Source organism: Cyprinus carpio, chromosome B1 (genome assembly GCF_018340385.1).
Source record: "Cyprinus carpio isolate SPL01 chromosome B1, ASM1834038v1, whole genome shotgun sequence".
NCBI classification, from domain to species: domain Eukaryota; kingdom Metazoa; phylum Chordata; class Actinopteri; order Cypriniformes; family Cyprinidae; genus Cyprinus; species Cyprinus carpio.
The window spans coordinates 38267380-38409257 of record NC_056597.1 but is presented as its reverse complement, the minus strand read 5'-3'; the positions used below and the strand labels follow the sequence as shown (position 1 = coordinate 38409257).

The following is a 141878-nucleotide window of genomic DNA, read 5'->3' as shown; positions in this document are numbered from 1 at the left end:
AGTGAAAGACGCTGTACGTCTGTATTCACAAAGAGCCTGAGAAAAAGACACACACACACACACACACACCACCTGTTTGTGGCTGGAGTCTGTGCAGAGAGAGAGTCTGCTGCTGTGAATTAAACAGCTCTATAGATCTGCAAAGCCTTTGATGGAACTCAAAACGCTTCAGCTTTTTGAGAGAGAGAGAGAGAGAGAGAGAGAGAGAGAGAGAGAGCTATCAATGGAAACAAAACAGATTTAGACGAATCAAAATGACCTTTTTAGGCTTATAAAATAGTAGAACAGCAGCAAAGACTGTCAATGTTAGTAAAGTGTCTAAATATAATCTCCAGTTTAAGTTTTTTTTTTTTTTTTTTGTGAGTACTCTATTCTTAGAGCACCATGGTTACTCACAAAACAACACCATGTCATGCATTTTAATGCGCTACACACTACTTTGAGACAATATCACAGATAAGTTTACAGAAAGGTATATCTGGGCTGGTGCTGTCTGGGAAAGTATACGTTCATTGTGATTTTGTGATACGCAATCTTCAGCTCAAGGCTCTCTCACAGCCTAAAGGTCACAGGCCGCATACAACAGGAGGACTTTAAAATGCAGGTTAAGTTCTAGACACTCTCGCTGGAAATCCCCTGGATCTCTTCTCTTAGATCTTGTGTCCGGCTATATATACCCACTCCATGCTCGTCTGAGACACTCACACACTACAGATTATTTAAGAGAGACAGGGCTTCACTTTTATAAAGACAAACACAATGCCCCTTTCTGTGCTTGATGATCAGTAACACTATGCCACTGAGCTAGATCCTCTGGGCACAACTGTTTAACAGCTCTAAATGTACACAGTTACATAACATACATACGGTTAAATAACCAAGTATAAACCATTATTTTGTTAAACTTCATTTTGTAAACTTCATAGCCCAAGTAGCATCAGTGTAGTCCAATTTAGTCTATATTGTATATTAAGATATATTTTATTGATTAGTATTATAATAATTCATATTAATATTATTAATAAAAAAAGTACATACAATAAATTAACGAATAAAATAAATGGTACTTTAACTTTTTTAATTAATCAAAAATTTTAACTGTTAATTATTTGTAGAATATATTTAATATATAATATTTTTCCATGCTGGGCTAGAATCAAAATCTCAAAACAAGATGATACCAGTCAAGCTATCTACTTAATGAACTGGAGTATAATCAGTTATATTTGCTATAACTGCAATTTCTGAAGCAATTTCAATTGCTTGCCTTATTAGTAGCGGCACTCATTCCTTATGAGAAATAATGCACAACCAGTTCAAATTGAACTGTGATAAATTCTGATTTCATTTCTACAGTACAGTCCGCTGAACATATACCGGCAGACGAGAGTAAAAATAGACACCAGGCCTATTGATTCAGATAAATGTAGAGTCTCGAGGGACAGGATACATGTGGCCGTCTTTCATAATTCTACAGCGCTGCAGCAGTTGTAATGAGAAAAGCAGGAGTGTGTTTCTGTAACTTCGGTCAGACATCCTGTTTCAGGCAGGCTCTGGTTCTCCCTGAGCCATTCAACAGAAAATGAAGCCGATACCAAATCCAGTAATCATAACAGGATAAGTGAAGTGTTTGATGGATTAACTAACTTCATATTTGCTCTTGTAGAGGTGACCAGCCTCTTCAATAAACATATACAGCACAACAAAAACAAATACAACCTCAGATAACTATATTGTAGAATCCATTTTAAAATGCTGAATTCCTTTGAAATTGTAAATAGTAAAAAAAGTAAATGTAAAAATAAATTCAAGAATCACCTTGTGTAAAAAGATGAACTGGGTTTAAGTTTTTTAAACTAAGAGTCATATTATCAGCATAATGACATGCTAACAATATTATTATCCATTTTTTTAAACAATTTGGTTCATTTTACCTTATTTATTATTATTATTATAAAAATAATATATTTTAACAATTTTACTTTATTATTTAGTATTATCAGCCATGTGTGTAGGGGGGCGCTTTGGGGACTCAAGCCCCTGCTAATTTCTTTAAATATATATTAAAAACATTACATGAAAATTCAGTGCACAAAAGTGAACTCATCTTTGAAGTTCCTGTCAATATAAACAAAATGTTCATTTAAAGGGTTTGAACTATAGGTCTAACAGTTTTTTAAACAGGCTTGTTTGGTCATTCTTTATTAAAAAAAAAAAATGCTAAAAATGATTTTTGCTGCTGTATTGAAAATCTAACGTTTGTGTAACATGTTATACATGCAGTTTATACAATAAAGCCTGCATTTTCATCAGTGTTTTAATATGTGTTTGATAGACAATAGTTAATAATTATAATTACTATAATTATTATAAGAAATTACTCTCAGTATAAAATTTAGTAACTAGTTTCACAGCAATTTCTAGTTTTGATGGGTAATAAATTCTAAATTAAACATTTTAGTTGAATGGACAAACATACCTTTTAACGCTAAAGTCAAGTTTGGGCCAACTAACAAATAAATGAAGCAACAATTTGTAAAAAAATTTAGTGAATGTAAAATTTCTATGGAACTAGCTACTAAATACTTATTAGTTACAGTGTGCCCTTTGTTCAAAATTATCCAAAAGTTCCCCTCTCTCAAAAATAAATCCACAATATTGTGGTCAATAAAACAAAATGCATTTGAATTATAATTGTTATGACAATGTGTACAAAACAGTAACAAATGGCTCAAAACTCGTCAATACCCATTTAATTTGACTTGTATCTGTCAGTGAGAGACATCTTACCATTGTATGGCTATAGATTGTGCACATCTTAAAAAAGCTCAAATTTCTTTGGATGATGATGTGAATTGGAGCGGTATGTTGCCAGTCTTAAACTGGTTTAAAAATAATGCAGCCACTGTCTGTTTTCAGTTGTTTTTTCTTTTTTTTATAAACAAACCTGAAATTGCTAAAGTAGAAGTTGTTACATTAATTGTAAATAGTGTTTACTCCTAATAACATATTGCATATTGACACCTTTAACTGTTGGAAACTATCAGTGTTGTTAAACGAAATCCAAGTGCCACCAACAGGCCTATTATGTGAAGTGTAAACAGTTCAAGGCCAAGAACACTTGAAGAATTATTATTATTTTTTTTTACTATTCATAATATTATATATATATATATATATATATATATTATATTAATATATATATATATATACACCACACACACATATATATATAATGTTACTAATTATTAAATATAGGAACTACTAATACTACTAATATAAATGCCCCTTTTATACATTTGAGCCCTCTCTCTCTGTACAATATTATTATAACAACAATAATAATAATTTATTATTCCACATATGTAACCTAATTATTAGTCTTTATATTGTGGCATTTCAGGTGTATGTGTTTAAAAACTTCTTTCAAACAAAGTCTTGTGCTCATTTGAGTCACAAGGGAAGGATGAATTTTTCCTAAGAGACGCTTTTAGGAAAGCACATGATACTTCGTATCTTAGGAGGAAATTGTCTTTCATAATAGATGTTTTCCTGTAATTCTTGTATTGCTGTAGATTTATTAATTTTTTTCCCACAGATCCACAGCCAGTTTTCTCAACACAACCTGAATCTGAAGCACTACATTTTTAAACACCCTAACTGTGTTGTATTTCATCATCAGTTTCAGGGACAGAACCTTGAATACAGTCAATCAGCAGTTTTAAGGGAACCAGATGCTGAAGTGAGCATATGACCACAAATTTACCAGAACGATTGTGCAACTCATGTCAGCTCAAAACAATGATCATCTGACCCATCAAAACATCCTTTCAGATGATGCTGGTGGTGAATGTCTCACACACACACACACACACACACACACACACAAACATTGGCTAGTCATGTGATCAGTCTGATGCAGTCACTGGTGGGTATTTGCATGGGTTTGGTCACAGCAGCAAATCACACAGCAACCAATTAAACCCTCAGTCCTCCACAAATACATCAAAGACCAGATTCATGAGACAAATGAATTACAAATCACAAATAACCATTGGACTCATGTGCCTGTTTGCAGAAATACACGTCATTAAGATGTTAGTTTAGGGACTGCAAGTAAATAAAATGTGCATAGCAAATGAAAAAGAATACACATTCATTCAAAACATTTAATGCATAAATGGTCTGAACAATCCTCATAAACCAGTTATTTTGTGGTTGCTCTTCACAGGGCTCTGAACCGGTTCAAGGAACGAAAACCGGAAACGAACGAAATTTTGACAGGAACAGAACCAGAAACAGAAACAAAATCAAGTTTTATAGTTCCCAACGGAATCGAAAAATTGGAATGGTCATTAACCGGTAAACGACATCCAAAATTTGACATTTGCTGTCAGAATCACGAATTTGTAGAGCCTACTGGCCAAATTAACGCTGAAGCCAACGAGTAAATTCTGCTCAGTTGTGAACTTATAGGTATTCTGAGGATTTAAGCTGAATCAACAATCACACGCACCTGCAGCGCTTCTGTGAATGGAGAAAAACAGAAAATAATATGGCTTACATAAAAAAGGAATATAGGCATATACACTAAATATATTTCACTTAAATCATATTGACAGATTAACGAAACAAAAGAAAAAAATGTGCTAAATTACGGTTCATTGTGACACGTTCCAAAGTTTTCGGAAAGGAAAATGAAACAGCAGAGAGTAATTTTCTTTATTTTGCAAAAGCTTTGCAGTTTTAATTATTTTGCAAAAGCTTGACCGCTTTGAATAATGTCTTGCTTCTGTATAACCATATGACCATCACGCTGATGCCTTACACGCACACACAACATAATTTTGCTATATTGAAGCCTGTACATTATCAAAATAGAATACAGTTAAACAAACAAATAAAAAGTTACACTGCTCCGTATTACAAAATTTGTCAGCGTGACCGCGCCTCACTGTGCTGATATAGCCGATGTGAAGGATGTTGTTTTATGTCGATTGAAGTACAGTACAAACACTAGATAATAAATAATATTTTAGCATCCAGATACGTCGGGAACATGGAAACATTTGGATTCGTGCTGAATGAGAGAAGTCAAGGCATCAGCTTAAATTAAATTAATTTGTTTTTGGATTGAGGTTTTTATAGCCTAAACTTTAGAGGATTTGTTTTGGAGAGAAACTAATAACTGTTTTTATAATGTTGGTAAACATTTTGCTTTAGACTACAGGCATTTTAGCCTTCATTATTTCGGAAAGTAATAGGGCTAATAAAATGCGACGTGAGCCGCGACTTGTTTTTTTTTTCACTCTCAAATCTTCTACAAGTGTTTTTTTTTTTTTTTTTTTTTTTTTTTTTTTTTTAACAATGCAGCAAACATTTCTAAATATCTTAAAAATACTTTAAAGTGTTGATAGATTTTCTTTTTTTTTTTTTTAGTAGCCTACATTTGGCCAAAATCAAAAAAGATGATGCTGTATTGGCTGTGACTAAGCGACTAAGCGCAGCGGGTTAATGTTACCAGATCCATCTTTTTTCCTTTTCTTTTTTGCGTAAAGAAAACGCTGTACTTTATTATTATTATTAGGCAATTTATAGGCAAAGAAAATAGTTTTTTAAAAATAACGCTATTAACCGGTATTTCTTCCACCCGAACCGGTTTCGGAACAGTATAATATCAGAGGAACGCAGGAACAGAAACGTTAAATATCGATTCAGCTCGGTGTGAACCTATTGAATTTTTTATTTTATTTTCAAGCCCTGGCTCTTCATAATGAAGGAGGAAAAAAGCTTGAGACAAATGTATCCAGTATGTATCCAGCCCAGATGGTGGATCAGCACCTAGAAAGGACCTCTACAACCCTGAAAGACAGCGGAGACCAGGACTAGAGCCCCAGAGACAGATCCCCTGTAAAGACCTTGTTTCAGACGACCAACGAGACCACAGGAAACAGATGATTCTTCTGCACAATCTGACTTTGCTGCAGCCTGGAATTGAACTGCTGGTTTCGTCTGGTCAGAGGAGAACTGGCCCCCGACTGGTTTCTCCCAATTTTTTTCTCCATTCTGTCACTGATGGAGATTTGGTTCCTTGCCGCTGTCGCCTCTGGCTTGCTTAGTTGGGGACACTTCATTTACAGCGATATCGTTGACTTGATTGCAAATTATTGCACAGATACTATTTAAACTGAACTGAGCTGCATGATGACATCACTGAATTCAATGATGAACTGCCTTTAACCGTCATTTTGCATTATTGACACTGTTTTCCTAATTAATGTTGTTCAGTTGCTTTGGCGCAATCTTTTTTGTTTAAAGCGCTATATAAATAAAGATGACTTGACTTGACTTGACAAAAGGTAGTTTTCAGACAGGCACCTGCAAAGAAGTCCCAGGAACACACAGAGACAAGAATATATCCACAGGATATTACTATGACAACATGTCTGGTTTATTACAAAACAACAAACAACAACAAGGATGCAAGAACTTCCTCTGCGGGCGCTGAAGCTACAAGGAGAGGAGGGAAACTTCCTCTTTATAATTAAAGTCAAATCCCAAAGATGAGGAGAAAAGCAAAGAAATAGGCCTACTGTTTCAGGCATTTCCTTTGAATAACATACTAAACTGTCTACCAATGAGATTGTGCTTTCACTTTTTTAGTCTACATTTTTCTTTCATTTTCCTTGATTCTTTCCATCTCCGGAAATTCGGTCATGCCAGTGGGAGAATGTCCCATAATTAACCTACATCAGTGTTGCCAGTCGTCACGTTCTCTGGCCTGCGGGGGGGATGATGGCCGTCTGGACAGCAGTTAGCTGTTCTCGAGGGACATTCATGTCACCACACCCCCTTTATCATCCAGATTTAATCAGCACAGGCACTGTAACAGAATCACAGGCTGTGTAGGCCTCAGCTTCACCCCTCTCTTAATTATCCACGCTTACTGCTGGCAGCATATACAGTTTTACCAAACAGGAAGACTTGTGTTGATATGCTCTTAGTTTTCTAAACCTGGGAAACTTCAGAAATCCATGAGAATTTTTTTTTTGAGTCACCATGAAATCAAAATGGACTTATTTTTCATGGAATTTTGCAGTATTTCATTATTTTTTCATCAAACAAGAAGTGCGTGCCAATGAATTCTCAAGTGCATAGATTAAAAAAAGTTTAGTCTACTTTTTTATCTTGTTTCACTCTGAATCAGATAGATGTTACAATGAGGAACAAAAGACTATCGCCAATTCAGTTGCATGTAGACATTCAATTTTAATTAAAACTGTCATTATTTACTTACTCTCATGCTGTTCTAAACAGTCCCTGCATAAAAAAATCTCGTAAAAAAATATATACATGACAGGTGAGAAATGGGTTAAAATCAACCTTCAATTAATATTTTTGCAGGGGTTCAGGTTTAAGACTGGATGGCTGAACAGAAGAAAAAAGAAAAAAAAACAGCAAAGGAAATATAGATATATAGATCGATCTGCATTGAAGTATTACAAAGTTATATTTTTTTTACTGTCCTAAATCCATACACAAGAGAACGGAAGTCAAAGCATTGTGGCAAATTATTCAATTTTTTTGTGTGTAAACAAGTGCAAAAATACTCAACGCTATTCAAATGAGAGTTATAATTTAAGATCAACTTCTCTGTTCAAACTACATATGATAAGAGAAACCACAATAATAGACACAAAAATAATATAATTAATTTACTGTAAAACCTCACACTCAAGAGGAAGAACCAAGTGCAAATGGAGAAATAATCATGGTAGCTGATTGTGGCAAAATGTTGGTTCATCGACCACATGCAACTCTGCATAACATCCCCATGTAACACAAAAAAAGCGCGAGGAAACATCTTCTAAAGATTTCCTCTAAAATGACAATGACATTAATGCCTCTATAATTTGCATCTCCAAAAATAATCCACAAAACAAGAGATTTCCCCCGCAGCAAACGCGCATTACTTGCAGGGGCTGCCAAAACAAGGACAAACTCAGCAAGAGTAGCAACCATGATGAGGACATGGAGGCCAGTGGCTCTAATACACACCGACAGTGAAGCCAAAGGGGGAGACGCTCATAAAGTCAATGAAAAATGATGATGTGAGGAGATAATGGAGGCTGTAGGCCCAAACAGAATCTGCAAGAGTAGATTCATGCAGAATTCAAAAACATGCCATTCATCATAAGCCACAATTTCTACATATTTAAATGTATATATGTTTTCATATATAATTCAAAATATTTGACAATCATTTATACAAAGACTGTTTTTAAGTTAATTTCAATATTCAAAAACAGAAAATCCTCTTAATGCTCTAAATAGTCAATACCTCTAATGCTCATAGTTAAGTCTGCTTTTGAACTGTCAGTCCAGATCTCTGAAAATAGTAAAACCCTTGCAATAAGAGATTTGCTAGAGTAAACCAAACCTACACTAAAACATGGGCTGTTTCAACACCACAGTGTACGCAGTGAGAGCAGATGTTTACTCTGAGCAAACAAATATGAGGAGAAGGCTGATGTAACACACATTAAGAGCAAAATCAAAGAGAGGAGATCACAAGTCTACAATGCACTGTTAAATCATACTATACTGTACCGTGTATTAGTACTGATCACCTAGCATTGATGCATATACAAAATCAACTCTTACATGATTCACTCGGGGGTTTATTTAACAGTATGGCCTCATATATGTATAACTGCAGCTCTAAACAGAGTGTGTTCATTGGCAGTTTGTTACTGCACTGCCTCTGCTCCCATGAGAGATGACACCATAAGTTCAGTCTCTGGTGATCAGCAGTACAAATTAACGCACAAGCATACAGCCCATCTGAATGGCTTAAACAGCAGATCTCTACAGCCACATGGTGGATGCTCACTGCTCAGAACCAAAATGGCTGCCTCTGTTTCATCAACATAAGGTTGGGCTCCGTAAACCAGGCGAGCTCATTCAGTGTAAATAGCCAAACCTAGCAGTTTAAGATCAACCGTGTCCTCATAATAACACTATAAGCAAACCTCACCAACGCCATAGGCAAATAAAGACATGCTCTTGTGTCCTCTTACCGCTTCACAGGCACATGTGCATTAGAGGAGAGTGCAGTCTTTTCTTATTTGATGTTTGTTTTGATGTTCCCACTGCAAAGGTTATGCAAAATACCCAAGCAGCACAGAGACAGACAGTCAGAGAGAAGCCATGCTGAAGAACCACACCCACAGAGGAACATGCCAGCAGGTGCATCTAATTACAATATACGTTTGACAGTCTTATGACAAATGCAATGTCAGATGCTTTCATGCCATTTGAACTTTGCCTAAGGACACCTAACAGACCTAAGTATACTGCTTGCTATGTCTTTCTGGTTACCTTACCTTTTAATGGAACAGTCGACACAAACAAATTGCCGTGTACTCACACTTGTATCATTTTAATTCCATATGCTTTTATTTTATTTAGTGAGGCAATGGAAAATCATTGGACACTGGAAGAAATGTTACTAACCTTGTGCCGTTCAATAACAATTTGCGTTTCTGTCAAGCCCCATAAAGGTCAAAAACACCATAAAACGACACATATGCTATTTTACAAAAACTGTCAACATCATTGATATCAAAATGACACTGATTCTTACATATGTAGTAATCATGTGACATCATTTTAAAATTCTGGCGACAATGAGAGCTTTAGGGGAGGGTTAAGTGGAGCAGATACTTAGAATAAGTTTTATTAACTGCTTTTATCATATATTATGATGCCATTTGGTGTTTTTGTTCTTTATGGGGCTTGACCGCCCCTAGTTACCATGTTATTGTTAAATGAAACTAAATTTAAACTATTCAAAATAAAATAAAATGATTATATTAGATGAAAAACCTGGGCAACTAACAGGAAGTTTAAATTAAAGTAGTAAAATTACAGAAACTAAACTGCAATAAGATAAAGCTAAATAATAATAAAAAAAATACAAAAGCACATAAAATATAAAAATAAAACTAATTCAGAACAGTATATAAATAATACTAAAATACAATTGCTGGTTATTATGGAGGATCATGGTAAGAGATGTAAAATAATTCTTCAAAATTTACTGTTAAAAAACCATGAGGATGAGTAAATAATTAATTTAAATGTAATGATTTTTTATTTAAAATGACATTTAATTTTAATTTACTTTAGTGAAATGTTGGCTGTTTGATCCATGCAAGTAATTTAAAATACATTCAGCTTTTTAAATCTGACAGCAATAGTGTCACACAATCAGATACTAACAACATGTATTCAAATTGCAGATGTATTATCACCCTGAAAACATCCCATGATACATCACTGCCAACAATATCCTGATATAAGTTCTGGGAAAAACAACAGAGTGCCACACAAACACTTCTCATCTTCTCAGCACATGACACAAGAGGAACTTACAATTTAGCCCTTCACAGCAAACAGTGAACCTGTAGAAACTTTCCATTTCCTCTAAAGGGATCTTCAGCCAGCTCCTGCAGTTCTCCGGGGGCCAGAGGTGTGTCCCAGTCTCCTCCGTCAGGATCATTTCACCTCCTTCACACGGTCTCAATCTGCCCTGCTGTTCTTACCTTCCTCAAGTCATTTTCCCTTTTACTGTCACATCCTGTCTGTCTTCGCATTGCAAATATTCACTCCCTGAATGATCACTGTCTGTCTCTAGCTCTCTGACGCTGTATCTTTCTCTCTCAGGTGTGAGTGCTGCAGTCAGGAATGTGACGCTGTTTCTCAGTCACGCCCATCTGAGATGCAGGTAACGCCCCACAACAAAGCTGCTCACTCAAACACAAACACATTATACATCTGTCTCTTTTCTCACCTGTGATTTCAAGCACTGTCACATGCATTTGCATTATCATCAGATTTTCAAATACATGTACAAAGAAGAATAGATTATGTTATTCTTTCAGAACACGTGATGGGAGTTCTCAGTTATGCTTCATTATGCATTATTAAAAAATGAAAGAAACAAACAAACAAATGGGACTATTTATAAAGCTTCTGTAGCTCAATTGGTTAAGAATGGTGCAAGTCATGGACTTGAGTTTCAGGAAACAAACAGACTAGTATAATGTATAGTCTAAATGGATAAATGAAAAACGATTAAATAAAAAATAAACTAAAAAGAACATTTTGCATTAATTAAATATGTGGATTGTTACTTTGAAATGATTTGGATAATTTGAGAATTTATTATAGGGGTATTTTATAATATCTGAGAAACACTAAGACTCAGCAGTTTGTCTCAATTTAATTTATTATTAAAATATTAACAAAACAAATGATTAAACAATTAAGACATTATAGACATCTAATTTTTTGTTTTTCTTATGTTGTTAAATTAATATTTATTGCATTGTTTTAGTGTCACATGTTTTTGTGCACCTATTAATTTGAGCTTCTGATGAACTTCATGATTCATCATGTGGCTTTCTCTTTACTATCAATTTTAAGGTGGTTGCCAGTATGTTATAAAGTAAAAAACAGATTTTTAATAATTTTGTATATTAAAATTATATCAGTTCCTAAAACATTGAAATTAAATGTACAGTAAAAAACATATCTGTAAAGTTTAAAATACAGTAAAAATCTTTTATACGGTAACTTTTTTTACAGTATGATCCCCTGTCATATTTACAATTTAATTTTGTATCGTTAAGTGTTATAGTTATTTTACATATTATTTAACATTTTTGCATATGGAGTTATACATTGAAATTTCTGTATATCAGAGACTTCTCATATAGTCTCAAAGCTCCGTTCAAGGTTATCAGATCTCAAAGGTTATCCAAACACATTTACCTTGTTGCAGAGTCTGCGTGTACCTGGTTTGTGTCCTCCCAGGTTTATGGATGAAACGGCAAACTGTTTCCATTTCTGATTATCAGGATTAACTTCTCACAGCAAACACAAACACAGATATAAATGGATCCAACACCGCTTCACCACTCTAACCGCTGTCCATTATACTTTGACCTCACGCAAACTGCTGCAGGTGTAGTTAACCATTACCAGACAGCATTACAACATACAGCAGGCTGGAGAACTCCACGTGGCCATGATTTATATCAAATCTAGACACCAAACTCAAAATATGTCAAACTCGAAGTATGAGCAACAGCGTTATCATAGTTAACTAAAAACTAAAACCACCTAAATTTTTTTTTTTTTTACTTCAAATGAAATAAACGTTAACTAAAATAAAATAAAATATAGCAAAGTAATATTATTTCAGCTAGTTGCCAAGGCAATATTTCTAATTTTCTCATTTAGTTTAACTTGATGTACTAAAATAGGCTAAGTCAAATTATATTCACCAATTCATAAAAACAAAACCTTTTTAAAATAACAAAAAAACACAACAAAAGTACTAAAACATTACAATTAAAACAAAATCAGGAAATATAAAAATAAAATAAATTCATAACATGAATAAAAACTCTAACAGTATTTCAATGATAAAAAAATAACTAACACTGATGAGCGATAGTGACAGTGATGCATGCCTTCAAAAATTCTACACGCAGACAGTCAAGGAACAATTTGGCTAGAAGCGGCGTACAAACATCATATTCTAATAATAAAAGACTTTGAAGACTTCATGCCAAAGCTGGGCTGAGATCATCTAAAAAGATAGTCTGCATATGACAGATAATGAAGTCCAAAATAGCTTGTCTGCATAGCGCAGATACAGAACAAAAGAGTGTGACAACATCACAAGGATGCTGGGAGTCGTCTCAAATTAAACACACAGAAAGTCAAACATCAAAGAGCAAATACACACAAAAACACACTCTGACTTAAGCTGCATCCTGTTACAAGCGAGAAACAGACACAGAGCGGCTTAAGATCAGAGATTTACTCACATTTCAGGACGTCTGACATCTGCTCTCCAGTATAGATACCGCCACAAGCTGTCCTTGTATTCCCTAGTTTGTCTGCTGTGTACTACGCAAAGCAAAGCAATTGTTCAGTTTGTTGTAGGGGTATGTGTGTGTGAATATCTTTTTTGAGAAGTTGAGATGATATGCTATTTGCCCATGTCTATCAGTCTCACATGCCATGTGTGTTCCCTAAATCTGCCAGTCTAGCTCTGTGCTGAGATGCAGTGGCTTACTGTGAAAACAAAACTTTTAGCGCAAAGTGTCTGAGCGAGAGAGAGAAAGAGAGAGAGAGGATGTGTGTCAGTGCGATCTGGGCAATGGGCCATCCACATGCATCTCAATGATGTGAGAGAAATCCCATGGGGAAACCACCTCTCAACCACACACACACACACACACACACACACACACACACAAACACACAAATTCACAAACATTTACTTAAATTGGGCCAAAAATTATATGAAGACCCAAAATGTAAGGATTTAATTTCAACAGATAAAGTTTTGGGGCCACAGCATGTTCAAGGAATAGTTCCATCCATTCCATTCTTTATTTAAGGCCTGTTCTCGGGAACAATAACTATAAAGATAACTATTTTAGCGTCCAGACCAATGTTCTGTTTATAATGTTCTGTCATCTGCTGCTTTAAATGCTTAAGCTCTTTAAAGTCAGGTGGACTTTGATCGGCTATTAATGTCTTTATTGTTTATTAGCTGAAAAAAAAAAGATTTTATAAATGATTCCAATTCTAATTCCATAGAATTATAACCATATTAAAACTTTATCTTTATAGTTATAGTTGTCCGGGTTGGTGTGAACGGGCATTTACTCTAATGTCACTCCATACCTGTATATACTTTTCCTTCAAAAGGAGATATTTTAAAGAATGTGTGGGTCATTCTTTTCTATGCATTTACAAAATACAAAAATAAAAAATTGAGCCTGAATTGTTTTCAGACTTCAAATATACACAAAGACACCATGAAAGTATTTTATGGATAAAACCACATGACTCGTGCACTATTTTATTGTCCTTCAAGACAAAATTATGCAATTATGGAAATTTATTGGTACTTTTGCATCCTTTTTGATTCCTGAAAGTTTCAGTTCTTATTCTTTCAAACTGCATGAAAAAGATCAACTGGTACTGCATTCTTTAAAATGTTGCAGTTTCTCAGAAGAAGGAAAGTCATATGAGTTTGGGATAACTTAAGGGTAAGTAAGTGTTGCCAGAAATTTCATTTTTGGTTGAACTATTCCTTTAACCGCTCACAAAGTGTCCTTAAACTGAATGACTCAGTCACAGGCAGAGGCAGTCAGCAATGTCCATACTGTTTCCTCAGCAAAACCATCTGAAAGCAACTCCACCACAAACACACAAACACACACACACACTGATATTCTGGTCTCTCACCGTTCCAGTCACTCCAGGAGCTCTTGCGGTTGAAGGTTGTGAAAGGAGAGAAGGGGACCCCCTGTAAGACCGTAGCCGATAGGTTGTAGAGGAGCTGGGTCAGTCGGGACAGGATCCGCTGTGGGGCGTCCTGGCCCTCCTGAAGAAACCCATAAAAAAACAATTAAAATACATCCAAAATGTATCCCAAACCAACCTAAACCAGTCTTGACTGGCCTCGGCTTGACCTGATGTCTCAGAACCAGACCAAAACCAAAACGGATTGATCCACATTCGGTCCAGACCGATGCTAAAGCGGTCCTGACCGCACCAGGGCAATCTGAACCAAGCAAAACCAATGAAATCCCAAGCCAGGATGATCTGATCCAAGAGAATGCTGGGAAGACTACAGCAGCCCAGTCCTGGTCTCAGAGGGCTTATGCTGTCAGATGGGACCCGCAGAGAGAGGCTGCATGCAGATGCATCTCGGACCTCCTGTTTGTAAGGAAACAACCCCGGCATTCAAGCACGCTGTCGCAATAAACACACACGTATTCTTGCAGAGGAGAGAAGAAGAGTGGAGGAGAGGGGAGGGAGAGTTTTAGCACAAATCCCCTTCTGCTCTGCTAATTACACACACACACAATCACAGACACTAATCTCCAGCATTCTTGTGCGCCACTTAGGGGCCAAACTGACTAACTTTCTCTAAACAGAAACAAGAGCTTGCAAGAATTTTAACCTTTTTTAGGAATCGTTGTAATGAGAAATTTTACAATATCCTTATGATTTAATATCCTAAAACAAAACATGCTCAAAAAAAAAAAAAAATTATAAGAAAGACTGAAAAACATACTAAATATTTAGTATGAAAATATAAAAATGCATAAAGGTATAGAGTTAGGGAATAAACAAACTCAAATAGAAGTCAATGCAAAGTCAATATGTGTGTGCGTGTGATGAGGAGTCAGATGCAGAGAGATGAAGAGCAGGATAAGCCAACCTAAGGTTAGTATGGAGCACCTGCACACCTCTTACAGTCACTTATATTCACCCAAATACACCAGAGCACAGACTGCAGGGATACACACACTAAATAATGCATGGGACTACAACTAGCATGCTTCTTTAAGTGGGTTTGTATAATTCATACATTGTATGCAATTAAATGATCATATATAAAATACACCCTTTCATTAACTAGGACTATTTTATCATGCACTTATAAAAAATATTTTCATGTGGATGGGTCCATAAATACCTAACTGTCCTGGTTAGACCTTGCAATGCCCTAGCTAATACAACACATTATTTTGCAAGGTCAAGCAGTGCTTATATTTTCAAATGAAGTTTACACACACACATACAGTTCATAACTACCATATATGACAGGTCACAGTTATTCGGTATCCAAAAGAAGTTCTGTCTCTCTCGTTCTCTCTCACACACAGTCGCTCTCTGTTTCTCTCTTTGCTCTGAATCTCTCCCTGTTTTACCCTTGGCACTGTCGTCTTCAGAGAACACAGATAAAGAGGAGAGAGAGAGAAACTGCCTGCCAAGGTTTGGGCAAAGGCCTTCCCAGCATGTAATTTAGCCCTCTAGTTCTCATCCTATTACCACGGTGGAATTAACCCTACAGAAGAAAACAGCCTCCTCTTGAAAGACCACAGAACTTGTTACCACAGCAACCCAAAGACACAGTACAGTAATTAGAGCAGTATTATAATAATCTGTGCTAAACCGAGGTAAAAGTGTATAAAACTATCAAACACATAACAAATTTGCTATTTGTATCAGTATTGTATTAAACTCTTCTGCTACTGGATATCTTGAGCTGGGAATTTTTTTTAGCGCTTTCTAAAAGTAATGTCACTGGTAAAACAGTACTATAAATCAAACAAATAGACAGTTAAAGTTGACATGCTTGACAAAGCCTTTCCTGAAATAGTTTTAAAGCTTGAGATTTGAAGGTTGTTTTGCTATCCCTTTAAAGGTCAGATAGCTGCAGTTTAACATGAGCAGACAGCTAGATTTATGAGCCTTTAAAGGTCAGATAGCTGCAGTTTTTATAAGACCAGTCATAAAGATTTATGAGGATTTATCAATTATCAAAGATTTTTCTTTATTATTATTACTACCTCTGACTTAGATCTGAGATCACATCGAACTATCTGGGAGATGTGATAAGCCAGATTTGCACAATAGGTGACATTATGAGTGCAGACGTGATGTCCTGTGTGAGTGTGTGAGAGAGAGATTGTGAACATGAGCAGACAGCTGTAGGCCAGCATTAGCTCTTTGCCTAGACAGAGTTTTTAACACCCAATAAACACTTGCAGGTTCCGCTTGAAGTTTTTAAGACACAGAATGCAGCATACTATATGAGAGACACAGCCTCAGGTCAACAATTGCTAGCATGGTCACACCAAAACTCACACACACATTCTCACTCTATATTTCATCAACATCAGCACTGATACTGCAGCGTTGTTTCAACTTCTACCATTTTGTACAGATCTTGTGATATTTTTGGAATTTGTTTATATGTATTTTACAACCATTTTAAAATGTAAGTTTTTTTTTTAGACACTCAACAGCTGACATTAATACCAGCTGGGTTCTTTTTCTGTGACAGTGGGACTTTACATTGACTTCTACTGTTTTAATACTTGGACTGGGCGGAACGCTGGGTCGGAGTGGGGGCTGGACGTCTCCTCTTTACATTGACTTCTACTGTTTTAATACTGACCTAACTTTATCTTAAGGTTTTCTAAACCTAACCCAGTGGGACTTTACATTGACTTCTACTGTTTTAATACTGACCTAACTTTATCTTAAGTTTTTCTAAACCTAACCCTTCTCACGAATCTTTCTGAATTTTTAGATTCTCATAAATGCACAATTTAAATGTTTTCAACTAGTTGATCCCCACAACGTGGCTAAGATCTGGTTTGTTTCTTATAAAAAACACAACAGGTCATCTGATGCTCATTTCCAGCTATGCATTTGATTTACATAAATTTATAGCTGATAATAATATATATTTATTCATTAATATTTGGGTCAGATTAGACTCAATATACACTACCATTCAAAAGTTTAAGGTCGGTATAATTTTTTAAATGCTTTTAAGGTCTCTCATGTTCACAAAGGTTGCATTTATTTGATTAAAAAAACTGTAATATTGTTAAATATTACAAATATTTTCAACTGTCATTACTCCAATCTTCAGTGTCACATGATCTTTCAGAAATGGGATTAATATGCTGATTTTGTGCTTAAAAACATTTCTTATTATTATCATTTGAAAACAGTTGTGGTGCTTAATATTTTACTTTTACTTCCAAATTTTACTTTAATAATTTAATATTTCTTCTGTCTGTGGTTCATTGCAGAAAAATTTATTTAAAACAAAATAAAAGTCTGATAAATAGGCATAAATGAATCATTTATAAAATGAATATTGTGCATACCTGTTCATGCTACCTTGTGTTCTGGAAATCATATCAGGGGAAAAAAACTAATGATATCTTATTTAGTAGTGCTTCAGCAAATAAGTGAGTGTGGGAACATGAGCAGGTTGAGCGTGAGTTCACCACAGTGTAAACAGTAACATGTATCTTTATACACCAGAACGCTAAAGGCCAAAACCTCCAGACTAAAGGATGACCCATTTACAGACATATAATGTTTTTGAAAGACTGAATGTAAGAAAGGATGTTACTACACTTTGCGTGTTTGCTGTATCATTGGGCTGGTGTGTGTTTTTAGCTCATTGCCAGTGGCAGACTGCTCTGATGTAGGGAAATAGGACAAACTGAACTCCTCAGAGAATGAGAGGAGGAAGAATAAAAACACAGCTAGGGTTCCCCACAGTGAGAAAAAGCAAGAGGACCTAAAGATCAAAATTCTAATTGCAATTCAAAAATAACTTCATAATTCTAATTTCAATATAATTCAAATTCAAAATCCAATGTCTAGTTCAAAAGTTCTAATATACTTAATTCCATCTTAGACTGGCCGCACAGTATCACGTCAGAGGCAGCATGGTCAAGAGTTGTAAATATCAAACATGTTTGATATCAGAGGCAGCCCGGTCTGCCTCTGACATGTTTGATATTTACGATTTGAGTTCTGGGACGCTCCGTTTCCATTGAGAGCATTTAAATAATCGTAATGACACCACACAATAGTGGATTTTTTTAGAAAAAAAAAAATTGCTTGCGAAAAGCCGCGAATCGGACCACACCCCCAAATCGGGCTTAAAATTGTCTAGTCTTCTGTGGCCAGCCTTAATTAGAACTCAGAATTTTTTACTTTCTTGTCAAATTATATTTTTTAAGTCACAATTCCAATTTCAAATTCTAAGTAAAGTTCAAATTTCAAAATTAGAATTAGAATTTTAAAATGGTATTTTAAGCATTTCTTAAAGGGGTCATATGATGCGATTTCAAATTTTCCTTTCTCTTTGGAGTGTTACAAGCTCTTGGTGAATAAAGAAGATCTGTAAAGTTGTAAAGACTAAAGTCTCAAATCCAACGAGATATTCTTTATAAAAGTTAAGACTCGTCCACGCCCTCCTAAAACAGCTCGTTCTAACATGCCCCCACATCTCTACATCACTATGTGGGAAGATTTGCATAACGCCGCCCAGATGTTCACGCAAAGAAATAAGGCGTATCTTTTATTCTCATTGTAGTATTGATGCTACTGCCGCCGCCATGTCGTAAAGAGGCTGTGTGTTTCACTGTGAAAGCAAACTACTTTGTTTGGCCTTCCAAAAGAGGACGATATCCGCTTCGTCATGCCTGGAGCTGATCCGTGCTGGTCGCTGAGGAAATACATCATCTTTGCACTGTGAATCGCCAAATCAGCTTTCACCGTGGACGAAGCGGCGTCCAGCCCGGGGTCATCACATGTGGTTGCTGCAAGACCAAGGTACGCTCCTTCGTAGAATCTGCCTCAAGCCGCCCGCCTCTGCTCACTCAAGCCGGCTGCGGCTCACTTTAGACCGTGGCTCAGTCTAGGCCTCCGGCCTCTGCTCACTCAAGGCCGGTGTGTGTGATGCTGTCTCATTGAAAAAGTGAAACTACTTTGTTTTTGCCTTCCAAAAGAAGACATGACTAGAAATCATGTTTATATCACGTTTATAATGGGTTTTATGTTTATGTCTCCTTGCTCCTGCCGAACAAGGCTTCACAATATGTTAAGAGGCGTAACACTTCCATCTCACGCTTGAGGCATTCGGCCAATCACAACACACCTCGCTTTTCAGAACGATGAGCTTTGTAAAAATTTACGTGTTTCAGAAGGCGGGGCATAGAGGAGAAACAATAATGTACAGTATGTGGAAAATAATGTGTTTTTTTAACCTTAAACCGCATAAACATTTCATTACATCAAATACACATAATAATGTTCTTTTTAGCAGCATCATATGACCCCTTTAAGTTAAATAAAATTTTATAATTAAATTATATTTCTAATAAAAAAAAATCACATTCAAACTACCAATTTAAAAATTTAAATTAAATTTAAATTCTAGTTTCAAAATTAGAATTAGATTTTAAGGGGGGGCATTTTTATCACAATTACTTTTAATTTTAGAAAACTTATTATTTTAATGAGTTTTTGAATTAGAATTTAATTCAAAATTTAAAAACAAATTAAAGTTAAAATTTCAAAATTAGAATTTGAAATTTGTATTTTAAAATTTGAACTTCAGTTTGTGTTTTCCAAAATTTGAATTAAATTCTAATGAGAAAACTCATTCAAAATACCAATTTCAAATGAAAATGTTTAGTTTTTAACTGAGAATATTAAAAAAAAGTTCTAATAAACATGGAATTCAGTTTCAGGCTTATAAGTGATGTCATCAACAGCAACAATTTTGAGCAACTAAACATAAAAATCTAAACAACAGCTGTTGTGATTTCAGAGGTGAAATCAGCACAACACATTCTCAAGTATTTACTAAAGCAAAGACAAACAGAAGCTGCAAACAACCTTGAGCTACAGTTCCCATATATTTCTCCCGACACTACTGATTCACACACATACACAAACACAGGCACAGCTCCTCCTACCGATTTTATGTATGATAACAGTAAGTCGTCTGACGAGCTCCTCCAGAGAGTCCTCTCCCTTCTTCACCCACAGGATCATGATGAGCAGAACGCAGAGAACCAGGAGCAGCGGAGACACGCTGTGCTGCTGCTCAGAAGAGAGGGAATCTGCTGAGGGGAGAGAGGAAGCCGTCTTGCTGCTTAAACCAGTGGTGCTGCTGCTGCCGCAAGAGATGCTGGAGGGGGTGGGGGGGGGGTTCTCAGCAAAGCGGCAAGGATGAGACAGCAACACACTGACACACATACACTCACGCTCTGCATCAGTCAGGCAGAGTCAGTACACACACACACACACACGTATGCACTTATGAGTGATGTTAAGGTCACTATATTATATGTTCACCTATGACAGCAATGCATGCAAACTGCACATAAACAGTCTGTGACCTAAAAACATGCATATGCTCATTAGCATTCATGCATAACAGTGTATGATATGTCATATCCATTTATTATCCTCTCTAACAGCTAGAACAGTGTCTGAGAAAATAACTGCACTGAAATTACATCTGATATACAGCAGACAACTGCAACTGCTTTGGAAATCACCATCAAGATCAAGAAAGGACATTAAGGTTTGTGCAGGTGTAAATTCAGTTATTTATTATTCTGGTATGTTTTGAGTATGTTTTCATGAATATTAAATAGCTTAATGCTTTCCCTACTGTTAAAGCAAATAAATGCATACATGTATGAGTGTAGTGCTGTATTACCTGTATTATGTTCTCGAGAGAAGAAGAGAGGAGCCCAGAGAGCCTCTGTTTTTTTATTTTTACTTTTTTACATGGCGACACCTTGTGGTCGAGAAGCACAATTACAAGATGCACTGACTGCGTTATGTGGAGACTAACGATTTGGTCAAAACAAACTGTCAGTTTGCAAAAAAATTAATAAAAATAAACCGCAACAGATGATCCGCCGTTTATGACGCAGTCACTTACTATATAAACTGCTTGAGATTAGCTTTTAGCTACAGATAAGAAAATAGTCCGCTTCAAGGTAACGTTAACTAGCGTCAAGACTAATAGCTGCAAAAATATTGATTAACTAATGAGCAATCCACGTTAATAAAGAGGTGGTCTAATTAATATATTTAGCTTAACAATTGTCTTTCACTAAAAGCCAGTAGTTTTACCTTTTACACATGAACAAGATTGCGCCACACGGATTTTAAAGTGCCCTATTAAAGAAACAGCTATTTTTCCCGCTCCAAAAGCAGCACCTAGTGGTAAAAAAATAATTTGCATTTCATTCAGACCAACGCGAAAAGACAAAAGACCAACAAGTGGGCGGGCAATATGCTAATGTTTCATGTTGACGTCAACATGAGGCTTGGGATTCTTTTTAAAAACGACTCATTTCAGTGATTCAGAGTCGACTCTTTCTTTTGAGAGAATAACTTTATACACGGTGCACTTTGAGATTTAAAACTTTGCAGGATGTTTTCATTCACGTAGAGCTGGTTTACACACTGCAAAAAGAAAGGTATTTTTCAAAAATCTATAATAGGGGCACTTTAACTGGCGTTACAGCTTGAAGAGTAGATCTTGCTATGAAAAATCCATGGTTTTACAAAAATATACAAAATTAATCAAAAAATATCTGACCACGCAGTGCAGGGATTAAACAATAAAAAGCCGTATAAATTAAGCAGTTTATTTTGTGCAGTACATAATAGGCTAAAAAAAGATAATTTTTTCTTGCAAAATAAAACAAACAAACAAAACATATGCCATGTTTTTTTTAAACCAAATTTTAATTTGTATTTACTGATAAACTTACATTTGTCACAAATTAAATATATAGGCTACTGGTTTTATTTTTCCTCTTCTTTGAATAACTAGGCTGATTTGCATAAAATAAGAAAATGGAAAACATTTACCTGTTTTTCTGCCACACTGTAGGGTCCAAATATAACTTCTTGGGGAAAAACATGATTCTATATGATTTATAAGCTTTCCTCATGGGGATCAAAAAATGCCCCCACAAGGACTCTGGATATTACCATCTTTGAGGGGATATTGTATCCCCAGAACATAGGGTTTGTTCTTACTCACTTACATATGCAAAATACTAAATACAATTTGCATCAGCGATACATAAATTTACAATCCATTACAACTTTGCAAGCTTTTCATTACAATTATCTTTCCAGCTGTATAGTTTGTGTAGCTGAATGTTTCATTGTAGCTATAATTATAAGCCAATAAAATCAGAAAGCCAGAAGTGCACCAACCTCACAAAAGCTTTCAGTTAAATATCACAATTCTGTTGTTCAATAGTTAACGATCTTCAATATTAAAGTCAAAAAATTTATTGAAGTAATAAAATCTGGTTTATGAACCACATCTTATGGTATTAGCACTTTCACTTTGCCTTTAAAACCAAAAAGTGACCTCATTTTTATTTGATATAAAAAGGTTTATTTGTTCGAGAAAAGAATGGCAGGATGTTTGCTCATTCTGAATTCTTTGTACACGTGTTATACAGTGCAGAAAGAGTTTCAAACCCTTTAATGGACAATAATTTTACTCTGCTTCACCCTCAAATCCCTGCGAAACATTAAAAGACCTATAAAAACACTTTTCCACTGAACCCAAGGACAATAGAGATGCTTCAGTAAGTTTTCATCTTCACCACATAAGTGCGCACTATGGGGAGACGCATTTTCACCAGCTTTACCAAGCCACTTCCATCAATAGATTTTATGAACATGGGCCAGACAAGGGAGGGATAAACACTACAACAGTAATCTATAATCTTGGCCATAATGATCCAATACTTCAGAATAGTAACTTTGTCCTCACAGTATCAACCTGAGGCTGGATAAGATCACACAGCATTGTGGGTAATTGATTTTGCATGTATGAAATAAGGTGAGTTTACAGGATCTTTCAGCGGTCATGTAGTTCATTTAAGTGCATGTCATTTTAACAGGTCCATCCATATAAATTAAAGAACTGACTTTTTTTTTTTTTTTTTACACACATTACAAAAGTGCAGTACTGTATAATTACAAACTAAAAAAAAAAAAAATTGCTACAAAAGCACCAGAGAAATTGAACGACTTCATAGCCAATCAGATTTGTCTGTTTTGTTTTCCCACATCATGAGACTTTAAGACAAACAAACTCACTTTGACGTGAAAAAAGAAAGGGCATTAGAAGAAAATCAAGAAATTTAAATAACAAATAGACTTAAATATTACCAAAAATGTAAACACAAACACAAATCTTTACAAAACTAAAACTAATATTCACACATTAACTGAACAAAAAACAACAACAGACCTGCCACCTGTAAATCCACTAGATAGTCAATTGGTTGTGACTGAAATGATCTGGGCAATGACATTGAAATAGGAATTTCTATAAACAGTTTCCCTGTTATATGAGTTTCTTACAGAGCGCCAGAAAAGTTCTGAGTAGCCCTATTAATAAACAGTCTCTTGTCAGCAACCACATAACATTAACTTTCCCAAAGTCTGCAAGGTCAGATGTTGGAGCTTCGTCTCCCTCTAGTGGCCCCTAGCGAGGGCCGCAGGCGCGGATCACGGGCCTTATAATGCTCATTGAAGTCCAGACGGAAACTGAAGAACTGAAGACTCTCATCAGAGCTGGTCATTAGCAGCCGGAGAAACTCCTGCACTATGCCCTAAACAGAAACAACCATCTCAGGGTTAGATGAGCTTCAGGTGCTTGTTTGTACAAAATCTTGAGCTAACTAGACTCTAGCACTGAGTTCTGATTAATAATGAAATTTGGACACTTTCCAATTATGCATTTATAGTGAGAAAACAAGGAGCACGTCTTAGTTTTTTCCAAATATACTGAATAAATTTATATGACAAGAATATTCAATTAGCTCTAAAGCATATAAATGTCTTCCCAGAATAAAGAGTTAAGCTTAATATGGGCTTTAATCAGAAAATTGTACGTATAAACATGATCAATGTTCATTCTACATTATTATCAGGCATGATATGTGGCGGGTATAAACCACGTTCTGCTGTAACTGTATAAGATTCACATTAAGTGTTCGACTGTAGCAGACGTAATGTCTGGATCAGCATAAAACTCTCTCGCGCTGATACCTGCTGGTTCAGCACTTTTTCATGCATGCTTGAAATTATATCAGTTTATTGGGTGAGCATATTAAAGTGTATGAAAGGGTGTGTAGGGTACCTGATAGAAGTGTGTGAGTAATCTGAGCTGAGAGCACATTTTTGGTATGGTGTCTTTAAACTCCTGCACACGTCTCTTTTCCTCGGCCTCCTGCTCTGCTGTTACACCCCACTCGCCCTGAAACACAGAAGCAGAGCTATAAACAAACAGAAAAAAAACACACACATTTGTTTACAGTAATTTAGCTGACACGAGAGAAGAAGAAAAAAAAATCAATGGCAATAGAAAACCAACACCGTCCCCATAAAAAGAGCAGCCACTTTCGTTTTTGGCCTATAAATTTGCTAATGGCCACTTTCCAGAGTCAAATAAAGGAGTGGAACATAATTCTCTTTGCATGGAGATAATCAGACGCCTTTACAGCGATGGACCCTCTGAACATGTGACTTAACCATTAGCAATGTTTTGGCCCATAAGAAGTCTTGCTTTCTTTGAACTTACGGTTATAGCAATGGATTTGGTAAGACTTTTTTAAAATGTTTTTCTTTTTAAGTCTCTTATGCTCACCAAGCTACATTTATTTGATCAAAATATTGTAAAATATTATTGCAATTAAAATAACTTTTCTATTTTTATAAATTTTAAAATGTAATTTATTCCTGTGATGCAAAGATGAATTTTCAGCATCATTACTTTCATCTTTAGTGTCACATGATCCTTCAAAAATTATTCTGATATGCCGATTTGCTGCTAATTTCTTATCTTTATCATTGTCATTATAATCAGTGAAAACCGTTGTGCTGCTTAAAATTTTTGTGGAAACCATGATACAATATACATTTTCTAAAAAAAAAAAGAAAGAAAAAAAATCCTCCCTCAGTTATAAGCAATATTTGTCTAAATCTATTGGGCAAGATATTTTGGAGGTTTTAAAAGTAGAGATATGAAGGTCATATTTATGGTCAAGTACTTTATTTTTTCCATGCAAAAATGTGCATTATTTGAGCTGTAAAGTTAATATGATGCAGTTTTACTGGGCTGGAGACAGGCTCGTTCATCTCATGATGCTGTGCTTGTCTGTCACAAGTATGCAAGGAATGAACAGCACCAATTTTAAATAATCCAATTTTCATGTGGAGATGGCCACTAAAAATATCTATAGCCGATAAATGTTCTCATTTCACCTGTCAAAATATGCTAAAATATTTATTGGACTGCAGGATGAAAACATAATGACTGTAATATTATTACCTATTCATCTTATACGAACACTAAATGTGTGGAAAAGCACTGATTTGATTTACTGTCTATACATACCATTTCTTCCCTCCGTCTCTTCTTGTCCTCGAATTGGATGCGCAGTTGTAGCTCTTCTAGAGCAGAGCGGTACAGAGTGTCCTGAACATTCTGGAACTCAATGATCTGATCAAACACTGCACGCAACTGATTCAACAGAGACTGCAAACACACCAGGAGGACAAGCATGAGGGATCAGCACCGGTACACAATTACCCTGTGTAAATGCATCGTACCCTGTTGTTCACATCCAGCAGGCAGCGAGAAATGACTGTGTCCAGGAAAACGTCATGTGCTGATATAATGTGATCCAGATCCTGAGCCTGCTGGACCTTATTCCACAGCTCATCCCAAGAGCACTCCAACACCTAGAGTGACACAAACACAATACGATAAATAATAGAAGGAGAAACAGGTGGCAATACACACAGAGGGACATACCTCAAATGTGATGTAATACTGCATCTGGTGGATGAAGTGAACCATCTCGGAAGCGAGAACGTGACATTGGTGCAACACACCGGAGAGCTCTGCGCAAATACACAGCACACACCTTATCTGTCTGCTGAGAAAGCTAAATCTTGCAAACAGTTTAAGCTGTTTTTTTAACATCTAACCCAAAGAAAACTGCACTCACCCGGCATGCTCTTCAACAGTTTGGCGTTACACATTTGACCCTTCCATATATCTGTGAGGATGTACTCCATTCTTTTAGCTCTCCACAGAAAGTTGAACACTCGCAGGTAGTGGCTCATGCACTCACGGGTGAACACCTGACACAGGTATGACATGTGGTTAGGGATGCACTGATAGAAACTTTCTGACCAGTTTTGAAAAGCTGGTAATAGTTTTAAATATCATGGCTGACAATCATAATTTTTTTTTAACAGTAAAAGACTGTAAAAAAAAATGCTACAGTAAAAATCTGTTAATTGGTTAACAGCAAGTTTCCATACTATATACAGTGAGACAGTATACAGACTGTATACAGTAAGATACTGTTAAAATTTGGGTGGGTTTTTTTGGAAGTGAAAATGAACAAGTCATTATATAATTTACAGTAAAACAACTTAAATTGAACCATACAGTGAAAAATTCCCTGCATGACACATATTTGATGTTTCTTCAATTTTTTTCTTACAAGCTATGTTCATTAGGGTTGTATGTTACATCTAATGTTGTTGAATGTTTATTGTATTATTTCAGTATTTTGTGTGTTACCATGATGGTGTTTAGTATTTGTGCACCTTCTATATACTGTATAAGTATTTTCCTCCTCAGCTTGTGGAAGAGCTGCTTATGAGTTTTGATTCATCATGTGACTATACTTACTACCTTTTTTGGTGGTTGTCAGTGTATTACAATGGTACAACACACATTTTAGTACTTCAATACGTTGGTATTTTAACATTATATAAGTACATGAAGTACAGTTTTTTTTTTTTTATTGTGAATTTAAGTTAAGTCTATAAAACCTGAAATGTTGCTACCATATTTTTTAGGGTGAAGTTCTGGCAACCACAGCTGCCCATATTTTACCTTAAATGTCACCTTTTTTTTTACAGACTAAAATTTGAAATCAACACTAAAAACCAAAACCTTAAATTAAATTAAACCTTTTAAAGACTACAAGTGAATTTAGGCATCACAACCTAACAATGTATGTAAAATCCACAGATTACATTACAAAAACAAAAACTGCTAACAACAACTGCAAACTATTTTTGCATTCTGGGTCATTTTTGACCCGGTGGAAAATAAGCTTATAAAATAGTCATAACTTGATATTTTTCAACAAAAAAAATTGTATCTGATGAATAACTTCACATTAATAGGTGTTCAACATTATAGATGAATGCTGCAGTTAATCTAACACCTTGGCTCACTGAAATTTACTGCTTGGTTCTGGGACTGACACTCTGACAGCACTTGGTCTGGATCTAAGTCTCAAGTGATCTAGTCTTGGACTTGGTATGGGTCTCTTTTCCAAGACCCAGACCATGACTAGACCGCTATAATGTTTTAAATCTCTCCCAGGTCATATTTACCGTGGCAATGGGCAAAATGTTTTAAATCTCTCCCAGGTCAAAACCCAAATGTGTTATGGCTTATGCCAAAAGAGTTTATTTACCGTGGCAATGGGCCCCTCTACATGATAATCCAAACTGAAGACGTCCCAACCAGTGTCTCCAGGAGAAACCTGGAAAAACAGGACACCAGGTCCACATTCAGTGATGCACAATTATGCACTTAAAATTCCCATCAGCCTGCGTTTTATTTTTTGGACTCATTCTCTTCTAAATACCTCCAGTAGCCGGACATCAAGCCTCTTCAGTATCTCTGGACTGTCAAACTGGGCATTGGTTGCTCTGACAGCAGTCTCCAGGATACCGGTTAGATTGTGTTGGTAAAGAGTGGTGGCAGCCCTTGCCAACTCTGGCCTGAGAAAGAGTGAGAGATAAAGAGAGATTGATGACTCCAAGAAAAAAAGAGGGTTCTGTTATAAATCAGCAATAAAATCAAGCACACTCACATCAAGCTAAAACAGAGACGTCTATGATTTAATGAGAGATCACCCATGAGCACACACACAAACTTACTTGAGGAGGTCCATGAGGTGTCGGATGAAGTCTCCCTGGCCCAGCAGCAGGTATCTCCTCATGGCCTGAAGATGCTCCAGCAGCTGGTAGTTCTTATTCAACACATCCAACAGATACTTACTGGTCTCAAAATATGCAGCATCAATCTTACTCTGAAAGGCCCCTTCCAGATCAGTGAACAACACTGCGGCTGAAAACAAGATACACAGGGTGTTAAATAAAAGCAAAAACCAGAAAAAGAGAGAGAGAGAGAGAGAGAGAGAGAGAGAGAAAAACAGGACAAGTGGAAAGAAAAATGGTAAATGAAGAAAAAGTGAAGAGAAAAAGTGAGGCAAAGGAAGAAAGAAAAAAAAAAGACTTCCAATTAAAATGAACTATTCTGGTAAATCATTGTGGCAAACATTGCCAGAAATATACTGCAAGCTGACATTTCACATGCAAATAAGCAGTGACCAGGGTTACGTTAAAATAAAAAGTAGAACAAAGACAAAACTCACAAACAAATAATGGGGGAAAAAATTATATGAAACTAAAAAGAGGGGTTGAAAAACTAACTAAAATAAAATAAGCAACACAAACTGTGAAACTGAAATCTTTTTGTAGTTAACACGCATTCAGCATCATGTTTTCTATTCACCAAGCAACAAATTATTCCTTTAATAAGATTTTTGTGAAATTTTCATGTTGCGATTAATTGCAAATGCTTTTATCACGGTATACAGTATTATCACGGTATTGAAATTTAGTGGCTTAATAACTTTTTTCTTTTAACAAAAAGAACTGAACATTCACGAAAAAAGAAATACATAAAAAAAGTTTAAAGTAAAAAATTTCACACAGATTAAAGTGTTGTATTTGTTGTAAATGTAAGTATTGGTGCTTAACACCACTGTAACACCACTGCGAATACAAAAATCTGAATGGCTGTTTAAACCATAGACATGTATCTATGGTTTAAACCATTTAAATATGTTTTAAAAAGTAGTGCAGCTGTTTTGTTTCAGGGGTTATGGCTGCATTTCTGTAGTTTAGCGCTATCTGCTGTCAGAGTAAATGTGCGCTTTCATTCATTGTCCCTGCATCCCAATGTGCATACTATCTGCCCTAAATAGTATTGAAAATTACTAATATCACATAGAATTTAGGATGGATAGTATGCACATTGGGATGCAGGCTGTCTCTCCTTCTCATCCGTGCTTGTTTACATTAGGGTAAGCATGCGTCTTTCATGCAGCATACAACGGTTTTGTGCATTATGACCAGTTGATGGGGAAAATATTATTAAAATGCATTTAAAAAAATCTGAAAAAATTTGAAATAAATAATTATTCATGGTATTTTAAAAAAGTGCCCACGATAACAATATCGTGCATATTCATAACCGTGATATATCACTTTACCGAATACCGGCACATGTCTAGTATACATAAATGAAAAAGATTTCTAATTTTATATGTAAATAACACAATAGTTAAAGAATCACTTAACTGACAGTAGGGGTGGGCGATATGACCAAAATCGTATGATTTAAGTAATTACGTTTGTACGATACAAGTAATTTTATTCCACAGTAACAATATATCACAATATAGTTATTTTTGCTTTAAATAAGGTCTTTATATCAAAATGTTTAATACTATAGACATTTCATAATTCTTGTCACCAGCGTCAATATCACAAAAACTAATACTTGCCTAAATAAAAAAAAAAACTCAAGCTCACTGAAGACAAATAAACAGTCAGCGATTAAATAAGAATAAGAAACTAACTACAAAAAAAAGGACAAAAAAACTACAGTAAAACAAATTAATAAGAAATGCTATATACATAATCAAATGTATAAAAACACTGCATATTCTTTACTGGGTAAATTAAATGTATATTTACAAAAGTTACAAAAACGATTTAGTCAAGAGCAGTGAGAGATTTCCTCTCTTTTGTTCTTTGATTATCATGAATGACGGACAGCAGGAATATTAGACTGCTGTCACTTTAAGAGCTGCCCGGATCCAATACTGTTACACATGCATTTTTTCTCAGCTGTTTGCTTTTACTTAAGATCTAAATTACTGTGTTTATGAGGATACTTGCAAAGACTGCCATTTTGATACATACAAGTGTGTGTATTTAACTGTTCAATGCCTATAAAGTGGCAAAAATAACTCTGTTCAATTCATCCACGCTCTACGAGCACCATCTTCACATGACGCTCAGACAGCACGCGCATATAACGAAATGAGTTCTCTTGCACTGCTGATTGCTTTTCAATGGCTTAAAATTACATGTTTTTAAACCGCAATGCTCAAAAATGCGTGCAAACAATACGTTTTTGTGACCAGGTAGCACAGCAATGAGCGTGTAACCGCGATAGAGACGATAGTCCAAAATCTCTACTGGCTGACAAATTTCAACTGGTTTACTGTATCTACCGGTATATCGCCCACCCCTAACTGACAGACTAAAAACTGAAAATCAACTTTAACTATTAAAACCACTGAAACCAACTAAAACTAAGCTTAGATTCAAAGTAAATTTGAAAAACAATAAAACAAGTTAGAAAATATAATCACCATGACTGTGTTATAAAAGAATTACAAAATTATGGTAAACATGGAAGATTTTTGCCAAAAAAATAAAGTTTTTGCAAGGTTATACAAAGGATACACGTGTAAAGACCAAACAGCTTAAAGGCCAGAAAGAGTAAAACACAAAGTCAATGCAGAGAAAGAAAGAAGGACAAAACACCAGAAAATAAAGAACCTTCTAGAATCACATTGAAGGACAGAGATGTATGCTGGAGGCTAAGAGCATTGATTAGCCATGTTAGCAAAGATGTTAAATACAGCCAGCATCGATATTGACAACTACACCACAGACAGGCGGTCAAAAACAGCACTTTCCTCCACAACAGATCAATCCTTCTCTCTCCTCTTTCTCCATCCCTCGCTTTCAGCAGGTTATATAACTATTAGCTGCCATTATAGCCACAGATATTGCATTAGCTAGCATAAACGCAGCTATTTTAAGCGACTGCATTAGCGCTAGCTCACCATCTTTGGGAGAGTCGGTGGATTTGGAGGCAGGCATGATCTTTCCCGGCGGCGTCCTGTCGTGGCATACCTGATGCAGGAAGTTGATGGATTTGCCAATGAGTAGCACCTGGAGAAGGACAGAAGAGAATAAAACACATCATTATAGGCTCATTTCAGTCTGAAAATTACTCACTATTAGTTAATGTCTTGCATTAATTAACCAAATCAGAAGTAAGTGTGAGAATTGCTTGGCTGCACGAAATGCACATCCTTCCTAGTCTGTACTGGGTGGCTGATAATAGGTTAGGTCAAACAAGAGCAAACGTGTGCTATTATATACTTTATTACACACATTTTACCTGGAGAGCAACAAACTGAGCATTATAATAACAATACTATTACTAATAATAATATATTTATAAAAAAAATACATAAATTTGTAATATATTTGTATCATAAAATATGAATTTAATCTTATTTGCTAGAATTATATATATATATATATATATACAGTGCCGTGAAAATGTTTTTGCCCCCTTCCTGTTTTTATTTTTTTTGCATATTTGTAACACTTAAAAAATTCAGATCATCAAAAAAAAATTATAATTACACAAAGATAATGCAAGTAAATACAAAATGCAGTTTTTAAATGATGATTTCATTTATTAAGGGAAAAAAGCGGTCGAAACCTACCTGGCCCTGCGTAAAAAATAAATTGCCCCCTCCTGTTAAATCATGAAAGAACTGTGAGTAAGAACATTATTTAAGAAAGCTGAGTTAAATTTTACTAGCCACATCAAGGCCTGATTACTGCCAGACCTGTTGAATCAAGAAATCACTTAAATAGAAGCTGTCTGACAAAGTGAAGCATGCTTAAAGAGCAAAACATCATGCCACGATCTAAAGAAATTCAAGAACATATGAGTAACAAAATAGTTGACATGTATCAGTCTGGAAAGGGTTATAAAGCCATTTCTAAGGCTTTGGGAATCCAGCGAACCACGGTCAGAGCCATTATCCACAAATAGAGAAAACTTGGAACAGTGCTGAACCTTCCCAGGAGTGGCCAGCCTAAAAAAATTACTCCAAGAGCACAACGACGACTCATCCAGGAGGTCATAAAAGTACCCAGAATAACATCTGAAGACCTGCAGGCCTCACTCGCCTCAATTAACATTAGTGTTCATGATTCAACAACAAGAAAGAGGCTGGGCAAAAACGGCATCCATGGGAGAGTTCCAAGGCAAAAACCATTGCTGACCAAAAAGAACACAAAAGCTCGTCTCACATTTGCCAAAAAAATCTTGATTATCACCAAGACTTTTGTGCAAATATACTGTGGACTGATGTGACAAAAGTAAAACTTTTTGGAAGGTGTGTGTCCCGTTACATCTGGCGTAAAAGCAACACAGCATTTCATAAAAAGAACATCATACCAACAGTCAAATATGGTGGAGGTAGTGTGATGTTCAGGACCTGGATGACTTGCCATAATTGATGGAACCATGAATTCTGCGCTATATCAGAAAATCCTGAAGGAGAATGTCCAAGTGACCTCAAGCTCAAGTGCACTTGGGTTATGCAGCAGGACAATGATCCGAAACACACCAGCAAGCCCACCTCCGAATGGCTCAACAAAATTAAGGTTTTGGAGTTGCCAAGTCAAAGTCTGGACTTAAATCCGATTGAGATGCTGTGGCATGACCTTAAACAGTCCATTCATGCTCCAATGTGACTAAATTAAAACAATTCTGCAAAGAAGAGTGGGCCAAAATTCCTCCACAGTGACGTGAAAGACTCACTGACCGCTATCACAAATGCTTGAGTGCAGTTGTTGCTTCAAAGGGTGGCACAACCAGTTATTGGAATAAGGGGGCAATTACTTTTTCATGTAGTGCCAGGCAGGTTTGGACAGCTTTTTTCCCTTAATAAATTAAATAATTATTTCAAACCTGAATCATTCAAGTGTGACAAAAAAAAAAAAAAAAAAAAAAAAAACAGGAAGGGGGCAAAAACTTTTTTACACCACTGTATTAGTGCTGTCAAATGATTAATCGCATTTTAATCACATCCAAAAACTTTTATTTTTCTTATACATAAAATACAAAATATTATACACTGTATTTTATACAAGTGTATTATTTGTTATTCGTTATATAAATATATTTTACATTTTTAGAAAAATATTTTGTTAAATATATTCAAATATTTTTCTAATAAATATGGTATAATTATAACAGATAATATAATAAATATATTGAAATACAATAATGTATATGTTATACTCATAAAATATGATGTATAATATTTTGTATATGTATTATAAGTGTATTTTTTACTGTGCTTATTATAATATAAATATATTTTTTGTTATACTATTGTTATAATATTGTATTATATAATATAGTTATATTATAATATTGTCTGTACGCAAATATATTTTGACCACAGGTATGAGGTAGAAATAGATCAAAATAATGCATATTTTACATAAATAAAGGTAATATTCATCATATCTGATATGTAAAAACGTTTAAGTGTATTAATTGTTTTATAACAAATATTAATATTATGTGTGTGCTCATTTACTTTTTTTTGTTTATGCTCTTTTTATGTTCCATATATGTCCCTAAGACTTATATTGATGGAGGTCCCAAGCCATTTTTAAGGATCAGAATCTTCTAAATAACATTTTATAGACTCTTTTGACTGGTGCTGATAAGCAACTATGAAGTAACTGATTTGTGTAGGTCTTGTTCATAGATCAATAACATAAACATATTAGTATACTAATAACATAAAGTACACTATGTACTATGAAATGAAAGTACATGATGCATTCTCATGATGTAAGTGCTGTACCTTCCTAGCTTGATCCATGGTGATGAAGGAGGGGATCATACTCTTCCTCAGAGAGTACTTGTCATGCCACAGTCTGTCTGTCTTCACCGATGGGTCTGAGGCTACAAAAAACTGAACACAGGTTTCGATAGTCAGATGGAGATCTAATTATTATTATTTATTTTTTTTAAGTAAAATTATTATGCCAAGTTATTATGTGTGTAACACACACACACACTCATAATGTTTACACTGATGAAACATCACTGCAGCTCAAAGACAAATAAATGACTTCCATGGACTGGACACACAACAAATGACCTTCTGTGGTAATTACACAGATGGAGGGAACGAACGCAGAAGAGCTCATCAGTACTTTCATCACGGCAACTATTAAAATGACCATTGCCAAGAATAACGACGGCGAGCGAAACGAGGAGCTCGTAAACCCTTGGCCCAGGAGGAGAGCAGCGTCGATGGGTACATTAGTGATATAACCCACTCCGTCACCTCCACCCTCAACACTGCTTACACTGTGAAAAAGCCTGTTACACTTCAGCGAGGGTGAGATTAAATCCTGTGATTACAGGCAGGAGCGTCTGATTGTTGCCCGTGTGGAGTGGAAGATGGGAGTTGATTGGGCGATAACTCTTCTACGCCCGACGACTTCAGACTTAGTCGAATGGGAATAGACTAAGTAGCGAAAGATTCATTGCCATTATTTGGTAATGGTGGAGGACAAGGAGAAGTAGATGTGAGAGTGACAGTGGAGGGAAAGAGAGACAGAAGGCCATAGAGGAAGTGGAAGGAGACGGGCCCATTAGCGCACCCTCATCTGTCCTCATCTGGGTGTCTGTGTGTAGGAGACTGTGGTTCACTGTGTCTGGAACACTAAATCACACTCAAGTGCAGCTGTTTTCTCAGACACGCAACAGTGCACAAGTCAACAGAGTCAATTTGAGGACACTGGCCCAAGCTTGGCTTCCATTATATGGTGGAACAAAGACCAATAAAGTTTTTTTTTTTTTTAATTTAATTATTAACTTATTAATTTTTTTTTTTGTTTTTTACAACTCAACCAAGTAGTTACCAAATATATAATTTAAGAACAATAAAAAATAATAATAAAAAAAAAATACTGTAAAAATGAAGGCAAAAATATTAAAGTCATGTTTTGTTTTTTTTTTACTCTAAATTAACTAGAGGAACAATATATGTGACCTGTGCTGGCAAAATGAGTCACAATGGGCAAATTTTCAGAAACAAGTTAATTTTTTAAGTTTTATTTTCACATTCTCTATTGAAAGACCTTCAAAATAATGTATGATATGTTGGAATCGGACCAAAGTGTTAAGTTAATTTAGAGAAAATCTAATGTATAATCCAGGAGCAATAAAGGTTTGCACAATGTTGATCTGGATAATAAAGTAATTTTTTAGCCATTTCTGTACGGCTCGGTCCAAAGATCTTATGACCAGATTTTGGACAAAATTGTGCAAATTTTGTAGGAGTAGTTAAAAAACTGTTTATGATTTACTTCAATATGGTGGACAGATACACTGATGGAAAATGACAAATGAGATATCGTCAGAATCGGCATAACCCAAGGAATGAAAGGATATAAAAATAACAGAATTTGGACAATATTTTCAAAAGTTAAAAGCATTTTTGCAAAAGTTTTATATCTCTGGAACACTAGGTGGCGCTGTGTTTAAACTGCTCAGGTACCTCCGGTACATGATGTTGATGATCCCTTCTGACTAACTGTTTAAAAGTTATAAGCCAAAATAGCAATTTTCATATCTCGCGATCCATAGGTGGCACTGTTCACAACTTTGGCATGGACCCTCATACAACGCTTTTGATGAAGTGTATCAAGGTTCATTTTGATTGATCAAAGTTCGGCCAAGATACAGCCTCTGAACAAATTTCGGGCCAACCTCAATTAAGTTCACAGTATCATAACTTTTTTTTTTACCATTTTTACCATTTCAATGTTGAACTGGTGGTGGTGCTATAGAGCTGGTCCTAGAGACCCCAAAGTCGGTCAGATCACTATTCATGGCCATCACTACAAGTGTCCCAAATTTCATAATTTTCCTATGTTTCTTTCATAGGGCTGCCATAGGCTCCCATTGGACAAGAAGAAGAAGAAGAAGAAGAATCGGTACAGATACAACAGGAGCTAAAAAGCTAATAAAAATTTAAAAAGCATAATAAAATTACTAAAATGAAAACTGAAAAGCTAAGTCAAAACATTAATAAATACTATAATAGTTTACTAACAATCCTAAAAACACAGGTGTAAACTGATTAATGGAAGTGAATCAAACTGTTTCAGCATCTTACCTCCCTTTTGATGTATAAAATCAGAGACACATACACTATTAAAAATCTGTCTTAACACACTCCTACTTGAGATAGAGGCTTGTGAAGCAAATGATACACTCTTCAGGACATTTAATGATTGTCCTGATGATTAATGAATATTTAGACCAGGCCTACATGACAGGCACCAAGTAAAGATTAGAGTACATAGTTTTGCAGTGTGTTGACTTTAAAGTAACTGCTCAAGTAATGAATTACAGTCTGGACAAATACAGCAAGTTCTAACAAGGATATCTGGGAGTGACTTTGGAAGGACAAGCAGTGTGTGTGTGTGTGTGTTTCCTGACCTCATGGTACGTATCCTCCAGCTCCCCGTCGTAGATCCAGCGATACAGGAAGTTAAGAATGGGGTGGGACACCAGACCAAGGATGTGCTGGATCAACGCTCTCATGTGAGGGTCACCCGTCTTTTCATAAGCATGTACAGCTGAGGCCAACTCTCCTCCTTTACGCCCTGAGAGAGTTATCTGAAATCAAATCTTTGCACTAAATGCACCTTATTACTGTGAAATATGATCAGGAGTTTGGCATTAAAGGAGTAGTTCACTTCCAGAACAAAAAATTCATCTAAGATATTCATGTCTTTCTTTCTTCAGTCGTAAAGAAATTATGTTTTCTGAGCAAAACATTTCAGGAATTTTCTCCATACAGTGGCCTTCTATGGTGCTCACGAGTTTAAACTTCCAAAATGCAGTTTAAATGCAGCATCAAAGGGCTCTAAATGATCCCAGCCAAGGAAGAAGGGTCTTATCTATTTATGATTAAAGAAAGACAGACATGAACATCTTAGATGACAAGGGGGTGAGTACATTATCTGTACATTTTTGTTCTAGAAGTGAACTACTCCTTTAATGCTGACTACGTTTTAAATGTATTGTGCTGCAGATTGTATCTTATCAATGAGATGTACCACCACTTACCTTGGCAGTAGTCCACCAGTGCGGCTAGTGTTTTCAGCCGAACCTTGGGGTCATAGGTCCACACCAGCAGTCTCTTTAGGGTCAGACTGTTATCCACGATCATGTTCACACCTTGATCGTCTTCCACCTGGAGCTAGACACATATACCTTCCAGTTACCGCTTTTCCACTGAAATGGTGCTGGTTCTCATACTTGGTTGTTTCATTGTGCTTTTCACAAGCTGCTTTTGATGCAACAGGGTTATTTCAGACAGGGTACATAAACTGGTCAAGGCTTTACTTTACTATATTATCCAGGAGATTGTTCCAGATAGGAACCAGCGGCGGAAAATTCAGGCTTGAGCAAACGAATGTTTCAGGGTCAAACACACATTTTCCCCTGCGCATTAAGTGGTGTCCCATACTCACCTGTGCATGAAGTACAGACAACAATCTGTAGTACTCCTTCAGCTCTTGATGCAATGCAGCACAAAAACTCTGAGGATAAAAACAGAAAGCAAAAGTGTTACTGAAATTACAGAGTGTGAAATTCCTCAATTAATCCTGACTACAATCAACTGTACAAAAAGACTGTACAAAAATGTAATTTAATTAAAAACACAGTAAAATCAGTAATATTGTTAAATATTATTCAAATTTAAAATAAAGATTTTCTAATTTTATATATTTTAAATATATAATTTATTCTTGTGATGCAAAGCTGAATTTTTAGCATCATTACTCCAGTCTTCAGTGTCACATGATTCTACAGAAATCATTCTAATGTGCTGATTTACTGCTCAAAAAAATTATTTATTGTAATTTCTGAAAGCAGTTAAAACATTTTTTCAGGATTCTTTGATAAACAGAAAGTTCAAAAGAACAGAATTCATTTAAAATAGAAATATGTGGTAAAAATATAATCATCTTTACTGTTACTTTTGATCATCTTAATGCATCTTTGCTGAATAAAAGTAAATCATTTTCAAAAAAAACAAATTTTTGTAGGGGTTAAGGTTACATATGATATGTTCATTTCCCGTCATGTCACACTTCCTACCTGCCCAACTAGGCCAAAGGCTCGATCCAGGCTGTGGGAATCTGTATATTTTCTAATCTTATTGTGGAGCCAGCCGAGCTCTGCTAGCCTGCTGCTAGTGTCTCTTAGAGACTTACACAGTGGCACCTATAGGACAGAACAAACAGTTATTTACTCTCTCACAACATGCAGAGCAGGAGTTTATGATCCCATAATAACAGACTATAGGTGAAATGACTAGAATGTGTTTGTTTTTAAAAATGAAACTTAAATATCTGCTGTGGGAAAGGAGTGGGAAATGAAAGTGTGTTTTAGTGTAGTTTGCCTGTGAACTGGCCAGTATGTAATCTGCCCTTGTGACACACTGGCAAAGACAGCTCATCAGTTTGAAGAAAAGGCTATAACTAATCTTGACTTCCACTTATTTTGGGACTCTGTGAGCAACATCTGTTCCATTCAACACAAAAACCGCTTTAATAACTTTTAATAAAAGGCCCATTTAAGCCTTTGATTGAGTGTTCACTTGTAAAGGTCACCAAGATTCCTTCAACGCAAACGGTTACCAAACAGACAACCAGTTCTTTTACTTTTCTCCCCAAGAGTGAGACGAAGACAAAGCAGCTACAGCAAATCTCAGACCGAAAATCATAAGGAATGGTTCATTTCTTACAGATTTTCACAGAACTACAAGGGAATATGCAAAAAAATTAGGTTCTTAAAACAATGATCCTTATATTAGTTGGATTAGTCAAACTAATGACTTCTGGCTAAATGTCAAAAAATACTTATTAATACATATTAATATGGATTCTATGCTATATATAATCATACAATGCATAAAAAGTGACACTGAAATAGTTTGATCTTTAGGTTTTCTGAAGGACTTCAGGCATTTATCTCCATCAGTAGTCTAATGGTTTGAGTACTATATATATGTCACGTCCAGAACAAACACAAACAGCTCTGGCCCATCAAAGTGTCTATTTATCCAGCACACCTCACTGGACATAAAAAGCACATTGTCCTTTTTCAAACAAATAGAAGCACCATTTTAAAAGTGTCACTTAAAAAAAACAGCTGATCGATTAACTCTGATTCACGGTCAACGTCTGCCAGGAATTAAAACAACAAAAAAAAGGAAGAGGCCACGTGAGTTGTAGCCAGACAGAAGCAGCTGATGATGAGATCAATGCTTCTATATGTCCCATTATGCACTTACAAAAGTGTCTACAGGTGCTCCTACTTAAGTTTGTTTAATAAGAACTCATGTTACAAGTACTTTTATAAGAAGCGCAACACTAGAACATTCTGCTCATAATTACTTCCCAGAATCTCAGTCTGACATCTGAAGTGTTTGTACCGTAGCTGAAATGGATGAGTAAATAATTGAAAAACGTAAAAAGCCCTTTGTTAATTTTCTTCACAATATAGTCATTATGAATGGCTGAGTGATTTTGATTGGCTGTACATTACGATTAAATAAACTTTCTATTTCTATTTCTTTTTTTATTTGTGGTGCCATTTAAATGAGAGGTAATTAAAAATCTGCTTTACGAGAACAAAGCAAGCTAATGTTTATGATTATAATCTTGTGACTACATTCATAATTATTACACAACAACCTTGCAACATTATTTCTTCATTTATCATTTTATGCTAATATACACTACTTTTGAAAACTTGGTTGGTATACTTTTTTGTTTATAAACGTTTTTGAAGTCTCTGAAGCTCACCAAGGCTGCTTTTATTTGATCAAATTAGTAAAATGGTTTTCTAATTTAATATGTTTTAAAATGTAATTTATTCCTGTGATGCAAAGCTGAATGTTTAGCATCATTACATCAGTCTTCAGTGTCACATGATCCTTCAGAAATGATTATAATATGCTGATTTTCATTTCTTATTATCAATGTTACAAACAGTTGTGCTGCTAAATATTTTAGTGGGAAATGCAGGTTTTTTTAAGGATTCTTTGATGAACAAATTTCAAATCAAGATTTGATTTGAAAAAGAAATCTTTTGCAATATATAAATGTTTTTCCTGTCCCTTTTGATCAAATGAATGCATCTTTTATACTGATTAAAAGTATTCATTACTTTGAAGGGTAGTGTATATTTAGAATATTTCAAATATACCTATATTCCAACCATTATTGTGACAGTGGTTCCAAATGTGACAAGCACCTTTCAAAAAATGTAATTTGATGTAAAAATGTAATGAGTTACTATAGTTACATAGTCTGCATGTGAGCGAATGAACAAAAATCAAGAGAAAGACAAAACCAGAATGAAAGGAAGATACAGCTAATAAAGAATCACCTTTGAATCAATTTTGTAGCAGTTTTCTGAGCTGCACATCTTGATGAACTTTCCATCTATTCCCTGGAAAACATAAAGAATGTCTCGGACGAGAGCTGCCTCCCCAATCTCAGCTGGGCCAGAGGAGATAGAAAAATATAGTGAAAAGGGAGAATTTAAATTAAAGTGCTGTAAAGGTCACACTCATATATCTGTCACAGAGAAAGATGCCATGTGGCCAACTTCATCTTTAACACCTCTGAAATAGTTCTCTCTTACAGAGGGAACATCTTTACATCTAAAGGATAAGAATCAAATGCAAATTACAATTAACCAGTCAAGAGTAGCCTAAAAACATCTGAAAAAATGAATTAAATATAAGAGTTTTTATTCAGAGTGAAACATTTATGGCAGCTACAGCATAAAACTCCAAGACACCTGTCACTAGTGTTCTGCACATATTTTAAAAAGTTGTTTCTTTTTTTAGTTTTAAAACACTGTCTTTATTTTTGTATATAATCACCCAGTTATTTCCTGAAACATACTGACTATTCCCTTTAGACACTCACCACTGCCATCTCCATCCCTTCTCTGTCTCTGTGGGAGTTTGGGTGCCGGACTGGAAGAAGGTCCACTGGGGGGACGAGGGGCAGCAGCTGCCCCAGAGAGAGAACTGGAGACCGGGAGAGTCCAGGCTAGACGAGACCCTCTCATAGACTCACCGACAGCTTGGGGTCCAGGTCTGAAAATTACAAAAGTGGCAGAAGTTTCCTATAAATACACTCAAGTTCATCTGAAAACCTCTGCATTTCATCATTTAATAGCCAAACTCTACTATAGGGGGTCAAAATAAAAATAAAAAATATATCCTAAAATGTTTGCATTGCCTTTTTGCTACATGAATTTTCATCTCAAACCCCATTTTCTTGAAACTCGTTCACCCATTAGCAAAACCTGTGGGAATTGTAATGGTGAGTTTCAAATAAATAATGACACTGAGGTTCAGAGACTTTAATGATGCTATTTGTTCGACAGATTTACTGTGAAATGGATCCAGTAATCAATTAATTCAGGGCTTGGAGTACATGGCCATATTTTAAACATCTTAAGTGCTGCAGGTGCTAGACAGCTGCATTAATAATAGATTAGTGTACAGCAGTTCAATTAAACATGCTACAAATACAACAGCTGCATTACTGAAAAAAAAAAAAAAAAAAAAACCTTTAAAAGAGAAGGAGAGGAAAAAAAACCCATATGATTTGTCATAGGTTGTTGCTGGGCTAAAGCACTATAAAAAGCACAATAAAGCAATCGAAAATAAATAACACTTATGAAACATAGCGTGCATTGCAATGTGATGCAACAGCTGCTTCCAGTATAAACTGTTTCAATGAATATAATGTGAGCAATATTAGTCATGTTGGGTGTAGATATTGTGCGAAAACAAAACGTCAAACCAAGTAGCACATTTTTTACTTAGAAGCAGCTTCACTTTTTAGAGACAATTTTGCAAATGTATAGTAAGCACACAAAGTGAAAACCTCTTTACATGAGACAAAAGGCAATTACTGAAAAATTACTGTATATATCTGTGTTGAAACAATCCAGAAACAAAGAAATGGAACCATTTTTAACGGACTGCAATAAAATACTACCAATAAACAGACATTGATCTCTAAATGCTACATCTGCAAAAGCTCTCTGTGTTCAGAAATATCACACTGATTTCTGATCACATCACATGACACTGAAGATTAGAGTAATGGCTGCTGAAAATTCAGATTTGCCATCACAGGAACACATTACATATAAAATATATTAAATCAGAAAACAGTTTTCATTTAAAATTGTAATATTTTACAATATTATTGTTTTTAGTGTATTTTTGGTCAAATAAATGCAGTCTTTGCATTCATGCATTTTACAGTGGATGATTGCAGCTGTTCAACATGAAAATGAGCTATCTAAAAACCAGCATTTAATGCTCCGATTCGTTACACACTTAGCACGTAGACTGATTTTGCTCAACTGGAAACAGAAAGATCCACCCCACTGCTCATCAGTGATTAAAAATGTTTTCTCCTGCCTACAACTCGAAAAGATCAGATTTTCCCTAAAAAAGAAAACTGAAAATTTTTATGCAGCATGGAAGCCTTTTATTAATTATTTTAATAAGAAAGCAATAGTTGAACCCTACTGCAAGCAAAAACCCCGACACCCCCCCCCCTTTCTTTTTTCATATATCATTACGATGTTAAAATCCATTGTTAAATTAGGATTTGTATAAAAGTGTAAAAAATTTTATTGGAATGTGTTTTGTTTTTGTGCCAATGTAAAAAACGTAATAAAGAGAACGTTTAAAAAGAAGATTCACCTCAAAAATGAAAATTCTGTCATCATCTTCTCACTGTAAATAATGTTCTAAAACTGTATGACTGACCTTCTTCCTTTAAACACAAAAAGTGAAATTCTGAAGAATAATTTAGTTATTTTACAAGAATTATCACATAGCCTACAGACAACAGACAAGAAATCTAAAACTGAATAAAAAAAAAAGCACAAAGTTAATTTTCACAATCACATGACAAATGTATCCTGGCATTACTGACACCTAAGTTGGTGCAACATGTGATATATGTGACTTTTATGGCACTTCTTATTTTGCTTGACGGCCCATGGTCACTGTATGGAAAACAACATTCACTAAGTCAGTCCATCACTGACTGTCACTCACCCAGTGAGCAGAGACGGAGGGGTCGGGCCAGGCCCATTGATCGAGAATGCTCCCATACTGCTGATGCCACTGGTAGCCATGCTGGAGTTATGGGCAGTGGCTGAGCGCTCTGGGTAGCTGAGCGGGAGGCTCTGGGGACGGGCGTAGTAAAATGGGGTGGAGTGGACATCACGGGGCAAAGCCTGGGCGAGCAGAGCTCCATAACTACACACCTGTGAAGGGGAAAGAAGAATCTCTGTCTTACACATAATGTAAAATTTACACAAAATTTTTTTTTTACTACATTATTGTGTAGTATCTGCAGAAAAACTAGAGAAACATCTCAGGAACATACAGGAACACGGTTAGACGGCTTCCTTGGGTCCTCACAGAGGCTGAGTAGGATGTATAAGATGGACCATCTATGTTTCAATACACCCTGTTCACCAGAAACAAATCAATCAGCATATTTAACCATATCACATGCCGTCCATTATACCTAATCTATATGTATCATGTATAACTGAGCTGAATACTAACCTGGGTCTGAAGCTTTCTGTGCAACTCAGAGAAAAGAGCAGCATCTGCTTCCCGTCTTTGTTTCAGCACTACAATAAATAAGAAAATAATTATTATTATTTTTTGCATCTTAATTGAATAAACCAGAAATATTAAAGGATAGCCCAATGAGTTTAGTTACTGTTGATAGAATGGTCACTAGCACTATTGGGTCAGTATTGTAATACAGATTTACCGGTATTAATTTTTATTTAACCCCCATTATTTGTATGCTTTTATTTCCAATAACAGATATGCAACATGTTTTATTTCACGTCTGCAGGCAATCTGGCAGCAAATGACATGCACATCTAATCAATGCTCTGACCGTTACCTGACAAACATTTTAAATGTGTTTATTGCATTAAAAATGCATTACGCAAAGCTTATACTGGGGTACTTTGATCACCCACAGAGATAAAATATTAATTAATCACAATTAATAGTGAAATCAATTTTAAAAAATGTTAACGGAATTGAGAAACTTTAAAAAAATCTGGTTATGATCTGGTTAAAAGTTAAATACAGTGGCAATTCTGTTGGAAGTTATCAGCCATTTATCGGTGTATCCAATATCCAAATAAGGAAATGCTTTGGGGGAAAAAATCAGTAAAACTGATCTGGTAAAGTTTAACTTGGGTTAAAGGCTAACTTAGATGGGGTTTTGTTGAAATTTTGAGAAAGGTTTCTTTTGGAAGCATGAATTAGAATAGGTTGTAAATGAAGCAAATTAGCATATGCCATCATTTTCAGCCAAAGTGAACTTATAGTTTTCAACATGAGAAATTATTGTGCTTAATTTCCAGTTATTATTATTATTATCTTTTGGACAGACATAACTGTTTAATGATAAACACATTTCTTACCAACACAAAAAAATATGTTTTACAAATAAAATCTCATATTTGTATTGGCAGGGCAAGTATAAACTGGAACTACTACACTGATCCACCAAACAGTCTTAAAAAAAAAAAATCCTTCTGGTTAAGCCTTGTAAAGCATATTCTATGAAAGCCTCCTGCATGTATAACTCCATTTTAATAAAGTAAGGACAGGGTTTCAGATTACTCACATTCTTTTTTAATCTTTTCAGACACCAGAAACTCATCCCGTTCAATGGTGGGTGCGTAATTACTTCCGATGACCCGCACGGCATACTGGAACTGATGGGCTACATCAGCTGTCAGAAGATACACAGACAACAGATGTATTTCATAAACGGATACCATATTATAAACAATCTAAAGAACTGGAGCTGAAAAAAATGAAGACACATTTCAGTTCAGATCTACATGCTATTTATGTCAAAATCCATAGAGTGAAATTGGTATCTGCTTACACATACATAATAAGACATTAACTCCTTTTTAGGAAACTGAAAGCAGGGATCATATTCTGGTATGTCTGCTGTTTCTAAAGTGTCTTGTGCAACAATAAAGTGAAGTCTGTTTCTCATTTGTTTATGTCTCTTGTGGACACTGAGACGCGTTTAGCCTACATTTGAAATATGACAGCAGCAGTGAGCTGATTAAAGATGAGACAGCAGCTTTAGTTTGAAGCATCAGGGTCTTTATTGACTAGAAGGGCCATCTGAAACAGGGGCCCTGTTTTATTCAGCACCCCCTGATGTTCTCCAAGGCTTTCTGCTTACAGCATCTCACCTCACCTCACAAACATTATCATATCACATCACATCACATCACATTGTCCGTTTTCATCGAAACTCACAGCCTAGTCCACCACTGCAACACTAATCATGTTTAGCAGCTGTGTGTCAGAATGAGATGTGTCTTTACCTTCACTCTTGCCCGTGATCTTACAGCACAGATTCTGCAGAAGTACGTTGGGGGATTTCTGATCAAGCGTCGCCATTGTGCGCGTACATATCACCTTCCGTGCGAGCAGAAACGGTTCACGGTGCGTTTTTAACCGCTGTCGCTTTCCATCTGCTGGGTTTCAGCTTCTGGCAACAGCATCGCCATTTAAACGGAACCCGCCGAAAAGCGCCCACAGTCGGACAGTCGACGGAAAACACAGCAGCGGTGCGCAGCGGAAAAACAGCCGGCTGGGAGACGAGACCCAGGAAAACGTTCCTCCCGACAAACGTTACGCAAAACATAATAAAACATGTTAAAAATGTATAATAATAATAATAATAATAATAATAATAATAATAATAATAATAATAATAATAATAATAATAATAATAATATTTGATTGATTGATTGATTAAATATATTAATAATCAAAAATGTTGTCTTTTACGAAAAACTGTAAAGGGGTAACTAATCAGCTTTGATACGTGAATGAATTGTGCACAGGACTATAAACAAGTCCATCAATGAAAAAAAAAAAAAATATATATATATATATATATATATATATTATATATATAATGATATAATCATATATATATATATATATATAATATTGTATATATTATATATGATATGAAATGAAAAAAAAATAAAAAATTATATATATATACTACTATATACTACATATATATATATAGTAGATATATATATGAAATAATAAGAATAATGCACAGTAATTTATCTGATTAATTATTGTATGTTATATTATTACATTTCTTTATTCTGTGTATTAAAGATGATTATGATGATTATGATTAATACTACTACTACTACTACAAATGTGTAAAGTAGAATTGGTTTGCTGAATTAATTGTACTGAGACATATATTTGACTAGTGATTTAATTTATTTAGTTAACAATTTAAATAACTAATCTGATCGTTTTTCAATATTTATATCAATTCATCATAACAACCCAAAAAAATAATAGTTAATATTAAAATTAAAATAATCTTTTCTTTTTCTATTCTGTCGATTTGTTTTCTTTTTATATTATATAAATAATAATAATAATAATAATAATAATAATAATAATAATAATAATAATAATAATAAACTTGCTACGTGTACTGCGTCTAGGCTAAACGAGACTTAGAACTTGTTTATTGTTGCTCTTTTGTTGATTTTGATTGCTTCCCCAGTGTCCTCAATTGGAAATCATGGTAAATGTTGTTGTTTATTTTACTATTATTTCCTCAAGTCACCACACAGTCCTAAAGCACACCGGTTTGTTTCTGGAGATTGATTGGCAGTCACTGGACGGGGAGTTACCTGACACCGGAGGGCAGGCTGAAAAGTCCCCGTAGGCGCGTGGGTGTAGCCGAGGAGTGCGCGTGCGCGTGCGCTCACGGGGCTCGTGACGTTCCGGTGCTAACCGACGGAGAGCTCTACTACACACCGAGAAGAAGCAGCGCGAGTGCGGCAGCACACCAGAGGGACGCTGGACAACGAAGAAGTGGCCAGTCCCTTAACATATTAAGGCAAAACCTGGGAAAACGAGAGCGTGTTGTTTTTCTCCTCCGTCAGAGAGTGTGTTTGTAGTGTGTCACTATGACAACGTTTGGACTTTACACAGTAGCCTTCATCTTCTTCTTCATCTCAGTAACGTTAGGCGCTGCTCTGTAGATATCATAATCACAGCAGTCGCGTAGGACTCTCCGTTGTCAAGCCTTGAAAAAGAAGCCGCAGAAGTAAGTCATGGATCAGAGATTTGCTACAATGATCAGCTAGCGTCTTGTGTGTCCGTTCTTCAAGATCAGAGGAGACAGCGAAGCCCGCGCACCTGGAGCAGAATGGATTTGAGTAGCATCAGGAAGCTCATCACTCGATACGTGAGTACAGACGCTGTCACTCGCTCCAACTTGTTGGGCTGCGCTGCTTCCGATACATATTTTTGTACTTTAAAGCTAAAATGACACGTTGTGTATTCGTGTGTCCGGTTGTAAGGCGTTGGTGCATCACTTTTGAGCCTCTCTGTGAATGTGGAAAGAGCTAGCAATATGGACACAACCAACCGGTATCTGCTGTTACTAATCTCAGGCGTTCGTAGTGAAGTTATCACAGCGGTTCCGTTCCGTTTGACTGTGACCTGATTCTCAAACGAACTCACTGGTGTTATGTTTTCATGCCTAATGATGTTGACACCGGCAGAGCTCAGGACTGAGATTTACAGTGTGTGATGAAATATCAAAACTGGAAATTTGCCTCAATGAATTGAAAGGTAACGCGCACGCGCGGAAAGCAGGTGGATGAATGATTAAAAAATGTGTATAGTTTAGTATTGCACACTTGTCAGAATAATACGTTAGTGTCCCTTAAGTGTTCTTTTCTTATTTTTAGGCGTTAGAAGCACCCCATGAAATCCCAAATCCCATGTTATGTTATTATTTATTCATATTTTTGAAATGACCAAATGGTTGTATTTCCTCTCTAAAAAAAACATGTTTTTTTGGCAATCTGTAATGTTTTAGTCAAGATCAGCTGGTAGTTATAACCTTGCTAGTTAGGCTACTGTAAAACAACGATCATATACCTATTTTGCTTTAATTTGTGGGAAATATCACTGTATCATGATCTACAAACCAGTGTTTGCTCCCAAACTAGCTTATCCAGCTCAATTTTGAATAAATGTTTTATTTATTTATTTATTTTGTGTGATATATAATTTATTTTGACTTCTTTTATTATTAGTTTACAAAAGGAAAAATCATTCAGAAGTATAAAAATGATTTTACTCTGTTAATTGAAAGTGGCTTAAAGGTTGAAATGCATGTTGTTTGTGCGTCAGTAAAAACATTGTTGCTCTACATTGTTTTATTATATAATCCAATCGTTTTCATAGACGTGTTCAGTCGATAGGTTACTGTATGTCATTACTACACAGATTAGATCTGCTTTTAAGCCACTTAGCGCTCAGTATACAGTCGGCAAGAGTGAATGCTAAACCAACTGTCCAAGCTGTTGGGGGTTAGAGAAAGATTTGCTCAGTAAATGAATCAAATAGTGTTGTCAAGATTCCTTAGTGGGTTAAACAGGTGGGCATGTCAGGGTTAAGGAGATTTTACAATAGAAAACAATGCAAAACCATACTAAATGTTGTAATAAATATGTTATACAAAAGTTTGAACAATATTTCAGTTTGTTTATGTTCTGTTTGTTGGTTGGTTGGTAGCTGAAATGGTGAAAAAGGCTTTGAAAAACCTGCATGAGTATTTAGTTCTCATCACTGAAGGCCATATGAATCTGTTATTCTGTAGTCTGTCACTGTATCAAGCTGACATGTGAACAGATGAGCAAAATCTCTTGTGCTGTCTAGACAGTCTGTAGAAAAGCTGATGAAAAGTGTGTGATAAACATGACGTGAGTAGTAATGGTTGTGTCATGTCACAAACACCTCTCACCTGTCTGTCTGTATGTTTGTGTTTTGTTTGCTCAGGTTTTACGGTAAACCGTGTAACACAAAGGGCTCAACAATAAGGGTGCGCTGATGAATGAAATGAATTTATCCTGAGGAAAAGTTTAAACTTTTATGAAAGTTAAATGCATGTCAGTTTTGCTTGGAAACAGGCAGTTTGTTTATCCCACGCTAACTGATCATTTAGAGAGAGCTGTGTCATGAGACCAGACTGAGTGTGTTAGTCACATGAATGTGTGTGTGTGTGTGTGTGTGTGTGTGTGTGTGTGTGTGTGTGTGTGTGTGTGTGTGTGTGTGTGTGTAAGATTGCCTGTGAAAAGCACAGTCCACCCCACTGCTCTTTGATCTAATGCATGGTAATGCAGGTTGGCAGAGTGAGAGGAGAAAGGCAAATGAGAGTACCGGGTAGACGAGAGATGGAGCGGGAGAAGGATGGAGAATGAGATGGGTCAGAGGAGATGAGAAACAAGTCCCTGTGCGGATTTGACTGGCTCAGACAACAAAGGAAGTGACAGTGGAATGATTTGCTTCCATCTGTAGTAGCGCTCACTTCCAGAGTCTGTCTGCTGAATGGGCATTTTCACTGTAGGAAGATAAATATGAAATGGAAATCTGAAACCTCTTTTAATATGCAAAGCTCATCATTTTTAGTTCAGCTAGAATTAGTTGGAAATATGGAAATTGTTGTCTGCTTTGAAGTCTGGAAGAATGTTTACTGTTTAAGAGAGAATAGATTAGTTTAGAATTTATAGTAAGCATGTCAGAATTATCAGTTGCAATCCCAATGCGCACATTCTTATTTAAGTTTTGTTTTAAGGTGTGGTGTGTGTGTGTTTTTTATTTTTTATTTTATTTTTTTTAGTATTCAAATTCTTAAAATACTTAATACATAAAATACAAAAAATATATAAACATTATTAACCAGTGGTTTCGGGGCAGGGTTTTTTTTTTGATCAACCAATCACAGACAGAGATAGTGTTTAAACAATCATTGAATTAAGTAATGTCTTACTGCTTAATGAATATGATCATGTACAACAATTGAAACGATATGCATCATTCCACAAAAAAGCTAACGTATATGTTTTCAGTAGAATTAAGATGGTTATTAAGAAAGAAATATAAAAAATTCAAAAAATATCTTAGCTCTCTTTCATATTGTAATTTTGGAAAAAAAAATTATACTAATCCGAATATAGCAAATGTACAGTTTTTAACTGATTTTTTTTACATTTCATAATACAGAAAAATGTTCTTTATATATAAACGGTACTTACAATTATTAACATTACAGAACAGGTTTCCAGTGCTTTATTACTGCACAAAAACGCAATTCCCAGCCATCACCGGCTTCTGAATAATTTCCAGCATTGGACAGGAAGTAGCATGACTGCCCATTTCCTGTCCCAGGAGGCTCTGAGGTAATTTGAGTTCTGTGTACAGAGGTAATCTCATTGTCTGTGGTAAGCATGCATCAGGAAAGACTTATTGGAAATCATCCTACATAAGCAGGAATATGATTCAGCTGGTCAGACAGTAAAACAACATGGAAAGTCACACCAAGCAAGTTCATACTGTACATAAATGTTTCTCTTTCCAACTATGACCATAATCAGCTGTAGACTAACTAGCATGAAGTCTTGGAGTAGAAGTATTATTATGTGATATGTAGGAATAACATACTACCATACAATTATTATTTCTGTTGTATGTGTAATTTCGATGCACAAATTAACCAGAAGTATTATTTGTTGTTATCTCTCTTTTCTTTTAAAATCTTTCTGAATTTATAAATGTGCATTGTAAGAAGAAAAAAACGTCAGTAGAAAATGCATAAGGTACTGATCATTTTCTGCATTTATCTGTTAATTTTATGGATATATACTTTAACCATAAAACACAACACAATGCAACTTGTAATTCAAAATACAGGGAAAACACCTTTGAAACCCTTTAATGGACTTTACTTAGAGTTTAAACTAAGATATGTTTACCTAAGACTGCATTTTGGGTAAAAATCTAATTGGTAAACAATTATCAGTTTTTATCTACTAAGATAACTGTAAATAAATCACAAAATCAAAATTGTAATGAGGCCAACAGTGTAACATACTGTTGTTGCATAATGCTTTGTTTCACATACTATTTTAAAACTATATTGTATGCAGTAAGCTTGCCAGTTATGTCAACCATAATAACATATTGCACTGATTTAAAACATGTTTACATGACTAACATTAATGGAGTTTAATGGTGCAAGCAACACATATTTTATCAATAAATCCAACCTGATGCAACACTTTAGAGCACATAATCCAACACAGTAAGTGCCAGCAACTCGCTGACCAAGCAACAAGAAATGAAACTATATCATTAAGACAACCATCAGTTTTATTTAAATAGTCTTAGCTTATGTCATTGTTTGTGCCTTTGGCTGGATAGTGACACCCACAACAAATCTGAGCAAACAGTATGTGGATATATTTACTGTATGTGTCTCTTATGATGGATCATGTTGGTTTAATAAAGCTAACAGCAGCAGATCAGGGTGATATTGCTAAAGGAACAGTTCATGCAAATGAACATTCTGTCATCACTTACTTCCCTTCATATCTTTGCAAACCAGTATGACTTTCTTCCATAGTGGGAGAATTGAATTTTTGTGTGGCGTTTTTAGAAGGTTTTAGACTGCTGAGGACTGCGGTATACTCATGCAGGCACGTACGCATGTTCACCATTCATCCTGTAAACAGTGGATGCTGACCTGTGAACCGTATCCTAGAAGGATTTGTTGGTAATCAATATGGATGATGAAATGATAATCATTATCCTCACGCTTGACATGTTCACCATAGTTCAACTGAAGTTTATGGTCTGCGCCTGTATTTACAGAGTTGAGAGCTGTGTTAAGAAACGACTAGAAGAATTTTGCCATACAAAGCTAAATGTGTTCTCACAAACTTATTTAGACTTTCCATTCGAGCGGCCTGCTGCATTCCATTCTGAGCAGCTGATAAGTGACAGCACACTGTCAGCCGAACACTGGTCCCTCAGGGTGTGTCAAACAGCAGCACCATGTGATTCTTTTCTAAGTAGAACGATCTAATGACTGGTGCTGTGGTCAAACATGATGTAATAATGCTGATGTTTGTTCCCCAGTGTAATTCTTACTGGATTTGCATTCAGTAAAGAAAAGAAAATGAAAAAAATGAGGGTTGGGGGGGTAATTGTAGACGTAGCTTCAGGATAGAAACATGGCTGTGTGTGTTTTTACCCTTAAAGAAAACTTAAAGGTCAGAAAGGCATGGTAATGTTTTGACAGAGTTGTCACTTTCCATAAAAAAATAAAAATGTCAACTTATCTCTCCTCTCTCAAGCAGAAAATAGTGTGATGCATTTAGCACAATATAACAGGCACTCTTTCGCTTTTTTCCTCCACCATCACAATTTCACAATTTAAAAAAAAAAAATGCCTACAGCATATTCCACCCAAAACAAAACAAAAATGATTTTATTTTAGATAGTTGTTGTATGCATATTTTGGTGGATGAAATATACCATGGACATGATTTAAAAGTTTAACATTTCACCCCTAAGACTATAGTGTAGAGACAATTGCATTTGCGAGAGAAGGTCTTGAGTTTGGAGTTTTTGGGTGTAACCCTGTTTAGGCTCACTTCAGCTGTCCAAGAACCAACATGCTGTGACAAGCAGAGAATGTTGTTCACTCGTTAGGAAGGGAATTTTTCCTTTTTTCTAGGGGTTGGGGGTCTAAATGATTTTTCTAAGTAATATTAGATTTATTTTAAAATGCTGATGCATTTTCAAAGTTCTTTTAATGTTCTCTGAGATTCTTGAAGCTTTCTTCATGCATGTCTATGTCTACTGTAAATCAGGATAAGGACAGGCTAATCATACCTCTGCACGAAGCCACTGTAAATGCCCTTTATGATAAAAACATGTTGTAGACCTTCTGCTTCCATATAAAGTACCGTAGCTCTTGAGGGCTTACCGCACTCTTAATGCAACAGAGGAAAGAGCCACTGGAATAATGGCCTATTGATGGCTGTGAAATTGAATTGTGCTTGTTAAAAGAACACAAGACCCTCCACTCGATAGCAATAGAGAAGTCTGAATGCTACTGAATGGGCAGGTATTTATTTGAAAGAGGACTTCGGGCATTACATTCAGCTTTAAGATAGGTGGAGTGGAGTAGGAAAGAAAGGATTGGTTTGAAATAACCTTCACTGGATCTAAAAGTTACATATTTGATATAGATGTTTTTTTTTTCCAACTATTTCTTTTAATCTTTGGAAATGTTATCCTGTTTACAACTAAATGTAAATGAAAAATGAATCTGTCATAATGACTTCAAAGATCTGTGTATCTGCCAGCCCTTCTCGAGACATCCTGCATGCTCGCACAGAAGATGTGTAGAAATGATGTTTCGTTTGAGTTATTCAACAGACATTCTTTGCTGAGTCAGACTGTCTTTGTATAAAAGGGTTGTTGAGTTTACGCAGTGTACCCATAGATTGAAGGAAGCATTTACAAGGGCTTAAATCCAGGTGTCCCTGCCTTCTGGGAATGGAAATTCATGTTGCACTTGTTCCTTTGCTGACCTGAGATCAGTTTAACAGTCCTTCTGATCACAGTTTTCGGTAAAGGATGGACAAACTAGTCCCAGAACAGTGTGAAAAGGAATATTTTAGTTAAGAGTCCTGATTACATCATTTCTTTAGGCCATGTTTTTTTGTTGTTGTTATTGTTGTTAATTTTTTTTTAATTATTATTTTATTATTTATTTATTTTTAGGGCTGACTTTACATTTATAATCTTTAAAGGTCCATTTTTTTAAACCAATAGCCTGGAATTAACAATAATGATTTTTTGCTGAAATGAATTTGGCCTGGTAGATTAAAAGAGCTATTTTTAGCATGAAATGGGCATTTGGCTTTTCGCAGATGTCCAGATGGAAGTTTTATGAACATGAAGCATAAAAGAGTGTTTTAATATATACCTTAATCTATCAAAAACCACTTTCTAACCTTCACCTGTCCTCGTTCACTTTTTCTTTTCATCCCATGGAACCATCACTAAAAACATTGAAAGCTCTAAATGAGATTAACAGGAGACAGGAGAGTTCAGCAGAGCGAGCTGCCAAAAGTTCTGGTCATGTGACCTCACCCCTGTCTGATCCCATAAGACCCCAGGTGGTAAAAACCAGGCCAGGAAGGCACACAGAGATTTATCTGAATAGGAATTTTGGGTATTTATATTAAAGGGGTCATATGACGTTGCTAAAAAGAACATTATTTTGTGTATTTGGTGTAATGCAATGTGTTTATGTGGTTTAAGGTTCAAAAAACACATTATTTACCACATACTATACATTATTGATTCTCCTCTATGCCCCGCCTTTCTGAAATGCGTAGATTTTTACAAAGCTCATCGTTCTGAAAAGTGAGGTGTACACTGATTGGACAGCTATCCAGTGTGTTGTGATTGGCCGAATGCCTCAAGCGTGTGACGGAAATGTTACTCCCCTTAACACCGTGATGCTGTGTGTCGACGAGACAAAACCAATAAAACCCATTACAAACAAGGCATTTGTTGCATCCAGTGGGGACATAATTACTGATTATAATGACTTATACTGTCTTTTTATGCGATGCGTATCGCGCTGTGTAAACCTATAACCATGTCTGCATTTGTGATTGGAGAAACGACAAACAACAAGCTCTAACAGTTACTCTACACTGCTCAAAATTCAGGTTTGAATCATCAGTGGCAAATCCTTTACATATGAAAACATACTTACAGACTGTGTGCCAGAAGCGCCAGACTGTCCTTGCAAAGTTAGAATTGCCCCACTTTATAGAAACAGACACCGGCATTGTAGGCTACTCTCACAGGAAACAGTCCTTCTCCTCCGCAAAATGCGCTGCACACATCTGAATATTTGGGTTGAACTGTTCTGGAACAGTGTTGTAATTACAACTTAACCACTGATTTCTAGTTGTGTCCTCTTTTGGAAGACCAAACAAAGTAGTTTTGCTTTCACAAGGAAACACAGCGTTTCCACAACATGGCGGCGGAGGCAACAGCGAGAATAAAAGTTACGCCTTCTTTCTTTGCGTGAACATTTGGGCGGCATTATGCAAATCTTCCCACATCGTGATGTAGACATGTGGGGGCGTGTTAGAATGAGCCTTTCCAGGTAGGAGTGGTTGACTCTTTTATAAAGAATATCTTTTTGGATTTGAGACTTTGCAACTTTACAGATCTTCTTTTTGCACCAAGAGCTTGTAACACTCCAAAGAGAAAGGAAAAATTGAAATCGCATCATATGACCCCTTTAAATATTGGGTTTTGTAGGACCTGTGTTTGTACTGAAAGGTTTTGTCTGTCTACACCAGCAGAGCTATTTGAACCGAATGAAGGGCCGAAATAGGCAATAGACTGATAAGATTGCCAATCAAGAAAGCTGCTATCATCTCACTGCTCTTCAGACATTCTGCGTACGTGTGTGTATCAGTCCGACACAAGCGGTCCTTGTCTAAGTGACTCCCAAATGGAGCTTGTGACATACTGTGGAACGGGGATCTACAAAACTAAACATAAGGCATGGAAACTGACAGGACAAAATGGACTATTTGGCCTGTCACGATAACAACTTTTTGTTGTGCGATAAATAATTGCGATATCATTGACATTTTAAAGACCATTTTATGCCACTGAATATATAATCATAATGTAACAACATAATAATGCAAGAAGGCCTACACGCTTCCAAATGACAAAAAATGTTTAATTTTTAAGAATATTTAGATCATGGAAATTAAGTATCAAAAATATTAGATACCTTAAAAAACTTGAATAAATAGTAAATAAACATTTTCTAACAAAAAGTGCAAAGTAACAAGTCCAAAAACAGAAAAATGCACAGAGAACGTATATGGAGATTTTTCTGTCTGCAGATTTTTCCCAGACCTTCTTTTCTCTGTAAATTAAGGGTGCACACTATTGCTGAAAAACACAATCACTACTTAGCAGTCAGATGTCCGTATGCACAAAGGCACAGATCCCTAATCAAGATCATATCTGCAGATTCAACTTTTTTTGTAGAAGCATTTTTTTAAATTTGAACTACAGTAGCACCTCATGACTACACGTTACGGATAAGAAGCTTTAAAAGACACAGGCGCAAGTGGAATGTAAAAAACATGGTGATATTAAATTTTAAGTGAATATAATTTACAATATATTTATACACAAAAAATAATATAAGTCATGTACATATCTTGCGCGATAAGTCCATATATTGATTATTGCGACAGGCCATTAACAGTGTGACCCAGTGACTTCCAGTTCCCAAGAGACCTGTGCTATATCTTGTGATAATGAGAAAGGAAACAAAACGACACACTTTGTAACACAGTATTCCCAAGTGACTCTCCACATGTTCTGATGATGTACTGCCTGCTTTATGCAGGCCAGGTGAAAGAAAAATAGGAAAGTAGATAACAGTAACACCAAAGCCAAACAGTCCAACTGTGCTCAATTACTCATGCAAAGACTATCACGTCAACACACTCACGGACTGCATCTGTATGAAGCTACAGTAATATGTTCTTTCTTTAGGTTGGAGTGGCATTTAAAGTGCTATATTGTCAAAGAGCACTTTTTAGTCTTGTGATTAAAAAAAAAATGCAAGGCAGTGGTTTTTAAGTTCCCTGGTTTGGCTAACCAGGGAACTTAAAGATTTACCCAATCATGTATCAACCATGTATCGTATGTATGTATTTATAAATTTATTTATTGTATGTAAATATATTTCTTATATATAGTATTTATATATATTTACAGATACAGTAGATAAATAGAAAGACAGACAGATAGATAGATGAATGGCTTTTTATACATGCATGCATTGCTATTTTATAATGTTTTTCAGTGTAAACATGTCCAGATTTTAACCACTATACCCCTCCAACCCACTGCATTTGTTGTTTAAGAAGCAATGTTACATGTAAAGATGGCAGTTCCTTTAAATTTCTCCACCTATCTGGCTGGATTATGAAGACTAACATGTTTGTCTGTCTTCCTGCTGGTTTGTTTAATTATATATGAGATCAAAGTCACAGATGAAGTCATGTTATTAACATACCCAGGACTCATGATGATTACAAGATTAGTACTCCCTGTGAGGGGGCTACTTCATGAGCACAGGCTAATTAGCTGGGCGCCATGCTGCCTACTAGAGCTCTCTACAGCGAGGAAAAGTTGATTTAGTGATCGCAGAGCCTCACTTGTTGCAATTTGCATAGTACATCAGATTATAGAATTATAAAGATTGCTGTTGAAGAATCAGAAATTAAAAAAAAATAAAAATAAGAGCAGTTACCTGCTGTATAGTTCACCCAACAATGAAAATATCTGTCATAATTTACTCACCCTTGTTCCAAACCTGTATTACTTTCTTTCTGACTTTCTTTCTTATATTGAGCATAAAACCAAACTTAACAGTTGCTGGACCAGCAGCTGTTTATAAAATGACATGGAAAATAAGATTTATATTTTGGTAGTCAAGCAGAGATAGAAGATGAATTTTCTATTGTAGGCATCCACTGTTGCCAGATCTTTCCTTAAGAATCAAGTCTTGTAAAGGCATATGTCCAACACAGTTGGCCGTCTTTGCACTTGTAGGAGCACCACTCACTTGAAAAATATAAAGCTTGCTGGATAAGAAGGTTTGAAGGAAAATGCTGTCATACTTTCCTTACATTTACTTTCCTTACATTTTCCTTATATTTACATGGGGAAGTCGTGGCCTAGTGGTTAGAGAGTTTTACTCCTAACCCTAAGGTTGTGGGTTTGAGTCTCGGGCCGGCAATACCACGACTGAGGTGCCCTTGAGCAAGGTACTGAACCCCCAACTGCCGCAGCGTAAATGGCTGCCCACTGCTCCGGGTGTGTGTGTTCACTGTGGTGTGTGTGCACATTGGATGGGTTAAATGCAGAGCACGAATTCTGAGTATGGGTCACATCACTTTCACTTTTTCACTTTTTAACTCCCCTCATTTGAGTACATGCTATGACCGTGGGCCATTTCTTCAAAGGAGCTCACAGGAAGCACGAGCATTGCTTTATTAAGAGTTGGTAAATTAAACCAAACCTCATGAGAGCACCTGGCTTTTTTCAGCAGCTCCATTTGCCAGCATGGCACATTAATGAATAGAGGGATAATAGTTGACGCCGTCTGTGACTCTTAGTGACGCCAAGAGAATGTGCTGATTTAGACTCCAGAATTACTCAAGATTAACTGGTGGTATTGCGTATGATGATGGTATTTGTCTTATTCCTCCATGGGATATTTGATACCATGTTGCAGTTCCTTAAGAACACAATCCATTCTTTTGAGTGGCCATTTATTGTTTTGACAATCATAAGTTGTAATGGATGAGAATATTAAAGGGCTATCATTACCAGAAAGCGCCTGTGGTCAGTTTAAATTGGAAGCTGCTTTCTTCTGTGGCTGAATACTAATGCTGGTGGGTAGACGTGTACAGGGTCATCATGACCATCACATTTAATATCCTTGACCCATCTGACCGACTTTAGGCTTTAGTTTACCTAGTAAGCACTGTCGTATGCAGTACTGTTTCTAAAAATAAAGCTTCTTTCTTGGCATCTGTGGTTCTGTGAAGAATTTTTAGGATCCATGGACGAAAGGTTCTTTGTAGTGAAAAATGGTTCTGTAGATGATTAAATTGTTCTTCACACTAAATAAATGGTTCTTTTAAGAACTGTTCACTGTTCAACCTTTGAGGACCCAAAAATGGTTCATTTATGTCATTGTCGCAAAAAACTCTTATTTTTAGGAGTATACTGTTGAAAATATTCATATGTACGAACAGGTATCCTGAATATTTAAGGCTCAGCAGAATCTTGTTCTATTGACCTATTTTTCTTCCCTAGGGGAATTTGAGGGCCCAAAGATAGATAGAGATGTTAACACTTTTGGATATTTGCTTGCGGATCTTCTTGTATCTCGCACAGGAAAGTATCAACTGTTTCACTCTGTATCTCATCTTAGGCAGAATTTTCTGAACTATGTGAGCTGAAGACGAGCAAAGAGGTTGGTTAAAGCAACAGCCGGATCAAGCGTTGTGTAACATTAAAATCACACAGGGAAAAGCCTTTAATGGGCACAGCCAGGACCTCATAAGACCCCACAAGCCTTTGAGTCTCTGGATGATAAAGCATGTGAATGAAGACATTTCTTCGAACTGACGAACAGGTTGAGAGAGTTCATAGTGGTTTCATTCTGAACTGGAGGATTAAGCCACTCTATTAATGTTAGTCTGAGAAGAAACTGCCCTTCATTGTATTACATAGTACGGGTGAGTTCCATCGAAGGCTCAACAGTATAATGAGAATAATGGGAAACTATAACAGTATAAAAGTCTACATAATAACAGTAGAGATTCTCTTAAGGAGGAGTACTACTCCTATTATACACTCTTAAAAATAAAGGTGTGTCACGATGTCATAGAAGAACCTTTTTGTCTAAATGTTTCCTTAATCTTTACATCTGAAGAACCTTTCTGTTTCACAAAAGGTTTTTTGTGGTGATTCTTCAGATTATACAAAAGTAAGAAAGAGCTGGTTCTTTAAAGAGACTTTGACTGAATGATTCTTTGTGGAGCCATAAATGGTTCCTCTATGGCATTGCTTTCAAGAACCTTTTGAAGCACCTTTATTTTTAAGAGTGTATTTATATTTATGCAGCTGTCTTAGGGAAAAATTGCTTCACATAAGTTAATATGTGACTGACAAGGAAGCCTAAAGTTGGAAGCAAAGATACAGAGCAGTATAGACTTTAATTTTACTACAGTTGTTGTAAAAATATTAATTGGTAACTTATATATATATATATATATATGCCATATATATATATATATATTAACAATATATGGAACAACCACTGGAACATTTATGAGCTGAAAATTGTATACTCACGAGCTAGACTACTGACCATCAGCACGAGTAGGAGTTTGTACAACAGTTCACATACAAGAGCTCTGTCTTTTAGAATCAAATGGCTTGAGGGTGTATAACTGATATCTTAAAGTCTTCTCAGCTTTCCTTTACTCTCTTCTATAAAGGTGCATGTTATGTAATGTCTGCCTGGGACTTTCAGAAATGTTTATTTTAATTTTTTTACAGAGTCTTAAATTGGACATCTTATGTTTTATTCAGTTGCAGGGAGCAGATGCACTGACCATTCTCATATTCTGTAATTCACATATCTATTATCAGCGTATGGACACATGAGAACATTCTGCGGCAGTCCATGTTAAACACTGCTGTGTAATGGTAGATTTCTGCCATACGCTAAGCTTACTGAAAGTCACTGGCAGGTAGAGGAAGCAGACAGATTATGTAACACCCGTTTTTTTTGCAGGAAGATCAAAGCTGAAGCTGTATCACTGGTTGCATGGGAATTTAATGGGATGAAGCTGAGCAAGCTCAATTGTGGTGTTACCTGACTGAAGGCACTGATGTGAAAATATAACTTTATGCAACAGCTCATTTTATATTTATGCAGGAAGTGTTTATGCTGATGTATTAGGGAGCATCTTCATCAAATGTGCATGAAAACACCATTAGAGTGCAGAATATGTGAATAAACAGGAAGAAATGATAATCAGATTTGTGGTGGTATTGTAGTCAGCTTGATGGATAGATAATAAACTGCTCTTTTCTGTTTACAATAGAATCATTCTATGAAACTCATACCTTTTGATAAGGAGATTTTTAAAACAATTTGTTTGTAGGAATTTTAAAATCTGTCAGAAAAATCATTTGTTTTTAAAGTGTTAATAAGTTGCTCTTTCTGTTTCAATTCAAGTTGATATATTTTAATACATGCTGGAATATTAATATGACTTGAAAAAAAGTGTCAGGGTTGACAATTTAGAGTATGAAATTACAATCCTTCTGCTCAAGGTTGTGAAACTACAATATGCTTCTTTGAATGAGGATTTTATGCTTCAATTATTAGTTGCATCAAAACTTAAGACAAAGTAATAACAAGTGAATATTTGATTTATCCTTGAAGCTGTCACTTCTTAAAAGGATGATGATGTCATTATGATTTTATTTTTATTATTTTTATGTAAGATTATAACTTTAAAAGGGGGAAATGATCATGGTACACAACTTTGAGTCTTATTAATAATACACTGATAACTAAAATGTGTTATATGCAGTGTGTATATATAGATTTATTGATGAACAATAGATAGATAGATAGATAGATAGATAGATAGATAGATAGATATTTAATTGTTGAAGAACATACTTTTTACAGAAATAACTGTGTAGATTTGTTTAGAAGTAGATTTGTGTAGAAGTTTTCAGTATGCACTGGTGAAAAGATTTCTCAACCAGTGAATCGACAAATCCGGTTAACTCTCTCAACCTTCTTTTCATCTGTTTTTCCTCTGGGTTCACAGTGGGGGCAAGAGTGAATTATTCCTCTGCAGTGTGCTGTCAATTACAAACCTATGGCTCCATTTTTCAATTAGCTGGAACGCAGGATCCCTGGCTGAGATGAGCTGAACATTGATCCTCGTCTGAATCTCGTTTGCTTCTGAAGAAACATCAGTATGTTCTTTGTGCTTTAGTTACACTTTAAACACTGTTATCTTTTGGTCCAACACACACTCACATAAATGCATTATTTAATAAGTAAATACATTTATTCATGACTATTTGTTAGTTGGAATTGGTTGAATTCTCAGGAAGCTTGTATAAGTGAAGATGATAGAAGAAGGACAGTTGGGTGCTGTTTTTAAACACTAAATGGTTACTTGAGAAAAGATGACATCAGGAAACACTAAATGGTTACTTGAGAAAAGATGACATCAGGTGGATGACTGGAATTCATAAAAAAATAGTAAAATAGTTAGTCATGTTCTGTTTATTTCCCATCTTCACTCTTCCATCAGAATCCATTAGTTGTAGTATACCGTATACATAAAATACACAATATGATCTTTAAAGCTCTATGGCTATAGAACTTTGCGTATGTGTGGATTAGTGTGTGTAAAGTCATTATACTGCAAAGAAGTGAGGCCTAGCAGAGCTTCTATATGACTCATTTGGTAAATGGGTTAATTAGAGTGACTCACTTAATGTGAGGTTAATGATAAAAGTGCTTGCTGTAGGTCAGGACCACCGCACCGAGAGCTTGTGAACACCCTGAGAGACTGTATATCCTATACATTCAATTCCTCACACTCCCGAGTCAGATCAAGAAAGGGTCCCTCCTGTCCTTATAATATACTGTTAAGTATATGTGTGAAAGAAAAACTTATTTCTGGTCATCAAAACAATATAATATATACAGTGATTCAATGTACATTATGTATATTATCAAAAAAAAGTAGGAGTGCATAAGAAGTGATCATTTTATTTTTCTTGACATATCCTTGAAATCTATATGGCTTTATGCTTCATTGTATTTTATATGAAATTGCCAGACAGACAATGCATTAACATTTATTGATTTGTTTTGGCAAGTACTATGACATCAATCTATAGATCCTGGGTACTATTAATAACAGCCATCATGTGATCATCATATGTGTGTGTTTCAGCCACACATTGATTATTTTGTGGGGTTGAGAGATAAGATTTAATATTTTAAGTGATCAATATACTATAATTCAGTAATTAACTAAGCTACACATCTGGTCTAGTGTTTAAGTGATCATTCTTCTATAATTCTCTAATACGCTAGATATATGGACTCTCACTGTTTAACATACCACTCACCCATCAAGAGAGTGCTACACATCTGGTCTATTCTATGATCTGAAAAAGGGGCTATAAACATCTGTTTAATCTGTACAAATACACAAAAGAGACCTACAAATCCTCAATAAACTGCTACACATCTTAACTAACTTTAAGGCTCTGGTAAGGGGCTATAAACATCTGTTTAATCTGTACACAGACAGACAAGAGATGCAAACACGCCCTCCTGTGCTTTCCCACGCTTGGCCACATGATGGATCAGGTTTTTTAGGGTTTGTGACCAATGCATGTCAAATAGATGACCTTTTGGTCATGGGCTTCAAACTTCTTATTTAATTTGATCTTGTGTTATGTTTGGAAAAAGTCTAAAATGTTTGTTAAAATATTTCTAGTGGACTCATGTTTATGATCTCTGCTGGATAAAGGAGTTTTTTTCTGAGGACAAACTGGGGTTTATGTCTTATTCCTCTCATCGCGAAGCAAAACAGTATTATTGTTCGTTGCTATTTCTGTTGTGTGGGCGTATTCAAAAGCTGCGCGCTTCAGTTGCGCGTTCATTTTTTTAGAATTATTGTTTTCTTCCACATAATAATTAAAAGTTCCATCATCCAACAACAACAGTCTTATTTATAAGATCAGCGCAACATTCTTTTCTGTCTGAATAATAGTTTGTTCAGGATACAAAAAAAAAGTAACTATCATTGTCAACTAAAACTGAATTATGATATACTGTTATATATTAACATTTTATTTATATAAATTTTTTTATAACTAAAAAAATCTTATTTAAATAAATTCTTCCAATAATAATTAAACATTCCGTCATCTAACAATAACATTTTATTTATATAAATTTTTTTGTGTCTGAATAATAGTTTGTTCAGGAAATAACTATCATTGTCAACTAGAATTATGATATACTGTATATATAATTAATTACATTTTTGTTGTTGTTATTTATTGTTATATTAATTTGCTTATTTATATACTTATTGTTTTAATAATACTTGTATGATAATTGCAAGTTTCCAACAACAACAATAATTGTTGTTATCAAAGTACCTTAGACTAACAACAATTAAACTTTTTTTGGTCATTTTCTGCTTTCCATTTACTGCTTAACATGCTGATACACAAAGACAGGTACATTTTACTCTAATGGATACTAACTCCAGGCCTCTAAATATTTTATGTGCACATGTAGCACATTGGCCTGGCGTTCCCACCTGAGATGGCATAGACCAGTGAAGGAGTCCTGATGTTTAAATGGCAATTGGGTTCTATTAGAGACAGTTGAGATTAAGCTTGATGAGAGAAGAACATTATGGCATTCAAGTCTAGAAGCTTCCAGACCTCTCTGCTCTCTTCCGGGGGCGGAAGTAGCTAACAGATGGAGTGCATTTGAGAGCAAGTGTAGCGTTTACCATAGATACACCTCCACCAGCAACAGCGTGAATCCCGGTCAGCAAGTGAGCGTAGCATGTTCGCCACAGATGGCCAGTGTTGTTGTTTTTTGCAGATTTTTATAAATTTGCTTGCCAGTCTTTCTTGTATATTTCCTAAAGAAACATTTATACTAGTTATGAGTACCCCCCCCCCAATGAATCAGTCAAATTGGTTTGGAAAATGGTGAATGATTCATTAGCAAACTGATTTGCATAAAAAAGTGCTTATCCAAAAGACTGGAAAAATTATAGAAATACAGTGGGAGTTTCTTAAAGGTACATTAGCACAAAACAGCCTTTCATTTTAAGGGGCAGAGAAAATGGTTGTACAAAACTAAATTATGTTGCAATAAGTAATCAGAAGCATAAAAGTTTATACATCAGCAACAGACTAAGAAGCTATAACAATTTGGGTAGCATTTTTGGATAGTGTCTTATAGGATCCTGGAGTTGTTTACGGCACACATTTTCTCCCTGTTGCCCTGTTCCTTGGCTAGGGGCTGATTGTTTGGCCTGTTGACAACTCTATTAATCTCAGTCCTGTACGGGCCTGTCCACCTCCCCCCAAAAAAACTATTTTTAAAAGCCTTTTGTGATGTAAAATGTTGTTAACCTTAAGGACAAGCTGACTGGACAAGCATGATAGCTCTTATCGCTAGCTACAATGTGGACAATCCATGAATTATACACAAGTGTTTAGCAAATGTTACCAGAGCTACCACTGCATCAATAGCCAGGATGTGTGTGGGTTGTGTTAGAACGGCTGTATTTCAGTCATCCTCGCTCTGCTTATCAGTGGGTGAGATAAAATACGTGCAGCTCTGGTTTTTTGTGGTTTGGTCAAGAGCTGATTCAAGAACAGACTCTTATACCTGAATCCTTCCTACACCATTAACAGAGCCACGACAAAAGCATTTCACTTTCTTTTTTATGTTTGTTTACTGTATTCATGCTGAAATTACAGATGAAAAGCCCTTCACTTTGTTGATGGATTTTGTGAATTAAACGAAAGACTTTGACCATTGTTAATCTTATGTAAATTTTACTGTTTGATCTAGGGACACGCTATTTATAATTATTAAATGATATTGGACATTTAATTGTATGCTGTTATTATGTATTATTATTACATAATTTATTATAATTTATTTTTCTGTCCCTATTTTTACATTTTACTGTAGCACACTTAAAGTTAATCTTTAAAAACTTTAAAGACAATTTAATAATTTAATGTAGTTATTTTATTTTTTTTAAATGAAACATTTTAATATTAGCCATTAATCAGTTATCAGACATAATATGGAAATAATTATCAGCTTTTCGGTATAGGCCACAATTAAAATTTCTGCCATAAAATTCATAGAAATCCTCCATGACCCCGTCTTTGTCTCTGGTGACCAGGAGGATGGGAACATCTGCCATAGTGCCTTTCAGTGCTTCTACTGACTCATATCAATTATTAAATAATGCATTATTTCATCTATCCTTCTATCTTTATATTACTTGACTTTACTTTACTTTAGAGAGGCTAAAAGCATCTCTTTCTCTTTCTTACATAATCGCTGAAGCTATCTGGATTCCCTCTGTGCACTCTTATATGCAGAGAACATGTAGACAGATGGATACAAACAAACCCTATATTCCTGGTTCTCTCAGTTGGCAAAGACAATGATAATGCAAGATAAAAAAGAGGATATATTGGCTTTTTTCACTCACATGGGCAACACTCACACAAGCCTTATTTATAGAAAAAATGTATTGTGTATTTCTTATGCAATATGCATTAGATAGATAAAGCACACAATATACAAGTGTTACTATGAAGGTGTGATATTTTTCCACACATACAGTAATATAATAATTTCCCATGATAAAATAATTCAGGCATAAATGATGTGCTTATAATTCTTTAGAAAATAATAATTGTTTTGGGGGAAAAAAAGCACAAACAAACCATTGTTTTTCCTTTCTGTGGTTTTCTTTTATCTAAATACATTCCAGTGAGTATTAATTTAGGAGACATTGTTGCTGTCTTTCTAAGTGACAGTCCTACTGGTGCAACCTGGGGTTAAGTGTTCAGTCCTTAAAGGGTTCAGCTTTTACCACTATAAAAACCCATTACATCTTTGTTGTAAAATCCAATCATTGATTTTATAAAACAGATCAGGATTAGAAATAGGTTTAATGTGATCACACACAGACAACTCTGTAATGCACTCTTCAATCCAGACATATTTAAAAGCTAAAATCTGATCAATGGCAGAACCACATTCACAGTCCCCTTTCAGCTGCATTGAACTACTGTGGTTCCCTATTGATATTTCACTCGTACTGCGTCTGCTAAAGATGCTATGGGAAAAAGCCTTTTTCTCCTGAACTGAAGCCTTTTTCAATTACGCAGTGACGACTCCATGCTCTATGCTGATCCCGAAGCCTAATCGCCGTTGACATGCCTCACAGCTGGACTGAGACCTCTCTGCTTGGCTGGTCCGCTTCTTCGCCGCCTCAGCGGTGGCAGCTTCTGGTCCTATTCCCCTGCCGCCATCTGGTGATTCTAAAAAAGCTTATTTCTAAGAGGTAAGCCCTAAAAGAGCAAAATTTCTAGCGCCAAGAGCGCGCTGTCCCCCAGCCAACAGATATTGTTCCTGGGAACCGTTCTCGACTCGCACCAGAGCGTGCACTGGCTATTCTGCAGCCAATTGTGTTGCTAGCCATGCTATGTAGCTGCATGACTCAGTCGTCACTTCAGTCGAAGTAACCTAAGAATCCTGTGGCGAATGCCCGCTTATATAGCCAGATGACTCCGTCCATTCTAGTGGGCTCTGATGGGCTTTGTCACCATAGGTTCGTGTATCTCTGCTGCCGAGCCATTGGATCGTTTTTTATGTATACTGCACAAACCAATGATTGTAAAAGGCTTCAATTCAGGAGATAGAAGGACTTAGAAGGACTTAAAAAGGCTTTATACTGTAGCATCTTAAAAATTAAAGACGCAGTACTCATTCCCGTATCTCAGGGATCTTATATGGTATGAATCTAATATACCATATATACCACAGTTTGCTGCATTGTTGCTTGGAAACACATTTGCTGATTTGCTTTCCGTATAAATTAAGGTCTGTAAAAAACATGCATTTATTTTGCATTTACTTGAATGCATGCAAGCAAGAAGATATCCATTAATGCACATCAATCAGACATATGAATGTATTTATATTTTTTCCTGCTATGTTAATAGTGTTTTATGCATTGATTAAACACTGTCTATTGGTATAGTGACTTTCTGAATAATTGATCATGTAATGTAATCTGACTGATTTTCTAGGTTATATAACTTGCTCTGTGCTCCATTGGTCAGAGTAGCATATAATGGAATGTTCAATCATGTTAAAATCCACACATTCACACTGCACTGTGGATACCTGCTGTCTGCTTTTATTCCATTCATAAAATATTGTTGTCATGTCACATAAACATTAAAATGACAGTAACTGCTCTCTTTTAAGCAGTTAACTTTTAACCAGTAATGCACTGCAACAGCTCAGTGCTTTTATTGGATTGAGTTAACATCAAGGCTTTGCATTTATGTTTTATGATTTTCAAATGCTTTTTCTTTTTTTTTGTCATAAACCAAAGAGACAAATAATATCCTTTTCCCTATTGAAGGGATATAAATTGAAATAGAAAATTCAGTTGGTGGGCAATCTAGCCTTGTGGGCAGTGCACCAACATATAGCGTTGGTTTACTACAGGCGTCCTGAGTTCAAATGTTCAAATAAATATATTTATTTACATACTGACCCAAATTTGCACCATTTTTGGTTTGTCCAGGAAAAAAGAAGCCATGCTGAAGGTCAAGGTTTGGTATGAAGTGCTGGGGCAGTTTAATATTTGTTTTGTTTTAAAATAGCTGATGTGAAGGACAGGTTGCATTATCAATACAAGACACAGTAGATGCTTTGAAAGACAGATCTCTGTGTTTACAATGATGTGCTTTGGGTTACACACAGTCTGTACAGAATTTTCTGGTATTGGTAAAATCTTTTTCTTTGCTGATTATTTTCTTCTCTCTTTGTGATTTGTGAATAGCATCAATCAACTGTGCTGCTATTTCAGCGGTGTGTTCTATATGTCATTCTTTAGTCTCACACTTTCGCACAGAGAAAGCATTTTCCCACTCTCACCCTTCTTGCCTGCTTGGTTTTGTTGGACTACTAATTTCTATAAGTGGCTCACCCTTAGCATCAGCATGTGTCTTAACCTTACAGTTAATCTGTTATAGATATGATGATTCACCAGCTACTCTTAAAATTAAACATGTATCTGAACCACCTGCTCTCAGAGCCTTAAAGCATTCTGAATATGGATATTTATAAATTCATTTTAAGAAAAAATGTCTACACTTTTGACATGCTAAAGACTGATGTCCAATTTCTGTTTCTTTTCTTCAGTATTGTTTTGGCTCCAGATGGACCACCCATGAATCATTCACATACCAATATATATATTGTATACTGTCCAAAAATTGTGTTTCCTTCAGTCTCAGGAGGACAATTCAGTCTATTTTGAATGAGCTACTTCTTTAGGGCATGCAAAATTATTGAATGCATTGCATTTCAAAATATATTTAAATAGAAAACAGTTATTTCAATTTGTAATAATAGTTCATTGTTTATTTCACATTTTTACTGACTTTGCTATATTTTTGATCGAAAAAATGCAGCTATGACAAACAAAAGGGATTTTTTCATAAACGTAAATAAATCTTACCGACCCCAAATGGTAAGAACGGTAGTGTGTCTTTTTTATATTCCACTAAAGAAAGAAAAGTCATACAAGTTTGGATTAATATGACAGAATCTTTATTTTTGGGTAAACTATCCCTTTAAAATGGTGTGTAAATCAAATAAGATGCAAAATTGACTGGATTTTCAAAAGTCAGTCTCTGCGCGGCTAACCTGGCTTTACATAACATTTGATTTTTGTTGGTTCTGATGATCTTGTCAGGTAGGCATTGAAAAGCTTTTGAGTTCAAAGTCAGCACAGCATTAAACATGCAATTATAGTAATTTACCACTCTTAAGTTAAACCTGTTTTCTTCCTTCTTAGCGGCCAGTTACATCCATGAAAAAGGTCTTTATGCTGCTATTTTCCTGAAAGGGTATGTTTTCCCCTGTGGAGCGGATGTGTGAGATTGTGTACTTGTGTGTGTGTGTGTGTGTGTGTGTGTGTATGGTGGAGTGAAAGGGCTACCAGGCACAATATGTGTGTGGGTGTTTATTTCTGGCATTCGGTTAAGACAACCGGTTGCCTTCATGTAGAATGAGTAAGAAAGGAAGAGGGAGAGGAGGAGGCGAAATGAGAGTCCTCCCACAGATTATTTGAAATGCAAACAAATGTTGTCCAACTTTGTTTAGAGGAGAAAGTCAGGGGGATGTTTGTCCTTTTAAAACCCTCAAGGCTCCAATTATTTCTGAAAAATAGAAAACGTCCTTAAACACTTATGTTTTTCCTCTGTTGATAGTACATTTCCTTCTTGTAAACAGCAGTTGTATATTTTTGCTCAAGGGAGGAACCCCCCCCCCCCCCTCTTTGTTCTCCTTTTGTTTCTCCTTTTTTTTTTTTTTTTGTGAGTTGTACAGAAACAACAGGACTTTTGGATGGGAAGCCGACACCCATGTTACCAAACAATAGGGCAGACAGAGATACAGTACTTGGGCAGTAGGCCAGGGTTTACTGGTTTCACTCATTACCCAGGTTTAGCGGGGGTCATGGAAACGGAGAGATCAGGAGAACAAGGGTGAATAATGAGCTCAAACAATCCAGATCCAGATCAGAGAGGTGTGAACGCTCACATGCCTGATTCAGATTATGCTCCACTTCACTTTTCAGTAGGGCTGTGCAAAAAATCGAACGCGATCGTCATGCGCATCTCAACAGTAAAGCCGGTTCTGTGATTAGCATGTTAATTGCATTCTATTTTTTGCACATCCCTACTTTTCAGTTACAATAGATTGGTCAGGATGATTCTGTATTAAAATAAGATGTATTGTTCTGAAAATAAGTGGTCAGTGACATTACTTTTCTTGTCCTGATAAAATAATGTATTCAATTAATATCTTTGATAACAAATGAATTAAAAATAATTTTGATATATAGCAAACAAGTACACACTCGCACGGGCTTCTGCGTTTCTGCATTTCCCTTCTTATCTCCACATCTTCTTCCTCTCAGGCATGTGACCCTACTGTCACACTATTAAACAAGAGTCATTAAACGCTGACCTACATGTAAGTTGATGACAGCTTGAGTTATCGCTGAATATGCCTCTATTCGATTATAACTACTTAACTTGTTTATAGATATATTTTGCAAAATCATTTCCTAAGTCAGTTTGTGAGAACCGTCAGTGTTTTGATCTGAAATGAGTTCCTGTCTTCTATTTAATTGTTTGTATCATGTTTCACATACGACAGTCTGTTAGGCAGCACTGCATAAAGTTACAGGAATCATGCAGTGCTATTTTTAACCATGTAACTTCAGTGATGCCCTGAAGCACTTTGAGAGTGTGTGTTGAGACCAGTTTAGTAGTTATAAAAGAAGTGGTCGTAGTCATACAGTAAGTTCACATTTGACAGAAAACCCAGTTCTTCTTGCCTTTATCTTACACGTGCTCACAAACTCACATTAACTATATGGATCTTATTGTAATCATAAACTCACACTGGCATTTTTTTTTTGAATGTGCAAATTCTTTAAATAATAATTTTTTTTAAATAAATGAAAGCCATATAATATGATGTACACTATTATTAATAAAATGACCTTTATTTTGCATTACAGTAATGAGATTTTTCGTATTATTATAATGAGAATTTGGAGAAAAGTTATGTAATTGACACTACGTTAACCTGAATTGGCTTATACTAATAAACTCACTCTCACATACATATGTTTATATGCCACATAAAATAAATAAATGATAAATAATTAATATATATTTTTTAAATTAGCTTAAATTCTAAACAGCACAATACTTCAATACAATTTAAATAATAATAAAAAATATATATACATATATAAAACAAAATATTAAATATATATTATTATTGTTAGACTTTTAATATAAAAGGATCTGATTATCTAGAATGATTTTATATTTATTATCGTCAATGCTTATTTCTGAGTAGAAGTTGAATCTGAAGTTAATAAATAAATGCGCATTTATTACATCATTTGAAACTCAGGACTGTAGGATATCATGGAAAATGAAGGATGCATCCATATTTCCTGATTTGGATATTCCTTCTTACTTCCATATATTTGGATGTGCCCTCCTACCTCCATGCACTGCCTGCTGTTTCTGGTTTGATAGCAAAATATCTATAACTGTCAATAGCTAGTAAGGTCACAACTGGAAAATGTCGTCATGGAGAGCATTAAATTTCAGTCTGTATGACCTGTGGTGGCATGGAAAGTGCTGATCTAGGATCAGTTTTTGTCACATTGTATATCCTGATGTATGTTATCAAAATATATTTGTTTTCATAGGTGGGGATAGCTGTTCCTGGATCAGCACTGATCAGCATCGGCTGGAGGAATTTCAGCCGTTGTTTGCACGGACAGTTGGCGATGGTGTGTTTGTGTGTGTATGCAGTAGGGTAACTTGAGCTGTTCCCTGGGAGCTCAGGCACGAGTCGAGCGTGATATAATCCCTTTGACTAGTGACCAGACTACTGCCACCTCTCATTCCTGTGTCACTGTTTGCTGCTCAGTTATGAGCTTGTGTACTTGGTTTTCATGGGAGCTTAAGCAGTGATTTTGGTCTGATTTCTCTTATTATTCAGAACAAGCCATCTAGGTTCAAGCTAATAGTTCACCCCAAAATAACAGTTGCCATCATTTACTTGCCCACATGTCTTTCTGAACTTAAATGCTGTTATTTTTTCTATGTAATAGAACCGTGAAATTTCTTCTTTTGTGTTTAAGGGAAAAAATAAAATAAAAATACCAGCATGATGAGCGCTAGATAAAAATTAAACCGTTCCTTTAACAGTAAATATAGCACAATTCATCCTCGATTAACCTGTTTGTTTTCTGTGTTAGCTAGCTAGTGTTAGCCTGCTAGCTAGCTAGTTTGGTGGATGTTGGGTTTATATAGGTCATCCCAGACCCATCAGGTGCCTGGAAGAACACAGAACAGGCTCATTCATTGTGTGTGTTGGTCTGTCTGTTGTGTGTGTGTGTGTTTTAGGGCAGTGGATTAGGTGTGATTATGGGGCTCAGGGTTTACTGAGCCTTTGACCAGCTGCTCAGTGCGGTCTGCTTAAAGCCAACTTTCTGACACCGAAAATACAGAGGGAGAGGAAATCAAAAGAATTCTTTATAAGCCTGTTTATAGTGAAATTTTCTCTCGGACCACACTTTTAGCACATTCTGTGAAGCAGCCTCATATTTGAGGGTGAATTTAAAAAAAAATAAGCCCTGGGGCACATTTACCCTACAATTAAAATAAAATAAAATACATTCTATTTTGATGAAATACATTGTTTTGCATTAAAAATGCAAAAGTATAGCCTTTTTAATATTTTTTGTTTTTCATTGTATTTTTTTCTTGACCATAAACTATAGTCAGAAAAAAAAAAGGAAATTTTACTCACACTGATATTTCCAGTGCGAGTACCCTAGTGAAAAATATACTAACATTAATTTGAAATATATTTATTTTGTGCTACTTATAGGCCTACCACAAATACATTTATATATTTATGTGTTTAATAAAAATACCCTGCAGTTGTACTTTTGGTATACTAAACTTGTATACTTAAAGTCTGCTAAATTGAAATATCTAATTTTGTACTTAATGCATTTTAATTGTCTGGAAGTAGTTCCAATTAAGATATACTGAAGTATATATGATTGTGCTAAAGTGGAACTACTACAAGTATACTGAAGGTACACTTTAAATATCTTGCATTTAAAGACTGAGATAAAGGGATAATACAATACAATCCTAATCCTTACAATCCTAATACAATACAGTAATACAATACAATCCTTATTAATAGTGATATTTAAACACATTTTAGGCACAATATTAAGAAATGTGCATTGTGCAATAAAGAAATACTCCAAATAAAGTTTAATGATAATTTTTTATAGTAAGTCTTAAGTGATATGTCATTTGAAGTACAGTTAGTATGAATTAAATACATTTTAAATACTTTTAAATATTATTATATAAATAATAATATAATAGTTCATGTTACAGTGATGAGATTTTATTAAAAAAATGCTTATTTGTTCTGAAAATGTCACTATTAAAAAATCAAATTGTTCTCTAACTATGCTTCCTTTTCAGTTGAAAGCATAGTATATTGTTTTTTGTTTGATTGTTTTTTTTCTTTTGAAAGTGTTTTGTGCGATTTATCCTTGAATTTGTTTTCTTTTGAATGCGTGTTGTCATTTTAGGGGCGCTGAAAGACATTTTGAGTAATTTGTGTAGGGTGGATGATGTCTGAGCACACTCTGCAAGGTTAAACACACACACACACACACACACACACACACACACACACATAAATACACAGAGGCATCGAGATGCATGAGTCACACAGAGAAACTTCAGACTGACTTCCTGTGGGTCTCTTAGGATTTTCCATGATGAACAACGTGATGCGAAGAATTTGACATTGCTGTGGACCGAGACTTCAGTCTGAATGCTAAAGGATTTAATTTGTATAATTGATGTGTTTAACAGTTGACCATGACCTCATATTTGTTTAAATCCCTGCCAAAACCTAAATGCTTAAAGCCAAACACAAGAACATTCAACATGTTCTCAGTCTCCTTTATATGACAGAAATCCTCATGCATGTCCTGTAGCATGTAGTGCTGGATAAGGCATTCTTTGAAGTGGTAATAGCTCATATTTCTCATTTTACGTAAGCACATAAGAGGCTCCGCCGGATTTAATCCTGTCCTGATGGAGAGAGAAAGGCGGAGTCACATAGCAGCCAATGCCGTCACGGTTGTTGACACTCGCTGCGGTTGCAGACAGGTTACTTGTTGTGCTGCAATGTAAAGACACATGGTATTTGGTGACTCCCTTCACTCTGATCTAAGATGAGCTTTCCTTGCATAATCCAAACCTATTAAAGCTGGTGTGAAGTCAGCAGCAGTAGCAAGAGCAGATGCTTCAGAGTAGCATGTTGAGTGAAGTATGAGTAACGAAAAATGAAGAGAGAAATAAAGATATGTGCAAACCTGCTAGGATTAATATTTCACGCTGTTGGTTTTATTGTCACATAGTTTTCCGCTTTTTGCTTTTACTTAATGTAGTTTTGGAAATGAATGCAAAAGACAATAGCAGTGGGCATCCTCCCGTACTATTTTCTGTCAGTCATATTGTTATTATTGCTGCTTACTATCATCACTATTACAGTATTTCTCATATTAACCCCTATCGTATATATTAAAGGGATTGTTCGCACAGAAAAAAATAATGTCATTATTTTCTCAGCCTAATGTTGTTTCAGACCTGTTATACAGTCTGGTGTTGTTTATATATTTTCAAAATGTCATACAGGTTTGAAACAGTGTTATTTTAGTGTTATTTATAATATTATTTAAATATAAAATAATATTTATTAGTAGAAATAGCTTTTGTGTTTTATGTTTTCAGGTTTCATTTTAGTTTAATATTTAGAAATGTATTAATGTGCTTTTGTAATTTTTTAAGTATTAGAATTTAGGTTAATTTATTTTAAAGTTTTTGTTTATTTCCATTTAGTAATTTTTGTGCTTCAACTCATTTTAGTTAGTTGTTAATTTACGTTGAGTTTAAGTTTTTCATTTAATATTTATAATATATTTTGTTTCAGCTGTATTACAACAAAAAATTTTTTCCATAGTTTTAGTTTTTGTTAAAGAAAACCTTGGTTTGGAACAACATGAGTAAATTATGGCTGCAATTTCATTTTTGGGTCAACAGTTCCTTTAAACTTCGGTGTAACATTAAATGTAGATGAATAATATCTTAAATTATGCAGTTCTGTCATTTTTGCCAAGTGGGTAATAAAATAGGTTACACTAGAAGCCACTCATCTCTCTGTCTCTCTCTCTCTCTCTCTCTCTCTCTCTCTGTTATGAAACTATGTTCCCCTGCCTTTGAGAGTCAAATCAAGCATGACAGGAACCATACGTTCTGTATCTGTTCTCTTTCTCATCAGAGCAAAACTCTGTAGTTTTAGCTGAAAGCTGGTTCCTCATTTGTACACCCGTTTTCTCCAGTGGGTGGATCTGACCTGTGAACTCAAGTCAGGCCGGCCAACTGTGTCAATACTGATTAAAGAGTGTGTTCTCAAACAGGAAGCAGTCTCATTGGATGGATGATGCGTGAATATCTATGTATAAATGAATAATCCACTCTGTCTATCTCTTTGTTTCAGTGTACAGGAGAGGAGAGCTGGGTGGACAGCAGGACAGTTTATATTGGACAGAAAGAGCCTCCACCAGGAACAGAAGCGTACATTCCACAGAGATTTCCTGACAACAGAATTGTATCCTCAAAGGTCAGATGTGCTCCACGGCCAAACAGCTATCTGAACCAAAAACGATATGCACATACTGATAATGTACAGTCATCTGGTCATTACAGAAAATTAAACACAGAAAACATAATCAGGAGGACATTAAAATAATTTTTGGTTTTGTATTCCTATATATATATATAAGTTTAATATATTAAATATTATTAAAAAATAAAAATTAAAACAACCAGAGACGTAAAATTGTGTAAGATAAAAATAATAGCTGCATTATTACATTATTTTTTTTATACCATTGGTTTTTGCTTGTTTTTGTTTCGTTTCTTATTTTATTTTTTTGTTTGGTTTCTTGTTTTGTTTTTTTTTTTTTTGTTTTTTTTTTTTGGTTTGGTTTGTTTTGTTTTGTTTTGTTCGGTTTGATTAGTTTTTTTTTTTTGTTTTGTTTTGTTTTGTTTTGTTTTGTTAAACATGTCTCTTTTTCTCCACAGTATACTTTCTGGAATTTTATACCGAAGAATCTCTTTGAGCAGTTCAGAAGAATCGCCAATTTCTATTTTCTGATCATCTTTCTAGTGCAGGTTTGTGATGGTGTCACTTATGGAAATTGTCCTATTAGCATGAGCTGGCCTTTCTGTGACAGCTTGATGTGTGATATTTCCCCTCTCACCATCTCTTTCTGTAGCTGATCATTGACACACCTACCAGTCCTACGACCAGCGGTCTGCCTCTTTTCTTTGTCATCACTGTCACAGCCATTAAACAGGTGAGAAAAGACCCTTAATTTTCCTCTATAATAGGTGTCATAATTGTAATGTCACTCCTTCATTGGTCTCTTTCACCCCTTTAACTCTCTGCAGGGCTATGAGGACTGGATCAGGCACAAAGCGGACAACGCTATAAACCAATGTCCAGTCCACATCATCCAACATGGCAAAGTCGTACGCAAACAGAGTCAAAAGCTACGGGTGCGTAATCACATACTATGAGTATAAAATCTGGAGCTGACAACATATAGATTAGTGAATTGTGCCGTTAGCGCCACCACATGAATTTGAAAAACATGACTGTTTTCAAACAGGTTTCCCCGAACAGCCCATTGGTGAAACAAACTCATACCATTGGTTGGGCTGCTCTGCACGCTTAAATGAACAGCAGTGTTTTGAAAGTCACATGGTGTTTGCATTTTTTGGGAAATCAACTTGTCAATGGCTTTGCATGTATGCAAATTAAGCTGGCATAGGTAAAAAAAAGAAAAAAAAAAGGAAAAATGCTAAAAATTGCACACTTCAGCTCTGAAAATGTGTTTTTTTTTTTCATTCTCAGAGAAATAAATCAACAAAGTTTCGCTCTACTAACCAGCTTTCTGCTTACACAGCCAGCTTGCTGTTTGGAAACAGAATGTTGGCCTGTCAACAAGCAGAATGACAGTGTGCCCACATTACCCACAATGCAGTGGGAATCCTTTGTCATTTAATTTTGAAACTTTTTATCTCTCACTCTCTCTCTCTCTCTCTCTCTCTCTCTCTCTCTCTCTTTCAATATAGAATATAAAATTGTATATAAAACTTGAAAAGCACAGTGAAAAACACTGGAAGCTGTGATGATAAAGAGAGAATGTGCTTGAATACTTACATTACAGCTTTTCCTACTGATTATCCGGTCAGCATCTGTAATCCATTACGCAACCCATGCAGACAGGCCAGCGGGAACAACAACCAGGATCAGGATTTTCATTTATGTAGATTCATGAGTATGATTTTTTTATTATTCCACTGTTATGTAAGCAACTCATTTTCTATAGTTGATTCGTTGATATTGATGTCGCATAGCTTTAGTATATCTTACTTTATTCAAGCACTCTGTCAGGGAACATACTAAAAAAATTATAATACTTGAGTATTTAGGTCACTCCAGAAGTATATTTAGACGATAAAATGACCAAGAAATGATGAACAGTGGATGACCTGTTCTTAAAGTCACAGTGTGTATTTTCTGTAGTTTGTTTCAGTGTCTTCACATATCAACATTTGCTCAACAAATGGTGTGAGTTTGATCCAGGATTGCTGGTTTTGTCCAAACAATGGTTGGTGGAGACTGTTTGGAATCAGTCATAATTTTTGCAGTTAGTTATGATGTTGCCATTGACAAAAATTACACTCTTTACCATTACTTTTTCCTACTCAGAAAAGTACAGCACAATGTAAAATATTCTCACTTTATCGTCAGGTTGTTATTTGATTCAAACTGTTACTGTAAATGTTGAATTTGACCCTTTCTTGCTCTTTGACCTTTCAGGTGGGTGATATTGTCCAGGTTAAAGAGAACGAGACATTTCCATGTGACCTCATACTGCTGTCCACCAGTAGAGAAGACGGAACATGTTTTGTCACAACAGCCAGCTTAGATGGAGAGTCCAGCCATAAGGTGATTGGTCATTTTATAGAAAGGCAAACATGTTACTGTTATTAGTCCTAAAACTTAACATTAGGGTTTTATTCTAAACATTATTCTATACATTGTGACTGAAATGTTTTGACTGCACTATAAAGCACACTGCCAGTAATTCATATTAGATGGGAGATGGTAGAAATGTGTGTGAGAGTTTTTGACCTTGGAATGCCGACTGTTTTGTCTCGTGTTCTCCTCTCTATACAAAGACCTATTATGCAGTTCAGGACACAAAGGCATTCAACACAGCGGAGGAGGTGGACACACTACACGCTACGATAGAATGCGAACAACCCCAGCCAGACCTGTACAAGTGAGTGATACACACATATATCAGCAGAAAACACATAAACAAACCCTCGCTTTCTCTAAGAGTCACTGACTGTGCATAGAACTACTGTTGGACTGGCACAACAGCATGCCACACACTCCAGATACCCCACACAAATATCCTCTCACACACACACACACACATTGACACAGAGCCCAGACTAGAATTATTTCTGTCTTTTCTTCTTCTGCTGCTGTAGATTTGTGGGACGAATCAATATTTATTTGGATCGAGACGAGCCCATCGTGAGGTAAATCTATACTCAGGAAATTGACTTTTAATTAAGGGGCCAGTGTGTGAAAGATTGAATTCAAGAGGGACACTTTATCATTTTCATAGAACAGGTCTCTCTTCCAATCCTGATCCTTACTAAAGAATTCTGCTCCTCTTTAGTTTTCCTTGCAAACCACTTTAACTTTAATTAAAAATGTTCTATGTTGTATTTGGTACAATTGTGGAAATAAATATGAACGTATACATTATTGAAATTAAATGAATACAAAATATTTAATATTATATAATAGTATATGTAATATATATATATATATTGCATTTTATATAAAAAAATACAGCAAATACTGTTATCTTGGTAAATTTCACATATACAGTACAAATATGTTAATAAATCTGAATAAATGGAGTATTTAAAATGAATAAGATGATATAATTAGGTAATTTATTATATGTTATAATATAATATAATTAGAGTAGTAGTAATATCAACAAGTTTCATTTAGGCAGCTTCACAAATATTTATTTTCATATTTAGTACATTTATTTAATTAATATTAGGATAGTCTATACATAGCATGACTGTTTTATGTGTGTTCATATTTGTGTTTTAATGAATATGTAGTTCATATTTTCATTGCTATAACTGGTCACCGTTTCTTTTAATTTACCGTTTCCATTTAACATTTCACCATTTTTTAAATTTAAAATAGTCCTGCAATGTGACAGATGAACTTGAAGTACAACACATAATCATGTTTGTAATGCTGCATTTGATCTGTTTGATTATTTTAGACCCCTGGGTTCTGAGAACCTGCTGCTACGTGGAGCCACACTGAAAAACACAGAATACATACATGGTATTAAAAAACAACACTACATATTTATGTTTCCTTTATGCACATACACATTAATTATATTTGTAGTCGATTCAAGGTATGTATGTATTAGTTTGTGTGTTCCTTAGGAACACTGTTTGCGCTCCGTCTAATTGTATTGATGTGTATGCTAAGATCCATCACTATAATCTGGCACAATGCTAATGTGATTTTTTTTTTAGGCAATAGGAAGGGCAGGAGAACAAGAGAAGAGAGTTGCTGATTGAGTCGTTCTGTCACTTTGTTCCCACTGTAATTAAATGAGTCACTGAGGCTTGTGAGATCAGAAAGAAGTTCTTAATTGCTAGAGAGAGAGAGCGAGAGAGGGAGATGAATGTCACATTATACACATGAGGATTCTAAGAGCAGGGCAAGCTCTCAAAATGTTTAACTTTGTTACAGCCGAGCCATTATGACGTAATGGCACCATACGGTAGGACCTCAGTTATGTAACAATGGCTTTTACATTATCATAGCATCAAAGAGGCTGTACAGAGACAGTCACAGAGGGGAATTATGATCTCAAAATGCTCTTCATCCTCTCTTGTTTCTCTAGCTGTGGCCATCTATACGGGCATGGAAACCAAGATGGCCCTCAACTACCAGTCCAAGTCTCAGAAACGCTCCGCTGTTGAAAAGTAAGACACAGTGATAGGCTTTCACTCAGTTTATCTTGCTGTCAGCATGTACAGGGTAATGCATTTAGTGTGCTGTTTGTAAAGCAAATTGAGGGCTTCTGTATTTGATGTCACAATTTGTATCAAGTTACACTCACATGTGTCTCGCTGACAATTTTGTCAGACAGATAGATGCAGCCATTAGGAAAACACGTAAAATATGTTTTTATTGAATAAGCAGGTGTACTTTCAGAGATCTTCTTTCAGAGTTTGGATAACATTGACTTTTTCAATCAAATAAATGTTGATTTTTTTGACTTAATTTAATATTGTAGATGTCATTCGGACAGGAGATTTTTTTTTTATTTAAATTTTTTCTGAAAAAGAGTGATATTAAACTCAGAGACCCTCAGGGAAAGTTACTGCGGTTAGATCTTGTCACCCTGATGTATGATATGTGTCTTTGCCATTAGGTCCAAAAATGATTATGCTCATACTGCGTGTCTTGGATCATCTCATCGCTTTTTGTCCTGCAGGTCTATGAACGCCTACCTGATTGTGTACCTCTGCATTCTGATCAGTAAAGCTCTGATCAATACTGTCCTGAAATATGCCTGGCAGGCCAACCCAAACAGAGATGAGCCCTGGTACAACCAGAAAACCGAGACTGAGAGGCAACGGCATGTAGTACGTGCTATAAAATAATGCTTATTATTATTATATTTGTAATTTTATTTTAATTAATTTTTGTTTAACTTTTTAATCATTTATTTCAGTTTATTATTATTTTTATCTTTTTTCTTCTTCTTTCAAAATCATTAAAAATCTTAATTATTCCAAATTATGGCCAACATTGTGTATAATAACTATATTTTATGCTTTCATGTCATTAACACAATCAAAGCAAAACAACTGCACAAACTCAGGCTTATTTAATTCCCTGCATTTTGTCCCTTCAGTTAATCCGGGCATTCACAGATTTCCTCGCCTTCATGGTTCTGTTCAACTACATCATTCCTGTGTCCATGTATGTGACTGTGGAGATGCAGAAGTTCCTTGGCTCATACTTCATCCTGTGGGATGATGACATGTTTGATGAGGAGCTCGGAGAGGGACCGCTCGTCAATACCTCAGATCTTAATGAGGAACTTGGACAGGTAGGAAACCTCTTCAGTCCACTCCAAAACTGCTGCCAGAGTCATTATTGGTTCACTGTTTCTGTTCTTTCTTCATCACAGGTGGAATATGTCTTCACTGACAAGACTGGCACTTTGACAGAAAATAACATGGAGTTGAGGGAGTGTTGTGTAGATGGCCATGTTTACGTGCCACATGCCATCTGTAATGGGCAGATCTTACCTGGAGCTACCGGAATGGATATGATCGACTCCTCTCCGGGCGTAGATGGAAAGGTGAGCTTGTTTTCTGTTTTTCTGTGTTTCCATAACTGTTGGAAAATCATATATTAAACTTTTACGTTTTTTTTTTTTTTTTTTTGCATATGTTTTATTTTGCAAGCAAAAGTGACAGGAAACACTGTTACAAAAGGTTTCAGTTTTAACAATTAAATAAATGTACAATGTATCATGGTTTCCAAAAAATTATGTGGTAACACAACTGTTTTTAACAATGATAAGAAGAAATGTTTTTAGAGCAGCAAAGTAAATGCATTATTTTATTTTTTTTTATCTAATACCATGACATTTCATTATTATTAAGTGTGACTGAAGTATGCAGATACATTTTGAACCACTGACATTTGATAAGGAAGCTATAAAAACTTTTGTTCAATGAGAGAATGAATGTGCTATTGTGAGCGGTGAGTTATGTTTCATTGCACAGATAAATCATATTATCACAAAGGCAAGTTTTGCATGAATATTTTAACTGTGGATGAGTGGAAAGATGGATGGATTCTAATTTTATCTCAGATAAATGAGCTTAGAGCAACGTGACATTAATTCAGCAGATTAGCTAAACCATCTAATGTGTTAACTTGTTAAATTTAACATCACGTCTCTTGTCAGTTGTGTTTTTTAATGTGTTTTTTATGAATAACAGTTTGGATAAACTCAAAATAGTTTTTGTTAGAATTATATTGTGTGCATGTGCATAATAAAGTGAAATATCAGAGTTCACTGTTGTTGAGATTTTGAATGCCTGCTTGTATCAAATGTATCCAAATATTTACTGGATACATGAGTATTGACTGCATTTTGTTCAGAGTTAGACACAGATAGCCTCTCTCTATCCTTTTATCTCTCCGTCTCTGTCACTTAATCTCTTTTCAACTCACTCTTAAGTAAAGGGAAATAGTGTGTGTGTGATGCCTGAATTGCCTCATGCCATTATATACTATTATTAAAAGTAATGTTTTACTGTTTTAAAAAGTCTTTTTGCTTTAAGAATGAAGCAGCAGTTTTGTGTGCAGTATTTCAGTGCAAACGTGTGTATGTGTGTGTCTCATCAGGAGCGAGAGGAGCTGTTTTTCCGTGCGCTGTGCCTCTGTCACACAGTCCAGGTGAAGGAAGAGGAGACAGTGGATGGAATTAAGAGAGGAATCCATCAGGGCAAATCCACCTCCTTCTACATCTCCTCCTCTCCAGACGAGGTTGCGCTGGTGGAGGGCATGAAAAGGCAAGATGCATACTGTACATACATGCACTCACACGGACCCACAATAATTTATACTCTAGCCTCCAGGTTTTGACATACTGTGTCTCACTTTGGGATTGCTTAACCCTAACCCTAAACAGCCCAAACATTTTTATGTCCATTTTCTGTCCTACTCCTGAAGCCTACGTTTGCTGTGCATACTGTTGTCTGTAACCTTAACCCTTCATCACAATAACACACTAAGTTTGCCTTCCTTTTCTCTCACCTGTTCAGGTTGGGCTTCACCTATCTCCGTCTGAAGGACAGTCACATGGAGATCCTCAACAGAGAGGATGAGATGGAGAGGTGAGCCATCTGGAAAACAGCATGAGCGCAATGACCAACAGGAAACTAGCAGCATTTGGATGCTTTTGGACAGTCTGTCCGTCTGAGAAAGTGGTTTTACCCACAATCTTAAGTAATATGTTAAATACAGATTATTACCATAAATCACTTTATAATTAGTTATTCTTTATTTTATTAATGAATCATTTTTTACAAATAATTTTTAATAGTATTTTCAAAATAATAGTAAAATAAATATAATAATGTAAAAGTAAAAAAATGAATAGAAGATATATAAACATTTATGCATTTTAGAGTATTTTAATCCGCTAAACAAGCATTTAGCTTCATACCAAACCACGAGCAGGGCTGCTTACACCCCCTGTGGTGACTGCAGCTTTAATTCTCTTGTCATGCTATGTATTTTGCCACATGCTGTGTGAGAAAGAAACCTCAGCAAAGGGACAGTTTGCTCAGCCTAATCTGTAATCATTTGTGTATTTACTCAGCAGGTTGTCATATAAATGTCATTGTGTTTTTATTAAAATAACACCGTTATACAGTATGTTGTGGGAAGCAAAGTTCCCCTGTTTAGGAAGTGTTGTTAAAGGACCGCTGTTTGTGAGATGGAGTGTGTGTGTGTGTGTGTGTGTGTCCTTGAAGGACAAGGACCAGCCATAATTAGTGCAGCTACACACTGTCCTACAGCTGAGAACATGAGGGTCAGCACGGAGCGCAGTCACATAAAAACTCTGTCTGTCTGTGATAACGATAAATCCCAAAGGACTCAGTCAATGTTACATATTCCACTGATTTATGTGTACATAAATGTAGTTAGTTGGTAATAGTAGATCTGTTAACCTTTTAAATCTAAACACTTGTAGCATTGTCTTTTTGTGTTTATTCATCACAGATTTGAGCTGTTGGAGGTGTTGAACTTTGATTCAGTGAGGAGGAGAATGAGTGTTATCGTAAGATCAAGCTCAGGTAGGATGAACACACACACTGCAATTCAATTTTTTTTTTTTTTACTTTACGTCCCCCAAAAGGAGATCATTTTTTTCATTTATTTCACTTTTTTTTTTTCAGCTGACTTCTGCTTTACGTCCCCCCAAAAGGAGATTGTGACATTCCTAAAATTCATTTATCCTCAAAATTAAGTAGGCACACACACGACTTCCGGGTACAAAACAAACAAAAATGTTAATAAACTAGGCAAACAAACACATATAAAGCTAATTATAATTATTAAACAAAATAAAATAAAGCTAATTTAAAAATATAATCCAAAAATAAATTCCAAAAAAAAAACAAAAAATTTGTCATTATAACATGTTAATTAATTCCTAAAGAAAACTTTTGTCATTATAACATGTTAAATTTAGTTTAAGTATTTAAAATGTGCTAAAAAAAAAATACAACAATTAATCATGGAACACTAAAAAAAATAACAATTACAAATTAAAAAAAAAAAATTAATAACATTAATTTAATTAATTATTAATTATTCATACACATTCATTCATTCATTCATTCATTTATTGAGTTTAGTGATGTTGAGTTATGTTTAATGAAATAGAAATAATACAAATATATGACTTATAAGGCAACATTGTCATGTCTATTCAATGTTTAATTTTGCCACAGTAATATGTCTCTGAATGATCTCTGGAAATATTTATATGTGCAGTTATTTGTGATTGATTTAATTAATCTGCATGTCATGTAATCAACTGATTACAATTTTAGAGATTGGCAGCCCTAATTATTCACTTTATTTATGAATGATTTTCCCGTCTGAGAACATCCCCAAAGGGATTTAGCTAATGTCTGGGGATAATTTTGTCCTCAAAGCATAGCTAAGTAAACACACACATGCTCTGTGACTGTTACACATTCCACTGAAAGTCTCTGAGTCACTATGTGTGCCCAAATGAAGGGACCAGTCAATGCAAGTGGGTCAATGTGCTACTAGCATACAAATGAGAGCAAGATTTAGACATTCAGACCCTGATAACTTATCTTCTAATATAAAAAGCAATTAGGGTATTCTTGAATACATTGAAAGCCTGACAGCATAACTAATGTGCTAATTTAAAGTCAACATGTAACAATGTCTGTGACCCATTTTACTATCATATTATGATGCATTTCAGAGAAAAAAAAACATCTCAAAGAGAAATAGGTTAGTTTGATATCATGAATTACAGAAAAGTATTGCTTTACCTATTATAAATGAATTGAAAGCATGACATACTGGTGGTTATGCAGTTTCTTCCTTGTAGCTTTTAACACTTTATTTGTGTTGATAATTGTTTTTTTTGTTCTAGGAGACTACTATTTGTTCTGTAAAGGTGCGGATTCTTCTGTTTTCCCACGGGTGGTTTCTGGAAAGGTGGAGCAGGTCAGAGCGCGAGTGGAGCACAACGCTGTGGTGAGCAGAAATCGGAAACATCTTCATCTTCTTTCTTATTTTAGCAGAGCTATTTATAAGCCCCAAAAGCACCTTCCTAGATCTTGATGGAAAAAAGCTCCTCTCAAATGTGTTTGCTTGTGCAACTTTTGTTTAGCATGAATGTCATCTTCAAAGAGAGCTGAAAGAGGAAAGTACCTAAACATCACTGAAAATGAAACCAAGCAAAGACAATGTGTCTATTGTCTTTCTATTTATGTGTTCTCGCACTGCGGCCCAACACTGATCTCATTAGCTTTCATAAGAGTTATTAGTTTAATGTCTCTGTAGCACCCAGAAGTCATTTGTACTTTATGCTCTTGATAAAATAAATAAAATAATCATAAAAAACACAAATATATGGAGTCATTTGCAGAAAAATAATATAATTATGGTCCCAGGCATGAGGAATGGATCTTAACACAGCTCTATGTTACTTCATTGTGTTACTCACAGATCTGGGTCAGGAATGACCTCACTTTAGAAAGGGGTTTGGTTGCACTGGTGTCTATGCTGATTCATGATTTCGGTAGCCATAGTGAAAAGGTTTCTGTAGAGACAGACAGAACTGAATCTTTGTTTTCTAGACTGTCTGCAGGACAGTAGTGTTTTTATTAATAGTGATAATGGAAACTTTTCTACTAGAGCATTTTTGTTATTTAATAGCCTACATTTCAAAGGGATAGCTCACCAACAAATGATAGTTGTGTTATTTACTCACCCCCATGCCATTCTAAACCAGTTTGTCTTTGTTTTTACATGGAACACAAAATGAGATGTTTTGCAAAATGTTCACACTGCTCTTTTGCACACAGCAAAATCAGATCTAATAAGACAAAGATGTCACCATAAAAATAACATTTGAGTGCATAAAACGTAACATTTGACATGGGATGTTTTGTTTAAGTCATATGGCTTTTTATGTGGCTTTTATGGAAGCCTATTTCCACCACAGAATAAAAAGAAATTTGAAATTGCAACTTTTTATCTCACAAATCTGATTTTGTTTTGTTTTTTATTTTTTCAGAATTGCGAGATTTTGAGTCGCAGTTACCTTTTTTTTTATATTCCGTGTGGTGGTGGAAATAAGCTTCCATACTCTTTAGGAGCTTGGCAGCCTGTGGTCACCACATGATTCATTCTTTTGAAAAGAGCAGTGTGAGCATTCTTTAAAATATCTGCATTTGTTGTACCACAGAAGAAAGTAAGTCACTGGTTTGGTACAATACAAGGGTGAGTAAATATAAATAATGCTAACATTTTCATTTTTCTTAGCAAAGGTATTGTTCTTTCCTTTATATTATGTTTATTCTTAGTTAAACCTATGTTTATGTTCAAGATTAATGCTGTTTTTAGAAAAAAGAATGAATTCTGGAGTTGAATTTAGGCTCTTTTGTAAATGAATGGACCTGGCAGGCTAAGCTGACACTTTTGTTTAAAATCTTTCCCCTGTAGGAGGGCTTACGGACTCTTTGTGTTGCTTATAAGAAGCTGACTCATGAGGAGTATGAGGAAACATGCCATCTCCTCAACCGCGCTAAACTAGCTCTGCAGGATCGCGACAAGAAACTGGCTGAAGCTTATGATGTCATCGAAAAGGATTTCATCCTGCTTGGAGCCACGGCTGTGGAAGATAGGTGAATACTCACAGTCATAACACAGTCAGCCTGATTAACATTTACCAAATACCACAAATACCATCTAGGTTTGATTGACTTGTTTAAAAATTCCTGTACTGAAGTGAATCAAACTTTCGATTTCAAAGTTGAGAACTTAGAAGAAGCTAACAGATTGGAATCCAAACCATTTCATGTTCAGTATTCCTTTGTCAAATTCAAAAACGCAAATGCAAATAACTCTTAAATAACACTTAAAGCTACAGTAGAGACAGTGGGATCAACAGTGGAAATAGGAAAAACTTAATTTAAAAAAATCTTATTTTTATCCAGCATGATTTGAGATTTTTTTTTTTTTTAAACAAATGATACGTGAATAATAATTTGAGCAAAAAAATGTAATAGAAAAAAAAACTGTTGTTGTCCGGCATGATATGAGTTTTTTTTTTTTCTTTTTTTTTTTACAAAATATGTGTGAATAACTTGAGCAAAATATTTTAGTATTGTTATGCATGGTGACTGGAGTGTTTAATTTGAACGTTTTATTACAGTCGAAGACTTTTGGACTCTACTGTGCATTACGTTCCCAGCAGTTTACAAGTTTGTAGCTACAGAGGAGTGACTATAGAGAATCAGCGAAACACTTCATTTTTTCAGGTTTTTTGTTATGGTAGTGTTACTTTAAGTCATTCATCTGTAAATATGTAGATTACTATTCAATACTAAGGGCCTCATTCCCTCTCGCTCCTGCCAACTACGCCATCAAAAAATCCATAGTGTCGAAATATGGTACCACGATGTCCTATGCATTTCTGAGCAAGTCCAATATTGCTTTCCAAGTTGCATGTTGCTGTAAAAAAAAATCGGCATGTTAATAATAACTTATGTTCCATAAAGTGCATTATGCATTTGCCTCAATAAACAAGGTGCATTTCTCTGAACTGAAATGGAGGATGGATGTGCATTAGCAATATTAGATCTATAACTGGCTGAATGCCAAGGTTCCGATTGGCCCAACAACTGGATGGAAGAGTTACAGGTCCAGCATCCATTTGAAGCTCACGTGAGCACCCCCGGCCCTGACAGAACCAGCGTGAGTTAACGTTAATTGCACATGCAATCAATAGAGTCCATCCGTTAGGCTCCAGTGTCCTGATAATGAGCAGCTAACATAATTAGACCCCCTCTTGAATCAATCGGGGGCCGGTAGGCATGGTTCTGATAAACTACTGTTTTGGCTTATGCACTTATGGACGCCATCCAACCCAACGTTATATATAAATACATCAATCCGTGTTGGCTGCCTTAATGAATATGACAGAGCAAACAAATAGTGATTACTGGACAGGAACTTATTTTGTCAGGCTGTGTTGATTAGATGCAATCAGTGACTCACACAGAAGTCGCAACAGATCAATAAAGCTAGTTTTATGGGTTAAAAGGTCATTGTCTGTCGGTATGTTCTGTATGATTACTAATGAGGTGACTGGACTTGAAATACAGAAATGAAATAATTTAAACCAAAAAACTACCTAAATGTCACTGCTACCTAAAGCAACATGAAAATGACTGAATTTCACCCAAAAAATTCTGTAAATGTCACTGCGACCTTAAGGGTTGTGTTTCTGAGTGCAACAGGATATTCAACAAGTAAAAAAGAAGGGTGGGACTTTATTTTTATCTATTAGGAATTTGATTTCATAGAGAAAAGTGGGTGCTCCATAGCAGAATAGAGCCTGACTTGAATGTAAGACTGCATTGGATTGTAGAGAGGATATAATCAATGTTACATTAAAGTTATTCAGCATTAAATTGCTGTTAAACTAGTATTAACTGTTGCCAATTCACTAACAGCAGCCTAATACAATGCCTTAAATAGCTTTTTGGCTATTGGGTTACATTAGTTTCCCTGGTCCCTTGGCCTAGGTGACATCATATGAAAAGAAAAGTAATTTTAGAGACAGAGCCGTTATCATGAAGACCATGGATTTTTTTTTTTTTAAATAAAGCACATTAATCTCCCATAAGAAGACCAGGAAAGTGTATTTAAGGAAGCATATAACATAAAATCTGATTTTGTCTCAACTTTAAGCCAAGATTTTAAAATACAGAGCCACATAGGATGTTGGGGAAGTCAGAAGGAATGTTATGACTTAACTAGAATGTTGCTTAACTTGGGAAATTTGTTTAGCTTCAATGGTATGTTGTTAAGTGAAATGCAATTCATGTTATTAGAATGTTTAATAGGTAGTGTAGTAGAACATCTTGTGGTTTCTTCCCGGGAGTCTTTGTGATAATGTCACTTCCTGCGTGGCTGGGCTGTGAGTGAGGTGCAGTGGGGGGTGGAGTCTTAATTATCTGGCAGCGGTGGCTCTGTGAATCCTGACTGCTGGGCTGCTTAATTACTGAGTGAAGTGGGCTGAGACATCACACTGCGGTAGAAGACCTCCCCGCCACCGAGCCATGCAGAGCACTGTCCATTAACTTTCACTCCAGCACTGCGCAAAGAATAAAGCACACAGGATTGCTATATACTATGCCAAATCCTTCTGCTGCTAATATACAATTGAGACAATTGGGCTGTCAAAGCAACAACTGCGTAATTGTCACTTTGTATATTTGATGTTGTTCTTTGGTTACTATTTATATCAAAGTGTGACATATTAACGTCATTTGTTTGGAAAAATAATTATTTTAAATTAACTCAATGTTAAACTCCACAGCTAAGTCTTTTGGTTAAATGGTAAAAGAATCGTGTGAAAATTATTCTTATTTGAGCTTGAAAAATAGTGACAGAAAGGAAAAAATGTATATCCTGTTTTTACACTACATTTGTTTTTACACTACAGAGTAAAAGTTGGGGGTTGTTTTTTAATGTTTGTGAAAGATGTCTCTTAACTGCATTTATTTGATAAAAATACAGTTATTAACAGTAATATTTTATCAAAAGTATATATGTTATAAAAGTTATACAAGTAACATGGTCTTGGTTGTCATTTTATAATTCAGGCTGCAAGATAAAGCAGCCGACACCATTGAGTCCCTGCACAAGGCTGGTATGAAGGTTTGGGTCCTCACAGGGGACAAAATGGAGACGGCGGCAGCCACATGCTATGCCAGTAAGTTGTTCCATCGCAATACACAAATCCTGGAACTGACAACCAAGCGGACAGAGGAGCAGAGTCTCCACGACGTCCTGTTTGATCTGAGCAGAACTGTCCTGAGACAGCATGGCAGCATGACCAGGGACACTTTCTCAGGGTAGGTACAGTAGAATACATTTACATGCACACATAGATGCTCACACACCTTCACACATACAATGATCCCCACAGGCTCTCAGGTGATTACCAAGACTATGGTCTGATAATCGATGGGGCGACACTGTCAGCTGTTCTGAAGCCAACACAGGAAGTAACCAGCAACGGAGGGAACTATAAGGAGATTTTCCTGGAAATCTGCAGGAACTGCAGTGCTGTTCTCTGCTGCCGCATGGCACCCTTACAAAAAGCACAGGTACTACAGCACTTCAGTCTCAAAGAGTATGCACTAACATTCAACTGATTCGGGTAAGATGTAAGGTTTTTGAATGAAGTGTTTTGAAATACAGTAAAAACAGTAATATTGTGAAATAGTATACAATTTAAATTTTATTGTATTATATTTTTAAATGTTTTTAAATAAATTATCTATTTAATTTATTCCTGTGATGGCAAAGCTGAATTTTCAGCAGCGATTAGTTCAGTCTTCAGTCTTGCTGATTTGGTGCTCAAGAAACTCAGCATATATTTTAAATGTATTTTTGTTGCAATGGAAAAGTCTTTACTGTCACTTTTGATCACTTAAATGCATCCTTGCTGAATAAAAATATTTCTTGTATATTTTGTATATTAAGCCATTTTCCTTGTCAGTTCCATTAACTAAGGGTGACTAAAGGTCTTTGTGTCTGTTTGGGGACATTTAGTCCCCACAATGATGATAAAACCTCAGCCTCCTGCCAGAGAAAGGTTGTCCTCATTCCCTTATTGTAATCTCTCAGCTTGTGAGTTACACGGCACAATCAAAAGAGACTCTGGTCATTTACTGCACGCTAAACCTGTCAGTCACTCTCTGGGGCTGCTGGGAAAACCAGAGACTGTAAAGTCAAGAAGTGAGAGAAGTAACAGCATTACAAGACAATTACTGAAGTGAAATGAACAGTAAAATCCAATGCAATTCATGTGTACCCAAAGCCAAATCAAATAGTCACTTCGTGTGAGATAGGATTGATATTATCCCATCGCCTCAGTCACATGTACAGCCAAAAACCCTGATTAATAATCTAATCTCTCAGTCGTTCTGATTTGAACCGTGGACATGAAACTGTTCTTTCAGATTGTTAAGATGATAAAAGCATCTAAAGAACGCCCCATCACACTGGCCATCGGGGACGGAGCCAATGATGTCAGCATGATTCTGGAAGCTCACGTGGGCATAGGTGATTTCATGCTCGCATACAAAAACAAATTATTTTAGAAGTTTTCCTGTCTCCAGGAAGTAAATCTCTGATAGGCTTCCGTTTTACAACTATCAGCAATATCTTACATGCCTGTTGACTGGTTATTCTGCCGCTAGGAATCATGGGTAAAGAGGGGCGTCAGGCGGCCCGTAACAGCGACTATGCAATTACTAAGTTCAAACACCTGAAGAAGATGCTGCTGGTACACGGACACTACTACTACATCAGGATCGCTGAGCTGGTCCAGTACTTCTTCTATAAGGTATACTCAAACAAACAAAATGTGTGACACACTAAATAAAAAAAGATAATCTCAAGCAAAATAGCTGACACAAGCTGACACAACACAAACAACATTGCCTGCAGTTGTAAACACAGGAAAAAAAGTTGCTTAATATGTGTGGATTTTTTCCAGGAGTTCTGACTAAACCACTGAACAATCGACTTTAAAAATGCAAATCTAATTAAAACAAACATAATTCACACATAATCAACACACGCTAAATCCCCCTAAAGGTACCGAGGGTCTGTTTTCTCTCCACAGAATGTGTGCTTCATCTTCCCTCAGTTTCTCTATCAGTTCTTCTGTGGCTTCTCTCAGCAGGTAAATGCATACCTCAAAGTGTCTTAAAGGTTTATCACTATTAGACTACATTTGAAATAGATGTTGAAACTGACGCGTGGAATATGAAAGTGCATGTGGTTAAAAGACAAAATGATTTCTCTTCTGTGCTTACACTGAACTTAATGGTTGATTTGACTCAACAATAGCAAACTGCTTTAATTGTTTTTGTCCCTCTGCAGCCACTGTATGACACGGCATATCTGACCCTGTACAATATCAGCTTCACCTCATTACCCATCCTCCTCTACAGTCTGATGGAGCAGCACATCAACATGGACATCCTCAAACGGGACCCTACTCTCTACAGGTGAGGAACGTTTGGGTTTCACCTTTATCTACACCTATGGTCTGAATGTGATGTGATAATTATACTTTAAACTTAAAGCTTAGGTTTAAACAATGAGAGTTAGCCAGTATGGAGTTAGGTTTGAGTTTAAGTTTTTTTATTGGCTGATACGTGACGTTTGGTACGTGTCATCACGTGTACAGGGGAGGTGTTTTGGAGCTGTTCACTATTCTATTTCTGGGTTCCCTCTGTGAGACCTACTGATAAATCCCTGTCTACACACTGGCTATTTATACTCACCTTGGCCTCCTTTTTGCATGACTGTTGGTTCACTGAGACTCAAAACACTTATTATTTCTTATCCTGATATTTGTTGTCCCTGAGACTTCATAGCATATTCATAAAGCACTTTTGAAATGCTTAAGTGATAGTGTTTTTATTTATATATTTTTTTTGCTTTTCCCACTTTCCCACTGCAAGGAATTAAAACGCATACACACATTCAACTAATGCAAGTCGTAGTGACAACACAGCACTGGCCCATTCAGGGACCATTTAATATGCTGATTCAATTAAAATTAAAGTTAAAATAATCTGGATTTTTGAAAACTTTTATTTTCCTTGCATCATTTTTGTATCTAATGAACCGCCTGATGTAGCCCAATCTCACTTGCTATATTTTCCCCTTTAATAAAATGTTCTTTCTGATTGTGAGCCTCCAGGTTTTCTCACTTAATCACATGAACACGCTGTTTCCAGATACTAAGCTGCTATAATTGGAGAGTTCCATCAGCCTTTGGCAAACATATCTGCACAGACCTTTGCACTAAACTCAATTTACGCACTACACTGGGCAGAAATACTGTTAGAACAGCTCTACATTTTATCACCAAATGTCCTGACACTGCATTTTTTTTTTCTGCATTGCTTGTTCAATATATAGTGACAAACACTGACACACATTTAGCCACCAATAACAATCAAAGAAAAAAAAAGCAAAAAAAGCAAAATACTGATATATATATCAGTATATATAGCAGAAGTGATGCTTATTTTTTTCTGACCCGTTTCACTTTCAATTGTAATGATCCATCCAAACTCAAGTGTAGTTTGAGACTAAACTGAGTTTTCATAGAGCACTCAAAAATAACCATATTATGATCTTACAATGAAATGTTTGACTGCTCCTTTGCTTTTCAGTTTAGTATCGGTTGCACTTCATTTGGTATACATTTATACCAGCAATACTATAAAAGACTACAAAACCTGAGCTCAGTTTGAGATATTCCTGAGATCTCTTCTGAAACTCTAAAGGTGGCATGTGAGTTTATTCATTTCATTCAAATTCATTCATTTATTCAGAAGCAGAAACTTGCTTAAATGCTAAATGAATAAATGTAAAACTTCATTGAATCTCATTGTCAAGCAGAAACGTGAGATTAAAGATACTTTTTATATTCTCCACATTTTTCCTAGTTTTCTTTTAAATATTACACTAGGTTTAATTTATTTTTAGCTCAGTTTTAGATTTTATTAATTTCCATTTTGTCATTTTAATGCTTCAACATAAATGTAAGGTTTTTTTTTTTGTTTTGTTTTTTGGCCAAAGCAATAACTTATTTTAGTTATTGATGATAACCCTATACATGTTTTAGAAATGCACTTGTATGTTAAATGTACATTGTTAAAGGTCTGTAAAGTATAACATTTACATTGCAGCATGGTTTTGCAAACAATATGCGGTTTATCTTTATCTTTACATTTTCATTTTTAATATCTTTCTTTTTACAGAGATATTGCCAAGAATTCCCTCCTGAGATGGCCCACCTTCATCTACTGGACATTTCTGGGGGTTTTTGATGCCGTGGTCTTCTTCTTTGGTGCTTTCTTCCTTTTTGACAACACAACCTTCACCAGCAACGGCCAGGTAAAGCAGTCACTGTCTAAACCATGATTTCCCTTTTCATGTTTTTCTGTGTGTGTTTTATTTAATCAACTTAACCAGCCGTTTTTTATTTCTTGAGCTCACTGGTTTTCTCAGTCAAATAAAGCAGTCGCATACAGATTGAATGAGTGGCCGATGCTTGTTGAGTGAGTTATTTTGTGGTTAAAGTGGTTTGTAATGTACATACAGTACTTGTGGTTTAACTGCGGTCTTGATCCAACCTCCTTTGCGTATGTTTGAAGTCATTACAGGTGCTTCTCCATTCATTTATGCGACACAAAGCATGCTGGTTAATCAGTCAGACCAGACATCTTTCTCTGTGCCATTAAGTTAAATCATAGTAACCTTTTTGGATTGCTTTTTTACCTGTTTGATTTACTTTCAGTTATAACATCCTAATTTTTTCTTTACTTTCTTGCTCCCTGTCCCGTTTCGTTTTCTTCTCTTTCTCTCTTTCTCTATCTCTTCCTCTATCTTTTCCTCCTTTTACCTGCCCCCTTTTTGCCTTTCTTTTCTTTTCTGCTTCTCTTCCTTTCCTCAGCTAATGGCCACCAACACACAGATGGTAAGCCTGTCCCTATCTGTTTCTCATCCTATTTTTAGTTTTAGTTTTACTGTTACCCTCCTCAGCCCCTCCCCTCACCCTAAAGCCACTCCCACTCACATCTGTTCACTGCCATCGTAGCTTTCAAACAGTACCGTACGGCATCCCAGTGTCCCCTGTATCGAGGACCAGCCACTGTAGGTATAGAGTAGCAAGCCCCCCGTTCATCTTCCTCTGTCTATCATCTTGTATTGGAGTAGGAGTTTGTGTCCGTCCCGTGTGTCACGTTGCGACTGTGTTTTTTGCAAACCCTCGATTTGGAGGGGTGTTGTCGTCATACTCATCCTCATCGGCCTGTAGGATACACATCTATCCTCTCATGACTCACTGCAAGGGCAAATGAATGAACAAGAGGACATGTGGATTCAACATTTCTCTTTGTTTGGTACAGTACATGTTGAATGGAACAGAATCTATTCAGAAACTTTTAATTTGAAGGGATGCCGGAGGCTTTTTCCACAAATAGGGTATACATTAGTGACTCATCAACCTTTTTTACACAATTGGACGTTCAATATTTTACTTTATTTGTTTGTGAAAAGTATATAAAATGATGTATAAGATTTAATACGTTTAACATTTAGGGACAGATTTACTAAACAGGGCAAATTCCATTAAAGCACCGATGGGAGGAAAAAACTTTTGCAGGTGATTTAACGACAAGATGCACATTAAAGAACACAGACACAACATCTCATTAGCGCAATTACAGCGCAAGAGCAGCGCAATAACTACTGTCTGCTTTTTTTTGGCGCTAAATAATTCCGCAAATACCAGTGAATTGACGAGCGCAAATCTTAGTAAATCACATTGCGTAGTTCATTTAAATATTCTTCTCCCATGAATTTAAAGATCAGACAAATGCATATTCAGTAAAGGGAGTCGTACGCCTTTTTAGCACCAATGCGTGTCTTTAGTAAATCCTGACATTAGATTTTTTTACGCCAAATGAGGCAAATGAGACGCAAGCTGATATTAAATCTGGCCCTTAATGTCTTTATTGTAAGTATTTGTATGAAAAAAGGAGAAACTAATGTTTTTTATATTTAATATAAATTATTATAATATCATGGATGTTATCATTTTTTAATCATACTTATTAGTTATATATTTACTGCTAAATTGTGTAATATTTTGTGTATAAATTTTATTATATTAATAATATAATTGTATAGATTATATTAATAATCTATTAAGTATGTTTATTGCATTGCATGCTTTCTTCTTGTAATTCATTATATATAAAAAAAATAATGTATAGCATTTAATAATGTCTTTATTGCAAGTAACAAAAAAAATTATAATTTTTTTATTGTTATTTATTATTCTACATTTTGTCTGTTTAGTTTTAATATTTATTTATTATTAGAGAAATAGCAAAATCACACAAATTATACTTTTAAACTCTTAAAGGGTTGTAAAATGACAAACCTTGTTTAAAAATTTTAATAAAATAACTCATATAGTATTTAGCTTGAGCCCCTGATATTGGCGATATACATGCTTAAGCACCTCTTTCACTGACCCTTTGCTGAATAATAATAATAAAGAAATAAATAAAAAAACTTCAAACTGTTTTTTTCTCTATTTGTGGAAAGTGGCAAAACTCTATCATTAACAGAATAATCATTATCTGTTTAACCATAAAATTGCAAAACTGTGCTGAAATATCAGATTCATCATTTTGAAAAAATCTTTCAACTTCTTTAAACATCATTTGCCCTTGACATGTTTTTGTTTTTTAACACTAAATTTCATTTTGATTGCTCATTCAGGTAAGTTAATGCATTTTCCTCAAACTTGTTGACATTTATTGTGTGTCCTTGTTTTTTAAACTGGCAACTCATCAACATTATATTGGTCACTAAAACCATTTGGTGCCATACAGTCTTTGACCTGCTTGTGTTTTGCTGTGGCTTGTTGACTTTGATTGTGATTCATTTTTTTAAAGGTAAACATGCAGTGATTTTATAAAGAGCTCTCTTTATAGTGTTGATGTTGTTTTGCATAGTGCCATCAACAGTGTGGCCGGTCCACAGACAGGGGAAGGTTCTAGAAGAGAATCCATTGTGTATAAATTCAGCCGTTTGCCAAGACAGTAAACAATGAGGGAACAAATCCTCCCAAAAGAAACAAACGCAATCACACAGAGAAGATTACAACACCCAAGGTTTATCGGGCCAATCTGCAAAATTTAATCCATTATAACATTTTAAGGCACTATCTAAGCTCACTATTTATTTATGAGGCTTTTATAGACAAAGTCTAAAATGCACATGACATCACCGTGCACAGACATCATTAATAATCTCTGTAAAACAAAGTAGGATGACACAAAAGTGCTTTCATTTACAGCACTATTAAAATAATGTAATGCTACTATTTCAATAGATTCAAAAGATTTTTAAAGGAATTCACATTTGAAGGGTTTTATATTATTCTTTGATTTCGCAAGATTTTTAAATCAGTGCAACTGAACAGCTTTGCATGGTTTTTTAAATTGCTTCTTATGTCAAATTAAATTTCTCAACATTTAGTGCAGATAAACAAGTTTTATTCAGTGCAACATGCTATTTTTAATGCTAGATCCATCAACTGCATATTTGATAAAACAGAAACTATAATATTGTCAATATTATTACAATTTAAATAATTGGTAAATTTATTAACCATTATCATTTATTTCTGTGATAAAAAATTTTTAGCAGAAATCATTCTAAACTTTGTTTTGTTCTGTATTAATTTTTTCAATGTATATACATAAAAGTATATGTTTAAATAAATATTTTGTAATACATATACATAACAGTCAGATTTTTTAATATGTATAAGGATGTGTTAATTGATAAATAATTACAGTATATTATTAGAATAATATTTATTTTTAGGTTTAAGTTTAATGCAGTTCATTTTACATCAAATGTATAGGGTCTACAATAAATTATTAGAATCTGCTCTATATAAATAATATATAATATAAATTTCTACATAAAAGAATGAAATCTGGAAATTATAAATGTTATTTTGTTTAGTTTTTTTCTTAAGTTATTTTCTTATATAGAATATTTCTTAGTACATTTTTTTAAATATATATAGAACAGTATTTCTTTAATAATATAAATTTTTGTTAATTATTGTCTTTTTATTACATTGTATAGGTCTATTTTCTATACCTTTACCGGGTAATTCAAACAAATCTTTTTCTACCAAGTGCTACTGAAAGAATTATTTTTGTTATTAATATATTATATACCTTTACCGGGTAATTCAAACAAATCTTTTTCTACCAAGTGCTACTGAATTGTACAAATAAAGGCACAAGTTTTTAACATGCATTAACATGATGAGAGTGTGAGCTGTGCACTAACACCCATTCGAGTGGCTATTTATGCATTAGCGTCAATCTCTTTTTGCCTTTTTCAATATTTCTCTGTTCCAGATGTTTGGAAACTGGACCTTTGGAACACTTGTATTCACTGTCCTGGTGTTCACGGTCACGCTAAAGGTAATGCATCTGACACACACGTGTTATGTTGCCAATTGGTGTTGTCAACTTCATCTTCCCGTTTCTCACTGTGTCTACATGCATTAGCTTGCCCTGGACACACATTACTGGACGTGGATCAACCACTTTGTCATATGGGGGTCACTGCTTTTCTATGTCATCTTCTCCCTCCTGTGGGGAGGCATCATTTGGTACGGCCTGCCCCGTTACACACTTAATATCACTAAACCAAATGCATTTGAATCTAACATGATTCCTCTGCTGTCTTTCTGTTCTTTATAGGCCTTTCCTGAACTATCAGAGGATGTACTATGTGTTCATGCAGATGTTGTCCAGCGGTCCTGCATGGCTCAGTATCATTCTGCTGATTATAGTCAGTCTGCTACCTGATGTGGTGAAGAAAGTGTTGTGTAGAGCTCTATGGCCCACTACCACAGAGAGAATACAGGTACGACAGCACAGCGCTCACTATCTACATATGCATAGAGATGAAAGTAGCTCACATGTCATATCTATATAAATGTGTCTGTATTTCATTGCAGTAATAGCAATTTAAAAGAAATAATATTATATACATATAATTTAAAAAAAAATATATGATTTCATATTTTCTAGCTATTTTTACTTATATATATTTATAGTATTTCTGCAGCTGAAGTGTATTGAACTGACTGCAGTTTCGTTTTAATTCTCATCAACTTCGGAATCAACCTAAAATGTTGTCTAACTCAACTAAGATTCATTCCTTCTGCAAGAATGCAGCTATTTAAAAGAAATATTTGTGTTATTTTCAACCAAATAATTGTTGATCTGAAGCAGCTCAATGGTGCTATAGTTTATGATAATTGCTACTAACTGGTCTTCAGATTTACACTTGCGTTGGACTGGTTCCCAGTGTGCTCGATGTAAGTGGATTCTGGATGCAGTTCACGATTCTCTTCATCTGTAGATTTGTCTTTATGTTGGATGACTCTTTGAGACATTCAGTGCTTTTATTTGACCTGTCGACTCTTTGTCAAACAATATATGACAAAATGAATACTGTGAATTTTACTATGTGTGCACACATAGTATGTTATCATACTATGTTAAGAAAAATTTCAGAAGGAAATTTAAAGTGTGCACGTGTGTAAACTGCCTTACCACTGGTTTAACCCATGTGAAGCTTTTCCTTTCACTATCTTCCCTATTAAACTCTAGAATGCTAATGTTATGAAATGTCCTTTAAATATTTATTTAAAAAATACAAAATTTATCTTGGTTAATGTACAGTAACTCAAATATTTTTCTTTTTTTTTAAATAATATCTTGCTTAAATTAACATTAATGTATTATGAATGAACAAATTAATAAATTGTTAATTTATAAATGATCATTGAACTAGATTAATACATGCAGTAAAAACTGCTAAGGGTTAGTTTATGATTCCTAATGAATGAATGTTATTGACAGTGTTAATTTAGTTTTATTAAGATACTCTTATTGTGCATATTAATATTTATAATTACCTTTTATTTTTCGGTTTACATTTTAATTTTAGTTTTAGTCGTTTTGTTTTGTCTACTTGTCTTTTTTTTTAACTATTGCATTTTAGTTTTAGTAATTTTAGTACTTAAACTTAAAACTTGTTTTATTTCGGTTAGATGCCAAGGCAAAATTTCTTTTAATATTCTATCAATATTAAAATATTACTAGTTAAACATTATTGTAAATATTATTTTAACAGTTTACGTTTTAGTTAACAATAACAAAACAGGATATCATGGTAAACAAGTTAAACGTTATTGTAAAGTTTAACTAATAATTCTTCAAGAAAAGAACCTTGAAAATGCTAAATATAACACTAACACTTGCACTTCCAGAAACTTTGAATGCTTTGAAAGCTGCTGAAATTCCTTTATTAATCTCTGAGGTTTAGACGGGTTGTTGACCTTTCTAAACCCTTTCTTTTTTTATTCCTCTTCCATCCCTCTTTTTCTCTTCCTCTCTTATGCTTGACCTTCCCCTTTCCCTTCCCCTGTGTGTTTAACCCTTGACCTGTGGTAACGGCAGACAAAGCGGCAGTGTCTCACTGCTGAGCAGTCCACCATCTTTATGCTCTCCCAGACCTCCAGCAGTGTCAGTTTCTGAACTGAGCCGGAGGTGAACCTACACACTCTCTCTGCATGTGTGTGTGTGTGTGTGTGTGTGTGTGTGTGTGTGTGTATCAGTGAGTGAGGACACAACAGGGTCACGAGTATGACGAGTACCTACTGAACATTAATGAGGCTCACATGCCAATAACAAGTGTTGCAGAACCCTGTGGTGTCTCTCTTTATGTTCTAAGCCTTTTATTACGTAACTTTACATGTCTGCATGCATGCATGAAGTGTGCATGTTTATGTTTGTACAGACAGTATGTATTTTATGTTGCCGATATGAAGTTGTTTAATGCATTTTCTGCTGCCATACTTTCAGTTTCAGCAAGAGACTTCAAAGTCAAGACAAAGTCTAGAAAATACTGTGCACATGGGTCTGTTATGCCACATTTGAGTCTGTTTGTGTGTGTGATGTTTCACAGAGAATGAGGGCTGACAGGATCTTTGAAAGGGTTGAGACAAACATTCATGATTCACTGCTAGATGGCATTCAGAACACCACTGAGGCCTAGCAGCTCTATGGTAAAGAGAATGTGGAGTTGAAGACTAAAGCCAGAAAGAACTAATCCACACTTAACACACGAGGAGCTCTAGAGTTCTCAGATGACGTGTGCCGTTCTAGAAGCAATCTGAGAATTCCAGAATCCTGCTAATTGGCTCTTTCCAGTGAAAGCGAACTGGATTAAAATGCCTTTGGTGTACCTGTGTGGGTCTGTTGTTTGGTGTGAAACGTACTGTACAGACTGGTTTGGTTTGGTTAAAAAGCTTCAGAATAAAGTTAATGGGTTGTGGTTTGGGGTGTGCAGTACTGTATATGCAGCTAACAGGACATGGGGTCTATGGGTTCTTCTGACACATACACAAATGCACACAGCAGGCTTGACATACAGTTTAACATCTAACACTGACATGCATGGGTATTTTTTCTTTTCTTAAATCCTTTTTTCATATTGTGTCTAAATCAGTGAAATGATTGTCATATATTTCTAAAAAAAAAAAAAAAAAAAGTCCACCTTTTAATGTCCATTCCTAGAATGTGCTTATGATTGTTGAATCTCACAAATTTTGTGAACTTGTCCTGATGTTTCACTGCAAACTTAAAAGACAAAAACATGAAATTACATTTATGCTTTCCTAAAGAAAATTAAAAGAAAAATATATTATAGTTTTTTTACAATCATTTACTAAAATTCAGCTTTGCATCACATGAATAAATTATATTTTAAAATATATTAAAACAAAGAACAGTTCTTTTAAATTATAATAATGCTTCACAATATTACGCTTTTTACTGTATTTCTATCAAATAAATATGAACCTTGTGGAGCCTATGAGACTTCTTTTAGAAACATTAAAAATCTCACCAACCCCAAACTTTTATTTAAAAAATGTAACTTTTTTTTTTTTATTTTATTTTGGGGTGAATTACCTTACATTCTGCAATGGAAAAAAAAAATCCTGTAACAGCCTCTCAATCTATGAGTTTAGCATCTTCTGGGACTGGACTTGTGCATGTGGTAAACTTTGGATATGTGATTTTGTATGTAATATTTTGTTCTTTTTTCATTGCTTCTTGCTGGGGTTTTGGATTTGTGTTGTTTTAGCTTGTGATGTGACCAGTGCCTGCATTTACATGCCAGTACACAATGCAATCTGCTAATTCACTCTCTTTCTCACTGTTTCCTCATTGTTTTCTCCAGAATGCCGATAAGTTGTATAAGGGCCACCTGTCCGAGTTCACCCCACTGTCCTCCCTCCATGCTCCACCTGTGCGGAAACACGACAGACATGGCAACGAAAACCAGAACCGCACCCATCGCAGGTCTGACTCCTCCCCTCCCAAAAAACTGATGTGTACCTACTGGGGGGGGAGGCCTGACTACTGCACCTTCAGCTCCTTCCTCCGAATAGGAGAAAACCCAAGATTCTCTGGGCCAGCTTACGCCTACAGCACACCGGGACCCGAGACGTCCGTATGACAGTCTCGGGCCGTATAAAAGAAATAGTCTACTTATCCAAACGAATTAGCCCTCGATTATTCCAGAGTCAAGATTGGGACACAATCTTGGCTTGTTACCCTTTATCTGAAACAAAAGCACTGAAAGGCGTTCTTATGGTATACGCTAATGGGCTAGGGATGCTGTGTGTTAATTTAGAAGCTGGAGGAAGGCCAAACTGAATTGGCTGCACCAATTGTGAGTGTGGCGTACTGCGCTTAGCGGCCTTGGGACCTATTTACCTTGTTTTCTTTGTGTGTACGTTTAAATGTGAGAGTGTGTTTCCCTTACACTGTGGGTTTACGTGTTGGCTAACCTACCCTTGAAAATCCTTCATGTGAAAAATGCCTTGAAACCTACACTGGGCAGTAGTTAGCACAAACCTTTCCATCTCAAACACAACCCCTACCACTAAATATAAATGTGGATGACAGTTAAAATGGCCTTGGATGCTGTCAAAACTGACGGTCCTGTTTTTTCTTCTTCTTTTCTTTGTTCTCTGTTGTCTCCCTTTCTCTTTTTTGCCCTGTGCTCCTTCTCTTTTCTTGTCCTACTTTTTTATAGAACAAACTGGTGTTGCCTTTGTGCAAACCTGTTGTCGAGGAACACTCCATAGCCTGCGATTGTCTTTGTCCGATTGCATTGTAAGTGGCTAAATTTGGCCATTTCTGTTGCTGCACTGTACTAGAGCGAACTCGGTGTGTATGTGCACATGTGTGCGTGTGCGAGTGTGAAAGTAGGCCTTTGTTAGAACAACTACAAGAAGACAAATTGTAACTGGACTGTCATTATGTTTCACCCTTTAACTTTCAAAAAGGTGGAAATCCACTCATGTTCTACTGTTCCAAAGTTTGTAAAACCATTGACTTGTGTCATTATGACAACCAGTTACTCTTTCCTAGCTGCTTGACGATTTGCTTTAAAATTCTGTAGTTCCTTATGTATAACCAGTCCTTTAGTTTTTTAGTGTAGAACCAGATACAGAATGCTAAAGGCTAAGCTAGCCACCTTAGCTTGACTGTTCTGCCTTAATGCTAATGTTTCCCATCTTTTACACCGCAGTTTGGAACCAAAGGTTGTGAAATACGGAGTATTTAAATGCGTGTTATTTGCCTTATGATAAAAAAAAAAGGAAGAAGTAAATTATTTCATTACAATAAAACAACCACACCACACTAACTTAACATTACACCACACCAGAATAGAATCTAATAAAATAAAAATACTACACTACAGAACAAAACAACATGGCCCAGGGCTCCTGAAGATAAACGAATGAAATTTAACAGTTCTGTTGGTGTAAAAATCTTTGTGCATTCACAAAAACTACAAATGAACTTCCTCATCAGCATACTTCTATGATTGTAACGTCCTATTTGACTGTTCCCAAAGCCATTTGTCTGTAATAATGTAACTGTTGGAGCCCTGTGCTGGGTTGCTATCATTTCTTTGTTGCACATGACTAATTTATGATCTGATATAAAGAAATCAGATGTAATTAGCCTGTGATACTGTTCACGAACAACTCATTAAACCAACAGCCCAATCAAGGTCAGCATCACAGACATCCTATCTTGGCCACTATGTTCGCAGAAATGGCTCTTTTCAAGCTTTTTAAAATGATTCCCAGGAAATGTGCCTCGCACCTGTTTAAAATGACATTTTCATAAACATATTGTGAGGTGCATTCAATTCCATCGTGTCCTGTCAGTGAATTCAAATTTACATTGATTTGATTCGAATTTGAATTGAGTGTGAATGCAATTCAGTTTAAATTCCAGGTAACACTATAACAAATTAAATGAACACGTGATGACTTACCAGTTTAATATATCATTCTCATAAAAAAATTGTGAAGTATGTTCAGTTCCATCTCCGTCCCGTCAATGAATTCAAATTCACATTGATCTGAATTGAGTGTGAATGGAATTCAGTTTAAATTCCAGATGTAACACTGTAACAGATTGAACACCAGATGACTTACCTGTTTAATATAGCATTATCATAAAAAATATTGTGAAGTACGTTCAATTCTATCTATGTCCAGTGAATGAATTCAAATTCACATTGATCTGAATTGAGTGTGAATGCATTTAAGTTTCTATTCCAGGTAACACTGGAATGGATATAGAACTAAACCAAACAAAAAATCAGACCATTTGATCATCAAAACTACATCAGTTTGTCTGCATGACTCTTTTTCTGCTGTCCTTCACATTCCATGCAATTTTTTTTTCTTATTTTGTTTCTGCTCACATTGATTCTGGAATGTACTTTTGCTTTCCTGGAGCATCCTCTCTTCATCTCGACTTCTTTCCTTGCATGTGTTTCTTTCGCTCACCCTGTCATTCAGTTATCGTGATGAGGCCAGTCACCCATTTCACCATTTTAACCATCATCCATGACAGAGGGAGAAAGTAGGTGATGTCAGAGACTATCAAGACCACTGTTTTGGTGGTTACTCCAAGCTTCTTGTGGGTAGGTGCCTTCTGGTGCTTTTTAACCTCAATGTATGTTCATGCGTTCAGTTCAGTGAAGCGTACACATACATGTGTTTTCATTGCCCGTCAGTCAGCCTGCAACGGAGAATGTCAGATTAAAAAATGGCGTTATGGGTATAGCTAGTTTGTTAAAAGGTGTAAGAGTCATTTTTGAACAATTTTTTGGGGTTAATGTTGGGGAAATGTCACAGAATAGTAAAAACAGAATGTCCTTTTTCATGCACACATTATATCTATCTATATATAGAATATATTGATGAGTATATTGATGTCAAGGTTTACAAAGGCTGAGTGGATGGATGAATGACATAATTATCTAACATGTCGACTGAATAACTTTGTTTCTGGTCCAAAAGTGTATTATTTCATTTGTATGAATGTAAAATCTGTCAAAACTCAAATACTGTCTATTTTATTGATTATCGAGGTCTGAACTTTGCATGCCGTAGTAATGGACCAACCACTGAGCTTTATCAAGCATTTGAGTCATATTCTCATTTATATAAACCACATTTATAACTTTGGTTCAAATTTTCAGTCCAGTCCAAGTGATTCACATCTACGATACCAAGTACTAATCAATGCTGGCAAATCTGAAACAAAACAAGAATGTGCTTATACATAGATTCTCAAATTATGATTTTTAAGTAGCCTATATTAATATAATGGCAGTAAACTAATTCATTTCATGTTTTTTTTTTTTTTTTTTTTTTTTTACTGTTATTTTTATTTTTGTTTTGCATTCTACTGTATTTCCTGTTTTTGTTCACTTTTACAGTTCTTTCTGGCTTCCTGAATGTAACAAAAAAGAAAAAAGCCACTGTTGTACACTAAACAAAAATCGCATAGCGTTAATTGGATAGCCGTGAATGACAACTACAAACTACCATAGCTAAAAGAAGGTGGTTCTAGAACAAATGTCCCTTCACAAATGTGTTTTCTTCTGATTTAAAACAACAGTTTGTCAGAAACAAGAACTATTTTTTTGTAATGTAGGAATAATTTGATCACTGAACGCTGTCTGCCTCAGGGGTGCGTTCAGGCACTGGCAAACACTGTATTCTGTCTGTCTAAAAAGGCTATATGGATTAGGTATTTTGTATATCTTGTGAAAAAAAAAAATCTTTTTGCTACTTTTGTATCTAGAAGATGAAGAGAACTACTTACAGTTACAGAGTAAGAATGTTACTGTTCAGTTATAAAACAACCAAATGTAAGGTCATGGGAGAAGTCAACTTCAGTAAAGATGAAAATGTAAAAAAAAAAGCTTTAACAGTCTGTTTTTTGTTTGATGATTTTAAATATGTTTGAGGTAGTTTTTAAGATGACGTGCATGGTCATTGCTCACACTGACTGTAGGAAATACACTCACTGTTTTTAAAGCAAGTGTGACCAAATATTTGATTAAATGTGTACTGCTATAACTGAAGGCTTTATTGCCTGTAGTGGGGCTTCATCTGTGCCAGCCTATTCAGAGTAACTAAATATCTAAAGCTTTTTTGTTTTATCTGCACAAAGTGTGATGTTGCTCTTAAATTTACGATATATACAGTATATATGTATACTACTGTACACTTTACAGCATATACGTATGTAGTAATATTCATGTACAGCTCCTTTTGTATAAAGTTTTTAAAAGGTTGATATCTGTAGATATGTGAATTTTTGCCAGTTTTTTTCTGTAGCTATTAACGGCAAGAAAAAGTAAACATGCTTGTAATAAAGAAAGAGATTTAAATGTTTGAAAGCCTTAGGACTTTTCTCTTTCCTTGTGACAGAAATGATTGTCAGTGAAATATCACAGCAACTAGATTTGTACCTCACAATAAGAGGCAAATTCTTCAGGTGCTAAAGTGTTTGATTTAGCTCACCATGGAAGTAATAATGAAGAAAATGCAATGGCACAACATCTGTAGTTATATAATATTACCTCAAGGTGGCAGCAAAGTGTAGCATTAAGGTTGCTTCAACAATTCACTCTCTAAATACAACCAGCTCCTTTCAGATTATTATAAATTAAATGTAAGAAATATATATGTATATATATGTATTTATATATACCCCTTTTCAGTCAGAACGATTTTGAAAAAAAGTCGAAGTATCTGCGTTTTCTGTCGCAAACTGTAAGCAAATGTAAGAATTTACACTGCATTACATGGCAGTACACAAATTTGATCCTTTGGCTTCTGGTAGTTTAACTATTCTTTTTCTTTGGCTGAGAAGACTATACTCTTTATATGAATTGTATGGAATTTAAAGTATTAACTGTTGTGTAAAAGCAATTTCACACTTGCAATCATGCTGCAGTACTGAATATTAAAATTGGAAACTGTTACCTGCGACCTTGTGTCTACGATTACAGAGCCGTGTGATAATGCTTTTAAATAGACCCACATAAAGATGTAATTACTTTGCCAAGCGTTGCTGAAAACCAGGTTATAATAATATTTCCGTATATCATGCTGATATATAGTCTAATCAACACTCAACAGGTAAGTGTCAAAATAGCATAACTGACCATTTCATTAAATTAAAATCAAATCAGGATAAATAAAGACTGTGGCCCACAGACACAGCTGGAGATATCTTGAAGTTTCAATCCTCTAAGTCTTCATTTAAAATGTTTAATGGAGTGTACATTTATGTGTTCTTAGATGTGTGTGTGTGGCCATGCTCATGGACTGGTGAAATCGCTCTATTAGATCTGAAATTGCTGTTATTTGCTGAGATTATTTATGAGTCATTTAACTTTCTGCTCTCTCTCTCTCTCTCTCTCTCTCTCTCTCTCTGGCAGCGCTAGATGGTTTGGTTCATTATTGATTTAAAATGTCTTTCAACGGTCCAGAACACATTGAGGTGCTGCTAAAGACCTCTTACTTGATTTGAGTTGGATGTCTATGATGTGATTTGACTGGAGACCACCATGGCTCCTGGAAGGGAATTTTGGTAAAGGTTTACAGTTTGCAAAACCTTTCATCCAATTTATTGGTGAATGGATTTTAAACAAAGCTCTTTCTCGGCTGATTTATAATCCCCCTTCTGAGGACAACACCATATACAGTACAGTGTGTATGTATGCATGTACATAGCATATATGGTACAGAATAAGGCCATTGGTTAAGAATGCTTTGAATGCAAAGAAAGTCAAGGACTGTGAAAGTATTCTTCATACCTATTTAAAAATGTCAGCTTTCATGCAGCAGGCTCGTTCCACTTGCCCCATCTTCACCTCTACATTTCTGTGGCAGAAAGCATGTCAAACGACAGTGAAGATTCTGACCTTGCCGTCACAGTCGTAACCTCACAGTTGCCTCCAGCACTGACCTTGAGCAATGAATGCAGCAGAGAGCAAAGCGAAGGAGCGAGAAAAAATGAGAGAAAGGGCAAGTGAGTTGTCAAATGGTCCCCTATTAACCTCTTATTATAAAAGAACAAATTGCTCTGAAATTCAATTTGATAGCGTTCCTAGAGTTCTCTCGTTAGTTTTGAAGTCCGCTGAAGGAGATGCTGAACGAGCTCACTGATACTTGTTATACTCCTAAAGCACAAGATAAATCACGACCACAATGCTGCAATCTATAGAAATGGTAGATAATGTTAAAGGTGCTATAAGTAATTACATTTTATATATATATACATATATATATGTATATTGCACGCAACCCCAGTAAAACAAATCCACCATTGGCCTATCTTAATTTCATGTTAATATTTATGCTTGTGAGCCATGTAACAGTAACGTGTTTATTAGGTGTTATATCAACAAAAAAACCACCACCTCAACAATTTATCAACAAAAAACATTATTAATAAAAAAAATCATCCATTTTTTTCAATCTTTCCACATTAATAGGCTATTTCATGTGAATCATTCATGATTACATCCAGCCTATGTAGAATACAGCAGTAAAAACTGGACTTGGTCATCTTAAGAGCTGTAAAATACATGCACATGCACTACTGATATATGCAAAGTTTTATATATAAACCACCTTTAAACTGCTTTATCAGAGACCTTCATTTGGTGTGTCTCTAAAGAGTGTCCATGAGGTTCTCCTCTGATGAAGAAAGACATGCATGTATTGCAATAAATTATATCAGAGGATAACAGACATCACTTTCAAAAGCAAGGATGGATCGAGTTGAAAGCCATCTTGATTTGAAAGCCACTATTTGCATAAGCAGACTTTAGAAGATTGAATATCAAAAGAGGAACATGCTTTATTATATTCATCATATTAAAAGGCCAAAATACGTAAGTGTTTTTAAAGACCAGTATAGAAAATGAAATCCAGCTGGAGAAATATTAGGCCTGCAAATAAAAAGAACAAGTCTCTGTGCTAAAACGGGTTGTTCTGGCTCTTTTAATTGACACAGACACTGTATGATATTTTCAAATTATGACTGAACGTTTACTCTTTCAAAGTCCTAATAAAATGGATTTTATTTTTGACAGATGGCCTTATTTAAATCTGTTGGTTTTGTCGATAACAATCTGTGCTGACAGTGTTCTGAATGTATATGCACCTGTGAGAGAGACAGAGCTACAGTCTGCATTATATAACGCATAATTACCTGTTATTGATCTGTAAAACGATTGAACTAACAGCCGGTTTTTTTTCTCTTCAGTCAAAACTTGTTTTGCTGCGTTGCCAGTGGAGGACGCTCTGCTCCTGACAACCACTCCAGTCTCAGACACATGCAATGTGCTACATATGAACAGAAAGACGACAAACCTTTGTTTGTTGTGATTTCTTAGTAAAATTATTATTTTCACAAAAGAGAAAAAAGAAATACTGATTGCTCACATTATTGATTTCCACTATTATGACGCAAGCACACGGGGACAGGCTGTTGAAACTGATGTCATAATATCAGATAATGAATAATTTTTTTAGTTTTTTTTTATCAAATTCAAAGTAACCTGGGCTTTATCTTTATATAGGCTATATATAATTTATCATCCGGCAATCATTACGTCTGAATGGAGTTTTTGAAACACGCAGACTTTTCCATGATTGCATATTATTAATTATTAAACATAAAATTAGATAAATCATCTTCCTGTAATTTATCCGGTTTGGTTCACCAAAATTAACTGACCTAATTACTGTGTTTCTTGTGAGTATATAAACCAGTGCTCTAATTACTGACAGAACTATAGCTTCCGAAATGTTGCGCCTTCGATTTCACGCATTTAAGCCTAATATGAGCGAAACGACGTCCAATTGAAATTCATTAAAAACGATAATTCGTCGAAGTAATTAACATCCCCGATGATAAACACGGGAACAATACCCTAATCAGCGGCCGGTCTGAGTTTGACTGCCCTCGGTGCTTCGCGTGATCCGCGCGCAGCAGGCCTGCTGGGCGGTGTGTGGCCATGGCAACAGGGCGCGCCTAATTAACGGCGGAATCCTTCACTTCGCTTTTCTTCCCGTCGGTCTTTCAGCGCGGGGCTAGATTGGCACTGGCCCCGGGGTTTGTGGGAACCGGGACAGCCCTTTCGCGCAAGCCCTCCTCAGGTCGACATTATTACACGGCCAATTAAGTCGGTTCAGCGGGCGCGAACTCGAGCAAACAGCAGGGGCGATTGTTTTCAGCTAAGTTAGCTTGCTAATTACTCCGTGGACTGCCCCAAACCTGGATGAATTTTGAAGGGCTCTGCTGACCCCGTCACCCCGTAATTAAAGCTTGAACCTCCCCAAAAGGAAGTCAGAACGAAAGGTTAGGAGTCTTTAAACTATACATTTATTTTTTACATTATAAGTATGCATTCATCTCTCTCTCTCTCTCTCTCTCTCTCTCTCTCTCTCTCTCTCTCTCTCTGTGTGTGTGTCTCTCCATCTCTCTCTCTCTGTGTGTGTGTGTGTGTGTGTGTGTGTGTGTGTGTGTACAAAATTGATGCTATATATGGTACATAAATACTACAAAAATATATATAACTTGTTTTAAATCCACCATTGCTTTTTCCTCCATATTCAGAAGCATGGATTGCAAAATCGTTTGCATGTAAATAGCCACACAGGAGGATTTTAGGAATAATTTATGAATAATTTACTCATTTTATGAATAAAATTTAATCATGTAATTCATAAAAAGTAGCTGTAATCTTATTGTGAGAATTTAAGAATGTTATATAATCCAATTTCAAGTATTTTTTTTTTAGTCCAGATTACATGTAATCAGTTACTACATATTCATAAAAGCATAACCATAAAACTCAGATGTAAAATAGATGCTGAGATTAAAAAAATATATAAAATATAAGTACTGTCATATTCCAAATTAATAATTATAATAAAAATGATGTATTTAATGTTAGTTAACTGCTTACAATGAGACAAGTGCACCCTGGATTACTGCAAAGATCCTTTGAAACCCATCAAATAATTAGATCATTTATTTACTATTTCCCCCATTAAAATATATTTACTGATTTTATTAACTACAATATGATGAGCAGAAGTGATGTTTGCTTGTATGTTTTCTGTTCAAATAATGGTTTCCATAGCAAACAGGCCCCGAGGTGACCAACTTAAAACAGGTGACTCGTTTTGGAAGCAAAACAAACACAAGAAGGGGATTTGGGTTGCAGGCAGCTGTGGATCCTGCACGCTCAGCTGGTGACGCACAAAGAAACAGGTGACGGCGTCGGGAAGTTTGCCCTGCAAGGGTGCCACCACGTGCTTCTTTCCCCTGGAACAAGCTCTCTCGGTAAAATCTGCACCTGGCCTGGTGGTCTTGGCAACATCGGACAACCTCTAGCAGATGTTCGCCTCTCTTTTGTCGATGACTTCGCGGTGGCTGCTCCGCGAGACAAAACTGCGGTGAGAGGTGCTCCTGCCACAGAACGCTAATCAAAAGATGACTAACATTCTTCCCCTTTACCCCACACTTCTAGAGAGTGTGAGAGGCTGCTTTCGGAGTGGGGAGCTTGGATGGGTAATTGTGCATGATTAGCAATTTTAATTACCAGGTGCTTGGGGTCCCATCTGAAAAAGTGTAAACAGGATAGCACTCAGAGCTCCTTGAACATCCCACATGACCATCTGATGCTGTGTGCTTATGCTTTGACTTTTTAAATAAAGAAATGCAAAATAAAGTAAAATATTCAAATTAACACTCTGAAACAAATACCCCATTACACTTCCTCAGGCCGTGACCATTTTTTTGTTTACAGTCCCAGAGCTTATTGTTAGTGTCATCGCCTTGAAAGCAAACTGGTGCATGCACTCCTTTCAGAAAAAGAGACAGCCATGAGCACAATCCAAGTAAATTGGGCTTTCGGTTTGAAGCGGTTCTTTTCCTCTCCAGGTCTGTTAACCTTGCAAATTCTGCCGTTTGTTTTTTGTTTGAAGGTCTTCTCAGTCAAAGCCTTGTTTTCACTGCAAATTACTAATAGAGAAAATGGGTGACAGTTCTTTGTTCGGGAATATCTTCCTTTCAAATCAAAAGAGCGAAGATTGCACAAGGCTGAGGTGCCTCTTTAGGTGAAAAGAAGTATAGTCTCACAGCGACACACACATGTCTCACACCACATACATAAAGAAATGTGTGCGCATTGACCCTATCTACTCCTTGTTCTCATTTGGAGCGGGAACGTAGCCTTGAGCGCCATTCAGACCATGGTGCGAATGACTACTATCGACCGGGTTTGCTCTTTAAAGACAAACTTAATTCATCAACACAATATGTAGAATTTATGTATTTTAGCTCTGCTGCCAGAGATCACCACAGGGCAAAGTCATTAGGATACAAACTCTCCTTTTCTCGCTGAGGTCTCTCTGATCTCACTGTATCCCGTAATAAGAACTATTCTGAAGAACCTGAGGGAGTCTTTTGTATCAGTCCAGTGAATACAACTGTGGGTCAGGTGTTTAAAGGTGAACAGAAGAATGTATTTCCAAAAACATGGGACGATTTCTGTGGAAACCAGTGTCCTTGCATTATATTGTGATTGCACCATGAATTTTTTTCTCCAATTTTCTCTATATGTGCATGGGAAAAACATATGAATCGTATGTTATTGAGTTTAAATGTGCGTGTTTGTGTGTGCAGGATCATCTCATGGGTTCCTCGGCTGCAGAGATCGTACGTGATGAAGCTTTACTCAGTCACCAGATCCGGGATGAAAGTTACCCTTTGGCTGTGTGACAGACAGGAAGAAAAGGACACTCACGCTAGTGTGAAGGTATAGTCAATTAAAGGAACAATACAGGTCAAATTAAAGGCTTTTACTGCAGGGAGTCACCGATATACACACACAAACCTGTTTAGGGATATCCGGAGTGCGTAGATTCATGTACAATGCGTCAGTACATACAAGAAAAAGATCATTTATGGAATCGGTAATAAAGATGGACTGATCTGTTGGCCAGGCTGATTAATCAGACATTATTTGGCCATTGTGAGAGTATCACCCACTGATTATATTTGAATTCAAGTTATTATGAAATTATGATTTACTGGCAGTTGTGTCAATAGATAACTGCATTTTAAGTGAATTTTGAATTAATATTGTGTGAAAAAAGTAATAATTTAAGAATTTATTTAAATGGCTCATTCACTGTGGTTAAATTGTATTATTTACACTACCGTTCAAAAACTCAGGATCAGCACAATTTTTTAAAGAAATGAACATCAAGTTTTTACAGAAATCAGCAAGTGTGCGTTAAATAGATCGAAAGAGACAGTAAAACCACTTATGTTACAAAATAATGCTTCAGAGATGTACAGCACAACTTTTATTAACCACATTTATGATGAACCAAAATCAGCGTATTAGAAGGATTTCTGAAGGGTCATGTGACACTGAAAACTACTGCAATGATGCTGAAAATTCTGCTTTGCCATCACAGGAATAAATTACATTTCAAAACGTATTATATTCCAAAAATATATAAAAATTTGCTTTCAGTTGTAAAAATATTTAGTAAATTACTGTTTTTACTGAATTGCTGATCAAATAAATCCAGCCTTGGTGAACATAAAAGACTTTCAAACTATAAAATATATACAGTAATCAGCAGTATTTGATCTCACCTCTATGTTGATCACCAGTTTGAGTACTTTTGTTAACCTAATTTGTATTACATTTAGAAATTGTTTTTAGAGAGGCATGTTAACAGTGACTTACTGTACAGTACGTTGAGAAAGTTGGTTTGACTGAGTTCAATTTTGTGTCAGTGGCTCAAGTCCTGGCTGTTTGGCTTGTATTAATGCCTATGGCGTGTGAGTCTAGTGTCCATGCTGATAGCTAATGGCCTAATCCATATCACATTACAAACAGGATGATTAAGTGCTGTCTCACAGTAGGATTATCATGGGATTATTATGGGATCAGTGGTATCTCTGATCTGTGAGATACTCTTCTCTCTTCAAGTACCCTCCCTGAGCTACATCATATCGCATCAGATACACATCAACTCAAGAGATTTCAATCAGGTCACCTGCAGACAGAACATTTCCATGGCTGTCATAATTGAAACCGGTGATTGTGATTCATGTCTTATTACAGTTTGTCAAAGACATGTTCGAAGCCATTACATTTCAAGTGAGTTTGAGGGCTTATGAAAACCAATACACATTGTGAGACTTCATAAATACAATCCAGCACTTTAAATTTGTCAGACCCGTCAACATAGGTGGCATTGTATAAAACAGTGGCTCTTTTGGTTGCATTTTCTCATTATTGCCTTCCTGAAAGGTTTTATCGGTTTCATCAGAGGCAGGTTAACGTGAGATGGTTGATGTTTGACTTCAGTAAACGCTGAAGGCCGCTTGATGCTGTGCAGATCCATAGATCCTAAACCAACCAGAACATGATCCCTGGAGCCCTCCTACTCTCAGGTTGGATTGGTTTACAGATGATTGACAGGTATATGTGATGTTTTTATTTGTCAGTGCCAACGGTTAGTATCACCTGTCGATGTGGAGTCGCTGTCTGCTCAGCTGGTTTGCCAAACACAATCATTTGCAAGTAGCAAAGTAGCTTTTATTGTGCACTTTACTGTTCAACAGATACAATCTGTAAATGAAGACTTTTATTGCATTTCACTTCAGGTAATATTATCATCATTTGCTTTTCTAAATGTAACCCACTCCATTTTGTAACGATTTTGAATGTAGCAGTTTATACAGTGAAAGAAAAGTGAGCTGGTTCAAGCATTCCTCGCTGGTTGATATTCATTAAAAAAAACTTACAGAAACTATAGGAGCACACGCACACTCACCCACAGACTCATGGTCTATTTTAAGGTTACAGATCAAGGGCCTCTCCACTCAAAAGGGGGCACTGTTACTGCATTCCAGATTACAGAGTATTATCAGGGAGCTTTCAGAATTAAAAATTAACATCACTTCTATAAACATTCATGTAATAAAATGGTTTCTAATATCAGGCCAATCACTTCAGCTATTGAAATATGATTCCACAATAGCCATTAAGTACATTTTGTTAACAAAATGAGAACGGCTGGTCCCATCCCCCTAGTTTTAGACTGTTATCATTTTAGTCATGCTGAGAATAAAAATTGAAAAGAGGAATAGTTCATTTCACTTCTCAGGTAACATCTATGCACTATGATAGACTACAAAAAGACTTCATGGAGAAAAAATAAATAAACATTGCTTTAGAATACTTGAATTCAATGTTCAGCTTCATTTTCAAACTGGAAGATCAGACAGTTCTGAAAACAATGATCTGAAAGAATAAAAAGTGTATAATGAAAGTAGGCCTGAACTACACTTGATTGCTTAAAAATGCCTAAATAAATGCTTTCTTTTAAATGATGATAATCACATTTTCATTAACATTATTCAAAATAGATTATTTCATAAATTGAAAATAAATTAATACTTTTATTCAGAAATGGCATTAAATTGATCAAAAGTGAGGGATAGATAGATAGATAGATAGATAGATAGATAGATAGATAGATAGATAGATAGATAGATAGATAGATAAAACATCACAGTTGAGTTCCCACAAAAATATTATGCAGTACAACTGTTTTCAGCATTATTAATAATAAGAAGAAGAATAAGAAATGTTTCTTAAGCAGCAAATCAGCATATTAGATTGATTTCTGAAGGATTGTGTGACACTGAAGACTGGAGCAACGATGCTGAAAATTCAGCTTTACATCACAGGAATAAATTACATTTTAAAATATATTAAAATAAGTAATTTTAAACTGTAATAATATTTCACAATATTACTGTTTTTACGACATTTGATCAAATACATGCAGCCTTTGTGAGCATGAGAGACTATTTTCAAAAACTTTAAGAAATCTTACTGACCCCAAACATTTGAATGATACATAGAGAGAGAGAGAGAGAGAGAGCAGATGGAAGGAAGGAATGAATAAAGATGGTAGATTAAAAAAAGAAGAAAAGCAGTAAAACAGAGAAAGAAGTTGTTAAGAAATAGGCATCGTAGCACTTTTTTATTATATTTTATTTTTAAAAAAAATTGTCTCCTCTAGATGTGTTTTCCTCACTAAGAGCAGAGTACCCCGTGTCGCTCACTCTCTACCTTGCTGCATATTCCTGTTCACCTGACATTAGGCCCCGGCTCAGTCCCAAAAGCAGCCTGCACCCCGCTGGGTCCATTCCATTAGATACTCCCTACACACTTTGTCTGTCATACTAAAAGCTAAGCCTGGGGAGCAAGGAGAGGTTAAAAGGTACGAAATGTGCCTCAGCCGAATGAGCGAGTGGTTTAGGAAGCTGATTGCTCTGATCTGATTGGGCAGATGGTTGAATTGTGGTATCTCTCATCTTGCTCTACAGTATATGGTAAGATTGGATAATTAGGTTCAGGTCATTGTCTTTACTTTGAATGTAAGTCATTATGAGTCCATTTAGTTATTTCCTATTGTTATGGAGGTAATTAGCCTCCCTCAGTGTACCTGACTGCTAGCAACTAAAGAAAAAAAGCCCATCAATGTCTAAAACCTGCTTCTTCTTTTTTTTTTTTAGGTGAAAAATCAGTGTAGTGAAATTTTAAGCCCTACATTCTAAATTAGACTAATGGACATTCACACCTAATAAAAGGACTTTTCAGATATTAAACATTTTAAACGGACAGAAATCCTGATATGAGAATATGTTGATTTGAGTGTTTGTGATGACAATGTATAATACAAAATCAATCAGTGTATATAGTAGTCATGATTAACATCCACTAAGTTCTTCAGAGTCCTTCTTCTGCTTTAACATCTCCACTGGTCAGAGCGATGAACTGAAGCATGGTGTCGAGGAAAAGACAGGAAGTATAGGCTAAGAATGTTTTGTTTTTTATTTAGTTAGTTTTTGAAAGATGGAGAACTATATGTCAATTCTTTCAGCAACCAAAAGCAATTTCCTCTCGTAACATCAATACAGCAATATTTCTCTCAAACACGCTTTTCAAAGGACCTTGTGGATTGTTAAAAAAGATACACTTAACTTGACTGCATCATCATTCTTAAAGTAACTTTAAAAATAAAACAGTTATATTGTGGAATATTATTACAAATTAAAAGAACTGTTTTCTATATAAATATATTTTAAAAATTATTTTTTTTTCAGTGTCACATGATTTAAAACACATTTCTCCTTAAGTCAATGCCGTTAGCTTTCTTATTACAAACAGTACAGGACAAGTTACATGTCTAACCATAGAAATACTGATATTTGCCTAACTACAACATCCAACTTCACATTTTAGCACAGTGGTTAGATTCCTCCACTCATGCAGTACAGCACCTGGTGAATCACATGGGTGACCGAGAGGTCAGGGTCGGATGTAGAAAGAGGATTTTGTGTGGAGATGAAGGTGACTGTCTCTCACACAAAGACGAATACTGCTTTCCCTGTAAAACAGGCATATGAAATGGTTTCGCAGCCAGCCAAACTTCCTGAATCCTCTTCTATGGAGAGATGCCAAACCACAGAAGAGAGAATAAGGGTAGCCAGGAAGAAGAGAAAGAAGGAGCTGAAAGAGAAAGATAGAGACAGGTGAGGAGTGAAGAGAGACAGAGACTGTGTATGTTTGGGTCTCTAATTTGTGTTTTTCTGAGGTTGCACTTTCAAAGCTCACATAGTTATAATTAATCTAGACATTAATTTTGTCTGATTCTTTTTACTTGCATCACTTAAGAAAAGCGCTCTCTCTCAATGTGTGTGTGCGTGTGCGTGTGCTTGAGATCTCTTCTGAACATTTAGAAACATGGGATGACAAAGTTAGAAGGCGTAAGCTAAACTGTCCTTTTACACTGTAAATTCTAATTGCTGTATAGAAGAAACAATAGAGATATTAATATGATTTGTGATGCTACTGTGTGCAAACACAGCACCAGTGTGTTAAAATAAATAAGAATAAAAAGAACATATCAGCTCATAAAAGACATATCAGTTCTTCTAAAGAAAATCATAGGCTTAATGTTTCTGTCTTGATCCAGCGTTTTTAACCAGAGGCTCCCTTCAACTTCTCCAGGGGGTCTGTGAAGAACATTATCTTTAAAACATGCAGAATGTTCTAAGAAATCAATAGGAGTTTAACATTTTAGGAACATTTAACTTTCATAATAGAGGGTTTCAGAGAAAATCTGGCTGATAGACTGAAGACAGTAAAAATGCTGTTCTGTATGGATTTGCTGTAGGTGCTAAGGTATATTTTGATGCATTAGAGCTGATCAGTAAATCAATAAACAACTAGAGAACAACCAACAGGCTGTAAAAGTCTTTTCAAGTATAGATATTTAAATAATATGAATATGAATAGCCTATTAGTGTGTGAACATTAAAAATCAAGAATAGGAAAGGGCAATAAAAAATAATAGCCGAGAAATAGTTTGAGAGATCTTCCACCGCCTGAAACACGTTGATTACCGAGACCGAAGGGCAGCAGCACGCAGCGTTCAATTAGTCAACCAATTAGCGCTGGTCCGAGCGCGGCGGGTGCGCGGCGCTGTGTGACCGACAGGTCTCGCCGAGCAGCCTTTACAGCGCTAGCGTCCGTAGCAAGCTTGATTTCTGGGGCTCCGGTGGGCAGTCAGGATGTTATTATCGAGGTCTGGAGTCAGCGGCTTAAAGTGGCGACCGTGGTTTAGATTCGAGACGCACGCAGCGCGGCGGTGCGGTGAGCGCGAGATCAACGCCATTTACAACGTGCGACAAATGTGGACTCTCGCGCACGCAGGGTGGGTCCAATACCGCGTGACTTCTGAGAACAAAAGCAAGCGTCAAAATCTGCATTTAAAACAAGTCATTTCTTAAAGTGGATTAGCCGTGATCTCTCATAAATTCATCGAGTTATGTAATTTCTGTAAACTAATAAAATCCCATAGGTGGGTCTTATAAAACATGTCCAGGTCAAATACAGTCTTAAAAATAAAGGTTCTTTATTTGCATCTATGGTTTCACGAAGAACCGCTAACACAAATGGAACGTTTCAATTACACAAAAGGTCCTTATAATGAAACAAGGTTCTTCAGATGTTTATTTAAATGTTCTAAAATGGTTCTTTCAAGAACTGTGCACTGAAAGGTACTTTGGGGAACCAAAAATGGTTTTTCTATGACACCACTGAGAACAAATTTTCAAAAAGGTTCCAAAAAAAGTTTTGGCAGTGATGCAGTGAAGAGCCATTTTTTGGTCCACCCCAAAACCTTATTTTTTCTAACTGTGAAGATTTCTCCATCGCACACCTTTTTTCTCGTTCCTTATATATGAACAGTTTCAATTCTAAAAAATTACCATTAAATGTTCTATATCAAAAAAAACCTTTTCCACTAAAAAGAACCTTTTTTGCAATGTTCCATTAAAGGTTCTTTATGGAACCATCAATGCTAAAAAATTATGTTTAAATATTCCACATCAAATACTGAAAACAAATTAAGACTATTAATGCCATAAAGATTATTTTAATGACAATTAATTATATTTTATTTTTAGTTCTATTTAATAAGCTACAGTAAAATACATTACAAAATTATTGTCTTAAAAGACTTACTTTTTTAAACAAAATTGTAATTTTTTTTTTCTTTCATTTTATGACATTACTTTTTTTTATTTTGTTTTATTAGATTCATGCCTTCACTAACTTAAATATTAATATATTATAGCACGCTAATAGGTGAGTGTTTTAACTACAAAAACAAACAGCAGCAAAACAAATGGCTTTAAAACGTGTGTGAGCACACTACTTTCAGAGTGCACTGCTTTTTCTCCAACATGGCAGCTGACTCAATGGGAAAACAAAGGTCAGAACTTTTAGGAAATGTCACTCATTTCATCTCTTGCCACTTAGTGGCCTGTTTGGCAGGAGGGGGCTTGGCCTGCTCCCGGTCACTGGGGGCAACGGAATAATGAATCACCACGGCAGCGAGGCTCTGCTCTGCCTGAAAGCATGGAGGCAGCCAGAGCAGCACGGCGGGACACTATTGTGGCTCGGCCTGAACTATAGGCACACCAAGCAGGCAGGAGGTCTGGAAATAGTTACAGTCAAATACAGGCATACTGATCAAGAATACAAGAGGTCTGCTATCCCCACGGGCTAGAAGAGGGTATTTTTTTCCTTTCCTCATCCCTCCTTCCCTCTCACTCCCGGCCCCCTGATCAGATAAAACATACTGTAACAGCACTTAGTCTTTGGCAAATTGCCGATTGTTGCAGATTTTAGAGATGTCAGTCATTGTATTGAGGCGGAAGCTTAGCGTTATACTGAGGCATGTGACTGCTAGTGTATGGACGTATATTAGTATTGCAGTAGTTCTGGTGTGGTGGTACAGTCAGTGGAGCAGTGACAATGATAGGGGAGTTGGGTTGTGCCAGCTCAGTGCTCTTTCTGCCCCAGGTGAGGGCAGACTGATCAGATGATTATTTCTGAAGGGGTAAACAGCATCTGAAATAGAGCCGCCGCAATTACCTGAGTTTCAGGTAATCAAGGTAGAGCTGAATAAAGGGCGCAGTCTGCGGTCCTCCACCTCACCTCAGACTCCATTACCTGTTCTCTTTCAGACAGAATAATAAGAGCACAGAAACCCTAACCAGACCCTCGGTACGAAATCTGGTTGTCTGTCAAGTTCATTGTGTCAAGCAGCACAGATATGGTTCCACTAGTCTGAAACAAGACCTCAGGTTTGGGGTTTAAAGAATCAAAGAGCTTCAAGATTGAGACTTGACCCCAGATCAGGGATAAACTGTCACTTGTATGTGTGTGTGTATGACCTGAACATCCCTTTAAAGCTTCATGATTGCAAATCCCTCTAAGTGTCTGCGTATGAGGGTCAGAAAGTCAGTGCCATGAATGTAGAACGTTATTTACAGTACATCATAAATTTATTGTGTGCATATGGAATAACTATGGTTTTTTATGTTTTGAAAGACATCTCTTAAGCTTTTCAAGGGTGGGTAAGTAATACAGTAATATTGTGAAATATTTACATCCAGTCTTGAGTGTCATATGATTCTTCAAAAATCATCCTAATATGCTGATTTGGTGATCAGTTGTTATCACTTATTATTAGTGCTCAAATACTAACAATGGTTCTTTTATCATCACTGTTATCATCACTGCTTCATACTTTTTGTAGAAAGGGTGACATTTTTTGATGAACACAAAGTTCAAAAGAAAAGCATTTATTTGAAATAGAAATCTTTTGTAGAATTAAAAATGCATTTACTGTGTCTTTTATTCAATTTATTGTGTCCTTGCTGAATAAAAGTATTATTGTTATGAACTTTTTAATGACTTCAAACTTGTGTATCCTGATTTCTACAAAGGTGGAATGTGACACTAAAGACTGGATTAACTGCTACTGAAAATGTAGCTTTGCCATCACAGGAATTATTCAATTTAAAGATATATTCAAATTTAAAATTATTATTTTAAATTGTAATAATATTTCACAATATTACTGTTTCCACTGCATTTTTGATTAAATAAATGCAGCCTTGGAGAGAATAGATTTCTTTCAAAACCCTAAAAATATTTATTATTACACACTTTTGACCAGTAGTGTTTATTATTTTTATTATTTTTATATTTTCTTCTTATGCTTCTCTCAAGGTTGGAAACATTGAAGCTGGACCTCAGGGATAACTGCTATTTACTTTTATTATTCCTTGGTCATGCACACTCTTTTAACACTCTTCCCTTTTTCTCTCCTCTATTTGCCTTTGTTGTCTAATTTTTTCGATGGTCTTGAAAAGTCATCAAGCTTCCCTCACCTGCTCCAGTTCTGCTTAATCCCCACCCAAACCGTTTTAGCAATGCTTACCAATTCACTCATTAGATGAAGAAACACGTTTAAAACATCATATTTCATCAGTTCAATCAGTATTTTTAGAGTGTTTTACAATATGAATGTTGGTTCATTTTAGTTAGGTCTTGAAAAATTTTCACTGCTTAAACATTAGCGAGACAAACTATAGAAGCATCTAGATTTAACTAGCACAATCTCTTTTATTTTCCTTAAATTATGCTTAATACCATGAATTGGTAGATCAACCAGTTAACTAATTCACTAAATTTGGCATGAATCAGTTTTTTTATCCAAAAATCTGGATCAACTTGCAGGTCTGAATCTATAACCATTTAGCACAACTTTAACCGTTAGTCTACATCATATTAGTTTTTAGATTAATTTCACTTTGCACAATATTGGCAGTGTGTTTGTGTGTGTGTCTTATTTTCAATAACATGCATGTGGTTAAGTAAATCCAAGCTTAGGATTTACATATACTGTAGAAACCCATGAAAAATTCAAGAAACATGCACACAACTAGACCCACACAGATACTCACGGGCGTAATGCCCATTGGCCACAGTGGGGTGCGTGCCACCCTAAACTCCATCCCAACCAAGAAAGCACCAAATGGCACTACACAAGAGCAAGACTTTGACTTCATCTCATGATTAAGAGGTTATTATGTGCTAATGAACTGCCCCATGAGGCAACAGAATGTTCTGGCTGTTTTTTTTGTGCCCTCACCCGCTGGCATTTCATGGGAAGCACTACAGAATTACACGCTAGGCATCATAAATTGGGCTAATTTACAGCCTTTTATTTTTTGGCAGCTCTGACCAACCAAAGCCAAGAGCCAGAAGAGGTCAGGTTTTGCCCACTGGCCAACAGCAAATTGCAGTCAATTGCAAATAGGAAGGGTGAGCACTTAAAAAAAATAATAAAATAAAATAAAAAATGGTGATTGGAAAACTTACAAATATAACTTCAGGTTGCCCTTTGGTCAGCACCAAAGAAAAAGGCTGACATCCGTTAATTGCATATTGTGTGAACAGAATTAGTTGATTTTATGCCCTAACCCTTACAAGAAAAAAAAAAAAAATCAGAACAAAAATATATAAAATACTTATTGTTTTCTGTTTCCATTTAACAACATGAAAGTAAACTATTTTGTGTGAATATGCGTATCTATAGCATGATTTATACGCAGAAACTGACTTTGGCGTGCATACGATACGGACGTGTTTGACGTGCATATAATACGCGCCTACCCCAGACCCATCAGCCTACCAATTGCGTATCATATGCACGCCAGAGTCCATTTCTTAGTATTCATAGTAAGCCAAACAGAAACAGAAAATCGTGCTATTTAAACGCGCATTCATGAGATCGGGTTAGTACATTTAAAATAAGTGGAAGCGAATGACACAAATGGCCCGCGCTTCTTATGTTGAAAATAAGATGGACACTGATAGGTGGAGAGAGTTGAGACAGGGGCTGCCTGTCCTAAATCAAAGTTTGAGCTGAGATTTGAAATATGTATATTCTGGTCACTTTGTATCATATTCTGCTGCTAAACTAAAAACATATTAGTAGCCTAGCAGACCAATGCCTTAAAGTAAAACCTGGTGTAAGAAATTGTTTGTTGGCTGTTTGACACATTTGTAAGCGACACCTTTCAGCATGTTGGATTTCAGCACCTGGACAGCTCCAGTCGCGCACTTACTGATTATTGGTCGGTATGACATCGTAAAGTTTAGTGTTGCTTTAATCTTTTGCCCTTTTCAATTTATGTATATTTAAATCTTTCCAATTTCTTAAGCGCAACTGTTTCAGATGCCTGTTTAGTTGAGACCATTTAGGCTTCTGCTCACGAATGCAAAATAGTATCCTGGTTACTACAGAGATGCAGCTGCGCGCGGAAAGCGGTGAAATCCAAAGAACAATTGAGAGCTCTGTTCGCCATCTTCTCGCCTTCTCCGGGCTATTTGCATAGTCCGTTCTGGTTGACTGACTGCCATAGACCGTCCGGGAGACCTCTTTTGTCCGTTAATCAGCAAGTGACAGTAGGGTGACAACTCTCAGGTGACGGATCTCCTTTTGAGGAGCGTTATGTAGAGGAGACGTCGAGAGATTCCAATGATATAGTGATCGCTCTTGGTTTATCTAATTCTGTTCTGAAAACGTTTTAAAATCAATCGATATTTAAACCCACACGCATATAACTGTGGACATAAGTAGCATTCTTAAGGACAGCAGTACAAAATTGCTGTCAGCTCTTGAAAAGTAGGGTAGATGCAAAATAATTAACCTACTAAAGACGTGAGGCTACTTAGACCTTTGCTTGCGGTTTAAAAAAAATCCATATTTTGAACTAAGGATGTCTGAGATAATAAAAATATATATATAGCCTTTTTATTAAAACTAGTTATTTAAAACACGTGTAACAAGTTCTAAAAATGTTATCTTTCTCAAACTTCCCAAGGTCAACTATTTTTCAAGGTCAAATATTTTTGAGTCACGAATAACCAACAGTTTTTCAAATAGGACTATTATTCATTTCTGAAACTATTATTTATTTCAAGATTTCCAGCATTTTATTGTGATTTTTATCATCAACAATCTCAGGAAAACTTCTTAAAAGAAATCAATAATAATAATTACCTTCAAACTTATTTTAATTCTGATATGTATTCAAAGCGTATGTAAGTATTTAAAGTAAAGTATTTAAGCGCCTCAGATGAACTACATATCAAAGTCTTATTGGGTGAGGCTGTTTTGGGTGTTCACAACTTTCAGCTTCATCCGCGAATGCTCCAACCAGGAACTTACCCTCTCGTGCACCTGCATCGCCTCTCATTGCCTTCAGGAATTCGCTGATGCTTGTAATCAGCTTTGTAAGGCCAATGAGTGCACGGATGAGCGACACTTCCCAACGGCACAGTGAGTCGCGCAGGCCCGCTGAATGACAGTCAGTGTGGGGCGCCGTTCCAAAGCCGCCACGCTGCCAAATTCCAACAGAGTCTCTCACAATCACTTCGCCGCAGGCCCCCGCACAGGCGGACACTGGTAACAGGGGAAAGTAAGAGTGTGTGCATGCGGGAAAAGAGACCGAGAGAAAGAGATAACTCGCTAACTACCAATGGCTAGGCTTCCCAAATGCGTTGAGCAGAACTTTAGTCAGACGTAGTAGCCACTTAATCTGTACTGCACGTTTCCTATACGAGAATCGTACGTAAGTGCGTTCGTAAATTCACCAGAGCCTCGGACCACTCGTAAACCAATTACGTACTTAAAGGGATCCTACTCCTTGCGTTCAATTTGTCAGAAACAAAGACACACTTAATAAATTATGCATTTAGCTAATTTTTCAGTCATTACAAACTGCAAAGCTAATTTAGGAGTTGGTTAAAACAGCTTTTACAAACATGACAAACGAAAGTATTATGTAGACCGGCTTAATAGGCTAAATTTGGATAGGCCTATATTACATAACAAAGGAAATTTAGGTAAGAGCGTGTTAAATGTTATCATCATCTTTATCCCCGATGTCAGGTTTAGATCATGACAATCTCATGTTGTATATTTTTCAACGATCTATGAAAGATTATCTTAAAAAGCAGCAATTGCAACTATTCACATACAGTAAACAGCACATTGCTTTGATAAACTCGAAGATGGTTATATGAACGTGAGAGAAGAATGTTGAAAAGAAAAACTAAAATATCACCTAAAATATATTTTGTGGAACGTGTTAGCACAGTTTTCAGGTTTCATTCAGTAAACATTTAACCACGTCTGAAACGACTGTAGCGCATAACGTCTCGTGTCTCTTGGAGGGTTTGTGGATTAGGAAAAAAAGACCGCGAGATTGTTAAACATGTCAACGTGTAATTGCACGATAAGGCCCGCGCAAGGAATTTATTGGCCCAGTTGCTTTTTCTATTCCCCGCTAATCTGGCGCCGCACATTCGTGCTCTGCAATCTGTCTCCGTAATCTTCCGTAGCAGAACGGCAACCGGCTTTTTTTCTGAGGAGGCAAGAAAATATGCGGGGGTATGATAAACCCGATGCTAATTAGGAACATTTAGGACAGTGGGTGCAAAGGATTGCCGGTTTTACAAATGACAAAATACAAGCCCATTTTGACTATTTCACTTTATAACATCGTGGTGTAAATGTGATAAAGGTCTGTCTGTCTGTTATAGATTTATTGGTGAGATTTGCGGTTGTATTCCTTTTCTTCTGCCAGGAAACGGTGGGGGTGAATAAGGTGAGGTTTGCCAGTCTGCTGGACGGGTGCCCATGCTGGGCTCACTCTTTTTGTTTCTGAATGCAAATCCGCGTTGCTATGAACAGCAATGTTGTGTATTGCCATATCCTTGTGATGCGAGAATAGGGCTTAGTGTATATAGTGTGATAGCATTTATTTAAAAACAAAATATGTCGCCTTAACCGTACATTTAAACAGCTAAAAACAAGGAAATAGTGCGCAAATAGACTAATGGAATAAGCGAGTTTCATTTTTTGTTCTTAAACTAACCTGTTTTTGTTAAAAAACATTCATGTGAAACTTCGTCGACATTCTCACGGTCGTCTGCGAAGTTAAAAAAAAGGAAACCAAAAGAGGTTCAGAGACCTCCCTGAATCCTGCTACTTGTTGCGAGAAAGCTCCCGCGTCACGTCACTCTTCCGGGTGTCATTGTAATAAGAAAGAGACTTGTCGCTGACCCGGGGGTTCAGCTTTTAGGGTTGTTTAATCCTCCTCTCTCCCTGACACAAAGCACTCTCTGCCACGCACTCTGCATTCATCTTAATCCCACTGACACCCCACGGAGGATACGAGCAACATTTGCTTGATGGCCCACCAGTGATTCAATTATAAGAAAATAAGGTTGTCAATTTTAGTTAAAAAAATAAATTAAAATAAAAATAAGCCAGAAGGCGAAAAAAAATAGAGTTCTGCTTAAACCGCATATCAAAAGTGGAAATAAACTAACATTCATGGGTTTAGAACGCAATTATTTAATATCCGGTAATATAGTCATGAGTGGCTCGCGGGTTACCCAGGCGGATTTAATTGAAGTGGAGCGGATTTAAAGCATATGTCTGCACAATCCGGGGCTCACGGGGGAAAACAGGGGTTGGTCCATTGAACAATGAATAATGTAGTTCGCTCTCTATTTGTTGTTTGTCGTTTTTCATTGGACACTCTTTATTTTGAGAAGTCTTGAACTTTGACCTCCATCATATGCTTCAAGACACAGCAACGTCACGGAAGGCTTCCTAAATTAAGAAAAATACAGAAGGTTTCATTACTGTAAAATAGCTTTGTAAGCTTTACCGCGATTAAAGCAGCTGATCACGCTTAACAAAAATAGTGGCATCAAATAAATAGTAATTATCCAGCGATCTGAAGTAGTTTCATTTAGACAGACACAACCACGAGCTTCAAGCCTGAGTGGAGATCTCTTAAGTGTCTAAAACTCATTTAAAGAGACCATCAATCAAATAAAATATTTTATACATTAGGGTTTCTACCCGATTACTGTAAATGTTCCTTCATTTAAAAAAAAAAAAAAACGTTAAATGTCTAATCTAAATTATTTGATAAAGTAAATGTTATTGCAACGTAATAATGAGAATTGTTTATAAAATAAAAACGTGATTTATAATGATTATAATAATAATAATAATAAAAACAAAATATCCGTAAAGTGTCTTATAAAATTTCAGTTTTCTTTTAAACTCAACTGATAGGATTTTCAGCAGATCTGACATAGATATTTCAGTTTCTGAATTTGGTTATATTTTTATATTTTATTTCTGACTGACTACGTGCTAAAAAAAAAAAAAAATTATATTTGCTCCTATAAAATTAAAATAATCATCTGCTCAAAATATTTCCTATTTAAAAATTTATTCTTGCACACTGTTCTGTCAAACTATATTTAAATAAAAAAGGCTTACATTTGATCAAATAGACTGCAACTATGCCCGGTTTCGTTGTTTACACAGACATATAAACGTTTTCACATTGGAACATTAACTCTGTTTCCATCTGCTTAATCGCGAGTCCCGTGGGATAAAAAAAAACAAACAAACAAAAACAAAACAACACAGCAAACTAACTTTTCAGAATCAGAGCAAAAGCAGTGAAATTTATTCTTCTCACATCAACACAAAAACGTTTTCCTTTTATCCGGGCAAATCCGAATTATATTTACAAATGTGTATCAATCTTTCTCTGTAATATATTCACAATGTACAAGGAAAAATACAACAAACAAATAAGGAATAGATCAAATACAGTAACTCACGTGTTGTCAAATCAAAGTGGGATCGAGAAAAAAAATCGTAGAAAACTTTAAAAACGTTGTCATTTGACTATATTTTACACTGAAGCACCCACTCTTTTTCATGTCTTAAACACAGTCTCTCTCACTCGCTTTCTCTCTCACACACACAAACACACACAAAAGAAGAATTAATCCCTCGCAAATGTGTAAAGCTCACGCATATTGTGTGATTTCGGACAAATTATTCAGACAACATCCCTTCAGTTTAAGTATTATATTTAAATAATATCACCTTCAAAATTTACAAGAACAGACATTCTGTACAAAAAAAGGTAGTTATGCTCTAAAAGAGGTAAATATTTGGTTATTTGAGTCTGAATACGAAATCTGTTCATATGTGTGTCAGTGGAACGGTTCCGTTTACGCTCGTCGCGGAACTTTGATAGTGCTGCGGTACAGCGTGAAGTCTGCTCTGAACTGACGGGTCCCCTGCCTCCGCCGCCGGTAAATACATGCTTATCATCTCTCGCAAGTCTCCTGGACAAGGGGCTCGAGAGTGAGCTGTAACGGGAGGACTTACGCTCGGCTCCGATTTCACCAGCGAGCCCAGCGCGCCGATGGCTCCAGATGAAGCCACGCTGGAGTTTTGGTGTTGCGCGTAGGATATTCCCCCATAGCCTGACGGCGAGGCACTCATATAGCTCTGAGAGTTTGAGATGGGGCTGTACTGGAGAGCCGTCATTTCGTAGCGGTGCATAGGCTGGGGATTGTGTGGATGGTGGTGATGGCCGTGGTGGTGATGCGCTCCAGTGCCTGGGTGCTGGCTGTAGGCGAGCTGAGCCTCCTGCATCATCGCGGCTGCAGCCGCGGCCGAGTACGCGCCGTTGGTCCAGCCGTTCATGTGCGCGTAGCTCGCAGCGGTGCCGCCGGCGTGACCCACCGGACTCTCCAACCTTTGGCCGACCCCCGCCGCACCCATTCCCAGACCAACGCCGCCTCCGCCACCGGATCCGGCGAGCAGGCCACCTGCCAAAGAGTACTTGTCCTTCTTGAGCAGCGTCTTGGTCTTCCTCCGTGGTCGGTACTTGTAATCCGGATGCTCCTTCATGTGCATGGCGCGCAGTCTTTTCGCCTCGTCAATGAAGGGTCGCTTTTCCGACTCGGACATGACTTTCCACTCCGCTCCGAGGCGCTTGCTGATCTCCGAGTTGTGCATCTTTGGGTTCTCCTGAGCCATTTTTCTGCGCTGACCCCGAGACCACACCATAAACGCGTTCATGGGTCTCTTGACGCGGTCTTGGTTAACTTTGCTGCCGCCGTTGGGTCCCGTATGGCCCGTGTTTGTGTTAGTCTGGGCTCCCGGGGAATGCAAGTCCGTTTCCATCATCATGCTATACATTCACCTGATTTTAACTAACTCAGCTCACACAGAAACATTCACGCGTCCCCGTTCCCTGGCAGGCACACACTTGCAGAACCTCTTAATAACAAAAGAGGCCACTGGAACAGGATCGGTACAATCCAGACAGAGGACAGAGAGTAACTTTGCGGCTGCTCGTCTCCCTTTGTTTTATTCTAACTTCCTCTCGGGGTGATTTTCACATCCAGTGCAGAATTGTCTTTGAGCTACTTTCGACGGTGGGCTTGAAAAGTTAGTGGGAGAGCGGCCATGTGATGCGCGTTGACAGGGAATAAATGAGTGAGAGAGAGCCAATGGCGTTTGAGGACGGGGCAGATTTGCATATGGCTCGCGGTCAGGTGACGCAGCGCGCTCGCTACAGGCGCAGCTGAAGGGTCTTTCTGCGGCGCGCGGAAGGTAAACAGTTGGCTACAAACCACTGCTGACAAATGTTATTTGGGGTAAATGATCTCCAAATGATCATTTTGCCCCTTTTGAAACGCCGGAGCCTGAACTTTAAATAAGCAATGATTTTTATTGTCAAGTAACATATCCTAAATGGTTTTCTATCAGAAGAAAATAAATAAAATCTTGTTAAGTAAACCACAATAATTATATTGATAAGCTTTTTCAGTCATTTTAATCATAACAATACGTAAACGTTTTTTATTCATTAATCCCAAATAGGAAAGAGATAAACGTCTCCGCAAACAGACGTCTTATAGAATATTTTATATACAGGCTTATATAAATTTATCCTCACACACAGTTTCTCAGTAGGCTTTATTTTCCAGTATTATCACAGTTTTCCTGTATTTATCACAAGTCCCTTAGAATAAATTGATGCCACATGTGTTTTCCTGTTGTGACGGTTGCTAAGAAACAGGTGCCTCACACCCAGTGCATGTACCATGTGTGCCCTTTTGTCATCAAGTGCAAAGTGGGGAACAGCTAAAATTGTTAGTGTGCAAAAAAAAAAAAAAAAAAAAAAAAAAAACCCGGTAATTGGTGTAACCTGCCATATTCTTTTCCTACACTGGAGTCATTTCCTATAGCGCTTTTTTCATGATATGAAACGTTGACTTAATGCAATATCACAACAAGTACGAAGTCTAAATTCATCCCAATTTATTTAACAATAAGTATAAATAATGAAAATAAATCCTCTATTCAATTCGACATCTCTGGAAAACAAGGTGACAAGATCTCCCACATTTATGAAGCCCATTTTATAAGCACTACGCGTAGCCTACTAAAACGTGCACTGCGCTTGTTTTGACATGACTGTCATTAATTTTGTCAACAAAAGGTGCAGATAAAAAGGCAAAATATAGTCACATCGTTCTCTACATTAATTTACAGACTGTGATCGCCGTCTACTGGACGCAAACATACGAAACCCCGAGCAAGTTCCCTTTTACAGTTTAATCACACATTTATATGTGCGAGTTTTAATAGATCATTAATACAGTATGGAAAATCAAAGGATCACAGAGAAACTTGGAAAATGTTGCGAGGTTCTTCAGAAACCCCGTTCAAACGTGAAAAGGTGATATTGAAGGGAGGCGTTGAGGGAGTTGCAGGCGCTTCGCTCAGATTTCACAGAAGAGTTGCTCAGAATATCTCCATTAATTGTGAACTGAGGCGAAAAATAAATATCGCGGACTTAATGTGTTAATCATCATACCCATCAGAGAAAGTGGAAAAGGCGTTGCCATTAGTCAATTATGCGGTATTTGTAGGATTACACAGCAGGTTTAACAATGGTCTCCGGATACTGACCATTTAAATCAATAAATGAAGGACTAACTGTAAGTGTCCATCGAGAAAAAAGGTGTGACTCCGGTCCAGATAAAATGAAAACATAAATTAGACTTCGGGAAATACTCCTTTTTTGAGCTGGTTGTGTCTTTTTCATCCAGCAGTCCAGATGAAAAAAAAAATATCGATCCGACATTTATATGTAGGCTTATATATATATATATATATATATATATATATATATATATATATATAGGACTAGTATAAATATATAATATATATATATATATATAAATATATATATATATATATATATTATATAGGACTGTATAATAATATATAGGCCTATATATATATATATATATATATATTATATATAGATATATATATATATATATATATAATAGATAGATAGATAGATAAAGAAAAACAGTTTAACAACAGAATTTATTATTATTATTGATTATTAATTTAATAATGATCATAGCAATGCAAATCAGAGTTCCCACTTGTGTAATGATTTATTTTGAATCAGGATTAAGAATAATTGATATAGGAAGAAAAAAAGTGTGAAGAGAAAATCTATGTAGAAATAGATAAATGCTAAAAAATATATATATAATGGAAATCACACTATAAGCTTAGTGAACTGCAAGATGCCTCTACCCTGATCTGAGCTTCACAGCACAAAATTCCTTGTGTTTCGGTCTGTGCTCCAAAAGCTCAGTAAGTGGCGTTGCTCCGTTATGTCCCGACTGCAAAGTGAATTAGAGAGTCTCTTGAACTTGTGAGAGCGAGCAGGGTTTAAAAATGGTCAACATCTGTCAGGTGCGCCTGTTCTTGCTCTCCACCGCGTTTTAAACATAATTGGACAGGAAGGGAGGGGAAACTCGAGCAAGGGCTGCGTGGGGGGAGAAGGGGCTGTCTCATGCACATATTTCCAGCTTCTTATTTCCGTATGATTTACACATTGACACTGACACTCTGAGTGAAAGAGGAGGATAAAGGTGTGGGGCAATGGTTGTGCTCAGGAAAAGAAGCAAATTTGCACATCTATGACCTTCACTGAAACAACAATCACACAAGTGTGACATCTATTTTACACAATATCACAGTATATAATCTTTATAGGTTGTCCAGAAGATTTCCTAAATGCATGAGGCACTATCCTAGTACAAAACTACTGGAGTCCATGAAAAAGCATTAAGTAAATGTGTATTAATCTCTTGTATATCTCAAAACAGCAGTGAAAGAAGCCAAGTACACTTGAGGTAACACTATAATACTCCATCTTTATCAGATTCTTTCACATATTGGAAATAAGACTGGACCACATTAGTGCTAATGGGTAATTATGTGTTTTCAGCAATTGTGCATGAGCTCAAATGTCAGTCAATGCCTTGGGAGATGGGTTTCATTCTTTCATATAATGTGAGATGATCCTCTATGCTGCTTTAATGTTTTCAACAATGCACCAGGTATAAGGATACCTGCTCACAACTTGTAGTTTACTCAGCTTAAACTATGATTTCCATTATTCTTTACTTCAGCTTCCTTGAACTTTTTTGTTCTTCTCATATCACTGACTCTGCTGAAAGTAATCTGCTACTGTTATAAAGATCTAATTGATTTACATTACAAGCTATCAGAATTTGATTGTGCTTTTAGGCTGTATAAATATCAGAAACTGCTCCAAATTGCATACTTTAGCAAATTCTCACTATTTGACACTCAAAAAAAAAAACACTGAAAATGAAGAAAGTTCTTTTATCCTTCATACACATTCATGTCATATGACTTTTTCAGATCATGACTTTATCCAGTGGAATGAAAAAAAGAAAAGAAAAAAAGAATGTTTTAACCATTTTTGTCCATACAATGATAGTAAATGGGTTCCAAGAGTAAAGAAATGCATACAGTTTTGGAACAACATGAGTGTGAGTAAATGATGACAGAATTTTCATTTTGGGTGAACTGTCCCTTTAAGAATTTAATTAAATAGTTATCATAAGCCATACATATGCTAAATGTGTTATAGAACATGACTCTCAGGGGGTACAACAGGATAAACAAATCAAGGGAAAAGATGGAAACACGTTAACACACACACACACACACACATACTCAGTGTTGCTTACGGACTGGCCTTGAGACCAAATTAGCAACTCATCAGAAGATCAAAGGTTGTGCAGATGAACACACACACACACACACACACACGCACACACATACACAGACTATGATCACTGTATGGTTTTCCGCCTGCATGAGCACATCTCCCTGCTGTTAGCACAGGAATCTCTAAGCCCACAGTCGTCTCCCACCACAGCCAGCTTCACAGAATCAGCTGAAGCTTCTAGAAACAACATGTTAGCGCGCCACGGGGGCTAATGGTATCAAAGGCATTCTTTTTACAGCAGATGGCTTGCTTAAGCTACCCGTCACAGCTGCTGTCAGCTATACTGTATGGGCGGAAGGTAAAATTCCAATGCCTCAACTATAGTTAATAGTTCTCCCCATGGTGTCGGATACATGCCATGGTATAACTGCATGAGCGCTTTAAGGATCTTTGAAAACCATAAAGAAAAATAATATAACATCGTAAGATGATGTTCATTGGCCTCTATGAGAATATAATGTGAACACATGGAAAGAATGGGTTCATATTCAGTAGCAGCACTCCACTGAATCCTTAGGACATATGGCTATGTTGCCTGAGGAAAAAGTCAGTTGAGTTTTAAGACTGATCCGGTAAAAGGAATCATTCAGTATGATGAATGTGATAAATAGAGCATTAAAGGAATAATTCGCCCAAAAATGAGAACTTAAGAGATGTTAGATGAGTTTGTTTCTTCATAAGAACAGATTTGGAGAAATTGTGCATTACATCACTTGCTCACCAATGGATCCTCTGCAGTGAATGGGTGCCGTCAGAATGAGAGTCCAAACAGCTGATAAAAACATCACAATAATCCACAAGCAATTGACATATTTCTCCAAATCTGTTCCAGTGAAGAAAGAAACTCATTTACATCCATAAAAACATCAACAAGAAGTGGTTCGTGCCTTATGTATTATATTCCAAGTCTTCTAAGGCCATAACCAAAGAAAGGGTGAACTAGTCAGCCGACTTTGCAAATATACATTTGGTGTGGATAATAAAAAGGTAATACGAAATGGCTGATTGCTAATATTAGCCCATCAGAATGAATACATGAATACAAGAACACTACACAGATATCGCCACGACTATTTAAAATAACATCTCATACTAGCTACAGTATGCTAACAGTAAGATGTATAATATCGATACATTCATAAATCTAAGTGTGCAGAATGATATATATAGTTTTTGCTTAACATTGTGCAACATTACTTTGTAGGCCTTGAGTTGACCCATAAGAAGCATTTCATAATCTACAATAACTGCAATATATACAGTAGAGAGTTTTTCATGTTTACATCTGTTGTTACATCACGTCTATGTTCAGATAGTAACCTAAGAACAATTTCTTAAATTGATCATATCATTATTAAGGTTCTTTGGAATAATTGGAAAAATGCTTACTTTTCTGGGACCAAATTTCAACAGTAATCCAGCACAAAAAGCCATTCAATAATTCACCAAGACATCAAATCTGTAAATCTATTTAAACAATTTTCTATTCTTCTTCACTCACCATTATTATTAATAGCCAATGAGCATAATCAGCAGATTTCACTCAGGTTACTGTGTTAATGTCTGCGCTTACAGTATTCAACAATGTCAGCTTGCACCCAATTATGCTCAGGCCTCACATGGTTCATTAGAGGGTTATGATGGTGTCATTCCGATGGGTGTTTGACAAAGCACAAGTGTCTTCATGAAGGGGTTTTGTGGCTCACGTAGTAAGATAAAGAAAAGAACAGGCTTTTTGCCCTGCACAGTGGTTGCCATGCACCAGGAAAGAGAAAGAAAGGTATCTCTGGTTAACAACTTTGCAGCTGGGCCTTGTTACCTGATGCACTTTTGTATGTTTTTGCCACTGGATGGGGTTCCAAAGGTGGATTAGAAATGAAATAAGGACTGCATTGTGTTGTGTTTTAGGGTTAAATGTCTGTAAACTTAATAGATAATATCCTGTCAGAAAATTACAAGTACCTTCAGTTTTTTTTAAAGCTTTCTAAATCACACTTTCCTAAATATACCCAAATATAAACACAAATGAATCTAAATGTATCTGGAGGTGAGAAGTAGCAGTGTTTCTTCAGTAGCAAACATCAAAGAGGCCTCAGATCAATACCCCACTTCTCACAGCCATAGCGTGTTATTACCCATAATCCCTCTGTAATCCATGTACAAGGGTCAGCCATCCTTGTCCAAATAGCTACAATCTCATTACGCCTCAAATAAAACTTTCCTATTTATCTACAGATTTCAAATGAAACTAATAAGGCTCTAATATACCCCTCACACCCCCTCCTTCTCTCTCCTCTCTCTCTGCCATTCCAAAACCCTAATTATATTTCTCCCTATCTGAAAGCAATCAGTGATTGTGTGTGCCACGGTACGAAACGTGCTCACAATACCAGCCAATGGCACAAGTGCCAGTGCAGCTGGACTAATTAAATTAAATGTGATGCTGCCCCTCCACTGCTCACTCAGAGAGAAATAAACCAGACAAATAAATAATAATTAAGTCCAGCAGGGAGGAGGGAGATATTGTACTGGAGACCGGACACTTGCAGTGATTTTGAGATGTATACGGAGAGAGAGAGATTTCCTGCCATAATCCAATTTCCATTTATCTTAATGTTGACACTTACTGAATTCTCATTACTATGAAAGAGTAACTTTTTATTTCAGTCAGCAAACATCAACAACAATATAACAAAAACTAAAAAAAAAAAACTAAAAAATAAAAATATAAACAAAAAAATTTCATGTCAAACAATCAATTAAAAATTCTTTCTTTCTTTCTATTAAAAATGAATACTTTTATTCGGTAAGAAGAACACATTCAATTGATTAAACGTAGCAGCAAAGATATTTATAAAACGGTATTTATAATGTTACGGAGGATTTCTATTTCAAATGAATGTTTATTTTTTACTTTCTATTCATCAAAGAATCCTGAAAAAAGGATCACTGTAAAAATATTAAGCAGTACGACTGTTTTGAACATTGATGTTTCTTGAGTAGTAAATCAGCATATCATATGTGACACTGAAGACTGGAATAATAATGCTGAAAATTCTTCTTTTCATCACAGAAATAAATTACACAATTAAATTATTTAAAATAGTAATATTTCACAATATTATTATTTGTATTTTTGTTCACATAAATGCAGCCTTGATGAACATAAGAGACTTTCAAATCCCCAAACTTTTGAACGGTTGTGTATTTCTATCATTATCACTATTATTTTATTATTATTATTATATTTGGTAGGTGAATTATTTGTCATGTGCTTAAATGAGAAAAAAATAACACTAAAAATCTTACCATTTCATCTTCATATTAATATATTCTTAATTTCAGTTTTTACCAACACCATCCTATAAATTCAAAGCTCTCTAAAAATAAACATAATGCAAATAAAAGTCATTAGAAAAAATTAAAGCAAAAAACAATCAAAGCTAAACTTGTTTTTTTAAATAATCCTGCTGAGAAGAAAATGCAGCTGGACTATTAAACTATGATGAAACGTGGGCAGCAGCGGCAGTGGAATCTGTTAAACATGTGTAAAGCTACTAATCTTATTTAACCCTGCCTTGTAAGCCCTGCAAATTGGACCTGACACGCTAACAACACTCGTAAAACAATCCTTAGCCTCAAATGTCAGACCTCAGAGGGAGCCCCTGACCCCAGCTCTGTCTCTCTCTATTACTCTCTCTTACTCATTTTCTCTTCTGCTCATTCTCTGGATTTTTCAAGCATTTTGTACACTTCATTCTCCAAAGTCTCTCTCCCCTACCTGCCACCTCTCCCTACATCTTGAGCATTTCACCCTCAGTCCTCCCTCTCTTTTCTTCCGTACCGGCTGGAGTGGAACTTTCATTGGACCTCTTTCTTTTCTCTTTTGGCAGAAAGGGCAGGGAGGAGACAACTAGACCCCCCATCTGATGCTAGTTTGGGCCCTGATCGGATCCCAGCAGGGCTAAGTGTGAGGCGCTCAGCGGGACGTCCCCTCTTCAAACTCTCCACCTCTTCCCTTTCCTCTTTTTAGTCTCCAGACATTGTAAATGAGGTCATCTCTCCTGGACTGGTCCATCCAGGCTGATGCCCAACGGTGCTCAAAGCCAACCTCTCACTACCTGGCCTTTCCTTTGCTTTGTTTTGTCTCTCTCAGAGGCTGTCCATTAGTCACTTTATTCTCTCTCTCTCTCTTCATAAATGATTTCCTATTTTATCACAACTAGGTGTAGAATCAAATATAGAAAACGATCAGTAGATTTTAACAGTCCACTTGCATTTGAATAACAAGAGACTGTATTTATAAAAATTAGGCTTCTATCATATAAAATTACTAAATGTAATAATATTTAAAACGTTAAATACAAATCCAGTCTAATCACAGAAAATAACTGAACGCTGAATGCACTTTTAAAAATAAAGGTTCTTTACTGGCAAAGGTTCGATGAGGAAACTTTAACATCCATGGAACCTTTCCATTCCAAAAAAATAAAAGTTCCTAACACTGTCAGAAAAAAAGGTACAAAAAGCTGTCACTCGGACACAAGGTACCCTTTCGAGGTAAATAAGGCACAAATGTGTACCTTATGAAAAGAGACATTTTTCTGAAAGTCTATAGTAAAAGTTATTTTTTTAACTTCACTGAAAGGGAACCAAAAATGGTTTTTCAGTGGCATCACTGTGAAAACCCTGTTTGGGAAACTTTTATTTTTAAGAGAGTACAGCCACAACTTAAACCACATGATACTCTATCTCTGTACAGCTCAAGTTACATGACATCAAAAAGCAAACAGTCATTCATAATTCATAAGGTCGTGTGTAAAGGGTCACTTCTAAGCTCCACTTTCACCTGTTGCTTCTACACCTGTATTCAAAAAGGAGAAACCATTGAAGTATGAAGAAAAAAGTTTGAGCCCATAATAAACTGGCTAACAGCTCCTATAAACAAAATCACATATACCTTGAAGACTGAAATCTTAACAAACACAAAGAAATTTCCAGCACCTCTCTCACAAAAACATCACCATAGCATAAACACTTCCTGTATTTTGTAACATTTGCATAAAACCGAGTTTGACAGTCACTCTCCCTCTTCCTCTGTCATGGCTGCCATGCACTTTTCTCTTGCAATTTCTCCTTCCTTCTGAGAAGCCGGTTCACAATTAACCTATCCCCAGAAGAGGTCTTCAGATAAACCCCTTTTGTCCCCCCTACAACTGCCCCAGCATCCCACGACCCACCTCGGGGGAAAAAAATCCATGCCCCGTACCTGCTGCCCTTTTGAGGAGGGGGGCCGGAGGAAGGAGAGAGCTCCTTTGTCCTTCTCCCCATCTCCACTGGAGACAGAGGGGTGGGTGGGGACCCTTCGCTCCCCCCATCTACTCCTCATCCTCCGCTTCGTCTCAAACCGTTTCAGCCTGAAGAACCTCAAGCGAGGTGGACTAAAGCCCAGTGAGGTGCGCTCTCTCCCAGCGTGCACGCCTGCCTCGCTCCCCTGCTCCGCACAAACTAGGCTGGTTCAGTCCGGGCCCCAGCCTCTTTAGGCAATGGAGTGGTTTATTTAATTTGCCGCTATAATGGAGAACTCTGAATGAGCGGCTGGGGAAAAACCGGCGAGAGAGAAGAGAGAATGCGGGGCGGGCGCGAAGCAAAAGAAAAAAAGAAAGAAAGAGAGCTAGACGAGTGAAAGAAAAGAGAGAGAGAGAGCGAAAACAAAAGCTAAAAGCTACCACTATTTTGATTCACCCATCCCTTTTTTAAAAAATTACTTCCAAAGTGTGATATCTATTGTACGGGGAATAATGCGGAACAATGCAAGCGGGGGTCTTGGCAATATTCAAAGGGGCTTATTCAGAGCAGGGCCGGTGGCTGGCTGTACATTCAGGCCCAGAACACTCCCATACATGCTCGTTCGGCGGGCACTATAGCGCTCATTGTGAGGGCAGTGTAAACAAAAAGGCACCCCAGAGCACGGTGGGATGTGGGAAAAAGAGAGCAGCTTTATTCCCCAGAGGTCCTGCATTATTATGGGGTTAGAACGTGTTGGTTTTGTCTGGTGTAGGTCCGACCCCTTGCAGTCACAGCGGCATCGGACTGCAATAGTATTTAAACAGAGTCACAGGAGGGAAACCTTTCAGAGGGTTTGTGGTTGGTTTGGGCTTCTAAACTCCATATCTGTATATGGTGAAATCTGAACAGATAAATGGGTTTTTTCAAAACTTTTAAAGGAAAACTGGAAAACAGCCTGTAACAGGATCCATTTGTTAACATAAACTAACAGTGAAAAATATTTATTACTTATTTATTAATCTTAGTTAATGTTAATTATAACAATTACTGATACATTTTTTGAATCACAATTGGTGTCTATTAATAATATTTAATAGAGCTTATTAAAAATGAAGTGTTTTTAGTTTAAACGTCCAAAAATATACATTTAAAGAGATATTTCACCCCCCCAAAAATGAAACTTTTCATCTTAGGGACCAATTCTCTCTTTTAAACAGTGGCTTATTAGCATGCCTATTATTAACATATTGGCTGTTTATTAGTACTTATAAAGCACTTACTCTGCTTGACCATCTACATCCCTATTCCTACACAATAACTAAACTTAATAACTACCAACTATTAATAAGGAGTTTACTGAGGCAAAAGTCATAGTTAATGGTTTGTTAATAACAAGAATTGGACCTTAAAATAAAGTGTGACTATCTTTTACAATGATGTCTTTTTTCGAAGTCGTGGGGGAAAAAAGTTTCTAAATCTGAGTTTTTTCTGCCGAACACAAAAGAAGATATTTTGAAGAATGTTAGTAGCCAAACTACTATTGATTGTAGCCATTATCTCCATGATCTGAACAAAACACTATGGAAGTCAATGGCTACCATCAACTATTTGGCTACCAACATTCTTCAAAATATGTTCTTTCGAGGATGAGTAAATGACAGAATTTTTATTTTTGCATTAACTATCCCTTTTAGTGTTTATTTTATTATTTGTGTTTCTAGATATCTTTGGCCGTTTTCTCAGAATATGTTTTTT

The 141878-nt window shown here is 36.0% G+C and overlaps 3 protein-coding genes across 10 annotated transcripts; 1 reads left to right on the top strand and 2 right to left on the bottom strand.

Annotated features, from left to right (window-relative positions):
• Window positions 1-22841: 22841 nt before the first annotated feature.
• LOC109097054 (gamma-tubulin complex component 3 homolog) lies at window positions 22842-46290 on the bottom strand. The gene is made up of 22 exons (XM_042717402.1): window positions 46025-46290; window positions 45301-45408; window positions 44211-44278; window positions 44026-44109; window positions 43692-43903; window positions 41527-41699; window positions 40979-41091; window positions 38681-38806; window positions 38050-38118; window positions 37643-37775; window positions 37010-37176; window positions 34356-34466; window positions 31512-31620; window positions 28462-28651; window positions 28167-28302; window positions 27993-28061; window positions 26499-26634; window positions 26303-26391; window positions 26098-26229; window positions 25883-26023; window positions 24626-24742; window positions 22842-24095 (listed from the first exon to the last, which is right to left on the bottom strand). Exons 1-22 carry the CDS (start codon window positions 46098-46100, stop codon window positions 23934-23936), a joined length of 2721 nt encoding a protein of 906 aa, XP_042573336.1. The 5' UTR covers window positions 46101-46290; the 3' UTR covers window positions 22842-23933.
• A 1111-nt stretch (window positions 46291-47401) lies between these two features.
• Window positions 47402-104580, top strand: atp11a (ATPase phospholipid transporting 11A). 8 transcript variants are annotated; one of them, XM_042717397.1, is made up of 31 exons: window positions 47402-47937; window positions 76246-76368; window positions 76833-76922; window positions 77027-77107; window positions 77202-77309; window positions 78640-78768; window positions 79002-79105; window positions 79323-79373; window positions 80150-80214; window positions 80789-80870; window positions 81386-81536; window positions 81809-82006; window positions 82088-82261; window positions 83320-83486; window positions 83739-83810; window positions 84703-84776; window positions 86120-86223; window positions 87697-87878; window positions 90867-91118; window positions 91193-91373; window positions 92232-92334; window positions 92472-92617; window positions 92900-92959; window positions 93160-93287; window positions 95058-95193; window positions 95753-95776; window positions 99255-99320; window positions 99408-99511; window positions 99603-99768; window positions 103159-103280; window positions 104020-104580. In XM_042717397.1, exons 1-31 carry the CDS (start codon window positions 47899-47901, stop codon window positions 104069-104071), a joined length of 3534 nt encoding a protein of 1177 aa, XP_042573331.1. In that variant the 5' UTR covers window positions 47402-47898; the 3' UTR covers window positions 104072-104580. The 8 variants fall into 8 exon arrangements, 7 of the variants coding, with proteins under 7 accessions (XP_042573331.1, XP_042573332.1, XP_042573333.1 ...); XM_042717398.1 differs by lacking the exon at window positions 104020-104580 and adding an exon at window positions 101881-101980 and having other exon boundaries at window positions 103159-103296; XM_042717399.1 differs by lacking the exon at window positions 104020-104580 and adding an exon at window positions 101373-101462 and having other exon boundaries at window positions 103159-103296.
• Window positions 104581-129324: 24744 nt separating this feature from the next.
• LOC109097084 (transcription factor Sox-1b) lies at window positions 129325-131437 on the bottom strand. Its single transcript, XM_019110769.2, has one exon. It carries the CDS (start codon window positions 130892-130894, stop codon window positions 129887-129889), a length of 1008 nt encoding a protein of 335 aa, XP_018966314.2. The 5' UTR covers window positions 130895-131437; the 3' UTR covers window positions 129325-129886.
• Between the last annotated feature and the right edge of the window lie 10441 nt (window positions 131438-141878).

Bases quoted from the DNA above. Each gene is read 5' to 3' on its own strand.
- LOC109097054 (XM_042717402.1), bottom strand. From the start codon at position 46,100: ATGGCGACGCTTGATCAGAAATCCCCCAACGTACTTCTGCAGAATCTG. The intron at 44,279-45,300 runs GTGAGTAATCTG...TATTTATTGTAG, and splicing joins TGAAAAGATTAAAAAAGAAT to TGCTGAAACAAAGACGGGAA. The intron at 43,904-44,025 runs GTATGTTCCTGA...TCCCCTTCACAG, and splicing joins AGCCGTCTAACCGTGTTCCT to GTGTGTAGTTATGGAGCTCT.
- atp11a (XM_042717395.1), top strand. From the start codon at position 47,899: ATGGATTTGAGTAGCATCAGGAAGCTCATCACTCGATAC. The intron at 76,923-77,026 runs GTTTGTGATGGT...CTCTTTCTGTAG, and splicing joins TGATCATCTTTCTAGTGCAG to CTGATCATTGACACACCTAC. The intron at 83,811-84,702 runs GTGAGCCATCTG...TATTCATCACAG, and splicing joins AGAGAGGATGAGATGGAGAG to ATTTGAGCTGTTGGAGGTGT.
- LOC109097084 (XM_019110769.2), bottom strand. From the start codon at position 130,894: ATGTATAGCATGATGATGGAAACGGACTTGCATTCCCCGGGAGCCCAG.